This window comes from Triturus cristatus, chromosome 5_2 (genome assembly GCF_964204655.1).
Source record: "Triturus cristatus chromosome 5_2, aTriCri1.1, whole genome shotgun sequence".
In the NCBI taxonomy this organism is placed as follows: domain Eukaryota; kingdom Metazoa; phylum Chordata; class Amphibia; order Caudata; family Salamandridae; genus Triturus; species Triturus cristatus.
In genome coordinates, this window is record NC_140588.1 from 37,995,593 (window position 1) to 38,139,771 (window position 144,179).

The following is a 144,179-nucleotide window of genomic DNA, read 5'->3' on the forward strand; positions in this document are numbered from 1 at the left end:
TTGGGCATCTCTTAAGACACAACTAGGGACGGTCCTTTCTGTGGTTCATAACAAGATTTTATCTTGGTCCTACACACATTGGTAGTGATGCTATGCTTAGAATGTTTAAGGAATCATGGTTCAACCCTAAATTCAGGGTCATTGCCAAAAGTCTTTGTCAGAGGTGTGTGACTTGTCAACAACAAAATGCAGGGAAAAAGACAGTTGTCAGTTGTGGATGAATTGGAAAAGCAGCAGGTCCTTTTACTCGGTTACAAGCTGATTTTATTGAATGTAAGATATAACAACGCACGCATTTATCACGCATGCCTTTACAACACATTCACTACCACGCATGACCCACTACCATGCATCCCATTACCACGCATACCATTTCATCACACATGCATCCCGACACTTTGTAAGTTCCATTACAACGCTTACACTAACCATGCATATCACTTCATGCACACTTTTATAATGTATTTGTGGTATGTGCTAAACTACCTATAGCGCTTAAACTTTCGCTCAGGGCAGCTCTTCGGCTCCCTCTCTACATTACTGTTTATGCAGTAAACATGCACTCTTGCACCCGTACTCCCCTCTCTTTCCGATTCACCTACCACTTACCCTTCACAGTGACATACCCCGCAGTTCCTGTTGTCTTCCTTAATTGGCCATAGGCACACCTCCGAAATTGTTTGTTTCCGTTTGTTTTTCTTCACCAGTTTTAGTCTCGACGCATGCGCAGCCTCGTTTCCAATACCACACTTCTCTCTTTTTCTTCAAGTTCGCCAAGCCACCCTCTCCTCATTGCAGGTACTAAATTGCCGCTTTGTTGTCCCGGGCCGTGTTCCTCATCCGCTGCTAAAGCATTATAATATATTAATATTAATAATCATATTTTAATTATATTTCACTTTTTTGAAACGTGTTGCCTTGGGCGCCAAACCAGGATTACATACTCCGTCCTCCGCTATTTTAGTAGTTTTCCACCGTCATTTTTATTCTACCTGCCACTTTCATTTTTATTTTACCTGCCACCTACCTTCTCTGTGAGCCATGAGATTTCCTGCCACAGACACCCCGGTGTTTGTCTTTGGCCTCCGATCTTATCAGACTTGGTCACACTAATCCCTAAAAACTAATTTTAAGCACTTAAGCCACAGCCATTATAACGTGTGACCGTCACCACAAAGCCATTACCACGCTTATGCCTTTATCATGCGTGGTAAAGGCATGCGTGGTAAAGGCATATGCGTGGTAATGGCTTTGTGGTGACGGTCACGCATGGTTATGACCGCGTTGTAATGGCTGTTTCACGATTTTATTGAGTTGTCAAGATGTAATGGACTAAAATATGTTCTGATGATTGTTTTCTCGGTGGGTGGAAGCCTGCCCTACGAGACGGAATGATAGTCTAACAGTTGCTAAATTGCTTCTTAGAGAGATCATCCCAAGGTTTGGATTTCCAGTCTCTTTAGAATCTGGTAAGGGAAAGCATTTTATTAATGAAATAATTTGGATGATTTGTTCAGCATTACAAATTTAACAAAAGTTACATTGTGCCTATCGGCCAGAAGCATCAGGGGTGGTCGAGCATGTCAATGGAACAATTAAATCAAGACTTGCAAAGGTATGTGCGTCCACTGCACTGAAATGGCTAGATGCACTTCCATTAGTTCTGATGAATCTGAGAAGTATTCCAGATAGAAAAACTGGATTGTCTCCGCATGAAATAATCATGGGCAGAACCATGAGACAACCAGTAGTCCCAGAGGACCGACTGATGAATATAACTGATTATTTGGTACTTGATTATTGCAACGGTTTGGTTGATGTGGTGCGTTCTGTGTCCCATCAGGTTGGAGAGGTCACAACCAAAACAACGCAAGAACAGGCACACGATCTGAATCCTGGAGAGTGGGTTCTTGTCAAACACGTGAGGAAGTCGTGTTTAGAATCCCGCTGGCATGAGCTATATCAAATGATACTGGTGACAAGGACAGCAGTAAAGTGTGGTGGCTTGCCAAACTGGATTCATGCCAGCTATACACGAAGAGTCCCAAGTACACTTGAAAGTGAAGAATCTGTTGAAGGTAATAAAGAAAGTTGCTAAAAAGAACCTGAACAGACTCAGAGTCGAATAGAGAGGGCACCAGCAACTCGGTCTCGTGAAACTGCCAATGTGAATACAGTGAAGAAATTGATTCCAGAACAAAACAGTGAAGGGAAAAGGAAAGACTCAATTAAAAGAAATAGTGAAACAAGTCTTGAACAAAACAAAACTGAAGAAATTGAAAAGTAGAAAGCAAGAAAGGGGGATGTATGGCCAAGAGGAGTGAAAAGACTGAAATATACTTTGAATGAGAGTGTTCTGAATACATTACCTGAAATATCTGAACAGAGTGATACAGAAGAAACTACAGTTCGGAGAACAAAGAGAGTCAGAGAACCAAACAAGAAATTTACAGCACCTGAATGTACATACTTGGTTGCTAAAACAGTTGATCTGTTCCCCCCCGCATTTTCCCCCTCCCCACGGATATTTGGTGGCCGGATTGGGCCGCGTGCGGAGCAAGTGTATTGGTGCTCCTGAGGCATCCTGTGTGGCCCGATAGGGGGGGCACGGTTTCATAGATCTGGGGAGTTCTCCTGCGTTGTGGTGACGTGCCCTCCATACATCGGGGGCAACCTGTTGGGGCGAGCGTACCGTGGAGTGGAGTCAGCATTTGAGTTGGCTCAAGGGGACAGGCATTGGAGGAGCCTTGCTGAACCGCAGCATGGCAGACGTTTGGTGGACACTGTGTCCAGGCTGGGTGTAACATCACACAGCTTGCTCCAGGAGGGGATACCTAGGTCCTATCTCTTCAAGGAGCTGCCATACTATACATTGCCTAAATTGGGAAGATTTGGACGGGAGAAGTTGCTGTGCACCCAGGTTTGAGCCGATCTCTCTGGCTTAAGATTCTTGTGTGGCTAATATAGCAGGTGAACTCACTGGGTTGGAGCCCTAGTGCCAACATGGCAAGGGACAAGCACACTGGGGGATCAGCGAAGCAAAGCACCATGGATTGCTGTACTGGGCCTGGGGCCTCGGCAGCTGACCAAGAGCGGGGTCCCGGACAATGCTGCACTCATGGTGGCGCTCACGCAGTCTCGAACGACTCTGGAAACCAAAATAGGGGAGGTGGGCTCTGAAGTTTTACTCCGCCGACAGGACCTGCGGAATGCAACGGACCAGGGTCTCAGAAGTAGAGGACTCTATTACCACACTGAAAAAGAAGGTGGCGATGCTGGAGACTATCACTCGAGGCCTGGCATCTCGTGTTGAGGATGCGTAAGGGAGGGCACGGAGAAGTAATCTGCGCTTGTGGGGTTCCTGAAGGGCTGCGAGGGGGGTGGATATGGAACAGTTCCTGACCAAGTGGATCGTTAGTTGTCTTCCCCCAGAATCTATGTCTAGCAGCTATATCATTGAGCGGGCACATCGGGCCCTCATGCAGAAGACGCCCCTGGGAGCTAGGCCAAGACCGGTCATAGCAAAAATCCTAAATTATCATGATCGGGCCGCTATCCTGAAACAGGCCCAACTTAAGGAACCATTGCATTTTGACAACGCTTATATCCTTGTATTTCTGGACTAGACTCAACTGGTTCAGCAGAAGCGACAGTCCTTTATGGCGGCAAAGGCCCGCCTTCGTGATTTGAAGTAGCTGTATGCCCTCCTGTATCCTGCAAAGTTGAGGGTAGTTTACCAGTGACGCACATTGTTTTTTGACTCGCCCGAAGACGTCTTCAACTGGACAGATGAGACAGTAAGGGTGCGATTACACACACCGCCTAGGATGGAGTCGGACTCCTCGACGAGCGAATCCGTCCGCGAACCACCTAAACCCAAATTCAAGGGAAACAGACGATCAAGATCTGGCCACCGCTCGCAGTCCCATAGCGACGCCAGTAGATTGGCTTTGGTACCCCACTCGGGAAAGCCGGCCTCGTAACTTCATAGGAACTCTCCCGGAGGGCGAACATTCATTCATATCCGACCTGACTGTCAAAGCTACTGTTGGGGCTATTAACCCCCGCTTGGCCCTTGCCGTCCGGGGGCAGCCCGGGTAATAAGGGTGGGCTCCAGGGGATCCATTGGTGGAGGAGGGCCGGGGGCCCCCATTGGGGTTTCCGTGCCGCTTTCACCGCAACAGATACTTCAGTGGTTTTGAGGTATTGGGGTGGGGGGTGGGGGTTTGTTGGGAGGATTTTGTTCTTAGTTTGTACTGGATCATTATTAAGCAGGTTTTCTACCTGCTCTCTAGATGTTGCTTGTTTCAATGTTACGTTCTGGGGGGCTGTTATTATTTCACCGCACTGTCCTATAGCTGCTATGTACCGCTGCTTCTTTACAGGTTGCCACATGTCCTGCTCATTTAGGTTGCTGATTCTATGGATGCCTGCCCCTGTAGTTAGTTTGTAGCCCCTTGCTGGGGCCCTTCGGATTGTGAGTTGGAATGTTAGGGGGGCGCTGGATAAAGTGAAGAGGGGGGCCATCCTTAATCAGGCCAACGTTATCAGGCAGATGTTCTAATGTTACAGGAGACACATCTGTTGGGGACTAAGGCCCTTTGCTTCCTGAGGTACGCTTATTCCCAAGTTTTTCACTCTGGGTTCACGAGGGGATCCCGGAGGGTTGCTATTCTTATCCATCGTAGGGTCCCCTATACTCATTCCAAGACATGGGTGGATACGCAGGGGAGGTACGTCTTTATTCAGGGGTCTATCTATGAGGCTCAAGTAAATTGAAAAAAAGTGGAGTTTTCCGCTTCTAGGTTGGAGGCGCGCACTGTACGCTGGGACCTATGAAGGTCTACATCAAGTTAATTATTTTTAAAGAAGAAATACTTTCAAAATTTCAATCCTGTTTGAAATCAGTATTTATTTTCAATTAAATTTCATTTAGATTTCATTACTTGTTTTTCGCAAATTCATTCTTTGCTGAAATATATTTACATAGCCATTTCACAATCACCCAATGCATTTCGGGTCAATAGAATGACCCTTCCTCAGGGGTCTGTAAATGGAAAAGATAAGAAAATCTTCAGGGCTATTCAGCCTGTTCGAACACTTAATTAATACAATGCTGGTTCAACGCTCTGATTATTACACAACAGTTAGTTCAAACGTGTCTCACTGGTCATAAATATCATGCATTTCTGAATTAAATGCCCTTCAAATGTTATGCTGAACTGTCTAACTCAAAAAGTGCCTTCTACTGGTGTCCTGTTATACAAAAAAATCACCTGTAAACTAACGAAGTATTATGACTTTAAAGCAATAGACTATAACATGGTGTGTATTCTAATGCTCATACTGTGAATTGCTTAAAACAGTACTTTCAAATCATACGTGTTCTATAGTATCCTGATATACGATAACATATATATAAAAACGCCAACTCATAAATGTATAAATGTTAACCTACATAACATAACGGTGCTCTCCTCGCGTGTTTACTGCCACACTTACTTCCGTATGAAAAAGCTGCCGCGTATCCGTCTTCCAATCGGAATCGAGTTTGTGAAAGTTGGCGTGTCTCTGCTCTTTAAGTATAACCTGATTGGTCCAAACGCACTGTCATATCGCTATTGGTCCCTGTTAGTATACCTAAGATAAGTGAATGTAACTGCCACTTTACTAAGTTTTTAAGTGATATAAATCTGAATGCTTACTGGCATACTGCAAATACTCGACGCTCTAATATTTAAAGTTAATGCTCGTGAAAAAAACTCGGACAGTAAAACAGCGAAAATCTAACATGAATTAATGAACTGAAATAAAATGAAATAAGGTTAAAGTGAGAATTATCCGCATATAAAGCAAATGAGAAGTACAGTTTAAAAATGAAATGTGAGTTCAGCCATATTGGATTGGGATGACGATGTAGAGTTCATGCAGGAGTGCAATAACTTTTCACTCAACAATTGTTCATAGAAAACATGATAATTCTATCCTGTCATTAATTCCTTTCGGTTGCATGCTGTCCATTTTTCTAATCCAGAAATATTCCGCTCTCAATCTTTGTTTATGCGCATCCATAGTTGGGTGTGGCTTAATAACTTCCAATATTGTGAATCTTAACTGTGTAATGTTGTGACCTGCTTCTATCCAGTGTGTAGCCAATGTCGACTTTTGGTTCTTGTTCCTTATGTTACTTTTGTGTTCTGTTATTCTTGTTTTTATCTTGCGTTCCGTTTGTCCTACATATAATTTGCCACAAGGACATTTTATTCCATAAATTACTCCTTTGGTATTACAAGTACTTGAATGTGATAAGGGAATCCTTTTCCCAGTCATAGGATGGGTAAAATGCTGGCCAATTATCACATTATTGCAATGTATGCAATTTTCACATCTTCTCATTCCTTTGTGTGTGATCTTATTCTCAGTGTATTGACTATTCATTAGTTCTTTCAGATTTTTGGATCTTTTATATGCAAATGTAATTTGATTTGCTACCAATGGTTGAAGATCCGGTTCTTCTAATAAGAGACCAATGTTTTTTCATGATTGTTCTGATCTGAGTAGTTTGTACTGAGTATTTCAATACACACACTGTGAGTTTTTTATCAGTTTTTTCTTGCTTGTTAAGTAGAATTTCTCTGTTCATGGAGAAAACTTTCATTTTTGAATCATGGAGTACGTTTTTAGGATATCCCCATTTCAAGTATTTTTGGATCTGTGTATCGATGGTGGAGGACAAGTCATTAGGGTCTGATGTGATCCTTTTATAACGGATGAATTGAGACAACGGTAGATGTGTCTTCAATGAGTGGTGGTGAAAGCTTTCAAAGTGGAGACCACTGTTTCTATCAGTGTCCTTAATGTGAACTTTAGTCTTTATTTGACCCTCCTTTATGATTATTTTTACATCCAAAAATGCCAGTTCTTCTCTATCCATTTGGTGAGTAAACTTGATCCTTTCATGCACTTGATTCAATGTTTGGATATTCTCGACAAGTTTTTCTTTGGCTCCTTTCCAAATTATAAAGATGTCATCTATGTATCTTTTGAATACCATAATACCACTTGTCCATTGTGGATTATTCAATATGTGGTCGTTTTCGAACTTCGCCATAAAGGTATTAGCGTAGGATGGTGCCCCCGCAAAACCCATCGAAGTTCCACTGCACTGTTCATAAAATTCATTGTTCCATTCTAGGTAACTGTGAAATAATGCGAAGTGTAGTAGTTCCAACAAAAAGGACTTGTCAGTTCCTGTAACCTCATTTTCTAGTAAACTCCATTCCATTGCTTCTAACCCTTCATTGTGCGGGATAGACGTGTATAAAGCTGTTACATCAATGGAGCATAACCATATTTCCTCGTTCACTGGAATTTCAACGTTGTTCACTAGGTTCAAAAATGCGGTCGTGTCCTTGATGTAAGTATTCCACTTCTGTACCAACGGTTGCATAAACCAATCTAGATATTGGCCTAATGGTTCTGAAATTGATCCACAGGCGGACACTATGGGTCTGAACGGTGGTTTGGTGGCATGTTTATGTATTTTTGGGAGCATATAAAATTGAGGTCTTCTGGGATGTTTGATGTTTAAAAATTGGTATGTCTTTGTTGTTATCCATTTCATCTCGAGTGCTTTATCCAAGATTATTTTCAATATGCTTGCGAATGCATCAGTGGGATCTTGCTCCAATCTATGATACGTATTTGTATCTTGTAGATGTTTGCGTACATTTTCCATGTAAAATTCAGTGTTCATCACTACTAGGGCTCCTCCCTTGTCTGCCTTCTGTATGGTGACGTTCGTCATTTCTTTCAATGATCTTAGGGTGTTCCATTCTTTCTTAGAGAAATTGCTTCTACCACCTCCTGAATAATTAATTTTCTTCATTTCTGTTGTGATAACTCTCTCATAGGCGTCAATGGTTTTATGTGAGGTAGGGACACAGAACGTGCTTTTAACTCTGAATTCTTTCGTAATACTCTCAGGTGTTTCAGCTGGTGGAAAATTCGAAAAAAAAGATTTAAGGCGCAGGGTGCGCAAAAATTTGAAAATAGAAATCTCCGTTTCTTGAGGATTGGATTTATAAACTGGCACAAAAGTGAAACCTTTGTTTAAAAGATTAGTTTGAGCTGTGGTTAATTGTACATCAGATATATTTATGACGAGGTTGTCTTCTTTTTGGCTGATCGAAGTTCTCTTTCTGTCTCTGTTTCCTTTGTTTTTTCTTTTTCCCCTCCTTGTTTTTGAAAATCGCCCGTTGTTGTGGATGTCGAAGGAGCATTGTTTGCAGCCTGGACTCGTCTCTAAAAAAGTTGCCTTAGTTTGTTGGTTTTTACGTGCCATTTGTGCAGGTTTACCAATCGGTCTCCTGTTTTGTGCTGTCTCTGAATCGGATATGACACTTTCTTGAGACGAACTTACTTCGGTTTGTGGTTTTTGCCAATTTCTTTGATTGTATACATCAGCCCAACTGTACACTTCTTCCAGCTTGTAGTCTATAGTGTCTCTTTTATACTTCTTAATTTTCCTATCTTCTATTTCTTTAGCGTATCTATCAAGTTTCATATTGATATCTTCCAATGTTGTTGTCAAATCCTCATGAGTATTCAATTCACGTTTAATCCCTTCAAGTTCCTCTTCCAGTGTTTTGATTTCTTTAGAGAGCTCCTCGACGATCAATAAAATCAGATCCAAACTACATTTGTTGAGTATCTGGTACCATTTGTTGAGGAAAACGTTATTGTTCCTGCATAGCATAGGTTTTAAGGCTATTCTTAAACCTCTAGGGATACGTTGGTTTCTGTGATAGTGGATTAGAGTAGTGGCGTGCAACCACTGATTAATTTCGCGGCAGCTTTTTTATACGGAAGTAAGTGTGGCAGTAAACACGCGAGGAGAGCACCGTTATGTTATGTAGGTTAACATTTATACATTTATGAGTTGGCGTTTTTATATATATGTTATCGTATATCAGGATACTATAGAACACGTATGATTTGAAAGTACTGTTTTAAGCAATTCACAGTATGAGCATTAGAATACACACCATGTTATAGTCTATTGCTTTAAAGTCATAATACTTCGTTAGTTTACAGGCGATTTTTTTGTATAAAAGGACACCAGTAGAAGGCCCTTTTTGAGTTAGACAGTTCAGCATAACATTTGAAGGGCATTTAATTCAGAAATGCATGATATTTATGACCAGTGAGACACGTTTGAACGAACTGTTGTGTAATAATCAGAGCGTTGAACCAGCATTGTATTAATTAAGTGTTCGAACAGGCTGAATAGCCCTGAAGATTTTCTTATCTTTTCCATTTACAGACCCCTGAGGAAGGGTCATTCTATTGACCCGAAATGCATTGGGTGATTGTGAAATGGCTATGTAAATATATTTCAGCAAAGACTGAATTTGCGAAAAACAAGTAATGAAATCTAAAGGAAATTTAATTGAAAATAAATACTGATTTCAAACAGGATTGAAATTTTGAAAGTATTTCTTCTTTGAAAATAATTAACTTGATGTAGACCTTCATAGGTCCCAGCGTACAGTGCGCGCCTCCAACCTAGAAGCGGAAAACTCCACTTTTTTTCAATTTACTTGAGTCACAGACAGTGTTCCGAGACAAAACACTGGGAGGAAGCAGCACACAATATAAAAGAAAAAATCAGATGAAAATAGTTGACACGAGTGCCAGATGGATAAATAAAGGAGAGTCTATCTATGAGGAACAGGTAGTGCAGGGTAGTGTCTACGCCTCCCCCATCTTGGACATTGGTTGAGAGCCTAATGACTTTGTGGACGGATGTTCCGGATGGGGTGGCAGTCATCGGTGGTGACTGGAATGATGTGATGGATGTGACTAGGAACAGATGGTGGGAAACACCAGCCGCCTGCCAAACTATTAAATTATTTTCTTTGGTGTCGGGACTGGGCTGGGTGGACTCCTGGCGACGATTGCATAGGGAGGAGCAGGGTTATACATATTCATCTTCCGTACACGAATGGTTCTCACGGTTGGACTATATCTTTGTACCGTCTGCAGTGGCTGGCAGAGTGAAAGATGCGGAAATTCTCCCAAGGGGTCTGTCGGACCATTCCCCGGTTGCGCTCATGTTGCAGTTTGGTCCCGCGAGGCCACCCTTTCGTTAGCGTCTCTCTCCCTGGCATCTGCAAGATGAACAGTATAGGGATCATGTGGGGCAGGCCATTGATCAATATCTGGACCTCAATGCTGGTTTGGTGGCGACTGCCGAACTCCTATGGGAAGCCATGAAGCCTACCATGCGAGGTGTGGATATCTCCTATTGCTCCGCGGCACGCCGGGCTAAGAACGAGTCTTTGGTGCGATCAGAGGCTCATATCATGGAACTGGAACGTGCTGGCAGGGGGGAGCCATGACGCGCCGGCAGTTGATGGTGGCAAGACAAATGCATGCTGATTTGTTGATGGACGAGGCTCGACTGGCATGGTTGGCGTCTCGTAGCAGGATCTACCAATGGGGCGATAAATTTAGTAAACTACTCCATCGTCTGTGTCGGGGAGTCACGCGCCCCCTGGTACTTCCTGGGCTTTTGCGGCTCGATGGGAGGACTCTGGGAGATCCCTCCTCCATAGCGGAGAGCTAAGCATAATACTATGCTGATTTGTATACACCGAGGGAATCCCTATCGGAGGTAAAGGTCCCCCTTTTTTTATGGGACCTTCCGCCTCGGACGCTCTCTGACGAGGCTCGGGCGGAGCTGGATCTCCCGCTCACGGCGGAGGAACTGGGCACTTAACTCTGGGAGGGCCCCTGGTCCTAATGGGTTCCCATGTGAGTTCTTTAAGAGATATTTCTCTAAATTGGGACCTTATCTCCTTCAGGTGGTGGACTGGAGACATGCCGAGGTGTCGTGTTTCATAAGCCGGGCCAACCCCCAGACCAACACGCATCATATCGCTCCATCTCTCTGCTAAATATCGAGGCTAAGATTTTGGCCAAGGCCTTGGCCAACCACCGCCATTCCCATATTGCCTCGTAGGTCCACCCAGACCAGGCAGGCTTTATGCCTCAATGGGGGACGCTGCATAATATCCGACAGGCACACAATGCTATAGATACAATTCGGGGGCTGGAGGTGCCAGCGGCCCTTCTGTGAGCAGATATGGACAGGGCGTTTGATTCCCTTAGCTGGACGTATTTATTTTCCCTTTAGGATAATTTGACTATGGGCACACGGTTTTTGTCCTATTTAAAATTACTTTATACGCATATCACAGCATCTGTCAGTGTCGCGGGGTGGTCTCTTTCACTTTCCCTATTGGATGGGGTACCCATCAGGGGTGCCCGCTGTCGCCATTTCTTTTCGCCTTAGAGATGGAGCCTTTGGCGGCATGGGTGCAGATGGATGCACAGGTATCTGGCTTTGAATGGCCCCAGGGACTATCGGATCGCATCGCGTTATACCCAGATGACGTCCTGTTTTTCTTGACCGATGTCAATAGGACGGGACCAAGGTTGCTGTGCATCATGGAAATCTTTGGGGAAACGTCTGGTTTGTTCATGAACCCGAGCAAAATCCATTCTGTGGACACTTGGGCAACAGGTGGAATTGGGTGCCTGGGCCTCAGCGGTGCAGGTCACCGCCGTAGGCATAAAGTATCTGGTTTTTTTTTTTGTCTGACTCATCGGCGGTGTCCTGGGAACTTAATGCTGTACCGGTTTGGGCGCGTGTGCGCAACGAGTTGAGAGCCTAGTCCCATATGCCCCTTTCTCTTCCAGGTTGGTCGGCCATCTTTAAGATGGTCTCGCTGTCGCGTCTGCTCTACCAGCTCCAGAATTATCCATTCCCCGTCACCTCCTCATGGTTTCGCCAGGTTAACTCGGCTCTGGGGCAGTTTCTTTGGGCGGGAAGGACACCTAGAGTGGCGCTACGGACATGTTTTCAGTCCACTTATTGTGGTGGTCTGGCCGCTTCGGACGTCCACTCCTACTATGTGGCCTCGCAACTCCTGATATTGAACGAATGGTGGCATGGGGATAGATCTGACCCCGCTGATGTGGTGGTACGGAGGCACTTGGGATCCCACTCCTTACACATGGTTTTATACTTGGCTCCCATACGCAGGACACTGCCATCCGCCACAAGGGTGGTCTTCCAGGTGTGGCGGCAGGCCTTGCGAGGGATGGGGTGGTGGGGCAGGCTGACAAAGGAGACTCCCTTTGGCCCAATGGTAGGTTGCTGCAACTGACCAGTTTGGAGGGTTTCCATGACTGGGATAACATTGGGATCTCTACCTTAGAAGACGTAAAGTCTTTCCAGGATCTCCAGCACGAATTTCAGATGCCAAAAACACAATTCCCAGCATCGCAGATTTGGAGTCTCTCTCTGATTTCAGTCCCATTAAAGCTAAGCTGTTTATGGGCGACCTACAGGACCATAACATTTCCAAGATCTACCAATCCCTAGTGACAAATTGCCCCACTACATTAGATAAACTTAGGGAGACGTGGGAGGAAGACCTCGGTCCTCTGGATGGAGAGGACTGGACGGAAGCACTGGCTTCCCCTTGAGAGCGGCAATAGCCATGCGCCTTTGGCTGATCCAATCAATAGGGGGCAACCACCTGGTAAATACCCTTGTTGTTCCGGTACAATGAGCAGTAACACAATGAAATATGTGTAATTTGTGTTGTGTGCAGAGCGACCTCTATATGTGTAACTCAAGTGTTTTGTCTGGTGTTGTTCGTGTCTATTTTCTACAGGAATTTAACTGTGATTGACAGTGTGGTGAGGATTGACCCCCAGCCCTGAAGAAATTGCAGAGAAGTATCAACAGGCAAGGAAACATGTTGGCTGCTTTTATCAAAATGATGAAGCACGACAGTAGGTCTTGTTTTTAATGTGAGCAAACATGCAGCAATAATTAAAGTTAGAAATAGTGCTAGTGGGTGTTTAGCTCATTTTTATAGTGTAGGAGCTAGAAAAATTACTTTCTATTGCTCTTGCACAGGGGGTCAGGTTTTTTCACAATATTTGTTTCAATTAAGTTGTGCACAATTTTTCCCATATATTTTTGGTGTGGAGGCTGCTGATGATGATAAGTGGAGCACATTGATGAGAACCTATCAGCAGCTCCCTGGAGGGTGTTTCCGTGAGGTGTCTCCTCACCTTTCACACACTTTTTTGATGATGGATGGGAGAAATTGTGGGAAGTGAGAAACACACACAGCGCGTTTCCTGAAGGAGATAGACACACCAAGTTTTTAAGAAAGGGATAGGAGCACCTCAAGTGTACAGCATTGTTTAACTAGTACCTGAAGTATTTTCACCAGTAAGAGGTGAGGGGGATGTTTATGATGCTTGATCCTGAGAGACAGAGCAGGTTTTTGTGATGAAAAATGAAAAAATGATCCAATTAAATTACCTACACCAGATTTATTATACCTGAGTCAGGCTGTGGAGGGCGGGTTTGATAGCGTCCCCGCATTGTCTGCGATGTGGCCAGGAGAATGGCACAGTGTTCCACATGATTTGGCAGTGTACGGTGCTTGTGAGGTTTTGGCGGGGGGTACTGGCCTGTCTTGCTGAAGTATTGGGGTGGGAGCTCCCCTATTCCCCAAAATTGGTGCTGCTACATATAATGGAGGGGGTGTGGGGAAATATTTATAAGCGCCATCTGATTTTATTGGGATTTACACTTGCTAAACGAGACATTGCTCGAATGTGGAAGGCAGGGACTCCACCATCACTGTGAGCATGGAAAAATGATCTTGATTTTAGTATGGGTCTGGAGGTTCCTATTTTTAAAGCTTGAGGGTGTCTGCAGAAACACTTTAAGATCTGGAGTAGGTAGGCAACCTATAGAGGCTTGTACCTAGAGCCCCCATCCGTGAGGGATGTTGCTGTTATGGGTTAATTGGGCAGGAATGTGGCATGGGATCTAGCGGGTCCAGCAGGCTTTGTCATTTATGGGCGGGCGAATACCTGTTGTTCACTGTGTGGTGCAAGGACAGTGCACTGGGGGGGGTGTTTGTTTCTTTATTATTTCATTTTTGTAAAATGCATATATTAAAAGTCAACACAATATTTCTATTGTATTATGTAGCAGTCCACCTCTGGGTTACAAAGCTCTGCATTTTATTTGATGATTGACGCAATAAAAATTGTTGTTAAAAAAACCATAGTTGATCTGGAAGATAATAATGGTAAAGATGTTGAACTACATCAAAGAAATTGCTATGAGCCACCCTAACTGTGTTAACATTTTGGGTGCAGAAAAATTGAGAAAAAAACTGAAATTGAAACTAGGACTGTGCTAAAAAACTGAAAGAAGACTTTCAGGCATCAATTAGGCGTACATGTATTAATGCTTGTTGAGTATGTGTTTTACTAATAATGATTGTTTGGTTAATATTAATAATTGTTGTGCCTTATTTTATGTTTCATACCAAGAATAATACTACTAATGATTTAGCGTATATAAAAACGAATGTGGGAGAAACTCTTAAAGACTCACATACTAATATTAAGAGATTAACTGGGAATGATTTACACAATATAATTCTATTAATCATTTTTTGTTAAATGTTTTTACTAAGCTTCTTTATGAGTATGTAAACACTATGGATGCTAGAGATTGTTATGTATGCATGCAACTACCGTCTTCTGTGTCAGAAGGTGTGACTTATCACCACCTTCCCTTAACCTATGGTATTTCATGTAGTGTACTAACAAGTTTGTTCTATTAAAAAGGGCAACACTATTTCTACTCAAATATAGATTTAGTATTTTCTGAACTTCATATTTGAAAGAATATCAATGTAGTAAGTAGTGCAAAGAATGCCGAGTACATGGGGGAGTTTTTTCATACTACTAGAACAATAGATACTGTAGAAATAACTTCACTTGTAGTCTACGAAGTGAGGAAATTGAATTCATTAATGTTGTAGAAGATGCAAGAGAGAATTTTCAGAAGAAAGCTGTAGAGGAAAAGAGTTGTAGTCCTCCTTGAGCTCATAGAGAGGGAGTTTAGAAAAAAGGTGAGACATATGCTGCAATGACCCTGGATAGGCATCATGAAGGAAAGCTTTGCTTACTAAGGCAGAAGACTGAATATAATAATTATTTCATTGGTTCTAGTGAATGTGATTTTACCTTTCTAATTACAGGGGGCTGGGGATTAAAGGTGGTACGGACCCTGTTTTCCCTGTAATTTATTATGTGTGTGGTAAGAATGCCAATTATAGGTTACTAGCACGTTGGCATGGGTGTAGTTATATGGGTATAGTTTTTCCAAAAGTTTACCACATTGATAAGAATCCTGGAACCAATGAAAGAAGAAAGAGTGGATTAATACGTAACAAAAGGGGAATTAGTGCTGCTGAAATTGTGGGTGATATTTTTTGAGCATTGATACCTCAGTTGGAGTAATTTTAAATTCGCACAAAATTAGACAACTGTCCACGATGGTTGATCGTTTATCAACAGATACTGCTGGTGGATTTTTAATGATTGACACTGAAATGGTGGCTATGAGATCTATGGTTTTGCAAAATAGACTTGCTCTTGATGTATTATTGGTGAAAGAGGGCTGAGTCTGTAGTATGTTGAAAATTCAACAATGTTGTACTTGTGTCCCTGACAAAAGTAAGAATCTAGAGGGATACAGTGCTAATATTACACATATTTGGGAAGATGTGGCTGAACTGAAGGTTAATGTATGGTGCTTGGGACTAACTTGGTAAGAGTTTCTCTTCTATGGGAAACTGGTTTTTAACATTTGGTAATAGCTTGTTAGGTAAGATATTAATACATATTACTGCAACTGCTACTGGAATACTAATGCTGTATTTAATATATAAATACTGTAAATGCAAAGGGAAAACACTAGAAACAAAAGAAAGAGCAAAGAAAAGAAAGCGAGAAGAGATAGAAATGGAAGACAGGAAGAGAAACTACTATGAATTAATAAAATATATAGATGGGGTTAGGTTGAAACAGATTAGAAACTGTATGTTCTGATACAATCAGATTGTAATCAGATTTTTGGATTTGTGCTGGCTTAAGTAGCCATCAAAGGGGGGATTGATGGAGCAGGGTTTTCCGTAAATAAAACCTGCTCGAATTAAACCTTCCATGGTGTGAAAATTATTAACAAAGTTTTGAGATTAATCAAAAAATTATTAACATATGGTTTGGGAAAAAGAAATAAGAAAGGTCTGGGAAAATGATGCAATGATAGGACACAAATGATTCCTGTACCATGAGCAAATACGGAAAAATGTGTTTATTGTTTATCAATTTAACTAAGCAATATTAATTATGAAATAATAGCTTAAGAATGATTATGTTCTCATTAGACTAATGAAAGAAGTGAAATGAAATTATGAAATGAAGAACTAAAATCTGTTTATTTCTCATAGAGAATACTGCATGCTTTACAAAGAAGGTCTCAACACACACTGATGTTAGGGTTAATTTTGCTTTAAAATGTAGAAATGTAGATAAATGTGTTTCATTCCTCGTAGACGACTATTGTATTTCCTTGTCACTGTGCCTGCTACATGTTCAGTATATCAGTAGTATTTCCTACCATCCAAGGGAAAATGTTTTCTTGTGGATATCAGAGCTGGAGAAATGTTTCCATGTTTGTTCGAATATGCATGTGTTGAGGAAGGAGGAGATTTGATTTCCTTTGCTGAAGGACGATGATGACAACATGAAACTAATCAATGGATGTTTAAAAGGAAAGAGCGACAGTGGTGTGACCTAACAGCCTATGCTTATGGACCGATGGGAAGAAAGATTTTTCCAATGTTGTTACAAGATTGAGCCTGAACTGATTAACATTAGGGCATAATTATTAGTGATAGATTCTTGTGTCGGTTTTGAAAGGAGATGGTATGAGGCATTTCGTGTGAGCTGATTCTTTGACTGATGCGGTCTGCAAGCTGACTCCTTAACTTTATTCCTCATACCTTGTGAGGATTGCCCCAGCTTTCCCTTCCGGCCGGAGGATTAGCATTTCAGCTATTAGCACACTGTGCTATAGTCTCCTTAGGTTAGTATGAAACTCTGTAATTGCATTGATCTTATATAAGATGCTCTTTTGTCTCTTACACTATCCACTCAACTCATGCTCCTTAATTGAGATGTTATCATGATTACCTGAATTGTAATTTTGCGTGGGAATTCAGATTCAATGCTGTATCTTTGATTGACCATTTCATATGCTTTTAAAGAAATAGATAAAAAGCAAAGGAATAGAGAAACTGAGTCTGTCAATATTCATTAGCTTAAATGATGAGATATATGAATAGTTGTATAAAGAAAGGTGTATATATATACATATAAATATTCCTTTTGTTCTAGGTTCTCATAAGGGGAATATTTCATCTAAATCTTTTGCCAAATCCTTGTCAAACTGTCCCTGTCAAATAGATTTATTTGAACAAAGAATATTGTAAACTGTCTTTTGTGCGTGGTATGAATGTTATACGCTCTGCTTTGGTTACCAGAAATCTTTTTTCCCGCTGTGCTGTGCACTATCACTTCAAAGGTCACACTTTAGACTCCACATTGCTGCGGAATGTGCGGGAGGAACAGGGGTACATCACAGAAAGCAAAGGTAGCGTGGCATCTACAGCTGTCTGTGAGATGGAGATTGGGAAACCATGTATGCAAGTACTGGCATCTCAGCCTCTCAAAGATTGTGGATCTGCACTGTGTAGGGAACAGGGGTCACATATTCTTATGGTGGTGACGACATTTATCTTCTGGGTCACGGTAGGCAGAGAAGGCTGCACAACAAGATGGACTTTGCCTGGCAGCTGTGCATGTTGGTGAGCTCCCTCGCTCTTTGTCCTACTTCACCCTCAGCTTCCCTTCGTTGTTTTCTTCTGTTTCTGCCCGTTGTTCCCCTTAGGCAGCAATTGTTTTTGCTGTTGCTACTTTCGTCTCGCTTTTTCTCTCTCTGATCCATTTATTCGGGAAACATTTGATTCACTCTGATAGCAAAGGTGTGCCATAGCCAAAAGTGTTGAGTTGAATTAGGAATGCTGTATGTCTAACTTTGCAAACATAGCTAGATTGTGGATCCCTGCAGAACCTATTTGAATATGATTGTGTCATGTCTTTTCATTACAGGTGGTGAACGGGGCTTAGAACATCATGTTTTTAGGTTTTTCTCCCTGTCCTTTCCCTTCTCCCCTGTTTCCTCAGGGCCTGATTCCAAGTGCTTGTGTCACTATTATAATGCTAAAAATCACAGACTTCATGAAGATTTGGCTTTATCTCCTTGGATTCCAATCCTTCCTAAGCTTGTGACTGTTTTCCAGGCCAAAAGCTGGATCCAACTGGTAGTTCTGAAGTTACCATGACCCAATTCAGAGTAAATATACAAAGAGAACTCAGAACTGCTAATGTACTACTCCTGTGCCTCTAGCCATGGTTAGTAATCCATTTGGTACAGTAGCTACCTCTCCCCTCAGCATAAAAATACCATATCTTGTAGTAATCCTTCTTCTGTACCAAGTGCCGCAGGATTGTAGATAGCACCTCCTGGACAATATACAGGTGATCTGAAAATGTTGTCATCCTTTCTCTCAGAATGTCAATTACATTTTGTGCGGAGGCCCTTGCAGTTTTCTACAGGTGCAGCGAAGGTCTCCTTTATGCTATCTTATTTGTCTAATGATCCCTTGATCTTGAAAGATGATCTTTTGATTATTTAGTTTTAATAATTTATTTAGCACAGTTTTGGGGGTGCGGATTTGAGACACAACAAACAAAACAAGAGGCCCATTTGGGGTTACTAGCATGAAGACAAGGTTCTAGGAATTAATATCCTACATTGTCCACTTTCATATCAGTTCAAATACTTTATTTCGGCTACAAGCCATAAACGTACAAAAGACATTTTCTTAAATATGAAACATTAAAATCGGGCTAGTGCATACCATAAATACTTAAGACCGACATAGAACAACATCATAAAATCTATACTATCAAAACATTTTTATAAGCTTGATAAATAAAATATAGAAGATGTGCAAATGCAGTCTTGGTCCATATATGCACAAAGTGCCAATACGTATAGGAACAGTCAAAGACTCTAAACAGATCCTGAACATTCCCCATGTGTGCATATACAGCACACATCATGACTGGTTACAGCTATTTTTGGACATGTATAATCTTAAACCACAATATCACAGGTTTCTGATGGGAGTGGCGAAAAAGAAGCATTCGAACCCCCCAATGCTATCAATGTATCAAGCCCTGTATTAGATGTAAGGATTGTGCTCCTGATCCTCTCCATCGCCAGAAGATAACAAGAAACAGTGAAGAAATGCATTGTTTTGTGTCATATCTTAAAATGCGAAGAGCCTCTACATGCTTTCTCACCCCTAACATTTGGCATACTAGAAGGATTCATTTTTTCCTCCCCTTGGCATAAGCGGGACAAAAAAATTAAATATGCTCCACAGATTCATTACTGGCACCACAGGCGGGACAATCCCACCCATCCCGCTCATTTGGGCGGGCCCAGCCTGAAGAGAAGGAGGACAGAGGGAGAGATTGCCATTAAAAAACTGGAGATAAAGTTTCCTGACTCCCACAGGTTCAGTCTCATCAAGGAACCCTTCAATCTTGAACTCATATTTCACCACAAAATAGACATTGGACAAAGAGATAAAAAAGGCTTGAGACTGCATTAAATAAAATTTTCACTGACCATAATTTGCTTTAATGGTGTTCCTGATTATAGACCCAACTGTCAACCGATCTTCCCACAGGGCCCCTCGCTCAACTTTCCCAGTGTATCTCTGATGTACCTGATCAATGAGATTTTGACAGACCAAGGAAACCTCAAAATCTCCTGTAACCCCTTGCTGTATGTTATGAGCTCTGCAGTAGCCCAAAGTCTCCTCCAATAGAGAATTGGCCTCAATCCCATCCATTCTGATATTGGCCTGATGCCCATGTCTAACCTAAGAGGGAGTAAAGGAGTACTGGCAGGAAGGCCTGTCAACTGGCGCAAAAAATCTATTTTCGACTAAATTGAGGGCCATTGCATCCTTGTAACTCCAGAGCTCCACCCCATTGAGGGCAACCTCCAAAGCCTGTTTATAAATTTGCAGTGCCGGTGATATTGGGCAAAATTTTGAACTGCTCTGCACTTTAATTAGCCCTCCAGTATGCTGTTCAAGTTTTAATCTGCGCCTGTCGATTTGGCATTGCCAGTCGAATTGCTCATTAAGAATTAATCCTAAATACTCACAGGTGTGCACTGGCTCCAATATGGAGCCTTTGAGCTTGGTTCTCTTTGTGAAGCGGAGATTACAGATCATATATTTTGTCTTCGAGCTATTAATTTGCAAACCCCTCTTGGAACAAAAAATATCAAACCTGTCTAAAATCCTCTGAAGCCCCATGGGTGATTTGGATATTAGTAAAGTGTTGTCGGAAAACATTAGTGCGGGGACCCTATTTTGTGCACGTTTTAGAAAGACACCCTCACACCCATTCATTTGATCAATCAAATCATTAACATAAATTGTAAAAAGGGTGGGGGTTGTAACACAGTCCTGTCTAACCTCTCTTGTGACAGGAAAACGATCTGTGAGCTCACCTTGTTGGCCCCACCTTACCTGGCCATACAATATTGGCTAATGGGTATGTGGGGACACCCATATCGGACATTACGTGCCAAAGCTTATATCTCAGGACCAGGTCGAAAGCTGACCGGAGGTCTACAGATACTATGTACAACTTGCCTCCTCCCAGAACTATTGTCTTCCAAAGAAGCACCTGGAGGCGGAAGACCTGGTCCAGACTACTTGTGCTGTCCATTGAACCAACCTGTAAGGGAGTAAGCACTTCCTCAATAGCTAACCATTCTTACAGCCTTACCAGCAGGATTCTGCTAAATAACTTCTGTGAGCAATCAATAAGGCTTATAAACTTATAATTAGATGGGAGCAATGGACAACCTTTTTTATGCAAGGGAACAATTTCTGAACCCAACCATGTGGGTTGGATGGGCACCCCATTTAGTATTCCATAAAAACAACTGTGAGGGTGGCGCGGCCAAGATGGTGGATGAGTGAGACGTGTTTTCAGGTCTCCCTGCTCCCCGCCGACAGGCCCAACCACCTAGAGCCGTACAGCACAGGGGTGAGCCGTTAGGAGCATGCCTCCGCCTTGGTACCCTCAAGGACAGCCACTTAAGCAGACGCCGAACCTGCTGTGCCCTTCCAGCCCAACGCTGGAGGCCGGGTGGTGCAGGAGACGTTTGTGGCCTGCGGAGCCGGGGGCTGGAGTAGTTGGGTATGCCAGGTCCAGCTAGTGTGCTGCGGGCTGCTGCAGCAGAGATTGAAGGAGAGGAGCAAGTGAGCCGAGTGCTGGGCTTCCACAGAGGGGGCTGCGCTCGTGGTGGGAGCTGGGTGCTTGCATCTGGTCAGCCCTGGACTGATGTTCTCCAGGGGTGGCGGTGATCCCCAGCTCTGGAGGTAGTATAGAGCAGCACAGAAGCGGCGAGTTGCAACCTGGGGGGGAGCCTGAATATCGCCAGCCATCCAGTTTTGACCTGCCTGTGCCCCCGAGGAAGATGCCTCATTTCTTGGCCTGGGGAGGGCCCTGGTCTGCTGGGGAGTGGAATGCCACCCTTACCCCTCCCTTGACAGGCCCTGATTGTAGCAATAGAGGTGTGTGATGTCCGGTAGGATGAGTCAGCACAGGGCATTTTCTGGATTAGAGGGACCGGCCTGCACAGGATTTTTCAGGCATCTCCCCCACTCTGGGGGCAAGGATACTCAGTACCAATCCTTGAGCTAACCAGGCACCTGAGGCTCGATTGATACCTATCCTGTGGCCTGATGCCCTCGAATGCCCTGGGTGCGGTGGAGGCCCCAGTTTCCTGCTTCGGCCACCAGTGTGCCTGCTCACTGGCCAGTTGGACGCTGGGCAGCAGCAGGCACCCTCGACTCCTCTGGTGGTGGGCTGCAAGACTGCCCCCAGCCCTGCTCCGCTGCTGGTTGGGGCCTGCACACCGAACACCTGCCTTCACACATCATTCGAGCCAGACAAGGGACATACAGATCAGTGCTGCTTCTCCTTTGCCCACACTCTGGGGTGCCCTAGTGAGTGGCTGTCAGCCCGTGCCACGAGGGGGACTTTTCCACCCCTTCCGATGCTTGCTGTGTGGTTCACTTCCAGGGATCTGCTTCCACCCCTAGCATCTTATCGTTTTGTTTAGTCCTGTGGCCAGTTTGCTGGGGGGCAGTGCAGTCACCTGCCTCTAGGTATGACCACCAGGAGGAGGAAGAGCGATCGTACTCTAAAAGACATTCTACTCAGACACCACCCCCACTATGAACGCGACAAGACATCCGATGGTGGGGCCCCAGATGCACCGATCACTTGCCTCTTCCTCGAGTTGATGTTTGCCTCTCTGCATGAGAACCTCCAATCCATCAAGAAAGAGCTTTTCAGTGAACTTAAGAAAGTTTGACGTGACATGAACAGGGCTTCGACCCTTGAGCAGGGGCGTAACACAGGCCCCTGCAGCCCCCGAGGTGCGGGGGGCTCCCAAGCTCCAGAGGGCCCCCTCAACAGAGTACTCCAGCCGGAGAGCTACTGATTGTGTCTGAAGGGGGCCCCCTCATGTTTTGTTTCGCCACTGCCCTGGAGGATCAAGAAATGGGAAAGGATGAGGAAATAGAACAACTTCAGCAAGAAATCCTTCGCCTCAGAGATCAACAACTGGATTTACAGGCTCATGCTGACGACCTAGAGAACAGGTCACACTGCAACAACGTCTGTATCAGGTGCGTTCCCTCCGAGACCGAGGAATCAGACATCGCCTCTTTCATAACAGAACTCTTCTGATAAATCCTGGAGGCTCACCCAGACCTAGACAACAAGCTGGACCACACACACAAATTTGGCCTCACCTGACATACTAATGTGTGTCTATGACTTTCCCTTGAAAGAGCGTATTCTCCAAAAGGCGAGAATCAGACACTCAATTCAGTTCAGGGTCAAGACCTTGCAGCAACAACACTTCAGAAACACAAAGCCCTCTGCCCAATCATCGCTCACCTTTGAGCGGTGGGAGTGCTGTACTCGTGGGTGCACCACTTCGCCTGGTCTTCGCCTCAAAGGGAAACTACATCAGCTTTGTTCGGTGGAGGAGGTGCACCGACTACTGGACCTCAAGGATTGCTCTCTGGAATATTCTCAGGGTGAGGGCCACGACCGGGATAAAAGGAGGTCCCGCGGCTGAAGGGGCACAAGATCTTCTCCTACAGAAATTTGCCCAGATCCAGAGACAATTGCTAAGGAAGGACAGGCTGTTCCTGGTTAAATTGGCTGGGCACCCAACGGGACCAACGACAATGTGATGCAATACGAACCAGCTCCTTTCTCTGCTGCACCCCCCTTTCTTCTTCTCCTTATCTTATCTTCTCTAGGCTGGGTGCTCTGGCGGTGAGAAGGGGCCATAGCCATTGACACCCTTTTTACAAGCATAATCTATGCGACTGAACAATGTGGACCTTAACAAAGTGTTTTTTTTGTTTTGTTTTTTGTTAAGCCAATAAACATTCATATATCATTACAAAAACATAAACAAAGGCAAACAAATTAAAACAAACCATAATATTCTAATCAACCTTGGGTTCCAACACAAAAGCGGAGAGGAGCTGAAAGGTCACAAACATAAATAACGAAGAATAGCAGAAGCATAAATACATAGAACATCAAATAAAAGAAAGCAGAATAGATACAATTTATGCTTCTATTTGAGTATAGTATTTTCGCGGTCATCATGATACCTTTGAATGCCATATTTACATATATTACATATATTTACATATATATTTACATATATACAGTGTCTCGTTTATAACAAAAATATAAAAAAACAGAGATATGACAGAGGCACCACAGGACATAAGCACCAGGGCACAAAAAAAACATTCTTAAGTTGTCCTAGAAGCTAAATGATCTGTTAGGGCCCCCCAGATCGTAGTACCCAATCTCCGTTTCTGATGCCCTTTAAGGGCATATAAACTATGTTCCGAATTGCACATAGCATAGAGCCTACCTCTCCACATTTCAAAGGTTGGGGGTTCTTTTTGCTATACACAGTCGAGTCACAGGGATAAATATGAAATACCTATATGCCAACATCTCCTGTGCTGCCATTGTGTCCTCCAGTACTCCCAAAAGCATTGCTGTAGGAGTAATTACAATCTGTGCCTCTGTAACCTCCGTCAAAAAGACCTCCATCCTATTTATCAGTGGTCTCAACTCTGGACATGTATAAAACATGTGCAGACTATCAGCCGGACCCATCCCACACCATGTACATTTGTCCTCATTTGTCCCTCCCCATCGTGCAATTTTGGGAGGAGTATAATATAAATTAAACACTGTTTTGTAATGTTGTGCTTGAAGGCTAGATGAGCTCAAGAGCTTATTAGCCAATACAATTGATTTTTGTAAGATATTCCCTCCCTGGGATAGCCTGGTATTCCATTTTGAGTTTTGCACCTCCAGATCATCACGTTGTACTTTGCTAAGACTTTGATATAAAGCCCCAATCCTTCCACGCCTCCTAACTATCTCTAACAGGCTGCTTGTTTGGGCCAGACATACTACGTCTGCTTTTTTGATCAGGTAATCCCTGACCTGAAGGTATTTTAAAAAGTCAGTCTTAGGGAGATCATATTCAGATACCAGTGAAGAGTAAGTCTTAACACCGCTGTTATCCACTAAATCTCCCAAGGTCACAACACCCTTTCGTCTCCATCTAATGATCATAATGTCAGAAAAGACCGAAACAGGGAGTGCTAAAGATGTGGTGGGCATGTAATGGTTGAGCTTACCCATCTGCAAGTGTTGCCGGACCTGTAGCCATGCCTTATAGGCAGCCTGGACCACTTTAAAGCGGGTTTTTATGTAATAGCTGGGCTCGAGATTTTGAAAGAAGCTCCTGTCCGCATGGGGGCCTAACAACAATTGAAAAATATGCGGGGACTCCTCTGCCTTAAATTCTCCTTCCCCAACCAACAAGATACCCATATGGTGAAGTAGACAGGCCCAGTAATAGAACAGAAAATTAGGCACAGCCCAGTCCCGTCGAGATCGTGGCAGGGTCATATATTTCATTGCGCAGCAAGGTTTTCCTCGAGCCCACATAAAACTACCACAAATAGATTGAAGCTTCTGGAGTTGTTCCCCCGTGAGCTCCAGGGGGACCGATCTAAAATAAAACAAAACCTTTGGTAAAATATTTATCTTAATAACGTTACATCTTCCCACCATTGACAAATGTAATCCTTCCATTCTATCTAAATCCCTTTTGATTTTATGCACCATTGGGTCCCAGTTGGACCGTACCATTTTATAAAGGCCTGCATTAATGCGTACCCCTAAGTATGTTGCCTCCTCCATAACCCAAGAGTCACTAAAAAACTGCTTGATCTGTACAAACTACTTGTGTCTTTGCTATGTTCAGCTTGTATCCAGAACTTTTACCAAATAGGGATGCTAATTGCTCAATCTCTTCCAAGACTTTGGCTCAATCCGGCGAGACTATTGCAATATCATCCGCATACGCTAGTATGCTAGCCTGGTCCTGCCCAGGCCTCGCCAGCTGTGTGTTTAACCATCTTGCCTCGGACCTTAACAAAGTTTATACTGTTTTTCTTTTACTGTTTATTCTAGCCTATAGTCTGGTTTATTGTTCTCTTTTGATAGATCCGGGATTGTTTTCACGAGTCCTTCACACTGTCTTTTAAGCCCAAGACTCTCTTATACATCCTTACCCGTTTTACCCTACTGAGTGATAGTATGGTTTAAGGGGGCCTATATAGATGCCCATGCTATGGTGTCCGATGATTGACCAATCAGTGGTTCTCACCCTCAATGTCAAAAGCCTCAATCACCCTTTGAAGAGGAGCTCTATTCTCTCCAATCTGGAACGTTCTGGGGCACACATATGCTTATTACAAGAGATACATCTCCTCACTAAAGACGAGCATAGGCTCCGCTCTAAGGCCTTCCCCTATCAGTTTTTTGCGTCCCTCCTTAATAAAGCAACCGTAGTAGCAATTGCCTATTCCTGATGGGAGTTTATCTGAACTTAGTATTTAACACTGAGATGGATAGATCAGTGTAGTGCAATGGCCAGTCAGGGGCCCTTTTCCCTGAGTGAGCCCATGTGTAAAGGGATGTGGGCCAGGTTGATATTTGAGGGTCTGTTTACCCACAATCCCATGATGACAGGTTTTATTCTTCTGCACACAAAACCTAAGCTAGATTGGACTACTTCCTTGGCTTGCTCTACATCACCTCTTTAGTACAGAGATTGGAGTATTGAGCCTCCTTCTCTGTCCGACCACTCTGCTGTGATTCTCACCCTCGTGGTTCCACCATCTGGCCCATTCTTTAGGACTTGGCGCCTCCATGGAACCCTACTGCAACGCTCCAAGAACGTTGATCAAATTTCTAAGGCGATCACTGACTATCTGGCTATCAATGACACCCCTGATGTTTCAGTCACTACTTTGTGGGTGCTTTAAAGGCTGTAGTTAGAGGGGAGTTCATTGCCATTTGGAGGCAGATAATAAGCTTCATATGAAAAAGAGGGAGCACCTCTCCCTTCAAGTTTTAGAATTTGAACGTATCCATAAGAGAACTGGCGCTCCCAGGGTCCTGAGACAAGTGGCGGCTGCCCAAGCCCAATTAGTGGGTATCGGCGTGGATAGGGCAGAGTACGCGGACGTTTCCTGGCTAACCAACTGTGTATTCAGCATCAGGAGACAGGGGTCCAAGCGGTGTTCGAATCCAAGGGACGGGAATGGAGGGACAACTAACACATAATGGAGACCTTCTGCAAATGTTATCAGGATCTCTATACAGCACAGGATCTCCCACCAGAAGCTGCTACTGCATATCTTTGTGAGGCTCACACCTCTGCCTTGACGCCAGAACAGGCGGCTAAATTGGGCCACCCCATCTAGATCAAGGAGGTCATCTCTAGCATAGCCCATCAAAAACCATCCAAATCCCAGGGAACTAATGGCTTTCCTGCCACCTTTTATAAGACCTTCTGCCAGATCTTGACGCCCTTCCCCACGAGATTGTTTAACGTAATAGGGGTTCTACATCTCTCCCCTCTTCCATGTTAATGACGTCAATTGTGGTAATCCCCAAACCTGGGAAGGACAAAACACATTGCTCCTTGTATAGGCATATTTCCTTCTTTAACTTTGACCTTAAACTCTGGCAAGAAGGTTAGGGAAGGGGGATGTGAGGAAGAGCATGGTATATTACTCACCAAACCCTTTCACTTACCTCTCTCGACCCCGTCTTCCTGCTGTTCAGAACCAAGCCATCTTGTAGCTGGGAGAAAAGAGAACAAAGGGTTAAACAGCTTTCTACGGACTCTCCCATGCAGGAAGAAGGCGGACCAACCCATTTGATTGACCAGCCAGGAGCCCAGTATTCAGAAGAAAAGGACATCAACCAAGCAGGAGGAGTGAACCCGGAGACGAAGGGCTGAACTGGGAAAAGCTGGAAGACGCCACATAGAAGAGCCCGAGAGGAACGCCATTGGTAGAAGCAGCGAGACAGAGTGAGGATGCCGGGACCGGAGACACAGAGGCATGCAGAGACTCCAGAGGACTGGAAAGAGGAGTGGTGGACCCCCACGAGCAGCCTATTCGCCACCGTATCTCAGGAGAGTTGCGGCATTGATGGTGAGTGCCCCGACGGGGGAAGGAGGGAGACATGGGGAGAGAGGGAGAGGGTCAGGATTAACCAAGATTTTAAGACCAAAGCCCTGAGGGGATTCCGGTGAGAGACGGCGAATACTGTTTATTTAGACAGTATTTTTTTTCTGTTTGTTGTCGTGGGGGTCAAGCTGATAAGAATATTAAACCTTGGATACATGTTATTGCCAATAGCCAATCAGACTGGGGTAGTATCACGAGTGAGAACATTTATATGATAGACCATTGATACTCCAGTATTCTAAAGGATAAAAGACACCGGACAAAGGCGGGTCATTCTTTTGTTGATTATTTCTTGTTATTCAGTTACATTCTTTTCTTGTCCCTCTTTACTTTGGTGTGTTTCTCCGTTCATTTTAAGGAGGGAGGGGGAAAAGGGTGTGTGTGTGTGTGTGAAAGGGAGAAAGGATCTATTCCCACACTATTATTCTCTCCCAAATCCAGAGATCACTCCCCTTCCAAACGCCTGAGTCACTTCCCTCTCAATCACTTCGGGTGTGGTGAAGGATACTGTCCTATCCCCAATTCACAAAACCAAAGATACTTACTGCCGTTTTCCTCTCTTTTTGAGTCTCCTGGGGACATCCTCCTGGAGAAGACTACCCTGGAAGCAAGAAGAAAAGAGAAGACGTAACCAAGAGGAAGCAGCCTGGACTCTGAGCACCAATCTCAATATGTACACCCCTTCCCTCTAATAAAGCACACCAAAATTGAAAAGCATATCAACACTCTTTGAATCTGTTTCTGCCCATCCCTCCCACACCGTCTTATCAAATATATATTTCCATCTAATGTTGCAGCTGCTCAACTAATGTATCATTTTGTTAAAGAAGACAAGTCTATAGTTTGCTTGATGCCAATCCTCCAAGAATGTTCTAAATTCAATGAAGAATTCCTACAACTAGAAATAGAAGACATTATAGAAATTACAGCAACTGCTAAAAAAAAAAATCAGTCAGTTGCAGTACTACTGACAGAAAAACTGCAATCAAAATTTGACACTTTAGAGAAGTTTGTTTTCAAAACTGCAGGATTAGAGAAACAGTTCAGTGTTTGTAGAAATTGTTGTGTAATCTTGTGTCCGAATTTAAATGTTGAAGAACAGCTAGTAAATGGCGCAATGGGTAAAGTTACAAAATTCATTAATTACCCAAACAGAAAGGAGGTGGAATACTTAGCCATAAAACTTGATGAGGTTAATAAAGTTAAGAAGATTGATAGATGTGTTGGAAGTTTTTTACTTGTGAAAAACTAGTATGTTCAGCGAAAGCAGTTCCCACTCTCTCTAGCGTATGCTGTAACTATCCACAAATCACAAGGTTTAAGTGTAGATGCAGCTTTAATTAATATTGGTAGTACTGTATTCCAAGAAGGAAGGCCATGTGTAGCATTGTTGTGAAATAGAACATCGTCCGGTTTGTTTTTTAATGATTTTGATAAGAAGAACATTAGTGCTGACGTTAGCTGTGTAAGAGAGTATAATTGGTTAAGAATTCAATGAGCTCTTAATTTAGGCTAGTACCCTGTAAATGAAAAAAGGGGAATCTGTCAGAAGCAGAAGATAACAAAACAATCTATCAGAACTCAAGAAAATGAGCATCAAAACAAGAATCTGCAAGGACCAAAGATGAAAAAACTTCAACATGAGGAGGAAATGGAAGGATATCACTTTAAGAATATGCCAGAGGTCAACTGCTTTGCAAATGTTGTTCTAAATGGACCGTACCATTTGCCACAGTTTCTAAACGGTATTAAATAAAAATCAATTAAGAGAATGTGTTCAACACTATGCAGTTTACTGAAACATTTAACAAGTGACAGGACTGTGATACACTCTGCCTGTGGAATACAAGAACTAACAGATGTGTGTGCTAGATCAGTAGTGGTTTCTCAAAATATTCAACAGGATGCACAGTAATTTTTTATGGTAATTCTAGGACGGTTAGAGGAAGAAGAAGTACATATTAATGAGTTATTTGGATTACGTTCCAAATGGGAGCATAAGTGTGAAGATTGTAAATTCACATCCAGCACTGTAGTCAATTTATAACGATTTCTGTACTTGACATTACCGGATTGTAAAACCGTGCCATTTGAAAAATTAACCAGAAAGGCCAATCAAAATATAACCTGTCCAACCTGCAAATCAAAAGTTATGTACATTGCTTCCACAGATTTCTGGCAAATACATTGTAGTGATGCTACAATGATGCAGACAAGATGATAAAAACTGGAAAATTAAACTACAAACTTTTTTAGCTGGAAAAATTTCAATTTCAGGAAGGACTTTCACTACTTTAGAAATCATCTTTCACGAAGAACTTCATACAACATCTGGACACTACACTATGTATTTAAGATGCCAATCTGGATGGATAGAGTGCAATGAACTCAATCAAACATTCAAAGCAAGACTACCTAAAAGATCACCGAACTCATATCTCCTGTTTATTCAGCCAAAGTTCTATGGCTAATTCGTAGATAACAAACTGTAATATGGTATTTTTATTACATGCCTTATCTGCTTTTATGACATTGTTTGGCCTATTAGAGTTATTGTCTTCATAAACCTGTTCAAATGCAACATTCCTTTTATCATCAAAAAAGGAATTATTATAACATTTAAGCACTACGTACACTCATTACAGTTAAAACATGAATAGATATATTACAACACCAGTCTCAACTTACAACTGAAAAGGTGTCTTCCCAACAAGAAAAATGCCCCCTTTTTTTTCTCCAACAACAACTTCTACATACTACTGCATGGATTTTTTCCCTACATGGACAATAAACATTTTACACATTATTTGGCCTTCCAGGGATGATATTTACAAAAGGGCCTCCAAAATTGAAGACTGCTTCATTATTGTTTGACATTGTCTACTCCATATAAGAATATCAGAAAAGGTTTTAACATTTAGTTGCTTACATTATGGCAGTAACTTTTGAAAAAACCACTAAGAATACATTTGTAGTGAGTGTAATGCATAGTATAACGTATTTGTAGAGCTGTACTGTGCACCTTTTTATTTTTTTAATTTATTGATTGTTTTTTTCCACACTGTTCACTGATGATGCTTCCAACAGACCACTGTGTGTGGTGAAGAAGTATGAAAGCTGAGAACAGTAAAAAATAAACATTTCTCTATTCTTTATTAAAGTATTGCATAACAGGTAATGTATGTTGTAATGATTGTCTAATCTTGATAATAAAAATCTTTTTTTTTCTCTCTTTCTCTTTTTCCACAGTGGCTGCAGATTAGCTATATTACATATGTCACATCACTTTTCTACCAAAGAGAGATCTTTTAGACATAAGGAAAGTAAATCACCCATTCACTCATGGATACTAGCAATGAGGCAACCATTTAGACATCCATACATGCACTCATGGAGCTATTCACTTAGTCACACATGCACTCCCCAAACACTCCTCCAATCACCCAGACACTACTCATGCATTCATCCAATAACTCAGGCACTACTTTTTCACTCATACAATCACCCGCGGCCTACAATGCATTCATCCAGTCACCCAGCCACTACTTGTGCACTCATCCAATCACCCAGGCAGTACTCATACACTCATACAATAAAATAGGCACTACTCAAGCATAACTTCTATCACCCATCCACTTCTCATACACTCAACCAATGACCCAGGCTCAACTCATGCACTCATCCAGGCACCCAGACACTACTCATACACTCACCCAATTACCCAGGCACCACCCATACACTCATCCAATCAGCCAGGCTTAACTCATGTACTCATCTAATCACCCAGAACCTACTCATACACTCATCCAATCAAACAACCAACATCCATCCACTGATCCAATCACCCAGGGACTATTCATGCACTCATCTGATCACCTAGGCACTACTCATGTACTTATGCAATCACCAGGCACTACTCATGCACTCATGCAATCACCCAGGCATTACACATGCACTCATCCAATCAGCCAGGCACTACCCATGCATCACCAATCCCCAAACACTACCCATCCACCCATCCATTCACACAGGTACTACTCATGGACATATCCAATCACCAAGGCACTACTTATGCACTCAGCCAGGTACTACTTATGCACTCATGGAAACACCCACACATTACTCATACACTTATCCAATCAGGCAGGCCCTACTCTTGCACTCACACAATCACCCAGGCACTACACATGAAGCTATCCAATCCCCCAAGCACTACTCATGCACTCATCCAATAACTCAGGCAGTACTCAAGAACTCATGTAATTAGCCAGGCAGTAATCATGCACTCATGCAATCAACCAGGTACTATTCATGCACTCATCCAGGTACTATTCATGCACTCATCCAATCATCCAGGCACTAATTATGCACTCATCCAAGCACCCAGACACTACTCATATACCAATCCAATCACCCAGGTACTACCCATCCACTCATCCAGTCACCCTAAGATTACACATGCACTCATTCAATCACCTAGGCACTACTCATACATGCACTCATGCAATCACTCAGGCACTACTCATGTACTCATCCAATCACCCAGACACTACCCATACTCATCCAATCACCCTGGCACTACCCATCCACTCATCCAATCACCCAAACACTACTCATGCACTTATGCAATCACCTAGGCACTACTAATGCACTCATGCAATCACCTAGGCACTACAAATGCACTCATCCAATCACCCAGGCACTACTCATGCATCATCCAATCAGCCAGGCACTACTCATGCACTCAGCCAGGCACGTCTTATGCACTTATCCAATCATTCAGGCACGACTCATGCAATCACCTAGGCACTACACATGCATTCATACAATCATCCAGGCACTACTCATGCACTCATTCATTCACCCAGGCACTACTCATGCACTCATACAATCTCCCTGGCACTACTCATGCACTCATCTAATCACTCAGGCACTATTTATGCAAACATACAATCACCTAGGTACTACGTGTTCACTCATCCAATCACCCAGGCACTACTCATACACTCTGCAGTCAGACAAACACTACTCATGCACTCATCCAATCAACTAGGTACTACTCATACACTCATAGAATCCCCATGCACTACTCATACACTTATGTAATCAGCCAGGCACTACTCATAGCCTGCTCCAATAACCCAGGCACATCTCATGCACTCATCTGATTACCTGGGCAATACTTATGCACTCAGGCACCCACCCAGGCACAACTCATACACTTATGCAAGTACCCAGGTACTATTAATGCACTCATGCAATTACCTAGGCACTACAGATGTCCTTAGCCAATCACCCACACACTGCTCATGCACTCATATAACTACCAAGGCACTACCCATCCACTCATCCAATAACCCAGGCAGTACTCATGCACTCATGGAATCACCCACGCATTACTCATGCACTCATCTAATCACCCAGACGCTACCTATGCACTCAGCTGGGCACTTCTAATGCACTCATACAATCACCCAGGCACTGCTCAAAAACTCATGCAATGACCCAGGCACTACTCATGTACTCTTACAATTTACCAGGCACTACTCATGCACTCATGCAATGACCCAGGCACCACTCATGTACTCATGCAATCACCCAGGCACTACTCATGTACTCATCCAATCACCCAGGGACTACTCATGCAATTGTGCAATCACCCTGTCACTACTCATACAGTCATGTAATCACCTAGGCATTACTCCTGCAATCACCCAGGCACTACTCATGCACTCATCTAAACCCCCAGATACTACACATGCACTCATCCAATCACCCAAGGACTACTCATGCACTCATCCAATTACTGATGCACCGCTCATGCACTCACAATCACCCAGGCCCTTCTCATGCACTCATCCACTCACCAATGCCTACTCATGTTCTCATCCAGTCACCAGGCACCACCCACCCACTCATACAGGCACTACTCATGTACTCATCTAATCACCCAGGCACTACTCATGTACTCATGTAATCACCTAGGTATTACTGATGCACTCGTGCAATCAGCCAGGCACTACTTATGCACTCATGCAATCCCCTAGGCTCTACTCATGTACTCATGCAATCAGCCAGGTACTACTCATGCAATCAGCCAGGCACTACTCATGCATTCATACAGTCATTCGGGTACTACTTATGTACTCATACAATCAGCCAGGCATTAATAATGCACTCATCCATTCACCCAAGGACTATTCATGCACTCATCCAGTCAGCAGGGACTACCCATCCACTCATATAGCCACCCAGACACTACTCATGCATACATCCAATCACTCAGGTACTACCGATCCACTTACCCACTCACCCAGGCACTACTCATTCACTCATACAATCAGCCAGGCACTATTCATGCACTCATGCAATCACCCAGGCACTTCTCATGCACTCATGCAATCTTCTAGTTAATACTCATGCACTCATCGAATCACCCAGACACTACCAAACTCTCATCCAATCAGCCAGGCACTACTAATGTACTCTTCCAATCTCCCAGGAACTACTCATGCACTCATGCAATCAGCCAGGCACTACTCATGCAATTAGCCAAGCACTACTCATGCATTCATTCGGGCACTACTCAGGCACTCATGCAAATACCCAGGCACTGTTCAAACTCTCATCTAATCAAACAGGCACTACAAAAGCACTCTTTCAATCACCCAGGCAATACTCATGCGCTCATGCAATCACCCAGGTATTACAGATGCACTCCTGCAATCAGCCAGGCACTACTCATGCACTCATGCAATCACCCAGACATATTTTCATGCACTCATCCAATCACCAAGGCATTACTGATGCACTCATGCAAATAGCCAGGCACTACTCATGCACTCATGCAATCACCCAGACATTTTTTCATGCATCCATCCAATCACCAAGGCACTACTCATGCACTCAGCCAGGCACTACTTATGCACTCATACAAACACCCACACATTACTCATACACTCATCCAATCAGGCAGGCACTACTCTTGTACTCACACAATCACCCAGGCACTACACATGAAGCATCCAATCACCCAAGCACTACTCAGGCACTCATGCAATCACCCAGGCACTACTCATGCACTCATCCAATCACTCAGGCAGTACTCAAGCACTCATGTAATTAGCCAGGCAGTAACCATGCACTCATGCAATCAACCAGGTACTATTCATGTACTCATCCATTCATCCAGGCAAAAATCATGCACTCATCCAAGCACCCAGACACTACTCATACACTGATCCAATCACCCAGGCACTACCCATCCACTCATCCAATCACCCAAAGATTAAACATTCACTCATTTAATCACCTAAGCACTACTAATGCATGCACTCATGCAATCACCCAGGCACTACTCATGCACTCATCCAATCACCCAGACAGTACCCATACACACATCCAATCACTTAGGCACTACCCATCCACTCCTCCAATCACCCACACTACTCATGCACTTATGCAATCATCAAGGCACTACAAGTGCACTCATCCAATCACCAAGGCACTCCTCATGTACTCATCCAATCACCCAGGCACTACTCATGCACTCAGCCAGGCACCTCTCATGCACTTATCCCATTATCCAGGCACTACTCATGCAATCACCTAGACACTACCCATGCACTCATACAATCTCCCTGGCACTACTGATGCACTCATGCCATCACCCAGGCACTACCTGCTGACTCATCCAATTGCCCAGGCACTACTCATGCACTCTTCTAATCACTCAGGCATTACTCATACAATCACCTATTTATTTATTTTATTTATTTGAGGTATTTGTAGAGCGCAGCATTCATCCCAAGGGATATCAAGGCGCTTAATGAGAAAGGGCTGCTGAGGTTTGGACCGGGGGTTTATTATTTGGGGAAGAGATGAGTTTTGAGTTTTTGCCTGAATACAAGGAGGTTCGTGGTGTGTCTCAGATCCGCCGGTAGTTCATTCCAGCGTTTGGCCGCCAAATGCGAGAAGGCTCGTCCTCCTGTTCTTGTTTTGTAGATACGCCTGGGTTTTGCTAGGGCTGAATTAGTGGATCTTAAGTTTCGGTTTGGAATGTAAAATTCAATTTTCCCTTGCAGGATAGTAGGGCCTGTTTTATGGAGGGTTTTGTGCGCATGACAGAGTAGTTTGAATGTGGCGCGCTGGCGCATCGGCAGCCAGTGGAGTTGTTTTAAGCATGCCGATGCTGAGTCCCTTTTGCCTTTGTTACATACCAGCTTGGCAGCCTGGTTTTGCAGGACCTGGAGGCGAGAGAACAACTGCTCGTTCATTCCTTCGAATAGAGCATTGCCGTAATCCAGGCGGCTAACTAGGAGGGCCTGTGTGATTGTGCGACGACAGTCCAGTGGGATCCATTTGAAGATCTTGGCGAGGAGTTTCAGGATTGCAAATCCCTTACCCCAAAGTGTGCGTACGTGGTCCTTCATGGATAGTGCGTCATCCATCATGACACCCAGATTCCTGGCGTGTTGTTTCGGGGCGGGGGCTGTCCCTAGAGCCGGTGGCCACCAAGAATCATTCCATGATAGTTTAGCTCCTCCGAACAGTAGAATTTCGGATTTTCCGGCGTTGAGCTTAAGACAGTGATTACGCATCCAGTCGGCCATTTCGGAGAGGCAACTGTGGAGTTTATTTTTAGTTGTTTCTAATTTCTCCGATCTTTCATCCAAGGTCACCATCAGCTGCGTGTCGTCGGCATATGAGCAAATGCCGATGCCCCACTTTCTCCCGATGTCGGCCAGAGATGATACATAGGCATTGAAGAGAGTGGGGCTTAGGGAAGCCCCTTGTGGGACTCCGCAACTGATGGGGCGGGGTTCAGAATGGAATTGGCCCATGTGCACTGCCTGGGTGCGGTTGCACAGGAAGGATTCGATCCATTGCAACGCTGTGCCTTGTATACCTTTGCACCGGAGGATGTTCAGTAGGCATTTGTGTGAAACAGTGTCGAACGCTGCCGACAGGTCTAACAGTATCAGAGCCACCGAACCCCCTTGGTCAGTGATGCATCTGACGCTGTCCGACACTGCCAGCAGCGTGGCCTCGGTGCTATTGTTGGATCTGAAGCCGGTTTGGGTAGGGTCCAGAAGCAAGTTGTCCTCAAGATATTTGGATAACTGTGAGTTAACCATCTTCTCCAATGCTTTGGAGAGGTAGGGGAGTTGTGAAATTGGCCTATAGTTCTCTGGGTTGAGAATATCGGCTCCAGCTTTTTTCAGGAGGGGGGTTACAGATGCGTGTTTCCAGCAGTCTGGAAAAGACGCAGAGGTGAGGGATTGATTAAAAAGTTTGGTGATGATTGGGCATAAGGTTGGTGCAATTTCCGAGAATACAAAGTGTGGACAGGGGTCTGTGGGGGAGCCAGATTTTATTGCTCTAAGGACTGTTAGTACTTCCTTTTCAGAGAGCGGTTGGAAGTTGGATAAGCGAGGGGAGTTACCCAGGTCTGTGCGATCATTATCATTGTCGGATGTAGGTGGTCTTGCGTCAGAATTATCATGAGGAGGGACGGTTTGGGGGAGAGTAAAAGTTGAGTAAATTTTATTGATTTTTTCAGAAAAGAAGCAGCTTATCCGTTCGCATGCTTCTGTCGAGGGGGTAAGGTTTTGCGAGGTGCAGGATGGATTGCTAAGCTCCTTCACAATTTTAAACAACTCTTTTGCCGAGTTGTGGTTTTCGTTGATTCGTTGCACGAAAAATGCCTTTTTTGCCACTCGGATGGCAAGGATGTATTGTTTCCTTTTGGCAGTGTAATTGACTCTGGTTGTGGGGTTTTTCGCTTGTCTCCATTGGTGTTCCATCTTTTGGCATTCCCTTTTAAGGCTCTTGAGGGAGGGGGTGTACCATTTTTCGTTGATGGTTGTTTTTTTTCTGACGTCTCGCAGGGGTGCAATTTTGTCTAATGTTTGGCGGATGCTGGTTTCTAGCCGGATGGCGTTATTCCCAGTAGGTTCGTTATCTGGAAGGGAGACATCTGTCACGTGAAAATGATTTTGGAAATTGGAGTCTTTGATTAGTTTCCAGACTCTGTTGGAGGTGAGGGGGGAGTATTTGATTTTTACGGGTTTGCCAGGAAGTTCAAGTAGAAATGAAAGCATGAAGTGATCAGACCATGACAGGGGGAGAATTTCCTTGAGAGTGGTCCGCTCGATGTTTGTAAAGAGGAGATCCAAGGTGTGCCCTGCTGTATGAGTAGGGTTGTCGATCAGTTGTTTCAGTTGGAGGATTTCCATGTCGTATTTAAGCTGGGCGACTCCAGGGGCATTGGAATTTTCGTAGTGGACGTTAAAATCTCCGATGATCATGTAGTGTTTGTGTTTTAGGCACAAAGGGAGTACTTGGTTCACTAGTTTCGCACTGAGGTTAGTTTGTTGTCCAGGTGGATTATAGATGACTGCACCCGCTAGCATGACATGATTCTCGGCGAGGATTCTAAATGGTAATAGCTCATGCTCAGGCTCCGCATTAGTTGTATCCGTTAGGCAAGTTAGGTGGTCCCTAAAGATTACGGCTACTCCACCTCCTTTTTTGTTATTTTGTCTGTTTTGTGTTATTATTTTATAATTGGGGGGGAGAGCGTTAGCTAGATCCGGGGCACTGGCATCTGATAGCCACGTTTCGGTGACGAAGACCAGATCTGGCGTTTTAGAGGTTAGGATATCCCATATGTCAAGTGCATGCTTGGGTAGTGATCTAGCATTAAAATATAAACATTGTAGTTCATGCTGAGGGTTGGTGGGGGTCATATGAGGATCCGTTGGAGATTGACCTAAGCTGGTCCAGTGACAGGAACGGCATGAGATGGGACCGTAGGATAGACCTGGGCCGGTTAGAATACAATTTGATGTTTCAATAGGTTTACGTAGGGCCAGTAGGTCGGTGCGGTTATAGCGAATGATGGTTACCTCGGGTGTGCTGGGGCTGGCAGGGGGTATGGCCCCTGGTCCCGGTCGGTCGCGGACGGGCGCAGACGGGCTTGCCTTAGGCGCGCCTTCGGCGCGCAAGAGTCGCGCCCGCTGCGCTCGTCCGCTGCGCTTCCTCCCAAGACACATACTTTATACCAGTGGGCGAGGAGGTTGGGGGGGGTGTGGCCAGCCGAGGGGGCGTGTCTCGCCTCGCCCTCGTGAATGGCGCCTGAGGGAAGAGTTCGTTGCAGCGCGAGGCGCTGTTCTGAGCTGCCAAGATTCAGGTGAGGGTGGATAGCAGTTTTAAAATCACGTTAAGTAAAAGCACACAATACGATTTTTAAAATGTCCCTGCTCCCGGCTTTCCGCCTCAGGAGCCAATTAGCAATGCAGCGCCTGAGCTGGCGCGCGCTATTTGTATTCGCGGCGGGGGGGCGTGGCCAGCCGAGGGGGCGTGTCTCGCCTCGCCCTCGTGAATGGCGCCTGAGGGAAGAGTTCGTTGCAGCGCGAGGCGCTGTTCTGAGCTGCCAAGATTCAGGTGAGGGTGGATAGCAGTTTTAAAATCACGTTAAGTAAAAGCACACAATACGATTTTTAAAATGTCCCTGCTCCCGGCTTTCCGCCTCAGGAGCCAATTAGCAATGCAGCGCCTGAGCTGGCGCGCGCTATTTGTATTCGCGGCGGGGGGGCGTGGCCAGCCGAGGGGGCGTGTCTCGCCTCGCCCTCGTGAATGGCGCCTGAGGGAAGAGTTCGTTGCAGCGCGAGGCGCTGTTCTGAGCTGCCAAGATTCAGGTGAGGGTGGATAGCAGTTTTAAAATCACGTTAAGTAAAAGCACACAATACGATTTTTAAAATGTCCCTGCTCCCGGCTTTCCGCCTCAGGAGCCAATTAGCAATGCAGCGCCTGAGCTGGCGCGCGCTATTTGTATTCGCGGCGGGGGGGCGTGGCCAGCCGAGGGGGCGTGTCTCGCCTCGCCCTCGTGAATGGCGCCTGAGGGAAGAGTTCGTTGCAGCGCGAGGCGCTGTTCTGAGCTGCCAAGATTCAGGTGAGGGTGGATAGCAGTTTTAAAATCACGTTAAGTAAAAGCACACAATACGATTTTTAAAATGTCCCTGCTCCCGGCTTTCCGCCTCAGGAGCCAATTAGCAATGCAGCGCCTGAGCTGGCGCGCGCTATTTGTATTCGCGGCGGGGGGGCGTGGCCAGCCGAGGGGGCGTGTCTCGCCTCGCCCTCGTGAATGGCGCCTGAGGGAAGAGTTCGTTGCAGCGCGAGGCGCTGTTCTGAGCTGCCAAGATTCAGGTGAGGGTGGATAGCAGTTTTAAAATCACGTTAAGTAAAAGCACACAATACGATTTTTAAAATGTCCCTGCTCCCGGCTTTCCGCCTCAGGAGCCAATTAGCAATGCAGCGCCTGAGCTGGCGCGCGCTATTTGTATTCGCGGCGGGGGGGCGTGGCCAGCCGAGGGGGCGTGTCTCGCCTCGCCCTCGTGAATGGCGCCTGAGGGAAGAGTTCGTTGCAGCGCGAGGCGCTGTTCTGAGCTGCCAAGATTCAGGTGAGGGTGGATAGCAGTTTTAAAATCACGTTAAGTAAAAGCACACAATACGATTTTTAAAATGTCCCTGCTCCCGGCTTTCCGCCTCAGGAGCCAATTAGCAATGCAGCGCCTGAGCTGGCGCGCGCTATTTGTATTCGCGGCGGGGGGGCGTGGCCAGCCGAGGGGGCGTGTCTCGCCTCGCCCTCGTGAATGGCGCCTGAGGGAAGAGTTCGTTGCAGCGCGAGGCGCTGTTCTGAGCTGCCAAGATTCAGGTGAGGGTGGATAGCAGTTTTAAAATCACCTAGGCACTACTCATGCATTCATCCAATTAACCAGACACTACTCATATATTCTGTAGCCAGACAAACACTACTCATGCACTCATCCAATCATCTCGGCACTACTCATACACTAATAGAATCCCCCATGCACTACTCGTGCACTTATGCAATTAGCCAGGCACTACTCATAACCTGATCCGATTACCCAGGCACTTCTCATGCACTCATCTAATTACCTAGGCACTACTTGTTCACTCAGACAATCACTCAGGCACTACTCATGCACTTATGCAGGTACCCAGGTACAATTACCGCACTCCTGCAATCACCGAGGCACTACAGATGCACTTATCCAGTCACCCAAGCACTACTCATGCACTCATTCATTCACCCAGGCACTACTCATGCACTCATACAATCTCCCTGGCACTACTCATGCACTCATCTAATCACTCAGGCACTATTTATGCAAACATACAATCACCTAGGTACTACGTGTTCACTCATCCAATCACCCAGGCACTACTCATACACTCTGCAGTCAGACAAACACTACTCATGCACTCATCCAATCAACTAGGTACTACTCATACACTCATAGAATCCCCATGCACTACTCATACACTTATGTAATCAGCCAGGCACTACTCATAGCCTGCTCCAATAACCCAGGCACATCTCATGCACTCATCTGATTACCTGGGCAATACTTATGCACTCAGGCACCCACCCAGGCACAACTCATACACTTATGCAAGTACCCAGGTACTATTAATGCACTCATGCAATTACCTAGGCACTACAGATGTCCTTAGCCAATCACCCACACACTGCTCATGCACTCATATAACTACCAAGGCACTACCCATCCACTCATCCAATAACCCAGGCAGTACTCATGCACTCATGGAATCACCCACGCATTACTCATGCACTCATCTAATCACCCAGACGCTACCTATGCACTCAGCTGGGCACTTCTAATGCACTCATACAATCACCCAGGCACTGCTCAAAAACTCATGCAATGACCCAGGCACTACTCATGTACTCTTACAATTTACCAGGCACTACTCATGCACTCATGCAATGACCCAGGCACCACTCATGTACTCATGCAATCACCCAGGCACTACTCATGTACTCATCCAATCACCCAGGGACTACTCATGCAATTGTGCAATCACCCTGTCACTACTCATACAGTCATGTAATCACCTAGGCATTACTCCTGCAATCACCCAGGCACTACTCATGCACTCATCTAAACCCCCAGATACTACACATGCACTCATCCAATCACCCAAGGACTACTCATGCACTCATCCAATTACTGATGCACCGCTCATGCACTCACAATCACCCAGGCCCTTCTCATGCACTCATCCACTCACCAATGCCTACTCATGTTCTCATCCAGTCACCAGGCACCACCCACCCACTCATACAGGCACTACTCATGTACTCATCTAATCACCCAGGCACTACTCATGTACTCATGTAATCACCTAGGTATTACTGATGCACTCGTGCAATCAGCCAGGCACTACTTATGCACTCATGCAATCCCCTAGGCTCTACTCATGTACTCATGCAATCAGCCAGGTACTACTCATGCAATCAGCCAGGCACTACTCATGCATTCATACAGTCATTCGGGTACTACTTATGTACTCATACAATCAGCCAGGCATTAATAATGCACTCATCCATTCACCCAAGGACTATTCATGCACTCATCCAGTCAGCAGGGACTACCCATCCACTCATATAGCCACCCAGACACTACTCATGCATACATCCAATCACTCAGGTACTACCGATCCACTTACCCACTCACCCAGGCACTACTCATTCACTCATACAATCAGCCAGGCACTATTCATGCACTCATGCAATCACCCAGGCACTTCTCATGCACTCATGCAATCTTCTAGTTAATACTCATGCACTCATCGAATCACCCAGACACTACCAAACTCTCATCCAATCAGCCAGGCACTACTAATGTACTCTTCCAATCTCCCAGGAACTACTCATGCACTCATGCAATCAGCCAGGCACTACTCATGCAATTAGCCAAGCACTACTCATGCATTCATTCGGGCACTACTCAGGCACTCATGCAAATACCCAGGCACTGTTCAAACTCTCATCTAATCAAACAGGCACTACAAAAGCACTCTTTCAATCACCCAGGCAATACTCATGCGCTCATGCAATCACCCAGGTATTACAGATGCACTCCTGCAATCAGCCAGGCACTACTCATGCACTCATGCAATCACCCAGACATATTTTCATGCACTCATCCAATCACCAAGGCATTACTGATGCACTCATGCAAATAGCCAGGCACTACTCATGCACTCATGCAATCACCCAGACATTTTTTCATGCATCCATCCAATCACCAAGGCACTACTCATGCACTCAGCCAGGCACTACTTATGCACTCATACAAACACCCACACATTACTCATACACTCATCCAATCAGGCAGGCACTACTCTTGTACTCACACAATCACCCAGGCACTACACATGAAGCATCCAATCACCCAAGCACTACTCAGGCACTCATGCAATCACCCAGGCACTACTCATGCACTCATCCAATCACTCAGGCAGTACTCAAGCACTCATGTAATTAGCCAGGCAGTAACCATGCACTCATGCAATCAACCAGGTACTATTCATGTACTCATCCATTCATCCAGGCAAAAATCATGCACTCATCCAAGCACCCAGACACTACTCATACACTGATCCAATCACCCAGGCACTACCCATCCACTCATCCAATCACCCAAAGATTAAACATTCACTCATTTAATCACCTAAGCACTACTAATGCATGCACTCATGCAATCACCCAGGCACTACTCATGCACTCATCCAATCACCCAGACAGTACCCATACACACATCCAATCACTTAGGCACTACCCATCCACTCCTCCAATCACCCACACTACTCATGCACTTATGCAATCATCAAGGCACTACAAGTGCACTCATCCAATCACCAAGGCACTCCTCATGTACTCATCCAATCACCCAGGCACTACTCATGCACTCAGCCAGGCACCTCTCATGCACTTATCCCATTATCCAGGCACTACTCATGCAATCACCTAGACACTACCCATGCACTCATACAATCTCCCTGGCACTACTGATGCACTCATGCCATCACCCAGGCACTACCTGCTGACTCATCCAATTGCCCAGGCACTACTCATGCACTCTTCTAATCACTCAGGCATTACTCATACAATCACCTAGGCACTACTCATGCATTCATCCAATTACCCAGACACTACTCATATATTCTGTAGCCAGACAAACACTACTCATGCACTCATCCAATCACCTCGGCACTACTCATACACTAATAGAATCCCCCATGCACTACTCGTGCACTTATGCAATTAGCCAGGCACTACTCATAACCTGATCCGATTACCCAGGCACTTCTCATGCACTCATCTAATTACCTAGGCACTACTTGTTCACTCAGACAATCACTCAGGCACTACTCATGCACTTATGCAGGTACCCAGGTACAATTAACGCACTCCTGCAATCACCGAGGCACTACAGATGCACTTATCCAGTCACCCAAGCACTACTCATGCACACATGGAATCACCCAGGCACTACTCATGCACTCATCTAATCACCCAAATACTGTCTATCAACTCAGCCAGGCACTTCTTATGCACTCATACAATCACCCAGGCACTCCTCATGTACTCATACCATCACCCAGTCACTATTTATGTAGTCATGCGATCCCCCAGGCATTACTCGTGCACTCATGCAATCACCTAGGTGCTACTTATGACCAAATCCAATCACCCAGGCAAACCTCATGCACTCATCCAAGCCCCTAGACACTACAAATACACTAATCCAATCACCCAAGGACTACTCATGTACTCATGCAATTACTCAGGCACCACTCATGCACTCATCTACTCACCAAGGACTACTCATGCACTCATCCATTCACCAGGTACTACCCATCCACTCATCCAGTCACCCAGACACTACACATGCACTCATCTAATCTCTCAGGCACTACCCATCCACTCATCCACTTACCCAGGCACTACACATGTATCCATCCAATCACCCAGGTGCTACTCATGCAATCACCCCGGTATTACAGTTGTTCTCATGCAATCAGCTGGGCACTACTTATGCACACATTCAATCCCCTAGGTTCTACTTATGCACTCATACAATTACCCAGGCACTACTCATGCACTGATGCAATCAGACAGGCACTACTCATGCAATCAGATGGGCACTACTCATGCATTCATGTAGTCATTTGGGCACTACTCGAGTACTCATACAATCAGCCAGGCACTACTCATGCAATCATCCAGGCACTACTCATGCACTCATCTACTCACCCAAGGACTACTCATGCACTCATCCATTCACTCAGGCACTACCTATCCACTAATCTACTCACCCAGGCACAACTCATGTATTTATCCAATCTCCCAGGTGCTACTCATGCAATCACCCAGGTATTACTGATGCACTCATGCAGTCAGCTGGGCACTTCTCATGCAGACATGCAATCCCCTAGGCTCTACTCCTGCACTCATACAATTATCCAGGCACTACTCATGCACTCATGCAATCAGCCAGGTACTATTCATGGAATCAACTGGGCACTACTCATGCATTCATGTAGAGATTCAGGCACTACTCATGTACTCATACAATCAGCCAGGTACTACTCATGCAATCACCCAGGCACTACTCATGCACTCATCCACTCACCCAAGGACTACTCATGCACTCATCCAATCACCCAGGCACTACCCATTAACTCATCCACTCACCCAAGCACTACTCATGTATTCATCCAATCACCCAGGTGCTACTCATGCAATCACCCAGGTATTACTGATGCACTCATGCAATCAGCTGGGCACTTCTCATGCACACATGCAACCCCCTGGCACTACTCATGCACTCATGCAATCAGCCAGGCACTACTCATGCAATCAGCTGGGGACTACTCATGCATTCATGTAGACATTCGGGCACTATTCATGTACTCATACAATCAGCCAGGCACTACTCATGCAATCACCCATGCACTACTCATGCACTTACCCAAGGACTACTCATGCACTCATCCAGTCAGCAGGTACTACCCATTCACTCATCCAGACACCCAGGTACTACTCATGCACTCAACCAATCACTCAGGCACTACCCATCCACTTACCCAGACACTACTCATGTACTCATGCTATCACCCAGGCACTACTCATGCACTCATGCAATCACCCAAGTACTACTCATGCACTCATCAAATCACCCAGACACTACCAAACTCACATCCAATCAGCCAGGTGCTACCAATGTAGTCATCCAATCACCCAAGCACTACTCATGCACTCATGCAATCACCCAGGCATTACTGATACACACATGCAATCAGTGATGCACTACTCATGCACTTATGCAATCACCCAGACATTTTCTCATGTTCTCATCCAATTACCTAGGCACTACTTTTGCACTCATTGCCATTAACCAGGCACTACTCATGCAATTAGCCCAGCACTACTCATGCACTCATGCAATCAGCCAGGCACTGCTCATGCAGACATCCAATCACCCAGACACTACTCATGCACTCATGCAATCACACTGGCACTACACATGTATTAATCCAATCACCCAGGCTCTACTAATGCACTCATAACATTACCCAGGCACTATCCATCGACTCATCCTATCACCCAGGCATTTCTCATGTACTCAAGCAAACACCCATGCACTACTCATACACTCATCCAGTTACTAATCATGCACTCATCCAATCATCCAGGCACTACTCATGCAGTCATGCAATCTGTCAGACATTACTCCTACATCAAGCAATCACCCGGGCACTACTCATGCACTCATCCATTCACCAGGCACTACCCATCTACACATCCAGTCACCCAGACATTGCACATGTACTCATCTAATCACTCAGGCTCTACCCATCCACTCATCCACTCACCCAGGCAATACTCATGTATCCATCCAATCACCCAGGTGCTACTCATGCAATCACCCCAGTATTACTGTTGTTCTCATGCAATCAGCTGGGCACTACTTATGCACACATGCAATCCCCTAGGTTCTACTCATGCACTCATACAATTACCCAGACACTACTCATGCACTGATGCAATCAGACAGGCACTACTCATGCAATCAGCTAGGCACTACTCATACATTCATGTAGTCATGTGGGCACTACTCTTGTATCCAGTTAAGCAAGGGGGACCCCAACGGACAGATAGAGGGTGGGAGAAACGGGGTATAGAAATCACTGTATAATAAAGAACAAAACCCATCCTCTCATATATACGGATGGGCCTAAAACATAGGTCCCTGCGTCAAGAAACACTAGATTTGAACTGACACCACAAACTAAATAACACTAGATATTAAACAATACAAAGGATTACAAAATAAAGCTATATGCAATGATATCCATATCTGATTTGTTTTATTCTTTTTTTCATAAACATACAATACAAAATTTGAGTGATCGGATTCTTTTTGTACTTTTTTTTTATAGTGAGAATAAATAAGTGAAATTCAATAGATAAGAGACACAATACACAGTATTGATGAATCAAAAATGGCAACATGTCCCACTCCACATTCAACACACACATACCCACAATCATTCAGAACAGGTCAATTAATATAAAACACGCTCTTCTCATCGACGTAATTTTAATCCTTTATTGCAAGAGCTCACGTCTCAATTCAAACACGTAAGATTCTTTTTTTGTATGTGTGCTTTACTGGCATTGAATAGCAGTTAAATTGTTCGCTGTTTATTACTAACTGATATCCTTTCTATTCTTCCTATTTTTCACTTTATTTTGTATTATCCTTGACCTCTTTTATGTTTGTCCTTTTTTTAATCTATTATTTTGTTTTATCTTTAATTTTGATATAACTAATTTCTCTACCTGGAGGTGCTCCAATACTTCTGCTCTCGCTGGGTACCTATTGGACCCGTTTTTGAATCATGTTATCCATTTATGTGCACCATTTGAACTGATTACCACTATAACTACATCATGTTCGACTATTATATTTAAGATTATTTGCACAATTTGTGTGTGTTATTTGTCTTATAGCTGTAATTCTTATATGTTCCTCTTTGGATTATATTTAGGTATCGCCCATGTCCCCCCCTGCTTATCAAACCTGCGCCCTGATGAAGGTGTGACCCCGGGCTGGGTCCGACACCGAAACGCGCGTTGGCGCCCATATTTTTGGCACCTTAGCATTCCATTTAACTGTGTTTGTTCCACCTGGATGACATATTTGTTCATCTCCCATACGACCTTTGTAATGGAATCTTGCCATTTTGAGTGTTTTATATTAATTGACCTGTTCTGAATGATTGTGGGTATGTGTGTGTTGAATGTGGAGTGGGACATGTTGCCATTTTTGATTCATCAATACTGTGTATTGTGTCTCTTATCTATTGAATTTCACTTATTTATTCTCACTATAAAAAAAAGTACAAAAAGAATCCAATCACTCAAATTTTGTATTGTATGTTTATGAAAAAAAGAATAAAACAAATCAGATATGTATATCATTGCATATAGCTTTATTTTGTAATCCTTTGTATTGTTTAATATCTAGTGTTATTTAGTTTGTGGTGTCAGTTCAAATCTAGTGTTTCTTGACGCAGGGACCTGTTTTAGGCCCATCTGTATATATGAGAGGGTGGGTTTTGTTCTTTATTATACAGTGATTTCTATACCCCGTTTCTCCCACCCTCTATCTGTCCGTTGGGGTCCCCCTTGCTTAACTGGATATTTCTTCACAGCCTGGTTGCTGTGGGTGTTGCTTGTTTATGAGAACAGCTGTCCGAGCACCTCCACTTTACATAAGTATCTTTGACTTTAACTTTTTAATCAACATTCATTCTATGTCTATATATATCTATCTAACAATTTCCCCCTTTTCCTCTTATTGTTTTTCCTAAAGGTTCTTTCCTTGTGTTTGATTCTAATTGTCTTGTCAGGCGAAAGAATAGCATAGTTCGACCTTGGCCACATTGACCATTTGTGCCTTTTATTTTTCATAACATGGAGAGCATTAAAACTTTCGGGTTCTCGGACGAGGATTTTGCACGATTGATTGGTGCCACAGGAGGTAGCGATAAACAATTCTCGCTATCCAAAGGATTGGAAGGAGAATGGACTAAATTGTTCAATCTAAAGAAAAAGTCAATACGAACTGAGGCCCATGCTAATTTTATGCTCGAATATCTAAAGGCAGGTATTATCCCCTTTGGATTACGAGTGCGTAACATCCCAGGCTTATTTATCGAGATTAGACAATTTCTTGAGAAGTGGGCGCTAATATCTAACAGATGCTCACGCGACTGGATGATGCTTATCATCGAGACGGCTAGAGAATTTCTATCTCTAATGAAAAAGGAAATAGAAGAACTCGAAGAAAAACTCAAAAAAGATAACTCTGTTGAACTGGCCAAGAAACAAATGGAAGAGATTGTACAAGAACTGGATTCTTTTTCGGTCTACCTTCTTAAAAGGAAGACCGAAAAATTGAGGAAGGACATTAGATTGTTCTCCCAAGAAAAAACATACCCATATCTGATGTCAAATTTTTATTTTTAACACCACAAATACCAATGTATCATCTTTTGGCCAGAGTAGATGGAGCAACAATAAAAAGATCACGACGTTTTCGGATACCACGGATTCGGAGGGTGAAGGAGCCGCTGATTATGAAACGGAATATAACCCCAATTATCAACCGCGACATGAATCATTCGATTGACCGGCGATGCCTGACCATTTTTTAGGCAGCCGCAGGGGGAATTACTGCCCAAGAACCCGGACACCTCGAATGAGGAACTACCATCAGGGTCAGGGACGGGGCCAACCACAAATGTATATCCAGACAAGACACAACCAATATTGGAAAACATAACCAATATTCCGGTCTTTGATCTATCTGTGTCCAATGTTGACGCTGAGGCCATAACCCTTTTGTCCAGGGGCTTATCCTTCGTCCCAACTACCGTATTCAATACATTTGAGTTTATGAAAGATCTTCATTCCTTTTTCAGGAAAAACTTTTTCCTCAATAGACCATCCCCTGATACCAGTGAGAATCGATCTGGATTGAGGCCTCCTTCTGAATTTACCCCTAGCCTAGACCTAGTTGGACCAGAGGTCGGCATTTTTGAAAAAGCAGTTTCCATGAAAATTGCTAAAATCATTAAATATGTCTCCAAACCCAACAGTAATCTATCCCTCACTGAGCAGAATGCTCTTAAATCCTTGCAAGAGAATAAACAACTCACGGTTAAGCCGTGTGATAAGGGGGGGTATTGTCATCCTGAACACCCCCACCTATATCGAAAAGATGAACAGTCTCTTGTCATCCACCAGACATTATAAGCGTATCCTGAGAAATCCCGAGCCCAACCTCAAGCAACGTATCCTCACCATGGTTGAATCGGCAGTTGAGAGGAATTTCATCTGTGCCAAGGAAGCAGAATTTTTAAACCCACGATACACCCGTATGCCCATCATATACGGGGTACCTAAGACCCACAAAAACATCTGTGATCCACCTCTTAGACCAATCGTATCCACCATTGGTTCAGCTTTGGAACCTCTCTCCAAATATGTAGATTGCTTTCTGAAACCACTGGTCAGCAAACTCAAATCTTTTGTGAGAGATACTGGCCACTTTATCTCCAAAATTGAAAACACTCCATTCGATCCAGAAAAAGAATTGCTAGTCACGTTGGACCTGGAAGCTTTATATACCAACATACCCCAGGAGGGAGCACTTTCGGTGATACAAGAAATCTTGGCTAAGGAAACCGAAATCACGAACGCCCCTTTTATCATCCAATGCCTGAGAATAGTCCTGAATGAAAACTATTTTGAATTTGATAACAACTATTTCCATCAAAATACAGGGCGTAAGCATGGGGGCGTCCTGTGCCCCAAGTATCGCGTGTCTCTATATGGGACGTTTCGAACAGATCAACATCTACAACGAGCTCGCACCCTTTTATGAAAATGTCCGAGTTTGGTCACGTTTCATCGATGACATCTTTTTCATTTGGAACGGTGACAACAGCCTCCTCGATGAATTAGTTGCTTGGCTGAATGCCGCTAACATCAATTTGAGATTCACGGAACATCGTAGCAATCAGAAGGTGGAATTTCTGGATGTGTGGGTTCAACACAACCAAAATACAATTTGTGTATCACTATATGTCAAACCCACCGCCAGAAATACCTTGCTACAATATGGTAGCTACCACCCTAGGAGTCAAAGGGACAGTATCCCCTTCAGTCAATTTCTCCGGATTCGGAGAAACTGTTCTCAATTGAAGGATTTCCTAATCCAGGCCGACATTCTTAAGGTGAAATTACTAAACCGAGGTTACCCCAATAAATTAATCAAGGATTCCTTTAAAAGGGCGAGATACTACAACAGAGAATCCATGTTCGAATCCAAGGAGACCAACTCCCTTGACAAACTGGTTTGCGTTACCAAACATTCTAACATCAACCATCGAATCAGACAAACCATAAACTCATCATGGTATCTCCTAAATATCGGGAATGATGAAACTAAAATTCCCAAACCGTTGTTTGCCTTTCGCTGCAACAAGAACCTTAAAAACTTTCTTGTTAGAGGGAAAATCATTGAGAAAAGGAACTCTTTCCAAACGGCCATCTCCGGACTAGAATCGGTCAGGGGAAACCACCGCTGCGGCAACTGCCAGGCATGCCCTAATGCCCTAGTGGGGGACACCATTACTATCAATGGTCGTCTTATCACTCTCCCGGAGATGACCAATTGTCGGTCATCCAATGTGATCTATATTGTCACATGCCCGTGTGGCCTTATGTACATCGGTGAGACATCCCGTGAGGTCAGAACCAGGATGTGTGAACACAAATCCAACATTAGATTGAAGAAAGCTGGTGCTCCTTTAGTCAATCAAGTCAAGTCAAGTCAAAGTATGCTTTATTCGAATGTTATTCATAAAAGCAAGAACATTTTACAATAAAAAATTCATACAAGAATAAAAAGGAATTAAATTGGGATCAGTATATACAAAGCATACATATATCATGTACATGACCATAACATATAGTTCATCGACGGTAAAGGGTTAAAAAAGGGTTTTAAAAAGATAAAACATTAGAGAGAATAATCAAAGGACTAGCAGTCTCTCCTAAATCACGAGAGTAGTCAAGTGACTAGCAATCTCTGTCTGATTGTCCACGCCCAGCCTAAATATTTTGAAGTGGCTACTGTGATCCATGGCAAAGTATTAGTACGTATTATACGCAAGGCCACACTGCCACTAGTTGTTCCTAGATTTTTGCACATCGGAGACAACCAGTAACGCCTTGGGGCCGCGTAAAACCTGCAGACAAATAAAAAGTGTCCAATAGTCTCCCTGTCTGTACCACAGGCAGGACATCCATCACATAAACCCCCTGCCCACTTAGATGTCAAAGATTTGAGGGGAAGAGCGCCTACTCTCAATTGGAAATGGAGCTTTCTTTCCAGGGGCCTCGTTATGATGTCCCAATATGGTTCCAGACAGGGATACATCTTAACCTCAAGAAAGTCTGCCGTCATGGAACCAGCACACGAGCTGCTCCAGTTCCGTCTTGCAGCCGACTCCCAATATATGTTTAGTCAATCATTGGCTGTTGGCTAATCACTGCGACATGGACCTTAAATGGTCCATCCTTGAAAAAATCCGTTCCCCCCCTGGTAGAGATCCCAACATCATTAGAAAGAAAAGAGAGACGTTCTGGATTTTTTATCTTGATGCGGTTCAGCATGGCCTAAACGAGATCATCCAGTGGGAAAATGCTATAATTTAAACTTGATACTGTGCCCCCAGCTCGCCCCGTGCTTGTTCCTGGGGGACCCTCCCATGAAAAATTTCTGAATTGATCTACTATATACCGCCTAAACTGTATTGTTGATAAACCCCTGCATGCCATTCTTAATATTCCAATCATTGGCATGTTGTCATTGCCATGTTCTTTCATACCATCACACCCTCTTCCAACATGGCCTCCAACTGTCTACGGGAACTCTGCAGATATGCGGCTTAGTCCCCTTTCTTCTCCCCTGCGAGTTCACGCTCCGCATCCCCTGATTGGCGGGAGACTTACCCTTGATCTTTTAAAATCGAAGTACCTCCCACGGATGAAACTGATCACAGACGCTAACCTGGCTGGACCCTGACGAACGTATGATTCTGCTCGAGCAAACCTGTAAGTTTATCGTTCTGGCTTGCCGCCGCGCTTTCTCAGATTGTATCGCTAAGGTGTTAGTTAATTTGTCCTAAAAAATATTAGGCTGTTTGATAACTTCACGAGCGGCCAAAACAAACCTAGACTGTATCCTTCCGGATCTTGTCTCCACTATGCGATACTTAGCTACCTACCCATAATGCCAGTATTAATTTCCATCTCCGGGTCTCTGACTGCCCATTTATACTCTCTGTTCTCTTACTTTTAGGAGACGATTTGTAGCCAGAAGCGCTTGCCATGTAATGGTATCTTCATACCTACCTGGGTTTGCTGAACATGTTCTGATGATAGAACATTAATCTATCTCCAACCAAGATGTTATGGTCGCGTACCTCTAAGACAGGTGGGTGGTCGCTAACTTCTCCCCCTATCCTAGCGATTGGGAATCTTGTGTTGCCAACTCTGGAGTGGGGCCCCCCCGTTTATTCTTACATCGCGTATTTACATTCTCGTTACAGATTAACCAGCACCCATCGCAAGCAATTCTAAGCTTGAGCTTATATCTGAATCTCCCCATCTGACTATTACTAGCTATAACCCGTCCTGAGTGTACATGAGCTCTTCGTCCGAAAATCAGATGTCTGGTAGGTCCCTTGCATCTTTAAAATTGATCCTCCCCGTGCCTCCCTAGCTCCCCGTAACATCCTGTAAGAAGAAAACTAGCTCAGATATCTGCAATGCTTCATGTAATGTTTCACCTTTTACAGACCTCCTTGGTCCAGAGATGAACCATTAAATTGAGTCACTCGCTCTTCTCATCGACGTAATTTTAATCCTTTATTGCAAGAGCTCACGTCTCAATTCAAACACGTAAGATTATTTTTTTGTATGTGTGCTTTCCTGGCATTGAATAGCAGTTAAATTGTTCGCTGTTTATCACTAACTGATCAGTATATCCTTTCTATTCTTCCTATTTTTCACTTTATTTTGTATTATCCTTGACCTCTTTTATGTTTGTCCTTTTTTAGAATCTATTATTTTGTTTTATCTTTAATTTTGATATAACTAATTTCTCTACCTGGAGGTGCTCCAATACTTCTGCTCTCGCTGGGTACCTATTGGACCCATTTTTGAATCATGTTATCCATTTATGTGCACCATTTGAACTGATTAACACTATAACTACATCATGTTTGACTATTATATTTAAGATTATTTGCACAATTTGTGTGTGTTATTTGTCTTATAGCTGTAATTCTTATATGTTCCTCTTTGGATTATATTTAGGTATCGCCCATGTCCCCCCCTGCTTATCAAACCTGCGCCCTGATGAAGGTGTGACCCCGGGCTGGGTCCGACACCGAAACGTGCGTTGGCACCCGTATTTTTGGCACCTTAGCATTCCCTTTAACTGTGTTTGTTCCACCTGGATGACATATTTGTTCATCTCCCATATGACCTTTGTAATGGAATCTTGCCATTTTGAGTGTTTTATATTAATTGACCTGTTCTGAATGATTGTGGGTATGTGTGTGTTGAATGTGGAGTGGGACATGTTGCCATTTTTGATTCATCAATACTGTGTATTGTGTCTCTTATCTATTGAATTTCACTTATTTATTCTCACTATAAAAAAAAGTACAAAAAGAATCCGATCACTCAAATTTTGTATTGTATGTTTATGAAAAAAAGAATAAAACAAATCAGATATGTATATCATTGCATATAGCTTTATTTTGTAATCCTTTGTATTGTTTAATATCTAGTGTTATTTAGTTTGTGGTGTCAGTTCAAATCTAGTGTTTCTTGACGCAGGGACCTATGTTTTAGGCCCATCCGTATATATGAGAGGGTGGGTTTTGTTCTTTATTATACAGTGGCACTACTCTTGTACTCATATAATCACCTAGGTACTACTCATGCACTCATCTACTCACCCAAGGACTACTCATGCACTCATCCAATCACGCAGACACTACCCATCCACTCACCCAAGCACTACTCATGTATTTATCCAATCACTCAGGTGCTACTCATGCAATCACCCAGGTATTACTGATGCACTCATACAATCAGCTGGGTACTTCTCATGCACACATGCAAACCCCTAGGCTCTACTCATGCACTCATACAATTACCCAGGCACTACTCATGCACTCATGCAATCATCCAGGCACTACTTATGGAATCAGATGGGCACTACTCATGCATTCATGTAGACATTTGGGCACTACTCATGTACTCATACAATCAGCCAGGCACTACTCATGCAATCACCCAGGCACTACTCATGCACTCATCCACTCACCCAAGGACTACTCATGCACTCATCCAGTCAGCAGGTACCACCCATTCCCTCATCCATCTACCCAGGTACTACTCATGCACTCAACCAATCACTCAGGAACTACCCAGACACTACTCATATACTCATAAAATCAGCCACACACTACTCATGCACTCATGCAATCACCCAGGCACTACTCATGCACTCATACAATCACCCAAGTACTACTCATGCACTCATCAAATCACCCAGACACTACCAAACTCACATCCAATCAGCCAGGCACTACCAATGTACTCATCCAATCACCCAAGGACTACTCATGCACTCATCCAATCACTCAGGCACTACCCATCCAATCATTCACTCACCTAGGCTCTACTCATGTATTCATCCAATCACCCAGGTGCTACTCATGTAATCACCCAGGTATTACTGAAGCACTCATGCAACCAGCTGGGCACTTCTCATGCACACATGCAATCCCCTAGGCTCTACTCATGCACTCATACAATTACCCAAGCACTACTCATGCACTCATGCAATCAGCCAGGCACTACTCGTGCAATCAGCTGGGCACTACTCATGCAGTCATGCAATCTGTCAGGCATTACTCATACATCAAGCAATCACCCGGGCACTACTCATGCACTCATCCATTCACCAGGCACTACCTATCTACACATCCAGTCACCCAGACACTGTACATGTACTCATCTAATCACTCAGGCACTACCCATCCACTCACCCAGGCACTACTCATGTATCCATCCAATCACCCAGGTGCTACTCATGCAATCACCCCAGTATTACTGTTGTTCTCATGCAATCAGCTGGGCACTACTTATGCACACATGCAATCCCCTAGGTTCTACTCATGCACTCATACAATTACCCAGGCACTACTCATGCACTGATGCAATCAGACAGGCACTACTCATGCAATCAGCTAGGCACTACTCATACATTCAAGTAGTCATTTGGGTACTACTCTTGTACTCATATAATCACCCAGGTACTACTCATGCACTCATCTACTCACCCAAGGACTACTCATGCACTCATCCAATCATGCAGGCACTACCCATCCACTCACCCAAGCACTACTCATGTATTTATCAAATCACTCAGGCGCTACTCATGCAATCACCCAGGTATTACTGATGCACTCATACAATCAGCTGGGTACTTCTCATGCACACATGCAAACCCCTAGGCTCTACTCGTGCACTCATACAATTACCCAGGCACTACTCATGCACTCATGCAATCATCCAGGCACTACTCGTGGAATCAGCTGGGCACTACTCATGTAGACATTTGGGCACTACTCATGTACTCATACAATCAGCCAGGCACTACTCATGCAATCACCCAGGCACTACTCATGCACTCATCCACTCACCCAAGGACTACTCATGCACTCATCCAATCACTCAGGCACTACCCATTCACTCATCCACTCACCCAAGGACTACTCATGCACTCATCCAGTCAGCAGGTACTACCCATTCCCTCATCCATCACCCAGGTACTACTCATGCACTCAACCAATCACTCAGGCACTACCCATCCACTCACCCAGACACTACTCATGTACTCATAAAATCAGCCAGGAACTACTCATGCACTCATGCAATTACCCAGGCACTACTCATGCACTCATACAATCACCCAGACACTACCAAACTCACATCCATTCAGCCAGGCACTACCAATGTACTCATCCAATCACCCATGCACTACTCATGCACTCATGCAATCACTCAGACATTACTGATACACTCATGCAATCAGCCAGGCACTACTCATGCACTCATGCAATCACCCAGATATTTTCTCATGCTCTCATCCAATTACCTTGGCATTACTTTTGCACTCATGCAATCACATAGCCACTACTCATGCACTCATGCCATTAACCAGGCACTACTCATGCACTCATGCAATTATCCCAGCACTACTCATGCAGACATCCAATCACTCAGACACTACTCATGCACTCATGCAATCGCACTGGCACTACACATGTATTAATCCAATCACCCAGGCACTACTAATGCACTCATACCATCACCCAGGCACTATCCGTCGACTCGTCCTATCACACAGGCATTACTCATGCAATCCCCCAGGCACTACTCGTGCACTCATTCAATCACCAAGGCACCACTTATGCACTCAGCAAGGCACTACTTATATACTCAAGCAAACACCCATGCACTACTCATACACTCATCCAATCAGCCAGTTACTAATCATGCACTCATCCAATCACCCAGGCACTACTCATGCAGTCATGCAATCTGTCAGGCACTACTCGTATATCATGCAATCACCTGGGTACTACTCATGTCCTCAAACAATCACCCTGGCACTACTCATGCAAACACCCAGGCACTACACATGCACTCATACAATCACCCAGGCAGTCATACAATCAAAAATAGAAATGAGAGGGACCCCTTATGACACCCGGGGGAATAGGGTACTACTAGCAAATAGAAATAGAGTTCCCTTGGTAGAATATTACATTTAAAGATTACATTTTCTATTCCAAACACAAACTAAAGCCCATGTGTTAGAACATGTACAATATTAGACTAAACCAAAACAGTTTTAAAATGAATATAAAAATATTTTATGAAAAAGACAATTAAAAAATTAACGATTCGGAGGGCGTGAGGAACGTCTTCTTCCACGTGGGAACTTTCATACGGCATTTTCTGAAGAAATCCATTAGTTGCAAAATAAATAAGGGGCAAATAAATGGAAGGCGAATCGTTTTTCTAATAATATGCTTGGAATCGCATGATTGGAATTGAAGACGAAAATAGGGTTTTAACAATTGGCGACTACTAATGTTTTTATTGAGATTTAAGTGAACAAGTGACAAGGACAAATCTATAAAACCAACAAAACAGTGGACTTAAGAACATGATATAAGGAGTTAATCATTACGGCAACCAACCAGTGCTTACAATAAGAGAGACGTATTCTGAGTCTTGACAAAGATGGAATAGCAGATAAAACCATCGAAACGCGTCGACGCTCTATTTAACACAATCTGTGTGAATAGCGTTTCCTATGGATATATAACGTACAGATTGTACCTAGGACTAGCTTTTTGGAATTGTAAAAAACAGATGTGTTACCTAATGACAAAATATACTGTCTGTTTTCTGTCTCTGTTAATTGTATGTCGAAGTATATAAGTTAGGCATAGGTGTTATTGCTGTGATTTTTTCTACAAAATATAATTCTGCATTATTATTTTGTATCAATTTTTCTTTAATGAAATGGGTTTCCACTAAGTTTATGTTTTTGATATATGCATTTGTGGTATGATCATAGACAGTCATACAATCAGCCATGCACTACTCATGCAATCACCCAGGCACTACTCAAGCACTCATTCAAACTCCCAGGCATTATCCACCCAATCATGCAGGCATTACTTATGCACGCATACAATCAGTGAGGCACTACTCTTACACTCATCTAATCACCGAGGCAGTTTATCTTTCTTCACCATAAAATGCAGTTCCTTTTTTGGGGTGTTTCTGATGCACAGTAATCAGCAACAACAGGTTGCATAATTAGCACATGCACTCGGCAAAAGGTGCAGAAACTAAAGTTGAAAACAAAATTTACATTTGTGGTTTTGGGCTGCAGCATGCATGGCTGAGATAACCTGTTCATCTGCAGTTTGAATTATACCATAGTCTATGCAGTACATGGCTACATGTGAGAATTCTGGAACCATGTATTGGGTTTGATTTTTCACCTCCACAGGAATCTTCTGACCAGGTGTCGATGTTCCAGGCACTGGTGTTGATTGCCCTGCATGCTCTCTCTCTGGCATCACCCTCTTAAGTTGGTTGCTGTGATACGCTTTAAGATGGTAAAGCATAGATGTTGTGCCACAGCTATATTTTTGATTGGAGCCTCTAGATAAAACATTTTGGCAAAGACTGCATTTTACCAATTTTGCTATGGTTTTGGACTCCCCATAAGGAATGGTAAAAGAAATTCCCAGGCAATGCTGGTCTTCTTTTGGGGAGGTTTATCATCTTCCAAATCTTCTCAATGGAGTTCCTGCACATCCTGTTGTGCCTTCTGAACCACCTGGACTTGTTCTACATCTATTGTAGCCTTGTGCAAGTCACAAACTTCTCGAACTCCAATTTCCTCTCACACCAACTTCAGCCACCTGCTCTCAATGCTGCTGCAGTGAAATGAAGGTTTGAGAAAAAAGATATTGGTGGGGTCTTCCTGTTAGGAGAGTTGAAAAGTGTGGTATCCAATTAGATTACTGTATGTCGTGATCATGTGACGTTTGCGACGTCCAACATCATCGCAGTTATCGGAATTGGAAATAAAATGTAATTTACAGTAAAACAATTATAGAAACATTAATTTTTATAGTTTATAAAAATGTACTATGCTCAAATATCCCATATAATATGTGTAGATATGTGTTTTACACATTGAAAAAAACACACGGTCATTATGAGTACTGACGTCGTCGCGATGTCAGATGATGTCGCGAAAATGGTTAACTTTATAAAAAAAATCTTTTTTAAATCCAAATCCAAATATTTACTATAACCTCCCCAGTAGTAAACCCCAATTGTCAAACACTGTCTACACTACGTCTATATATGTATTTTACACATTGAAAAACAAAGCGGTCTTCATGAGTACCAACGTCATCACGATGTTCGGTGATGTGGCGAAAATGGTGAAACATTATAAAAAATATTTTTTTTAATTATAATACAAATATATTACTTTAAGCTCCCAAGGAGTAAACCCCTATTGTCAAACACTGTCTAAAATATGTCTATATATGTGTTTTACACATTGAAAAAAACACACGGTCTTTATGAGTACCAACGTCATCGCAACATATGGTGGCGCCGCGAAAACGGGGAAACATTTGAATTTTTATTTTTTCATTAAAATACAAATATATTAATCTAACTTTCCCAGTAGTAAACCCCTATTGTCAAACACTGTTTACACTACGTCTATATATGTGTTTCCCACATTGAAAAAATGCATGGTCTTTATGAGTACCGACGTCATCGCGACGTACAGTGGCACGGCGAAAACCAGTCATATTATTTTTTTTTAAATTACCATTAAAATGCAAATATATTTCTTTAGGCTCCCCAGTAGTAAACTCCTATTGTCAAACACTGTCTACACTACGTCTATATATGTGTTTTACAGAATGAAAGACAGATGTCATCGCAACATACGGTGGCGCTGCAAAAATGGGAAACATTATTCCAAATTGTTTTTAATTAAAATGCAAATATATTACTTTAAACTCCCCATTAGTAAACCCCTATTGTCAAACACTGTCTATACTACGTCTATATATGTGTTTTACACATTGAAAAAAACACGCGGTCTTCGCTGGTACCGAAGTCATCCTGGCATCTGGTGGCACCGTGAAAATGGAGAACCATTATTAAAAAAACAAAATTAATTAAATTACAAATATATCACTTTAAGCTCCCCTGTAGTAAACCGCTATTGTCAAACCCTGTCTACACTGCATGTCTATATTTGTTTTACATATTGAAAAAAAGACGCATTCTTCACGAGAATCGAAGTCATCGCAACATCCTGTGGCACCGCGAGCATGTAAAATGTAATTAAAAAAGATTTTTTTTTAAACCAAATACAAAAATATTACTTTAAACTCATCACTAAGAAAGCCCTATTGTTAAACATTGATTACAGTTCATAAATATATGTGTTTTAGAGTTTTAAAAAACATGTGGTCTTCAGAAACAACAACACCATTGTGAGTTGTGGCAGCACCATAACCCAAAAAAAAATGTTAATTCCAAAATCTTTTTAAAAAAAATACAAAACTATTAGTTAAAACACCCCAGAACCAAACTGCTATTATCAAACATTGTCTACAGTGCATGAGCATATGTGTTTAAGATTTTGAAAAAAACACGGTCTTTGTGACTACTGACATTATGGCGAATGCCAATGGTCCTGCAAAAATAGAAAATTGAATTTAAACATTTTCAGTACAAAAAAAAGATACTATAAATATGACATTACTTTAACAGTATTCTTAAAGTTTCTTTCTACTATATTTGTTTTAAGAAACATTAGCACATCCTCACGAAGAGTGCCTCCCCCATGACATCCAGAGCATGACACCTAACCCACAGATAGCCCCAGCTCCATTAACATTGGTTGAGACTAGAGCCCACCTGCAAGCTAGTGGCCAAGATGTACCTAGTCAACCTCCATCAAAACCAGCTGTTCCAACTGCTATATTAATTCACCCGGCTTCTGGCCTGTCAACAACTAGCGGGACGATGAGAATAGTGTCATGGAAGGTTGCAGGCATAAGGGGGAAGTTGGATCACCCCTCACTGGCTTGAGCTTATCAATCAACATGAGATTTGCCTGCTGCAGGAAACATGGAGGTTGTCTCCTGTATTTATTCCTGGGTTTAAAACCTTCCATAAACCAGATATTCCTTCTAAGCATGGCCGGCCGTCAGGTGGGCTTCTGATATTAACAAATATCTCAAATTGTGATATCAAGGAACTGGCCACTGATAGCCCAGATATTCTTGGGGTCAGGCTAGGCAATAGAAAGGGCACATTTATTGATATGTATAACGTTTATGCCAGAAGCACTAGAGGAGGAAGCTCTCCAACTCTTCATGCCCTGGACTATCTGCTGGAGGCCAGGCATGCTAGCCATCCCCTAATAGTTGGAGGTGACTTCAATGTCACTTTCGAGCCACTTGACTGGGTTGATTCTAATGAGGGGAGTGAGGAGGATAAAGTATGGATGGTACCGCACTTAGAGCTCCCTCCAATCAAAAAATGGTCGCGAGCAGCATTGCAGCTAAATGCCATAACCTTGGCTAAGGGCCACCAACGGGAGAACTAGCTCTGACAAGGGGGGGGGTGACCTTCAGAGGACCAAATGGGGCAAGCAGGATTGATTCCTTACTTGTGGATCTCACCCTATGGCCCATAGTCAGGGACATGGCCATTGTCCCGTCTTGCGACAGTGACCATGATCTCCATAGCATGATTATTGAGCATCTTTGGGACGAAAAGGCGAGGGTCCGTCCAACTCCTCTAAGAACCAAGGAGGTAATCCCCACTAATGACAAACACCGACTCAAATGGCCTACTATTATGGTAGATGAATCAAAGACCAATTTAATCAAAAACGACATAGTAAGGCATTTGGAGTCCTTGTCTGAAGTGAACTAGGTTCTGACTACTCAACCCAGAAGAAGTTCCCTACATACAGATCTTTTTGAGCACCTGGCCAGCACCTACTTTGTTTACAGTAACAAGAGTAGACCAAAGCAGGGGAGAATAACTGGAACAAACCTGTGGTTCAGCAAAGAGTGCAGGGCTCTGAAAGGGAGATTATCTGTAGTTATTAAAAATAGGAACATTTCTATGATACGTGAAGTCAGAAAGGAATATGAGCAGGCACAGCACAAAGCCAAGAGGGAATGGGACGAGAGGAGATTGGAAGATCGAGGGGAGGCCAGCCCACACCCAGATAGCAGGATGTTCTGGTCACTTGTGGCTAAGGGCAATTTTGAAATATCACCTCCCCTGGCCAATACCATCCCAGCTGTGGAATGGCATAGGCACTTTAGTGACCTGTACTCCATCATAGATACACAAGGTAGACCTCAGATGCCCATTGACTTAGGCCACCTAGCAGTTAGCCTTTCGTTCACAAGGGAGGAGATCCTGTCCTCATTGGACGCAATCTCACCTGCCAAAGCCCTGGGCCCGGATGGTATTCCTGGTGACCTCTTTCGCTTGGATAGTAAAAATTGGGTTTCATACTTCATGTCACTAGCTAAAGACCTCGCCGATGGGGGGAGGATTCCAGATTCATGGAAAGAGGCTGAAGTCATAAAAATGTTTAAGAAAGGGGATAGGTCTAAGCCCTCTAACTACCTCCCGATCAGCCAGATCGACTCTGCCCAAAAGGTCTTCTGCCACTCGCTCCTAGTTAAGATCCAGAATTGGATGGATGAGAATCGCATCCTCTCTCCACTCCAAGCGGGGTTCCGGCGGAGGACTGGCACTACCGACCAGGTGTTCGGTCTTGTTTTGCTGTATTGGAAGGTAGTTGTGTTGGGCAAGGGCAGCCTATATCTTTCCTTTATAGATTTAAAAACAGCCTTTGACCTCGTACCCAGGGACTCACTTTGGCGGATACTCAGGGATTTCAGGATGCCATTGACGATTCTGGAACTCCTGATCAGGCTACATGAAGAGAACTTTGCCCGTGTGAGATGGGGGCATTAGGGACAAAACACAGAGCCCTTCAGAAACCAGCGGGGGGGTGTGCCAGGGCTGTGTCCTAGTCCCTACACTTTTCTCCCTATATGTTAACCAAGTAGCAGAGCTATTGTGTTCCATCCCAACCGACGCCCCGTCATTAGCAAACCACAAAATACCTACACTTTTATTTGCTGATGAAACACTTCTGTTCTCAAAAACACCAATGGGCCTCCAAAAACTATTAAATCATTTCAAAGTTTTCTGTGATGAAAGGGGTCTGGTTATCAATACCGATAAAACCAAATTAATGATGTTGAACCCTCACAAGACCTTTAAAGGGAAATTGCTCTTGGATAACATTCTGCTTGAGTGGGTTAGCTCTTTTCACTACCTGGGCATTAAGTTGTCTGAGGGAAGGGCCTGGAAGAACCACCTAAAGAAGGCATCTTTGAAATTCTCTCAAATTACTGGAGCTCTAAGGCAGGAGCATTGTCTGTCATACACCAAGCCGATAGCACCTGCCCTTAAACTGTATACCTGTAAGGCTGTGAGCAGTGCTCTTTCTGGGCGGAGCTATGGGGCGCAACAAATGTATGTGACCTGACAGTAGTGGAAAACAAGTTCCTCAGAAGTCTGATATCGCTTCCCCAAAGCATCCCCTTCTCCTTCTTGAACTTGATCTGGGCATCAAGTCGATTAATGACCTGGTGAGACTTCGCCCATTGCTCTTTTTGTATAGACTGGCCACCATCCCAGAATTAGCATCGTATGCTGCAGCCTTCAGTGAGGTTTTAACCTTAGACACTAACAAAAAGATCAGCTGGATCAAATATGTGGATAACCTTCGGACAAGTATTGGCTTGCCACAATAGGTCATAGGCCATCCACCGACCTATACTAGGGCACACGTAAAGCAACTTTATTGGCCATGGGTTGACCAGAATAAATTTGTACAATCCAAGCAGGGTTCCTTAGCTGATAACTTTATGGACTCGACACCCAACTGTTCCCTAGAAAATTTCTTTGATGTCATCAAGGTCCCAGCCGATAGGAAATTGTATATCCAGGTTAGGCATGGCAGCCTATGAATGCCTTTACTAATTCTTGGTTGAATAATAAAACCCGATCCAAGGGCTGTCCTCCTTGTGCTTGTCCATACTAATCAACTGGCCATGTCCTTTTTGCCTGCCCAGCTTACGCAAAACCAAGGAGTAAATGGTTAGCTCCTGTGTGCAGACAACTAGGGACCTGAAACTCAGAGGAGGCTATGCACATTTTAAAATCATATGCCAGACCCCTGTTTGCCTGCGCAACAGTGAAATTCTTAGGTCACAGCTGGGCGATTAGAAGGAAGGCATTGTAGATATCTTTCCCTGGTCCTGACAGATAAAATGGCAATCGTGATTACCCGGCAAGCGAGGATTAATTTGTAATCTGAAATGTATGATTTTAAATCCTATATATCTGTTTTATGTAATTATTTTATGTACAGTAATATTGATACTGCCGGATCTCGTCTAAGGGTGTTAACAAGGGGCAACAGGGGGGTTAATGCATGGTTTATCTCCTTGGGGTTAACAATCTGATGATTGTCTTATGTAATTGCTGCTAATGCACTAGCACTTTATTTATGTGGCCCCATTCCCCTGCCCCATATGGCCAGCAACAACATAATTATGATATGTTATTTTATTATGTACACTAGAGCACCTTTCATCATTCACGTGCGCACTTTTCTCCTTGACTGTTTTATAATTAAGTTGTTTTAACTCGATTTGTTTGGCTGTACCATTTTTGTGGTTTTTATCAACGGAAATAAAGTGAATTTGATGATGACTAAAAACCCTAAAGGTTACAGGGGCGTTATAGTTAGGAATCCGCCTTTACAAAACATTTGAAAATCACTGAAAAAACAAAGGTTAGAGGGACGGTATTGTTAGGCGTTAGCAGTTAAAAAAATCTTAGAAGTTCACTCAAGAAACCAAAAGGCTACAGGGATGTTATAGTTAGGCTCAAATTTCATTCATACAAACCAGTGAAATTTGGCAGTTAAAGTTCCCTGGGCTAACTGTGACTCACGCGGCCGCAATGTACTGCTTATGACCTCACATATTACATCACTCACTACATGGTCAGTGACATCACTGATGACATCTCAAATGACATCACTGATGACATATCAAATGACATCACTGATGACATCTCATATGACTACACTGATGACATCATTCTTAGAACGACTCACACACCCACTCACAACACCATATAACCGCTCGTATCTTCAATCCCACACAACCACTCATATACAAATACACATATCCATACAAATACTTAACACGCATACTCACTGATCTATACAGATACTCACAGATCAACACTTCCACACAGCCACTAACACAACCACTAACTCATATATATAACCAGTGATGCACCAACTCACTAAACAATATATCCACTCAGAAATCAACTCGTGAACACTGACCAACACTTAAACACCCACTCATACACCCATACATTCACTCACACAGTCACTCACTCCGCATACAGTTACTCAAACACCAACTCAACAATTCAAATAAATACTGACATATGTACTCATGTACCTGTACAGTCATTGACAGAGGCACATACAATACCTCTCATTCTCTCTCACTTACCTTTAAAGACACTCACATAGCCATTCACTCACCATAGAGCCACTCATATAGCCACTGAGTCACCCATATGCACTTACACACCCATTCACATACCAATACATCCACTCATGTTCCTTCCCAGTCCCACATACAGACACTTACATATGGGTTCACTCACCCTTACAGTCATTCATGCACCATCTCATTCAACATTTACAGCCACCGACACACCCGCACAATAACATATACAGCTACTCATTCACCCACCCATTCCCCACTGCAGACACTATCACAGGTACTCACCCAGCTATACACATACTCACACAGCTACTTGCTTAATCATACACCCACTCAAAAAGCACTTGTTCACCTATAAAAAAACTAACACACACTCACTCATGTTCACAGTCTCTCACATACATACTCACTCTTCTACACTCCATATAACACTCACTAATTCGACCGATACAGACGCACTTTGAGCCATTTCTTTTACAATCTATATTTGACAGTCAGTAGGTTTTGGAAAATACTCTGAATCACTAGTTAATGTCATCAGTGATGTCATTTGAGATATCATCAGTGATGTCATGAGTGATGTCATTTGGGATGTCATCAGTGGTGTCACTCACAATGTCATGAGTGATGTAAGATGTGAGGTCATATACAATGCATTGCAAGATCGTGAGTTATAGTTAGCTCAGGTAACTATAACTGACAAATTTCATTGGTTTTGTACAAGTGAAATTTGAGCCTAACTATAACATCCCTGTAACCGTTGGTTTGTTTTTTCAGTGTTCATATTGCAGAGTGGCAGTAGCAACTCTGTAGTCATAGTTAGTGTCACCAAAAACAGGGAAGTTTTGTATTTTTGTCCCTTAATAACTTTGCACCTGTTTGACAAATGTCTATGAAACTTTGCAGACCTGTTGCAGCTGTTTCATTGTCGGTGCAAAGAAAAAAGGGTGGTCCCAAAATAGGCTTGAAATCCAATGCATTTTGCATAGACTTTTTTATTTCGAGTGGCGACGAAAACAGCCAGTCAGAGTTTGCTGAAATTTGACAGCATTAGATGTTAGGGTGCACAGATGATTCCTTTAGGTACTGCAGGTAAGTAGAGTAAGCATTTTGTAAGGTATAAGGTTTTTCATCTTTGTGATATCTTGTAGCACAATACTACTTAAAGTAGCAAGGAAGCCCACAAGATAAACTTGACTGCATATGCAAAGTTCCAGATTTACTACATGAACAAATGAAAGACCCATTTATGGTCACATGCTAATGGAAACCCATAAAAATGCATAACACATAGAATACATCTTAATCTACACATTTTAATCTACATATTTTTTTTGCATTCTCTCTGGCTCACAAAATATGCCTGGCCCAACAAGCCAAACAAAAAACTTCTTTCTTATGCACCCCTGTGCAACAAAATGAAAATGTACCTAGGAATGAGCCACACAAACTACTTTTTGGAGGACATGAAAATTGACCTCTAAAAAATAATAATAATAAAATGCATATTTAGAACAATTATAATCATTGCCTTTCATTCACTTTGGTCTTAATATGTAGTAAAATCCTACTAAAAGTAGCAAGGAATCCCACAAAATAAACTACTCTGCCTATGTAACTTTCAGAATTCCTACTAGAACTAAAATACACATTTATGGTCACATGGGTATGCAAACCAATAAACAAAATACATAGCAAATACAGTCGAAAAAAAGAAAGCAATCACATTCAATCTGATTGCCACTCTGTAGGTATTGTTAGTATTCCCACAGATAGTATTTATTCATGTATTAGCTCTCTAATAACTTTCCATCCATTTTACGAATCACCACAAACCTTTCAAGGCCTATAGCATTGTCTATATTTTGAGATTATGTACTTTTCTGTGGTGAATCATTAAGGTGCAAAGATAAAGGAGTGACCCAAAATGTTTTTTTCTACCAATGGATTTTCCGTAGACTATTGAATTGGATGTGGCGCAAGAACGACTAAATGGATTTACATTACGTTTTGCAGGATTATGCATTATGGTGCAGCACAGAGGAAGCGCTCCTCTCAGAACAGGACACCCTGCTCACTAGATTCACTGAGAGAGGCTATCCGGGATGGGTTCTCCGTAGAGCAGTTGAGAAAGCCAGACTGGTCACGAGGACCACAATCTTAGAAAACAGGGCCTCTGGGGACACAATATAGGAAGACAGCAACACAACCAGGGTCATTCTCACTTACAACAGCAATGCCAAATAGGTCCAGAAGATCCTGGCAAGAAACTGGAAAATCTTAGCCAAGGATCCCGTTATTGGAAGTTCTATTCCTGAGAGACACAGAATTACGGACAGAAAGGGACGCAACCTAAGTGCATAGCGACATCACTACCTATGCTAGCTCCAACAGCATGAGTCTACAAGGATTTTTTCCCTGCGGCCATTGTAAGGCATGCCATGCACCATGAGAAAGGAATACACAAACACCAACAAGAAAGTCACCACGTATCAACCAATTTTTCACTTGTGTGGTTTATATACTTGAGTGTTAGTTATACAGTCGGTGGTCGGCAATAGGCAAATGGTGCTCTAAAGTCTATCACAAGTACAAATCAGTTATGGCAGGTAATCAGGCACGGTGCATAAGGTAGGGAAAAACCACCAGATCCCAACATGTGTGGCCAGCAGACCACTTATGCTATGTATACAAATCCTCTGCACACGTTCAAAATTAAATACATAAAGTTACATAAAATATCACAATGATGCTTGTCTTTATTTTTCCAGAAGTCTTTCATTCAAGATCTTTAAGCCTTCTTAGCAAACACGTGTTTCGTCGCGGTTACAGGGGATTACCCTGCGACTTCTTCAGGGCTAAGGGAATATATAAACAGGTACTTGTTCGTGTATGCAATGGTAGTAAGAACACTTTACTTTTCAAATTATTGACAAAGTGACTTGGGTGACTTGTGTGAATTTCAAAATAGTGAATAGAACTGTGTGGAAATCCATGTGAAACTGGTGTCGTACATGCTTCTCGTACAACTTCTTTGTGCATCCATATATCAATGGGGGAAAGAAAGAACAGGCAAAGCCCCCAATCGTTTATGTTATCGCTATGAAACATACTGGTGCAGTTGGTGTTTGAGACTCCCTTATAGGAGTAATCCTGTGGTTGGCAAGGTGCAGGCATGCAATCAACCTATTTAGTTTTATAATCTATTTTGTTATATTCGTGGCGAAGTAGTGCTCCCTCATGCTGTCACTAAATAGTAGATACATGCTAACTATATTGTGTAATCAAACATGTATCAAAAAACGTATTTTGTTATAATGTGATACCTGAGGTCAGTTTCAAGTAGTCTCTAAGTAACAGAAAAGGGCACATCAGCTAAAGAGTGGCAGTCAGTACATTCTAATAAGGTGTACTAGGTACATGAAGGATCCCCATACCTTAGTTCCGGTGATAATCCCAACCAGTAAGGGGTTTATTAGAAATGGGATTTTTGGTCAGCTTGGGCATGTGCCAAAGTCGGGCAGAAACCACCACTCTAGTCAGGTTAAGGGAGTTACACTCCTAAAATAACCCCTGCTCTCCCCTTTGGTAGCTTGGCAGGAGCAGTCAGGCTTATCATAGAGGCAGTGTGTAAAGCATTTGCACATAACCAACAGTAATGCAGTGTAAGCACTACAAAAGGACACCACACCAGTTTAGAAAAATATCCAATGTTTTTATATAATTAAGACAAGACCAAAAACAATAAAAATCCACAATACAGTACTTAAAAACCTTCAGTTACCAAACTATGCTTGAAAAACAGTTCCATGATGTCAATAGCTCCATCCGGGGCTATCATGGCGTCGTGAGCAAACAAATCCAAACAGTTCTGGCTGACCACGGTGTCGCGGGCCAGATACGGGGTCGGGAAGACCAGCAAACTGTACCTTTTAGAAATGCAGGGCGTCGGCAACCTCTCTTTGATCTTCCGAAAGCATGGCGTCTGCAGGCGTCGGTTCTGAAAGTTAGTGCAGGACTCGTCGGGGCCCTCGAAGTCACTCGCGTTTCAGATTGATCTATCCGTTGGAGTCAGGAGCGCTGGACGGCATTGGGTGCTGCGGTGCGAAGTGCCGCGGTGTGGCACCCTCAGGTCGTGGTGTGAGTAGCGGCTCGGTGGCGGCATCAGATGGTGTCGTCGGTGAGACCAGGGTTGCGGTGTGTAAGTTGGTAGGCCTCCCAGGTCCTACACCTGACCCTCTTAGGTAACGATGTGATTTAGAATGTACACAGGGGTTATCAGGTTGGGTGTTTATTGAAGTTATAGACAAGGTCCGGGTAGGGTTAACTTAGAAGCCCAGTCAGAGTGGGGGGGGGGGAAAGAAGTCCAGGAACTTATACGTAACAGGTCCGGTAGCCGCTTCCGCAGGTCCCTCTTCTGTAGATAGCTTCAGGTCAGCTCCTTTAGAGGTTCTCGGATTAGCTTGGCGTCCCCGGGAGACAAAGGAAACACAAAACAACCACCCGTCAGTAAAAAGGACTTATACTTCGTGAGTGTGTGATTGACCCTCCACCTACTCGCATAGTCACCAAGGTGTGTGAGGGCGGGGAACGTGAGGAACAGGGCGGTCCTGACTAGTGCCCGGTTTTGGTTGTCCTCCCTGCGTTCCCCCTCCCAGTCAACCGTTTTAAATAATTCAAGAAAGGCACTGACCTGGAGCTACAGTCCTCCAGGACCGTAGCGTAGGGTGTCTCGGCGTCCTGACTTTCCGAGGGACGACTGGACACGGAGGCGGAGGCGGTGTCAGCTGGGGCCTCCCTGCCCTTCGAGTCTTCCTCCCTGCTGCTCCCTCGACGCTGTCCGGTACACAATTCTCTCACAGGTGCCGCTCCTCGATCTGTCACTCCCTCGCTTTCTAACGTCCTCTCCAACTCCTCCTTCGCTTCCTCTCGATCTCCACCATTCCTCGCCTTCTTCGCCTCTCTTGTCCCGGCGCGTGACATCAGATCCGCGCCGGCCTGGAGGACTAGACCGCTACCGTCCTCCCCTTGGAACTCGGACGCCGCCACGGATGCCCAGTGTGATACGGGCAGTACGGAAGAAGCGCCTTCCGTACTGCCCGTATCACACTGCCTTTCTCCTCGGGATGGCCGATCGGGCCATTCAGTTACGGGAAATCGGGAGAGGTAGGCCGCATTGCCTTGCAATTGTCCTGGAATGTGTATAGTCTGAAACGAAAAAGGTTGCAGTGCTAAGAACCATCTCAGTATTATGGCGTTGGTGTCCTTATTCATAGCTAACCAGGTCAAGGGTGCATGGTCTGTTAGCAGAAAGAAATGTCTCCCCGACAGGTAATATTGCAGGGACTCTATGGCCCATTTAATGGCTAAACATTCTTTCTCCATATCGGGTTTCCCTGGGGAACAGTTTCCCACTCAGGAATAACACAGGTTGTAGAAGCCCTTGGGTATTAGGTTGAGATAGTACAGCACCTACCCCTCTATCCGAGGCGTCTGTTTGTAGCACAAAGGACTTATTGAAGTCCGGACAGGACAGAACAGGGGTGCTACACAGGGTGGTCTTTAGGGCACTGAAACTGTCTTCCTGCCTCTTCCCCCATTCTATTTTGGCCTTTGTGGTTGTGTGTCTAAGTAGGTCCGTGAGGGGGCTAGCCAGCTCGGAGAACTGTGGAATAAATCTGCGATAATACCCCACTAGCCCCAGAAAGGCTTGAACGTCTTTCTTGGTGGAAGGGTGGGGAATCTTCTGTATAGCCTCTAGTTTGTTGTGTTGTGGTAGAAGCGTACCGTTCCTGATAGTGTAACCCAAATATTCTATTTGGTGTGTCCCAAGGGTGGTTTTCTTTGGATTTAGAGTAAGACCAGCTTGCCTCAAGGTTTTAAAAATGTTATGGAGATGAGCTAAGTGTGTTTCCCAATCGGGACTATATACCACTATGTCGTCTAAGTAGGCGACAGCATAGTCCTGGTGTGCCCTTAACAGAACGTCCATAAGTCTTTGAAAAGTTGCGGGTGCTCCGTGGAGACCAAACGGCATCACCTTAAACTGGTAGAGCCCGGACGGGGTTGAAAACGCCGTTTTTTCCTTGGCTGACTTTGTCAAAGGAATTTGCCAATATCCTTTTGTCAAGTCGATGGTTGACATGACTCGTGCCTCGCCTAACCTCTCAATTAATTCGTCCACCCGGAGCATTGGGTAGTTGTCAAATTTGGAGTGAGCGTTCACCTGGCGAAAGTCTATGCAAAAGCGGAGACTTCCATCCGGTGTAGGCACTAACACAATGGGTGAACGCCATGGACTGTGAGATGGTTCAATTATGTCTGCCTTGAGCATGGACTCTACCTCTGCTTCTACAGCTCCTCTCCTAGTCTGTGGTATCCTATATGGTTTGAGGTTCACCACTATTCCTTCTTGGGTAATAATGTCATGTGCTACTATTGAGGTACGGCCCGGGTTCCCAGAACTTAACCCTGGGTATTGATTCAACAGATCGTATACTTGTACCCTCTGTTCGGGAGTTAGCCTAGATCCCAACTGGGGTCTTTCCTCTTTGGACCTCCCCTCTATTTTCATGCATATATCCAAGGGTTTATTGAGGGTCACTTGGCATACAGGCTGTATCCCATTTCCATCCCCGTTACTGGCCTCTTTCTCCTCCCACTTCTTCAATAGATTTATATGGTATGTCTGCCCTTGGCTATTGGTGTGGGGTACCGCTATTCGATAAGAGACCGGAGTGACCCTCTGTGTCACGGTATACGGCCCTTGCCACGTTGCCAACAGTTTCTTTTCCGAAGAGGGCAACAGAATCAACACTTTATCTCCCACTTTCAACTCCCTCATTCGGCTGGTACGGTCATACTGTTCTTTTTGGTTAGCCTGTGCTTTCTCCATATTTTGATGAACAGTGTCCCAGAAAGTCGCTAAGGTTTCCTTCAGTGTGTGTATATAACCTAAAAGAGGTTTCCCTTCGCCCTCCTCTTCAGCCCACTGTTCCGTGGCCATCTCTAATAAAGTGCGAGGAGTACGTCCAAACAGGAGTTCGAAAGGACTGAATCCTGTGGATATTTGCGCGTGTGTTCTGATGGCAAAGAGTACCAGAGGCAATTTCCGGTCCCAGTCTTTTCCTGTGTCCCCAATTAGCTTCTTCAGGATGGTCTTGATGGTTCAGTTATACCTTTCCACCAGACCATCCGTCTGGGGGTGATACACTGAGGTTCGGATTTGGCGTACCCCTAGTATTTTACAAATTTCTTTCATTAACTTGGCCATGAAAGGGGTTCCCTGGTCTGTTAACAGTTCTAACGGGAAGCCTACTCGGGAAAAGAAAGAAATCATAGCCTGGGCTACGGCTATCGTGGTCATACTGGTGAGGGGGATAGCCTTGGGATAACGAGTAGCGTAGTCCACCAAGACTAAAATATACTGGTGTCCCCTTACTGACTTTATTAGTGGACCCACTAAATCCATACCTACCCTCTGGAAGGGAACGTCAATGATGGGTAAAGGACACAGAGGCACCTTTCGGTCTTTGGAAGGATTGATCATTTGGCACTTGGGACAAGCTGCACAGAATCTAGCGGTCTCTCGATACACTCCTGGCCAATAAAACCGTTCTAACAGGTATTTTAGGGTATGTTCTTGGCCATAGTGACCCCCTCCCGTGTGGCTATGAGCTAGCTGTAGGGCCTGTTCTCTAAAAGCTATCGGTAAAAGCAATTTTTCATACCTCCGTCCTGGACTACTAACGGCCCTGTACAGCAGACCTTTTTTTACAAAAAAATAAGGGCCTACCTTGTTGGGGTCAACTTCCTGAACATGCTTCCAGGCTTGTAACAAGGTGCTGTCATCTTTCTGTGCCGTTCGAAAACTGCGGGCGGGAGTATTGCTGTCGTCTGGGTAGGAAAGCATACATGAAGACACACCAGGACAGGCCTGCGCGTAGTGTTCTCGATCCCTTCTTTTCTCGCTACGGGACTTTTTTTCCCTGTCTTGGGGCCTGGTTATGGGTTCAGTACAGAACGGGGCCTCTTGTAGCCAGTCTACCTCATCCCCTGACTGCATGAGTTCAGTTAAATACTCATGAAAAAGGGGAAGGTCGGTGCCTAACAAAACTTTTTCGGGTAGTCCAGGTACTATCCCCACCTTTCTCACTTGGGGTATCCATCTATCTCTATCAAGACTTCAGCTAAGGGACAGGACCTAACATCGCCATGTACACAGGACACTAGTACCGTCTCCCCCTCACACTCTTTTGCCCCCGGAAGCACCTCTTTGGCTATGATGGTATGGTGACAACCTGTGTCCAGTAAAGCGTCTATTGGTCTCCCATTTATCCTGACAGCTTTCTTATACCTCTGTCTATTGCTTCCTGTCAATAACACCCTTCCTCGGGACCACCCGACCTCCATGGGCTCTGTGTGATCGGTGTTCAAGGGGCAATTCCGGGCTATGTGTCCCCACTCGGCGCAACGAAAACACTGGGGTCCCAGGTGGGCTGAAGTCGGTTTTGGGAGTGGTTTGGGGACTGGTTTTGTAACGGACAATGGTCGTCTGTCTCCTTCACTGGAGGGTTTGGAAAGGGGTTTGAGAGAGGACATCGGGACTCTGGCTGTTTGAGCTTTAAAGTCCGGAGATCTATGGTATGCACAAGCTAGTTCAATGGCTGTCTGTTGAGTCAGAGCCGAATGCTGTTTCACCCAAGCTCTAGTATTATATGGTAGGGCTTCCAAGTATTGTTCTAAGAACACTTTCTCCACCACCTCCTCCACTGAGGCAGTACTGGGTTGAAGCCAGCGTGTCCCTAAATGTTTAATGCGGTAGAACAAGGCTCTGGAATTGTCTCCTTCCGCCCATTTTTCCTTGCGAAACCGACCTCTATAATATTCATGGTCACATCCCAGTCGTTCCAAAATGGCCCTCTTGATGTCCTGGTAGAGGGTGACGCCAGCGGGGTTGGCCGCTTGGTAGGCTGCCTGTAATTCACCTGACAATAGCGGGGCGATGTACTGACCCCACCTCTCCGGAGGCCAAGCAGCTGTGGTAGCTACTCTTTCAAAGTTCGTAAAGAAATAATCAGGGTCCTCTCCCTCTTGGAATTTTTGTAGTATGCTCCCAGGGATGTGTGGATGCACCCGGGTGTTGGCTATCACATCCGTGAGTCTTAGTATGGCTGTGTCTTGCACCTGTTGGTTGTTGGTTAGTAGCGATGCCTGTTCGGTCATAGCCTTCTGGAATGACTCCCTTTCCTTCTGGGCGTTTTGATTTTGTTGCTCCAAGACTATTTGCAAATGTCGCTGTCCCTCAGCTAGCTGGGTGATGATGTCCTGTAGGGTCACGGGTTGTGTCATCTTCAAGCCTCAGATGACTATCCCACTTCTGACACCACTGTAAGTTGGTAGGCCTCCCAGGACCTACACCTGACCCTCTTAGGTAACGATGTGATTTAGAATGTACACAGGGGTTAGGGTGTTTATTGAAGTTATAGACAAGGTACAGGTAGGGTTAACTTAGAAGCCCAGTCAGAGTGGGGGGGGAAAGAAGTCCAGGAACTTATATGTAACAACGTAACAGGTCCGGTAGCCAGGTCCCTCTTCTGTGGATAGCTTCAGGTTATTATTATTATTATTATTATTAAAAGGCTCTTCTATAGCGCATGGCTACTCGGGAGCATCCCAGCGCTTAAGACTAACCAAGCAGAGAAGGATTAGAAATGAAGAGCTATTTTAACTAGTTTTTTGGAAACAGAAGAGTTTTTAACTTTTTTCGAAAGACAAGGAGGTTAGGCTCTTGGCGGAGAGGTGGGGGAAGAGCATTCCACAGCCCAGCCGCGTTGTGCGAGAACAGGCGACCTCCTGTGCGGGATCTGCTGATCCTAGGAACTGTCAGCAGATTTTGTTGGTTCGAGCGAAGATTCCTGGTAGGATTGTAAGGTCTGATCATATCATCTAGAATGGGGGGGCCACTCCCATAGAGTGTTTTATGGACCGTGCAGAGGGTCTTAAAATAGATTCGCTCCTTTATGGGGAGCCAATGCAAGGTGCAAAGTGCGGGCCTGGCTGAGGTACGATGGCTGGTGCCCGTGAGTAGCCGTGCTGCGGAATTCTGGACAACCTGAAGTTGTCGTATAACCGACACGGGGGCTCCAAGATAGAGCGCATTCCCATAATCCAACCTGGATAGGACAAGGGACCGGACAATGGTTTCCTTTGCTGCCTCGGGTAACTGAGGAAGGATTTTCCGGATTGTTTTCAGCAGTCCAAAGCAAGTGGCTACTGTTTTCCTTGCCTGGATCTTAAATGACAACTCTGCATCCAACCAAAAGCCGAGACTCTTTATCTCGGTCTTTGGAGTGGGTCCTGGACCCATACAGGAGGGCCAATGTATCGAGTTGTCAAATGTGGCTCGTTTTCCTAGAAGCATCAGCTCCGTTTTACCTCCATTCAATTTCAGATGGGACAGGTCCATCCAGTTTGCTACTGCCTCCAGGCAATGACAGAGCCTGGAGGGGGAGGATTCCAACTGATTAAGAGAAACAACTAGCTGGGTGTCGTCAGCATAGCTTACCAGTTGGATCCCAAAGGGGGCAACTACTTCTGCCAGGGGCGCCATATAAACATTAAACAGTGTGGGGCTGAGGGAGGAGCCCTGTGGCACCCCACCCTGTAATGGCATTGCTGGAGAGCAGCTATTTTCTGTAAAGACCTTAAAGGATCTGTCACCAAGAAAGGACTCCAACCACATGAGTGCCCTGTCTTTGACGCCCAGTTTTTTAAGACGAGACAGGAGGACACGGTGGTTCACCGTGTCGAAGGCGGCACTGAGGTCCAGGAGGATAATGGCCGCGCTGCCACCTGCGTCCAGAATCCTCCTGGAGTCCTCTACCACCCTCAGCAGTGCCGTCTCCGTGCCCTGTCCTTTCCGAAACCCAGTTTGAGTTGGGTGGAGCAGGTTATGGGTCTCCAGAAAGGATGCTAGTTGTTTATTTACCCATTTCTCTGCGAGTTTACTGATGCCGGGGAGCAGGGAAATGGGACGATAATTGGAGAAGTCCTGGGGGTCGAGATGAGGCTTTTTTAACAGGGCCTTAACCATTGCCAGTTTCCAGTCTTGGGGTACCCTTCCTAATTCAAGTGAGGTGTTAACTAGATGGATAATGTATGTACTGATGTTGGATAAGGCTAACTTTAGAATATTCATAGGGGCAGGATCTAGCGGGGAGCCGCTTTTTACAGAGTTGAAAAGCGTGGGCAACAATTCAGTACTGAGGGGGGAAAAGGAAGGGAGGCAAGGCAGAGTAATATCTGTATCATCTGGCAAAGGGAGGATAGGTTCTTCAAGAGGTAGAGGGGGGAGGGACAGGAGGATCTTTTGAATTTTTTCAGCAAAGAAATTCGCCAGATTGATGCAGTGAGCATCAGCCTCCTCCGTGCAGAGTAGTGAGGATGGCGGGTCGGGGGCTTTTAACAGGGATTTAGCTATCTTGAACATCTCTCTTGGGGCATTGGCTGAAATCTCTATTTTTTCTGCATAAAAGATGGATTTGGCCACGTTAAGAGCAGATTTATATTTTTTTAGAGAGAGTTTGTATTTAGTTTTTTTCTCTTCCACAAAGTGTTTTCTCCACTGTCTCTCTAACTGTTTACATTCTTGTTTTAGGAGCCTTAGCTCAGAAGTGAACCAAGGTTGTTTAGTGGAGGCTTTCTTTTTGGAGATGTTTGTTTTAGGAAGCACCCTATCCAATGATGATTCAATCCATTGGTTAAAGTCCACATTAGCCCTGTCAATGTCCTGATTGACCTGAGGCTCGCTTATATTCAGTGCCTCTGCCCATTCGTTCAGTGGCGTCGTCGTGGCTAGAAGCGCTGTCATCTGCTGACGAACTGGAGTCGATGGCGCCGGCAACAGTAGACCAAGGCTGCGGTGCACGATGAGGGTGGTGCGTCATGTAAGTTTACGAGCAGTGCCCTCTAGGTCAGGTCAGCTCCTTTAGAGGTTCTCGGATTAGCTTGGCGTCCCCGGGAGACAAAGGAAACACAAAACAACCACCCGTCAGTAAAAAGGACTTGTACTTCGTGAGTGTGTGATTGACCCTCCACCTACTCGCATAGTCACCAAGGTGTGTGAGGGCGGGGAACGTAAGGAACAGAGCGGTCCTGACTAGTGCCCGGTTTTGGTTGTCCTCCCTGCTTTCCCCCTCCCAGTCAACCGTTTTAAATAATTCAAGAAAGGCACTGACCTGGAGCTACAGTCCTCTATGACCGTAGCGTCGGGTGTCTCGGCGTCCTGACTCTCCGAGGGACGACTGGACACGGAAGTGGTGTCAGCTGGGGCCTCCCTGCCCTTTGAGTCTTCCTCCCTGCTGCTCCCTCGATGCTGTCCGGTACACGATTCTCTCACAGGTGCCGCTCCTCGATCTGTCACTCCCTCGCTTTCTAACATCCTCTCCAACTCCTCCTTCGCTTCCTCTCGATCTCCACCATTCCTCGCCTTCTTCGCCTCTCTTGTCCCGGCGCGTGACGTCAGATCCGCGCCGGCCTGGAGGACTAGACCGCTACCGTCCTCCCCTTGGAACTCGGACGCCATCTTCAAGGGCATGGAAGAAGCGCCTTCCGTACTGCCCGTATCACACGGTGCAAGGTGAAGGCGGTGCTCGTTGCGGTGTTGGCAGGTCACAGTGCAAGCAGTGGCGTCGTCGTGGCTAGAAGCGCTGTCATCTGCTGACGAACTGGAGTCGATGGCGCCGGCAACAGTAGACCAAGGCTGCGGTGCACGATGAGGGTGGTGCGTCATGTAAGTTTACGAGCAGTGCCCTCTAACCACGGTGCAAGCAGCAGCGTAGATTTCGGTGGGGAGTGGCGTCATCGGGGACACCAAGGCGTCGTTGTGAAGCAAGGCGGTACGGAGTGTGGTGCCCACAGGTCGCGGTGCGAGCAGCGGCACAGTGGCGGCATCAGCAGGCGTCATCGGTGAGATCAGGGTCACGTGCTGCTTTGCGGCAGCACCCTCTGCGGTTCCTTCAGGATACTGAGTTAGCAGCGGCGTCATAGACGGCGTCAGGTTGCTTGTTCTTCTGTTGCAGCACAAAACACACAGTCCCCAGTGCTGAGGGCAGAAGAGATTGAAGTCTTTGCTGTTCCTGAGACTTCATGAACAGGGGGAAAGCTCTACCTCAAGCCCTTGGAGACACTCACAAAGTAGATTGCAGAAAGTTCAATCCAGTCCTTTCACTGCCCAAGACAGAAGCAGCCACTGCAGGCCAACACAGCAAAGCACACAGCTAAGTGGTAGTTCCTCCTCACAGCTTCTCTGGCTCTTCTTCTTGGCAGTCTTCTTGGTCCAAAAGAGATCTAACGTTCAGGGGTCTGGGCCCCAATATTTATATCCCTAAATCCTTTGATCTCTTAGGCAGAGAGTGCTTGTGTTTCTAAAAGTGGTATTTTCAAACACAGAATGTAATAATCACCTTCACTAAAAGATGTATCTTTAGATTCTGAGTTCAGGCATACTAAACTTTACTTTCTTACCTAATTACCCAGGTCAGTTATGTTTATAAGATGTTAGAAACAAACTCCCCTTTCTGTCCTATGGGGAACAGGTAGCCTTGCAATAGCGAAAAGCTAAATTGGCCGTAATTCACTATAAGGACATGCCACACACACCAGGGCATGTCCTGCCTTTCACATACACTGCACCCTGCCCACAGGGGTACCTTGGACCCACATTAGGGGTATCTCACATGTAAAAAAAGGGAAGGTTAGGGACTGGCAAGTGTGTGCACTGGCCAAGTCGACATGGCAGTTACAAACTGTGGGCAGACCCTGCAGTGGCAGGTCTGAGTTACCTTTTCAGGGCTACTCACGTGGGTGGCACAATCAATGCTGCAGGCCCACTAGTAGCATTTGATTTACAGGTCCTGGCACACTCAGTGTACTTTACTAGGGACTAACGAGTAATCAAATATCCAATCATGGAAACCCCAATCCATACCACAATTTACACAGAGAACATATGCACTTTAGCACTGATTAGCAGTGGTAAAGTACCCAGAGTCCTAAAACCAATACAAACAGGTCGGAAAAAATAGGAGGAAGAAGCAAAACGTTCGGGGATAACCCTGTAAAAAGGGCCATTTCCCACAGTGTTCCTATAAGTTCTGCTCCTGGAGTGGTAGACTAAATAGTCTCATGTCTGGAAAGCTAAATATGCTTCCAAATGTAAGGGAGTTTGTTTTAGAAGAGCTGCCACATCCTAAGGTAAAATTAACATTGTATTAACAGCATGAGAGAGCACTACTTCGCCATGAATATAACACACCTTGCCAACTACAGGACTACAGCGACGAAACACATGTTGGCTAAGAAGGCTTAAAGATCTTGAATTAAAGACATCTGAAAATGTAAAGACAAACATCATTGTGATATTTTATGTAACTTTATGTATTTACTTTTGAACGTGTGCAGAGGATTTGTATATATATATATATATATATATATATATAGGCTCCCTGCAACCTACGGTATGTGGGCAGTACCAAACACATGGCTAAGAAAAGAGTCTTAGAACATATGAGAGCCATAGTCAACAAAGACCCACACTACCCCATTGCGAGGCATTCAAATCGCACCACTACTCAGACAAATTCAAGCTCAAATATTTTGCCATTGAACAGGTTCATGTTGGTGCGTGTGGTGGAAATGGGGCACTGCAGCTGAGAAAACGTGAATCCATGCACTTAATAGACCTAGGCACACGTCACCCAGGGGGACACAATATTAATGAGGAAATGGCGATATACCTACATACAGAATGGTTGCCCCATCAACCCACTTGTACATTCTCTGGTGTTGTTTGCACATGTATGTTTATGCTTTTGATCTCTGAACTATCCTTATAACTGAGCTATTGTGTAGCAGTTATCTGATATATCACATAGTTCTTGACCAGTCTCTGACATCTGTTTTTATTTTTTTCTTACAGGAGGAAAGGAAGGGACCAACAAATTTGATCTAGTTATGTTTTGGTATCCCTACCATTTTCTTCATTCGAAAACACTAGTGTTTTTGCCTCGACTGCCCCAGATAAATATGTTTATCATTTTTTAACTTTTGCTTCCTTGTTTTGTATCTATTATTTTCATAGAGCGCACATGTTCCAAACCCACTTTGTGGCTATAACCACACTATGAGATATGTCATCGACAGTATCCATGGTTGAAGGACATCAAACAATCTTTACTATTGATCCGCATTGTCACGGTTTTGAGCCCTCTCCCACTATTGGGGAAGTACATTTCACGTTGCAGGGGTTTCCAAATGCAGTTCCATTGGAATGATTGCAAGCACTGTGAGCAGTCAAGCAGCTTCAGTCTGACACTATGTCGCATCTAATTACATGGAATTCAGCAAGCTGATATTTGTATTTCGCATGTTGCCAGACATATCCAATACATGGTTGCCGCTGTCATCAATGCGCACACATTGCTGGTTTTAGCACCATGCTTAGTATGTATGCAGGGATCATGGCAGTGTGGTATTTGTTACTCTCAACTTTTTACCCATTCCAAGATGGGCCCCTCCTTTGCGGATACTGGACACTGAGCCTGTTAATCAGTCCTACCTTGATTTCACCTTGTGTGTTCATATGATAATCTATCTGTATGTGCATTTGTGTGATCAAGGCCGCTTGATTGCCGAAATGCGTCACTACTTGGATTTATGAAGGAATCAGTCTATATGCACTTTGTATCGCTGGTTGTGATTCCTGAGAGCGCGTTTATTTCTGCTTTTCATCACAAATATATATATATTCACTTAAAAAACCATAGGTTTCACACAGGTTATAGTTAGGTGGACATTTCACTCGTAAAAAAACAATGAAATTCCCCCGTTATAGTTAGTTCAGATAACTATAACTCACACGCCCGCAATCCACTGCTCATGACGTCACACATTACATCACTCATGACATGGTCAATGGCATCACTCATGACATCACTGATGACATCATCCTTGTGATAGAGTGGCGGTCGCGCGAGTTACAGTTATCTGAACTAACTATAACGGGGGAATTTCATTGGTTTTGTCCACCTAACTATAACCTGTGTGAAACCTATGGTTTTTTAAGTGAATTTGCAAGGTTTTTTAAATGCTAATTCCTAACTATAACGTGTGTGAAACCTATGGTTTTTTAAGTGAAATTGTACGTTTTTTTAAATGCTAAGTTATGTATTTATAATTTTTTTTTTCAAGGTTTTTCACCTTGCCCGCCAGTAGATAATATATATATATATATATATATATATATATATATATATATATATAATCTACTGGCGGTCGCCAGTAGATAGTTATAGTTAGGACCGTGTTTCCATAGGAAATCTGAAAATTCTATTTTGAATAACTTTGGTGCCGGTTGACGAATCCTCGCGAAATTTTCAAAACTAATGGAGCGCTCAGCTCCTACCCTGAAAGTCTCAGGGTGATTCGTCAAGCGGGGGGCCGAGAAAAAAGGGGGGTCCCAAAACGCGTTTTTCCCATGCATTTTCCCACAGGACCTTTAGTCGAAGGTACAGCCCGAACGGCTGAACAGAATTACTTGAAATTTGGCAAAGAGGTAGTCCTCAGGTCAGGCATGTGCCTTTTGCATATATGGTGTCAATCTGTTCAGTAGTTCCTGAGAAAATTGCATTTAAAAGCACATACATATCTATAGCCGCGCACCGTACGTGCACGGTGTGCGCATCCTAACGTGCGCGAGCGTAATTCTGATTGGTGGATTCATGACAGTCAACATTCGAATCGGTTGAAATCAGGAAGTGTCGGCCGCCATTCTGTGTGTTGTGTGTGTGACAGGGAAAAAGAAAGGTGGAGAACGTGAAAAGGGGGCAGGGTAGAGAGTTCCTGACCCCCTAGGCCTTGTCACGGGGACCATGAAAGATCTCTTAGGTCTCAAAAAAAAAAAAAAAAAAAAAATATCGCGGGGTGAGCGCACGGTGCACACATGGTGGCAAAAAAACATTAAAAAAATACATTAAAAAATCAAGAATAAGTGTTTAGATGTTGGTTGGCTCTAAAAAGAGCCGTTGTGTTAATTGAGTGTTTTTTGTACCTACAATTAAGTACCGATGCAGAGTCTAAAGTTCAAGAGGAAGACTCTGTTGCCTTCATCTGTGAAATGAACACCGTCTCCTCTATAAATGCCTTGCATGTTGTAACGCAAGTTGTTGTGGTATATAGAACCCATACCATAGTCTCTGAGGAAAGCAGAAACAGACTTATTGACGTGCTTTCTTGCTTTGTCAATCTGTGGACAATATTGGTGGACCAGTTCCACTTTTGCCTTTGGCATATATTAGAAAAAGGGTTAAATGAGGAAATTGTGTGGTTGGTCACATAACTCCCATAATCTATATGAGGACCAGAGGTTGGACACATTTATATTAGGGACTAATCCTTATGCCCAGTTTATCGTGTGCCTGATACTGCCCAGTAGATCCATCGTGACTAAATCTCCAACGACTTTTTGAATTAAAAGTCCTAGGGTACACATCAATATGTATAGCCCAGTAACTAAAAGGATTCACCATGTACTGCTTCCCGAACTCAATCACGCTCGGAGTTCCTTCCTCCTCCCCTTTTTTTTTAAATACTCTATTTATGGTGCGTCGAATTCAAATACATTTACGGATGGCAACATATTTACAATCTCTTGGGACCTTTTATCGATGTATCGACTAAGAATTACCCCCTAACTAATAATAAATACCAGGATGGTCACAATCATGGAATTATATGATGAGGTTAGCCTCACGTTACAATATGGCGCCCGCAGTAACTCACATACAGCATAGGGCTGGAAGTCCGTATAATACAATCACGTGGGATATCTTGTGACTACCCTTTAGGCCAACCACAAATGAGAATACGATATAAAATCCGCGCCAACACTATGAGCCCCAAAGAACTTGTCCGTGGTGATGTTCGAGTGACACCGACACTCTGCTAAAATTAGGTAAGCCTTGGCCGCTAGTTTTTCTCGTCCCGGACTAACCGTCACGATACATGTAGTATTAAAGCTAAGCGTACTATATTCGCTAATGCACTTTTAGCACGTATCCTGAGACCCCTCTTAGCATGTTTGTAGGGACACTGAAACATTTGGCCAAGTTGCCTCTTTAGCACGCATACTAAATATGGACTAGCAAACCTGCAAAATGTGTCGTACTGTCCACGAAAGGATTAATAGTCTTCTCTGTGCTTCCTAATGATGGGTTAGAAAACTTTACAAAAAATAATGTTACATCATTGGAAAATTACGCAGAAGCCGTACTCAGAAAGTGTGATGCTGTATAACACAAGATGGCGGCTAACATAAGCATATACACTGAAACATTGCTGTTATTTTCCTAGAGACATCCAAGCAGCAATCAGATTTAACCGTATCGTTGGATACAGTGCACAGCGTGGAATCTTGCCCTAAGAAGAACTTATACGCACTTGAAGTAGTGAAATCACTACTATTTCTAAAAACAAAAGGGTAAACAGTCTATCATGCCGAGGCTTTAGAAGATGTTGATTCATTCTTTTATATTGATAGACCAACTTAGACCCATTAAATGTTCTATCAGCTGGTATGACACACTGTGATACTTTGCTGTCATCTCTTTCTAAAAGGCAGTGCAAGCAGAACCATCAAGGTTATAATCACACAGTGGACAATGTGGAGCTAAACATTTGATTGAGAGAGTCCCTACCCGCTTCTGGACTAGGAATCCTAATGTTCTCGTAAATGCGTAAGAGTAAGTATTCTCTTAAGCATCATATGTAGAAAATATAACCTACTGTGTTTCTCTAATGCGCAGTATTCCAATCAATTGCAAACCTCTCTATTTAGACGCAGTATGCCCTGAAATTTACCGAACAGATAAGATTGCCTTTAAGACTACTATCGTGATTGGCACTCTGATTGTGTATCTTACCACTCAGGTAGTCTGATCTATGTATTAATTGTTTTACACTCGTAGGATTCTTTATTGTTCATTTTCTGGTGAAGGTTTCATACTATTAATCACTTGTAAATGATTTGAGTTACTTTTATGTATTGTGATAACATGTTGGGTTTACTATATGCATGTTTGATCCCAGATGTATGAACTGTGGATCTACTTAAGTGATATGAAGTCGTAACGTAATATGTAAAAATGGTTTCCTACCTCATTCTAAAATTAAAATACCTAATTCTCTACAGATAACCCCGTCTCATCTTAAAGCCCTGTCAGTTGGTGGCCCTGAAGAAGGTGTTTCCTCACCGAAACGCGCGTAGGCCTATCCTACCCATCTAGAGGAGAGGTTTCAAGAAACTCAGCACAATCTGAAAAAACTGTATTTTTTGCTGTCTTCTTTTCCCCCCAAGTTCTCTCTGGGGGATTTTGCCAAACCTCTAAATGCTTGCCATTATTTTAAGAATATGAGTATGATTGATGTATGCTTGAGAGTATGAATTGTTGTGTGATATATTAGTTACGGGGTTATGTACATCTAAATGAAATTGTTTTTGTTTTGTACATTATCTAATGAATTTATATGTGAAATGTTTACACGATAATGTTTCTTAAATAGATCCCACTTAAATTGAAAAAAGTGAAAAAATAAAAAATGTTTATTAAATAATATTTTCTTCTTGATTAATTGTTTATTTAATGTTGGTAGATGAGAACTTATTTAAGTCTTTGTTAAAGCAATTTAGGTCCTGAAAGAGCTCTCCCATACTTTCTTTGATATATTAGAATATACAAAGGTAGTTTGTGGAAAAAGTGACATCAATTGCACAAAGGTGTCCTTAACAAGCATTTCCAGACCTACCCCAGTTAAAGTGCCTAGGTCATTTCCACCACAGTGCACAATTATAAGGTCAGGCTGTGGGAGATGTAGAAAGGTTTTCACCAAAGGCATTAATTGGTGCCACTTCAACCCTCTCTGACCAATCCATTTAATGTCTACATTTGGCAAAGCAAGGTCTTTGAAAATACTTATTTTTTCTGCATACTTTTCACTCCAGAAGACATAGCTATGACCTACAATCCACACTGTGAACATCTTTCAAGGAGATCTGGATGCACTCAGAAGGTGTCTTTCAGTAGAATGGCAATATGAAAAGAAAGATAGTTGTAAAATGGAGGCTTACAAACTTTTTTTTAATAAAAAGAGCTCATTGGCTGTTTCAGATCATTCTACACAAAAAACTAGGCTGTAAGTTTAAATTTTTAAAAGCATGTTTTGTATTGGTTCAGAAAAATGTGTTCCCACAGAACATTACTTTGGATTTGCTGTTAGGTTTGAAAAGTCAAGCACTCTTGCTCTTTGGATTAGAAACATTGTGTGCTGAACTTCTGACCTCTCTGCTCACACCAGTGTTCCATGACCTGTTGCTATGGTAGCAGGCAGAAGTCATGTTGGGGGTAGGGATCATTTGGAAAGGGTTGAAATTTGCAACCAATAGAAATGTGTGTTTCCATTTGAAAAAATGTGGGAAGCACTGTGATTTGAAGTTAACATGTATATGTGTGAAAAAAGAGAGGGACACATTGCCATTTACTGGTTCTGCTGAGAGGTGTACAGTTCAGAGATTCTGGCTCTGATAATCTGCTGTGTGAGTGCCACATTTCTTTCTCAACTAACCACTTTTAAAGGTGAGTTATGAATTTGAGAGGGGATGTATGTGGTGCATTTTGATAAAAAAAAATGTAAATGAGATTCTTGTTTTAAAGTTGTGTTTTACATTTTATGTTTTGGAAGATATTTAACTGCATTGAACTTGTCAGATATTATGGAGTATGTCTTCAAAATAAGTAAAGGTGTACTGGTATCAACCAGGAATATTGTTTTCTGCCTAGAATCACACCATGAGTCTGTGTGCACACAGGAATTTGTTGTCAGAGATTTAATTTGTGGTGGTCTGGTTCTGTAAGACTTGCATTTGGAGGAAAGGGGCAGCTTGTTTTCTTGAACTGTGATGGTTTGAAATGTGTGGTATTTCAGATAGCAGTGTGTAACGCTAACACATTTAACGTCACTAAGGCTCATTTCCTTTGCTGTTGTCTAATCACTCACCCCGGTTCCACATGCTCATGCTCTCAAGTAGCTGTTAGGACATGTGCTCTTTTCTGCCTCTCTAAACTATAAGGAAAATGTGTCAGGCTCTTACAGTAATTATCACTTGTAAAACCACAGCGGTATATGTGCTTTGAAATTGCCAATGAAAAATCGTTTTCTGCCTAGAATCACACCATGAGTCTGTGTGCACACAGGAATTTGTTGTCAGAGATTTAATTTGTGGTGGTCTGGTTCTGTAAGACTTGCATTCGTAGGAAAGGGGCTGCTTGTTTTCTTGAACTGTGATGGTTTGCATTCAGCAGAAATCACTATCTCACAAATGAGAGGCAAATGCTAACACATTTGAAAACAACAGGGTAGATTTTCCTTCCAGACCTGCCATGGGTGAGGTAGATCCTACATGTTCAAAACTGCAATTAACCCTTACCCCACATGTACTCTTACATACATCTGTGCAGTCTTCATGCAGTTCTGCAAGCGTCCATGCAGATCTCTCTTGTACCTGACAATACACAGTCTCCAGAAGCACGCTCTTAGTACACAGGCAGTTGCTTCTCCTGCACTCCCATGCTAAGTATTCAGCACTGTGTGGTATTTTAGATAGTAATGTGTAACGCTACCACATTCAACAACACCACTGCTCATTTCCTTTGCTCTAGTCTAATCACTCACCCAGGTTCCACATGCTCATGCTCTCAAGTAGCTGTTAGGACATGTGCTCTTTTCTGCCTCTCTAAACTATAAGGGAAATGTGTCACTCTTACAGTAATTATCACTTGCAAAACCACAGCAGTAAATGTGCTCTGAAATTGCCAATGAAAAATCGTTTTCTGCGTATAATCACACCATGAGTCTGTGTGCACACTGGAATTTGTTGTCAGAGATTTAATTTGTGTTGGTCTGGTTCTGTAAGAGTTGCATTCGTAGGAAAGGGGCAGCTCTTTTTCTTGAACTGTGATGGTTTGCACTGTGTGGTATTTCAGATAGCAGTGTGTAACGCTAACACATTCAATGTCACCAAGGCTCATTTCCTTTGCTCTAGTGTAATCACTCACCCAGGTTCCACATGCTCATGCTCTCAAGTAGCTGTTAGGACATGTGCTCTTTTCTGCCTCTCTAAACTATAAGGAAAATGTGTCAGGCTCTTACAGTAATTATCACTTGCAAAAACATAGCGGTAAATGTGCTTTGAAATTGCCAATGAAAAATCGTTTTCGGCCTAGAATCACACCATGAGTCTGTGTGCACACAGGAATTTGTTGTCAGAGATTTAATTTGTGTTGGTCTGGTTCTGTACGACTTGCATTCGTAGGAAAGGGGCAGCTTGTTTTCTTGAACTGTGATGGTTTGCATTCAGCAGAAATCACTATCTCACAAATGAGAGGCAAATGCTAACACATTTGAAAACAACAGGGTAGATTTTCCTTCCAGACCTGCCATGGGTGAGGTAGATCCTACATGTTCAAAACTGCAATTAACCCTTACCCCACATGTACTCTTACATACATCTGTGCAGTCTTCATGCAGTTCTGCAAGCGTCCATGCAGATCTCTCTTGCACCTGACAATACACAGTCTCCAGAAGCACGCTCTTAGTACACAGGCAGTTGCTTCTCCTGCACTCCAATGCTAAGTATTCAGCACTGTGTGGTATTTTAGATAGTAGTGTGTAACGCTAGCACATTCAACATCACCAATGCTCATTTCCTTTGCTCTAGTCTAATCACTCACCCAGGTTCCACATGCTCATGCTCTCAAGTAGCTGTTAGGACATGTGCTCTTTTCTGCCTCTCTAAACTATAAGGGAAATGTGTCAGACTCTTACAGTAATTATCACTTGCAAAACCACAGCAGTAAATGTGCTCTGAAATTGCCAATGAAAAATCGTTTTCTGCGTAGAATCACACCATGAGTCTGTGTGCACACAAGAATTTGTTGTCAGAGATTTAATTCGTGTTGGTCTGGTTCTGTAAGACTTGCATTCGTAGGAAAGGGGCAGCTTGTTTTCTTGAACTGTGATGGTTTGCACTGTGTGGTATTTCAGATAGCAGTGTGTAACGCTAACACATTCAATGTCACCAAGGCTCATTTCCTTTGCTCTAGTGTAATCACTCACCCAGGTTCCACATGCTCATGCTCTCAAGTAGCTGTTAGGACATGTGCTCTTTTCTGCCTCTCTAAACTATAAGGAAAATGTGTCAGGCTCTTACAGTAATTATCACTTGCAAAAACATAGCGGTAAATGTGCTTTTAAATTGCCAATGAAAAATCGTTTTAAGCCTAGAATCACACCATGAGTCTGTGTGCACACAGGAATTTGAAGTTAGAGATTTAATTCGTGTTGCAATCTTTCTGTAAGACTTGCACTTGCAGGAAAGGGGCAGCTTGTTTTCTTGAACTGTGATTAGCATTCAGCAGAAATCACCATCTCACAGATGAGAGACAAATGCTAACACATTTGAAAACAGCAGGGTAGATTTTCCTTCCACACCTGCCACGGGTGAGGTAGATCCTTCGTGTTCAAAACTGCAATTAACCCTTACCCCACATTTATTCTTACATACATCTGTGCAGTCTTCAGGCAGTTCTGCAAGCGTCAATGCAGATCTCTCTTGCACTTGACAATACACAGTCTCCAGAAGCATGCTCTTAGCACACAGGCAGTTGCTTCTCCTGCACTCCCATGCTAAGTATTCAGCACTGTGTGGTATTTCAGATAGCAGTGTGTAATGCTAACACATTCTATGTCACCAAGGCTCATTTCCTTTGCTCTAGTCTAATCACTCACCCAGGTTCCACATGCTCATGCTCTCAAGTAGCTGTTAGGACATGTGCTCTTTTCTGCCTCTCTAAACTATAAGGAAAATGTGTCAGACTCTTACAGTAATTATCACTTGCAAAACCACAGCAGAAAATGTGCTTTGAAATTGCCAATGAAAAATCGTTTTCTGCCTAGAATCACACCATGAGTCTGTGTGCACACAGGAATTTGTTGTCAGAGATTTAATTTGTGTTGCTCTTGTACTGTAAGACATGCATTTGTAGGAAAGGGGCAGCTTGTTTTCTTGAACTGTGATGGTTTGCATTCAGCAGAAATCACTATCTCTCAAATGAGAGGCGAATGCTAACACATTTGAAAACAACAGGGTAGATTTTCCTTCCACACCTGCCATGGGTGAGGTAGATCCTACATGTTCAAAACTGCAATTAACGCTTACCCCACATGTACTCTTACATACATCTGTGCAGTCTTCATGCAGTTCTGCAAGCGTCCATGCCGATCTCTCTTGCACCTGACAATACACAGTCTCCAGAAGCACGCTCTTAGTACACAGGCAGTTGCTTCTCCTGCACTCCCATGCTAAGTATTCAGCACTGTGTGGTATTTTAGATAGTAGTGTGTAACGCTAGCACATTCAACATCACCAATGCTCATTTCCTTTGCTCTAGTCTAATCACTCACCCAGGTTCCACATGCTCATGCTCTCAAGTAGCTGTTAGGACATGTGCTCTTTTCTGCCTCTCTAAACTATAAGGGAAATGTGTCAGACTCTTACAGTAATTATCACTTGCAAAACCACAGCAGTAAATGTGCTCTGAAATTACCAATGAAAAATCGTTTTCTGCGTATAATCACACCATGAGTCTGTGTGCACACTGGAATTTGTTGTCAGAGATTTAATTTGTGTTGGTCTGGTTCTGTAAGACTTGCATTCGTAGGAAAGGGGCAGCTCTTTTTCTTGAACTGTGATGGTTTGCACTGTGTGGTATTTCAGATAGCAGTGTGTAACGCTAACACATTCAATGTCACCAAGTCTCATTTCCTTTGCTCTAGTGTAATCACTCACCCAGGTTCCACATGCTCATGCTCTCAAGTAGCTGTTAGGACATGTGCTCTTTTCTGCCTCTCTAAACTATAAGGAAAATGTGTCAGGCTCTTACAGTAATTATCACTTGCAAAAACATAGCGGTAAATGTGCTTTTAAATTGCCAATGAAAAATCGTTTTAAGCCTAGAATCACACCATGAGTCTGTGTGCACACAGGAATTTGAAGTTAGAGATTTAATTCGTGTTGCACTTGTTCTGTAAGACTTGCACTTGCAGGAAAGGGGCAGCTTGTTTTCTTGAACTGTGATGGTTAGCATTCAGCAGAAATCACCATCTCACAGATGAGAGACAAATGCAAAAACATTTGAAAACAGCAGGGTAGCTTTTCCTTCCACACCTGCCATGGGTGAGGTCGATCCTTCGTGTTCAAAACTGCAATTAACCCTTACCCCACATGTACTCTTACATACATCTGTGCAGTCTTCATGCAGTTCTGCAAGTGTCAATGCAGATCTCTCTTGCACTTGACAATACACAGTCTCCAGAAGCACGCTCTTAGCACACAGGCAGTTGCTTCTCCTGCACTCCCATGCTAAGTATTCAGCACTGTGTGGTATGTCAGATAGCAGTGTGTAACGCTAACACATTCAATGTCACCAAGGCTCATTTCCTTTGCTCTAGTCTAATCACTCACCCAGGTTCCACATGTTCATGCTCTCAAGTAGCTGTTAGGACATGTGCTCTTTTCTGCCTCTCTAAACTATAAGGAAAATATGTCAGACTCTTACAGTAATTATCACTTGCAAAACCACAGCAGAAAATGTGCTTTGAAATTGCCAATGAAAAATCGTTTTCTGCCTAGAATCACACCATGAGTCTGTGTGCACACAGGAATTTGTTGTCAGAGATTTAATTTGTGTTGCTCTTGTACTGTAAGATATGCATTCGTAGGAAAGGGGCAGCTTGTTTTCTGGAACTGTGATGGTTTGCATTCAGCAGAAATCACTATCTCACAAATGAGAGGCAAATGCTAACACATTTGAAAACAACAGGGTAGATTTTCCTTCCACACCTGCCATGGGTGAGGTAGATCCTACATGTTCAAAACTGCAATTAACCCTTACCCCACATGTACTTTTACATACATCTGTGCAGTCTTCAAGCAGTTCTGCAAGCGTCCATGCAGATCTCTCTTGCACCTGACCATACACAGTCTCCAGAAGCACGCTCTTAGCACACAGGCAGTTGCTTCTCCTGCACTCCCATGCTAAGTATTCAGCACTGTGTGGTATTTCAGGTAGTAGTGTGTAACGCTAACACATTCAACATCACCAAGGCTCATTTCCTTTGCTCTAGTCTAATCACTCACCCAGGTTCCACATGTTCATGCTCTCAAGTAGCTGTTAGGACATGTGCTCTTTTCTGCCTCTCTAAACTATAAGGAAAATGTGTCAGACTCTTACAGTAATTATCACTTGCAAAACCACAGCAGTAAATGTGCTCTGAAATTGCCAATGAAAAATCGTTTTCTGCCCAGAATCACACCATGAGTCTGTGTGCACACAGGAATTTGTTGTCAGAGATTTAATTTGTGTTGGTCTGGTTCTGTAAGACTTGCATTCGTAGGAAAGGGGCAGCTTGTTTTCTTGAACTGTGATGGTTTGCATTCAGCAGAAATCACTATCTCACAAATGAGAGACTTGCAGTCGGAGGAAAGGGATAGCTCATATGATATGTTTTGAAAAGCTCATAAAAAATATAGTAATATATCTAAATTACATAAAGGTATTTTTTTTTTTAGTTTCTTTCAGGTATTGCTGAACAACACTGAAATAAATTAAAGATGCCTATAAAATAAAGAAAGAGAAAAGAACAGCAACAACATCTATATTTGAAGACAACTGGACAAAAAAAAATAGTTGATTAACCTCATGTTGGAAAAAAGAAAAAGCCTTCTGGTAAGCAGACTAAGGACTAAGGATTTTTTTTTAAATATCTTCAAGCAAAGAAAAAATGTAAGAAATATATCCACTGGAAATAGTGTTTCAAGTAGAAAACAACCAGACAATCGACAGAATATACTAAATGCTAATGTACAAACAGAAGTAGGAAAGAATGTCTTAAAAAGAAAAATAGATTTTAATAACATTCGTAGAAAAATGTTTGAGAGAAGAGTGATGTTGAATTTGCTGAAGGATGTGAAAAAATATAGGAAGAAAGCCAAATTTTATAAGAAAAAAAACATATTGAAACAATTGTTGCCAAGGCTTTGGAGTTAAAAAGGAAACTATTCATTTTAATTTTGAACAGGATCCGTACATTAGATAAATTAGTGAATGTAATGAAGTCAAAAAGCAAAAGAAAAAGAGAAGTGAAAAAAAAAAACTTTTGTAAAGTGTTCTTAGGAGAATGGAAGCATAGTTCAAGTACTGAACCATTTTTTAATGAAGAGAGTTATCCTCAAAGTAATAGTTTGCTGCATGCAGTTGACACCAGTGGTCGAGCATATGAAGTTAAGGATGGTTGTGTAATGGAAAAGGAGAAAATGGTTCCAATTAATGAGGAAGAAGCGTTAGCTGATGAGGTTATGGGGAGATGTCCTAAAGCCCCAGTGTACACTTGGAATTGTAGTAGTATTTGTACTGTACGACAGGAATCTATTGATAAATTTCGTGACTTTCTAAGAGAATATAGTAAAAAAAAGTGTTAAACAGAAGATTAAGGTGCTTCAAAGACTAGATCCATGCAGAGTGAGAGAGAATACTGGTTTGCAAGGACATTCTCTGACTTGTCTTTCTAGGAAAGTTTGTCAAAGTGTTTTTCACCATTTTAGGATGCTGGCAGTTCATCATACTGAAATGACAAAGTTTGTGAGAAGATTGTATTTTGCTAAAAGTCCAGCACTAAAGTTACATGAGTTGAATAGTGCTCTGTTCGGTGGATCTGTAACAGATGTGAAGAAGGTGTGAGGATATTGAGTTTTGTTACTTTGGTCCAGAGCAAGAAAGTGCAGAAAATGACACAGTTATTGAAGAAAATGTGGAAGAGAATGTAGAACCCACTGTTAGAAAAACATTTGAAGATCAAATGACAAAATTTACTATCATCTCTAATGAAAGACCAAATATTACTTGTATTTGTTGCCAGAGAAGCCATTACAAAAATCAAACAAGGAAGGTTGATCTCTATAAAAAAGTGAAAAAGAAAATAATTATGAGTGGAAGGATTTTGCTACATATTTATTTCTGGAAAATTGTTTTGATTTGGGTGAAGATCAGCGTATTTGTAAATATTGTTATAACAAGTTAGAAGAAAATAAAATGCCTGTTAGAGCTGTACATAATAATTTAGAATTGGTTGATATTCCTGCAGAACTTAGTGATTTAAATACGTATGAGTCTATACTCATTCAATGTGTCCATCCGTTTCAGACTATAGTTTGTATGGAGCCCAAAACAGGCAAATTACCTCCTTCAGATTTACAAAGAGGTTTAAAAGGAAGAGTTGTCTATTTGCCATTGGATTTGAAAAAAAATATTGAAACAATTGATGCAGATAGTTTGGAAACTGAACCATTAGTTATTCTGGTTAATGGTGTACCTACAAAGAATAAGAAAATTTGGCAGGAGCTGGTGGATGTACGAAAAGTACAAAGAGCAAATTTATATTTGAAAAGAAATAATAAATGGTATGAATCAATTTATATGGATGAAGATGAAGAAGATTTACTAGCAGACACAGGAATACCAACTGGGCAAATTGAAAAAGTGGATAAGTCAAAAGAAGAAGAAATTTATGAACATTTCAGCATACATCCTCTTCATTCTAAAGAAGTTATGGGAAACACTATTGATCTCTTTCAGATGAAAAAAGCAAAAGGAACTCCCATGAGTGTATGGGAGGAGAGCTTGGAAGCTCGTTGTTTTCCCCAGCTGTTTCCTACAGGAAAAGGTGGACGATATGATGAACGTCCAGTACAGATTCTTGCTTCTGAGTATCGGACTACAAGGTTATATGCAGAAGATCCAAGATTTCGTCAAAGTATTCCTTATTTGTTCCATCTTTTATTTGAAAGTGACTTATCAGCACTATCCTATGCAGTAAATCACATTTTGAAAACTGGAGTACATCTACATAATGTGTCTGCAAAGGATTTTCTGAACAAAGTGCAACAGCGAGATGATCATTTGGAATCACAATTAATTAATCTGATGGCTTGTCAGCGTGGGACTAATGAATATTGGTACCGACGCCATGGAGAATTGAAATGTATGTTACGGAATTTAGGAACTCCTATATGGTTCCTTACCCTAAGCTGTGCAGAGTACGCTTGGGACGATTTACTGGATTTTCTTCGAGAGGCAAATTCAAATATTGAAAACATCCAATACAAGACAGCAGGAGAATTGTGCTCATTGGATCCGGTTAATGTTTGCAGATATTTCAATCATAGATTTGAGGCTATGATGTCCTTCACCTGCAATAAAAAAAATCCACCTCTTGGAGAAGTTGTGGATTTCTTTTGGAGAAAAGAGTACCAAGCAAGAGGTGCTCCTCATATTCATATGCTGTTGTGGATCAAGGATACCCCAAAATTTGGAACAGATTCTGATGATGCAGTTTTATCTTTCATTGAAGGATATGCAACATGTGCTATACCTAAAAGCACAGAAGAAAAAAACTTAAAAGAGCAAGTTTTACATTTCCATAGTCATCGGTGTGGAAAATACTGTTGATGAAAGTACAAGAGTAAAGATAAATTCTACGCAAAATGTCGATTTGGATTTCCACGACCTGTTCTTTCAAAAGGAAGAGTAAACAGTTTTATGTCAGCTGTGCGACATACTATTACAAGAAAATCGCCTAAAAATACCTACAACCTAAGAAGAAAAGAAGAGTCAAAATAAATAAATGACTACAACCCAGTCATTTTATCCATGTGGAATGCTAACATGGATATAAAGTATGTAGCTGACAATTCTATTGCTGTTGCTCGGTATGTCACATCTTACATCACTAAATCTGAGAAAACAGAATTGAAAGAAATGTGGGAAGAGATTTCTCACGAGAAGACTGTCAGTAAAAAGCTATACAGTTTCAGTTTAAAGATGTTATCGCATCGAGAAATTGGATCCTACGAATGCTCAGATAGGTTATCATCTGCAAGTCTGTACTCCAAATCCAGAAGAATAATTTGGGTAAGTTTAGGACTTGCAAGAATGAGAAATCGGGTACTGAAATCTATTCGAGAAATTGAATATTTAGCAGAGTTCGAACCTGAAAGTACAGACATTTTAAGAACAAACATGTTGGACACATATTACCCAAAGAGAAGTCATCATCTTGAGAACATGTGTCTCTATGAAGTGCTGCAGAACTACATTTATAAACGGAATGCAACAGAAGACATCAACAATGGAAAATATAAAGTCATTGGTGAGGAAGGATGTTTGGTAAAACAAACAAAAGGAAGTTTGATTAATCACAGAAAGCTGAGTTGCTACACTACTGACAAGAAGGAATTTTACCACTTAGCACTTTTACAGTTGTTTAAACCATGGCGCTCAGATGATGAATTACTTGGACATTTTCAAAGCTATGAAGATTCCTTTAATGTATGCAAAGGTACCATCGAATGCAGTACTTTCACAACTTATGTAGAAATGTTAAATGAAGAAATTGAACAAGAAGCAACAATTGCAGCTGAAGTAGCTAGAGACAGTTCTCAAGATAGTCAAAGTTCTGGGATGGTAAGTCAAGATCCCCTAGGACAGCCAATCTTAGAAAATGAAGCTGCAATAGCCATGACTGAAGTGGAAACAGCTATGAATCAAGCTCAGGAAGATTTAATAAACTTACCAAGTTTGGAACAGCAGCTGAATGATGAACAACAACAAATTTATGAGGAAGTCACAAAACAAATTGATCATGGATTACTACAAGAAAATAAAGAGTGCTCATGCACATCATTTGAACCAATCAGAATGTATGTGAGTGGACAAGCCGGAACTGGAAAAAGTTTCTTGATTAAAGTAATTAGAAGCTACCTACAGAAAAAAACAGATTCAACTTTGTCTTGTGTTGTTACTGCTCCAACTGGGTTAGCAGCATATAACATAAAAGGAATTACCCTCCATTGTTTGCTAATGTTACCAGTGGAGCATGAGAACAAAATAGAATACCACAAGCTAACAGGAGAAGCATGTTTTGAAGTTGCAAGAGTAATGAAAAAAATGAAAGTTCTCATCATTGATGAGGTAAGCATGGTATCAAACTTACTGCTTGCCTTTGTGCATTTAAGAATGCAGCAAATTCTAAAGACAAACTATGACGTGCTATTTGGAGGAAAACATGTTATAGTTTTTGGGGATCTTCTGCAGCTCACTCCAGTTAAAGGACAACCAGTATTTCAAACTCTTACACATGAAGACACGAAAAAGTCGTTAGGAAGTATAGGTAATGTGAATATTTGGACATACTTTGAGTATAAAGAACTCATTACCAATATGCGGCAGGCAAATGACGATGATCATGCAAGTATTCTCAAAGATATCAGAATTGGACTACTCACAGAACATGGCAGAAAAGCTTTACAGAGTCAATTGCTATGTAATTTGTTCCCAACAGAACAAATAGTTCCAGAGAAAATATACAAGAAAATTGCTGGGGAAAAAAATGTAATCTGCTTAATGCCAACACTACATGAATGCTCTATATTCAATCAAGAACTTTTGAAATTGGAAAATGAAGAGATTGTCATACTGGAAGCTGTGGATAAAATACAACATGAAGGAATAACTATTATATTGACAAGCAAATTGACAACTAAATTGGATTCTCTAGAGAAAAACATTTCGAAACAGCTGGTTTAGAAAAAAATCTTTATGTATGTATGAACTGTCGAGGGATTTTAAGACGTAATTTGGATGTAGAAAAAGGTTTAGTTAATGGAGCTATGGGTAAAGTTGTGGGTTTTGTTAATTACCAGAAAAAAGATGGAATTGAATTTTTAAAAATAAAATTTGATCAGATTGAAGAGGTTAAAGACATTTGTCGTTGTTCAGTTCGTTTTTTGCTTGTGAAAGACTTATATGTACGTAGGAAGCAGTTTCCATTTTCTCTAGCATATGCTGTAACTATTCACAAATCTCAAGCATTAACTGTAGATAGTGCTTTTGTAAACATTGGATCTACTGTGTTTAAAGAAGGTATGGCATATGTTGCTTTGTCACAAGTGAAAAAATTATCTGGTTTATTCATGATAGACTTTGATGATTCAAAAGTTAGTGCTGATGCAAACTGTGTAAAGGAATATAATAGATTAAGAAGAAGCTATGCTCCTCATTTAGGTCAGTATCCTGTGTTTGAAAAACGTGTTGTTTGTCGGAAAAGGAGAATTGAGAATATCTGTAATGAGGATGTACAGAAGAGAAAACAAAAGGAGAGTGATGTTATTCCAAGCAAAAAGAAAAAGGACAATGTTGAAGAGGTTGTTGGTTGTCATTTTGAAAATAGCTCTGGTGTCAACTGCTACGCTAATGTAGTGCTGAATGTTGTATTTTATCTTGAAAGTTTGCAAGAGCAGATAATACTAAATCATGAAAAAAGATTCTGTTCTCTGCTGAGTTTTCTTTTTGAGAAGCTGAGTAATGATAAAACTAAAATAGAAAGTGCTTCTGATGTTAGAAAACTTTTAGATGTATGTTCAGGATGTACACAGTTTACTCAAAATGTCCAGCAAGATGCACAGGAATTCTTGATGTATATGCTTATGGTACTGGAAGATGAAGGGGTAGAAATAGAAAATATGTTTGGTCTCTCTTATAAATGGGAACATAGTTGTGAAAACTGTTTGAACACATGCAGCTCTAATGTTGATTTGATTCTGAAAGGGTTCATATATTTAACATCACCAGAGAGTAAATCAGTGACTTTTAGTAAATTAGTTAAAGATGCCAATCACAACATAGAATGTTCTCAATGTAAATCAGACATGTTATCGACGTTATTTTTAAATAAATATGGACAGTATGTAATTTTAATGATGCAACGTTGTAGAGCTGATGGTACAAAATTGGACACTTTAATAAAGAAGTTTACAGGACATCAATTATCAATATCTGGAAAAACTTTTGTTGCAGTTGCAATCATTTTCCATGATGGACCTTCTATAACTTCTGGTCATTACACAGTTTATCTAAAATGTGAAAAAGGCTGGACACTGTGTAATGATTCTCAATTGATTTTCAAGCAACGTTTGCCTGCAGAATTACCAAATTCCTACTTAATTTTTCTAAAACCAAAATTTTAGATATAAATTGCAGCATCTGAACAAACCATTATTTCGATTTTATTGGATTACCATTGGATATTTCACCAAAAAAGAATTTAAAAATTACAATTTGGCCTCATGGAAAGGTAAAAATGTCTCTTGTGAACTTCTTTGACAGATATTATTTTGATGTATGTGCTTAAGCAACAAGATTTACAGACGTTATTTATTGCAAATAGTTATTGTTCTTAGATGATATTTTTATTATATATGTTACATTTCTATCAAGGTATGTTTTACTGAGAAGAGATTCAGGGCTTTTTTTAAACAATCTTTCAGATTGTTAATTTTTTTGCCCGCTGTTAAGTGATGAATGCAATTGGTTTCACAATTTGCAGTGAAATTCAATATATTCTGAAAACAGCAAAAAAGGGCAAAACATTACTTTGTTAAAAATGAAAATATGTGTACTGTATTCCAAAATGTATTGTTAAATATTAATACTTTTTTTCTTATCAAGAAAGAAAATTTAGGAAAATTAATCCTTTTTTCTAGCAATTAAAAAAACCCATTTATTTATAATTAAGTTATTTTGTTGGTCAGGTAATATCTGTATTTCTCACCCCTTCACTTTCATGCTCCCTTTTTTTCACTTCTCCTCACTCTGCTTTTCTCATTCCCCTTCTCTCTGTCTTCTTCATTTACTGCTGTTTCGTAACTCCCTCACTCCTTCTCTACTACTCCCCTAGGTTTACTGCCTCCATCACTACTTTTTCAAACATGTATCTCTCCCTGTCTCCATGTGTCTCAGTCATTCTAACTGCCTTACTCCTTCTCAGTTCCTTGCTCTCTGTGTCTGATTCTGTCTCTCTCCCTTTGTCTGTCATACCCTTAATTTCCATTACATCTCTGGGGCAGATTAACAAGGCCTCTGCGCCACCAGTACGTCACTTTTCATAACGTACTGGTGGCGCAGGGAGCTCCTTCATATTTACAAGGAGAGGAAAAGCCACCCTGCGTGACTTTTCCTCTCCACATAAATACAGCCACTTCACACGCAGCACTGTGCGTTGAAGGGGCGTTCCATGGGTGTTGTTTTGGGTGTTCCCACGCAACACACAAAGAACTAGACACATCTCCAGGTTTACGAGAAATCGTAACTCTAGAGATGTGTGTGAATGCTAAGCAACTCTAGAGGTGGTGTTGCGAGGCACAACGAGGAGAAATGTTTTTATTTCTCCTTGTTTTTTCCTCTTTTAGTGCGTCCTCCATTCTACAGCACGCAATGAAAGAGGAAAAAGCCTCTTGTGATTGTTTTTGTGCAGGAAGGTGTCCCTTCCTGCACAAGAACAATCTCCCCACCATGCAGGCATCCTTGTACCATGGTGCAAGGGAGCCTGCGCTGGCGCATGGCTGCAGTTTGTAGGCCTGCGCTGGGGAAGCATAGAGATGCGACCAAAAAATCGTATTAATAATAGAATTAAAAAAAGATTAAGTGTTTGGGTGTTGGTTGGCTCTAAAAAGAGCCATTGTGTTAATTGATTGTTTTTTGGTACCTATAAGTAAGTATCGATCCAGTGTCTAAAGCTCAAGAGGAAGACTCTGTTCCCTTCATCTGTGAAATGTACTGTTGCTCTTTGGATTAGAAACATTATGTGCTGAACTTCTGACGTCTCTGCACACACAACTGTTACATGATCTAATGCTATGCTAGCAGGCAGAAGTCATGTTGGGGGTAGAAATCATTTAGAAAGGGTTAAAATATGCACAAAAAAAAGAAATCGTGTTTCAATTTTAAAAAAAAGGTGCAGAACGTGAAAAGGGGGCAGGGTACTGAGTTCCTGACCATGAAGGGTGAGAAAACATTTTATTTTATTAAAAAACACAAGGGGTGCGCGCACCGTGCGCGCACGGTGGGGGAAAAAAATTACAAAAGAATGATTTAAAAAAAATGTATTTTAAGATTTAAGGTGGCTCTAAAAAGAGCCGTTGTGTTAATAGAGGGACAGAGGAAGGAAAGAATGGCAAAAATTATACGGTGCCGCACGTGTGCTGCCGTATCTTGTTCACTATTAGGGGAATGCTGGTCTCCCCCAAAGCAAGAAGAGCATAACACCGATTGCACCGTATATGCACCCTCTCAAACAGAGGGTGAATGTCCAGAGGAGCAGAAGAAGGTGAAGCTGCCACCGCAGAGGAAGTGCTCGGCTGAGCTGCCGATGATGTACTCGGCTGAGCTGCTGCGGATGTGCTCGGCTGAGCTGCAGGAGGGTTTTCTCTAGTAGCTTGAGCATAAGTCACAGGATGTACATCCCTAACGTGCCTGATCATAGTGTAGATACTAAAAGAGTACTTCTTCTTAGGATCTCCTCTAGATAAGACACGACCACAAAGAGTGCAGGTGACTTTGGGAGCATTCACTTTCTTCTGCCCCTGTGGAAATGTAAAATATTGTCAGACAAAAGAATCTTTCTGTTTCCTCTGTCTCTGTCTGACAAGGCTCTCCTCCTCACTCCCAGAAGATGACTGCTGCTCTGCCATTGTATCACAAAAACAGTTCAGCTCCTTCTCCCAGGGAATCAGAAGTAATAATGAGGGGAATGGGTGTGGTGTTGGAAGTTTCTGGAAATGAAAGTACTTTAAACCAATGAAAAGTGTTGTTTCTTGATCACATGACTAACCGTGCGCGCACGTTACAAGCACGCATGCGCGTACGGAGCATGCGCGTATGACGCACGCGCGCATGCGCATTCGGAGCACGCGCGCATGCGCGTACAGCGGACCCGCGTAAGGAGCACGCGCGCATGCGCAAAAAGAACATGCGCGCATGCGCGTACGGAGCACGCGCGTACGCATCGCAGACGAAGTACGCATGCGTACGTAAATCACGTACGCATGCGCACACGGAGCACGTACGCATGCAAACTACGTGCGCGCACCGTACTTGTACCGTACCGTGCGCGCACCATAAGCTTACGGTGCGTGCACGGTAAAAATCCCTTAAAAAAAAAAAAACAATGTTTAGCGGTTTGTAGAAGATATTAACTATGCTGTTCAACTATATCTAAACATTTTTTAAAAAAGGTGAGCCATTCCATATTGCAGGATACAGTAAATCTATAATTATATACATAGGTAGCATATTGTTAAAAAAATAAATAAAGAAAATAAAAATAAATTCATAAATTAGCATTTAAAAAACCTTTGAAATTCACAGAAAAAACCATAGGTTTCACCCACGTTATAGTTAGGAATTAGCATTTAAAAAACCTTGCAAATTCACTGAAAAAACCATAGGTTTCACACACGTTATCGTTAGGAATTAGCATTTAAAAAACCTTGCAAATTCAGCGGTGTGTGAGTGTCTATATAGGTGTCTAAATGCATATGATAGTCTTGTATGGAGTGACTGTAAGTATGAGTAACTGTACAGGTGAATGAGTGGAGTTGTATGTAGACCTAAGAGTTAATAAGTGAGTATCTAGTTATTGGTATTGGAGTACGTATGGTTTGGAGAATGTAAGTCTGAAATTTTCAGTCGGTGTTTGAAAGGTTATGTTAGGGTGTGAGAAGATGTGGTAATTTATCACATGGATGACGTCATCAGCGATGTCATCAGAGAATATATATATATAGATATATATATATCTCCACTCCATCAGTCGCTGCTGCACAAGTCTGCTTTTTAACGGGGAGCTCGCTGCGGGGAAGCGATCCCCAATATGTACAACCTTTGCTGAAATCTTACGATTAGGTCCCTGAACCAAATCTCAAGAAAAACACACAGCGGTACAGCGGTTCCAATCTTTTATGAAGCATGTTTATTGTTTGTGCAACAACACTGCCCAATGCGTTTTGCAGCTCAAGGCTCCTTGATCACAGGTCAAGAGTTAACTTCACTTCCTGATTCTTATCACATCACACGTGTTCATTATGCTTTAACAAATATCGAAAACAGACTTTCACTTGTGACTGCACAATGTCGTTTTTACTATTAACTTCATTACAGAACATATTGTCAGGGTAAAACAATGTAATTCCCGTTTACATTATGTCATTAATATAAAACATTGTTGTATCACATTTAACAAATTGAAACAAAGCAGAATAAAGTGCTTGTTCCCAACTATTGTTATCTTGAGTTGTAGTGTGGACAACGGGACAATAATGATTTAAATGTATCAATTACACATTTCACAGTATATTTTAGGCTGTCAGTTGAAGTATTAAGAAACACCAAACATTGAACCCAATACTATACAAGGATTCTTTACATGTGGCATGTTCAAAGTTTGTAAATAACCCCACAACTTTAAGACGATCAAGATATCTAAGAATACACTCCCTTTCAAGTTAGTAAAACATTTAACATGCAATTTTGATCTTGTCGTGTGTGCACTAACATGTCCATGTAACAAAAAAACACTATATTGGGAGTACCCTTCACAAAGCAAAAAAAGCACGTCCTAAATCACCGTCGGGCAATTAAAAATGATGATAAACAGTACCCAATTGCAAGACATTGAAATTCCAACATAATCAGAATACCAATTTACTGTCCTTCTGTGTGCTGGACAGGATCCCCATCAGAGAAAGGGGTAGAAATGGAGTACAGGAACTAAGACATTTGGAATCCAAAATGATCATTAGATATAACACGCTCAACCCCATAGGTCTCAATCCTGATGAGGAACTAGCTGTACTTTTGGGATAAATTGGTTAAAAAGATAACAACACCAAAATGTTTTTTTTAAAACTACTACCTCAGTTAATACTAAGTGGAAATAAATGTTGTTTTTAACTAAGTAATCTTGTAATGTCTTGTACAAGTAATTACAAGTAATCTTGTAATGTCTTGGTCAAGTAATTACAAGTAATCTTATAAAATCATGGTTTTAAATAAGTGTGTTTGAATTTTGTTGAAGATATAATGGAAGCTGCATGGAGAAGGGTGGATGCAAAGGGGCTAGAATTGATCTAACCCAGAAGAGCTTGATCTATCAATTTGTCACACTAGATAGTGGCAAGCTGGTCTGGAACAATGGTCGCATCAATTATTATAACTGTTTATAATCTTGAGCCAAATGTGACAATTTCTATGCTCACATGGGCAAAATAAAATGTAATGCAATAGCATATGCCAACAATAATACTAAATATAAGAATGTTAGAGTGAAACTGTTTAAAGCCCACTGGGGCTGAATTGTAAAAATATATTTTTTTAAAACAAGTAAAAAAAAAAAAGAATCATGCAAAAATGTACTATGAAATGTGCAATTGATGAATTTAAATCTTTATTGTTCCGTTGGCCACACTACAACTCAAGATAACATCAGTCGCGAACAAGCACTTTATTCTGATTTGTTCCATTTTGTTAAATGTGATACAACAATGTTTTACATTAATGACATATAATGTAAACAGGCATTAAATTGTTTTACCCTGACAATATGTTCTGTAATGAATTTAAAAGCAAAAATGACTCCGATCAACCACAAGTGAAAGTCTGTTTTCGATATTTATTAAAGCACAATGAGAATGTGTGATGTGATAAGAATCAGGAAGTGAAGTTAACTCTTGACCCGTGATCAAGGAGCCTTGAGCTCCGAAACACGTTGGGCAGCTTTGTTGTACAAACAATAAACACACTTCAAAAAAGATTGGAACCGCTGTGTGTTTTTGTCGAGGTTTGGTTCAGGGACCAAATCAGAAGATTAAGCAGCAGAACAAGAATACATAATAAAACAATATCCATGGCATATTAATAAACTATATTTTAAAATCTTGAAGTACAGTTCTATAATAGAATCAGGACGTCTCATTTCATAGCACAATAGAGATTCTCTCACCGCCCTCATTTGTTAATATTTGCAAATATAAGAGAGATTTCCTTCTAGCAATGGCAGACACAAAAAAAGTAGAAACTGAATGGCATATATCCAGATTATCCAATGCACTAATGTGCTTAAAAGCTTCCTGGTACTAAAAATACTTTCCAGCTGTAAATAGCGGTCTTAAAATTTGCTTTCTTAAGTCATTGTAAAATTTACAAAACATAATAAAGTGCATTGTAGAAATTGTAAAATGGTTAGAAATGCTATCACATGGGCATTTAGGCAGCATCTGTGACCACACCCTCATTCTTGGGAAGGCAACCTTAAAGTGCAAAGTGCCCAGACGTAATCTGGTGAGATAAAATCTATGTTGCACATTTCGTACAATTTATAAATAATTAGGTTTTTCTTCATGTACAGGGCCTAAGAGGTAGCTATGAACTGTGCTCTTATACTCTCACGATTCACCTTTATATTTCTCTTTTTCCCATTAAAATAGTCTTTATTTCCTTCTTACTATAGCGCAGCATGCTGGAAGGGTCCTTGATGCTAATATTCTCATTCACCATTTTGAAGAGACTATTGGTGTAGACGAGCCATGTAATCCTTTTACCAAACTCCAGTGCTAGAAAGTCCATTATTATGTCTTTAGTACATTTTGTGCCTACTTTGCCCCATAGGCTGTGCCAAAATAAAGCAGGACAGGACTGTGAGGCGTCCTCTATAAATTGTACTACCAATTCCTAGTGATGGGGATACAAGTGCAAACAGGAAAACTGAAATTTGTAAGATATATAGAAGCCCTCATTAGATTGTGGGCTAAAGTAGGTAATAAACCAATCAGAGAATTATTGTCTTTATTTAAAATAAAATGTCTTCCAAGCATCAGTTATGAGGCCCGCTGTGGCGATGGTCAAATTGTGCCCTCCTGCAGACTCAAGAGAATCTCTTTCTAGATGGATTATTGTCAGTTCCAAAGTCTAGTTCATTCTATATTGTACACAAGGAGTTGGTAGTACAATTTATAGAGGACGCCTCACAGACCTGTCCTGCTTTATTTTGGCACAGCCTATGGGGCAAAGTAGGCACAAAATGTACTAAAGACATTAGGCAGTTGAGTCCAGGAGGGATATTGAATGGTAATATCTGGGGTCCCCCCTATTTTCTCTTTTAAAGATTGGTACAATTACGCTTTTGGTCCAGTTAACTGGGAGGAATCCACTAACTGCAGCATTACAAACTTGTGTTAAAAGTGGGGCCCATAGGGTAGCATGTGCCGTGAAGGTATCTATTGGCACTCCGTTGGGGCTTGGGGTTTTTGAATTTTCTGATTTATTTAAAGCATAATTTACCTCATCTAGGCTTATGGCAGGTAAATATAGCACATTGTGAGGAAATGCTGTTGTAGAAGAGAGATTCATTGCAAGGTTATCTGGGTTAGAAATCGCTTCAAAAATGCTCTATCCTCCTACTGCTTACCAATATCTAAGGCCCTAACATGGAACACAGTCAAAGTGAACTTAAAACAATAGGCTGCCTTTTCATTCTTTAAAAACAGCCTTTATCCAATTGTATATTGGCTTGCCATTGGCATGTTCCACAGTGTACTGCAAAGTTATCAGGGTATACCATGGCCCAAAATATAACTAAGGCCTAGCTGCATCATTGGATTGTGGTACACTTGTGTTACTCATTGGTGTCACATGAGAAATGCAATACTTAAGTCAGATTTACAAAGGAACGCATCATCAGCATGCGTGACCCTACGTTGATTGGTAAGTTTGGAGAAATGCAGGGCAGTGCAATTTGCTGTTTTGATTAACTCTGAACACTATAATCTACATCGCTGCTAAATTTCACATACATCAATATGCCATGCCACTGTAGCAACTCCACTATACTCAATTCCACTCTAGGCCACTCAACTCTTCACCACTCCACTCTATGCCACTCCACTCTACGCCTCTCCACTGTAAGAGACTCCACTCTGCCACTCCACTCTGTGCTGTTACACTGTACACAGTGCCACTGTACAACACTCCAGTCCTACGTCATCCTACAGTATTCCCCTGCATGCTACTTCATGTTACAATAATCCACTCTATGTTAATGTTAATGTTATGGGGTGCTTATAAAGCGCAATCAATCATCCCCATGGGATATCACGGCGCTATAGTTGCAGACAGAATTGCGTAGGTAGTGCGGGGAAGTGCCAAATGATTACGTTTATTAGTCGGGTGTGGGGAAGAGGAACGTTTTTAGCTGTTTCCTGAATGATAGGTAGTTAGTTATGAGTCTAAGGTGCACAGGTAGATCGTTCCATCTGTTAGCCGCCAGGTGAGAGAAAGCTCGCCCTCCCATCTTTGCGGTTTTGACGCGTGTGGTTCTGGCTCTAGCAGTGGATTGAGAGCGTAGATTTCTGGGTGGGAAGTAGAGTGTGACTTTGTTTTTTAAGATGCACGGGCCTGTATTGTGTAGTGTCTTATGTGTTGTACAAAGTAGCTTAAATAGAGCTCTTTGTCGAATCGGCAGCCAATGCAAATCCCTCATGCAGCTCTTGGCTGAGTCAAATTTTCTTTTATTACATATTGCCTTAGCCGCGGCATTTTGTACAGTTTGTAATTTGGTGAAGAGATAGTCATTCATTCCTACAAACAGAGAGTTTCCGTAGTCTAACCTACTCATTAGTAGGGATTGGGCCAGAATCTTTCTGCAGTCCAGTGGTATCCATGGAAAGACTCTCCTCAGCATTTTTAACATGGCAAAGCCTTTACCACATGTTGTGGATACGTGGGTTTTCATGCTTAAGGCTGTGTCCAAAGACACCCCTAGATTCTTGGCAGTTGGAGTCGGGTCTGGGGGGGTGCCTAATGTTGTAGGCCACCAGCTGTTGTCCCATAGCTGGGAATGTCTGCCAAATAGCATTATTTCCGATTTGTCTGCGTTGAGTTTCAGACAATGACTATGCATCCAGGTTGCTAAATCAGTAAGGCAGTTGAGAAGTCTGCCTTTGGGGTCATTCTCCTCATCCAAGGAGATCATCAGTTGGGTGTCGTCTGCATAAGAGCAGATCTCGACACCCCATTTTCGCCCTATTTTGGCCAGTGAGGACACAAATATGTTGAACATAGTCGGGCTTAACGAGGCCCCTTGTGGGACCCCATACTTGATGTTCCGAGGAGGGGATTGAAAATCACCTATCTGTACTGATTGCGTCCTATCTTGGATGAAGGACTGTAGCCAACTTAAAGCTTTTTCCCGAATTCCCTTTGCTGCTAGGATTTCTAGTAGATGATTGTGGGGTACAGTGTCGAAAGCCGCCGAGAGGTCCAAAAGTATCAGGGCCACTGTTTTCCCCTGATCTACCATGGTTCTAATGTTGTCTGTTACAGCTAGGAGGGTTGTCTCCGTGCTATTGTTTGTTCGAAACCCTGTTTGGGATATATCCAATAAATCATTGGTTTCTAAGAAGTGGGACAACTGTCTGTTGACCAGTTTTTCAAGTACTTTAGATAGGTAGGGGAGTTGGGAAATAGGTCGATAGTTAGCAGGATTGTTTACATCAGTGCCCACTTTTTTTAATAGAGGGGTCACTATGGCGTTCTTCCAGATTTTGGGGAATTCGGCAAGATTTAAGGAGGAGTTCAAAGCTTTTGTAACTGCTGGACATATTATCGGGGTTAGTCGAAACCCTGTTTGGGATATATCCAATAAATCATTGGTTTCTAAGAAGTGGGACAACTGTCTGTTGACCAGTTTTTCAAGTACTTTAGATAGGTAGGGGAGTTGGGAAATAGGTCGATAGTTAGCAGGATTGTTTACATCAGTGCCCACTTTTTTTAATAGAGGGGTCACTATGGCGTTCTTCCAGATTTTGGGGAATTCGGCAAGATTTAAGGAGGAGTTCAAAGCTTTTGTAACTGCTGGACATATTATCGGGGTTAGTTGGGAGAAAATGAAATGAGGACAAGGGTCTGATGGGGAGCCTGATTTTACCTCTAACATGACTTGACTCACTTCTTCTTCTGAGAAGGGGCCAAAATTGAGGCAAAACGCCTGCAGGGGGGGTAGTCCCTGAGGTTCGGTGTATGTAGACTTAGTGTTTAAAAAGGAGGCATAGATTGTATCTATTTTGTTGCAAAAGTAATCGTTGATTTTATTACAATTGCCACTACAGTGTATGCCACTCCACTCTATGCTGTTCCATTGTATAACACTCTCCTCCACTCTATATAAGTTCACTTTATAAATGTCTACCACACTTCATGGCACTCTGCAACATTCAACTCCACTCTATCCCCGCACGCTCCACTGTCCAACTCCAAACTCCACTCTATGCCCAAACACTCCAATGTACAACACTCTATTCTACTATTCAATACTTTTTTATATGAAACAGCACTCCACTGTAAGAGACCCCACTCCAATTTATAACAGCTTACTACCTATGCTACGTCAATACACTCCATTCTATTCCACTCTACGACACACCAATAAACTCTATTGTATTTTACTTCACACTACATTACACCACTCGGTTTACCTCTACTCCACTGTACGAAACTTTACCTCACTATACGCTACTATACAAGAATCTACACAATGCAGCTCCACTGTTTCACACACCACTGTACTCTATGCAAGTCCACTCCACAACACCCTGCTACACAGAGTGTAGCAGAGTGTTGTAGAGTATAGTGGCATAGAGCAGAGTTCAGTGGAGTAGAGTTTCATATTGTTCAGTGTTGTAGAGCGTAATGTTGTGCTGTAGAGTGTTGGTGAGTCTCGAACAGTGTAGTGTTGTGCAGTGGAGTATCACTATTCGTGAGAAAAACACTGTGTAGGAAAGTAGGATCTGCTTCTTATGGTTATCCCCACTTTTTGCTAAATGTAATACTGTTTTTGACTAGTCTGACTGGGATCCTGCTAATCAGGACCCCAGTCTATCTGCTTTCTCTCTAAACTGTTATGTACTTAAGTACACTCCAGATTGGATACTGGGGTACCCTTGTCAGTCCCTAGTATATGGTACCCATGTACCCAGGGCATAGGTACCCCAGTGGCCTCCCATGGGCTGAAGCATGCATTATGCCACCCATGAGAGGCCATGCAAAATCGAACCACAGGCCTGTCATTGCAGCTTGTGTAAGTTGGTGCATGCACCACTTACTTAAGATATAGGTTTACTATAGCAAAGGGTCACTGCACTTAAAACCTATAAGTCACCCCTCTAGCAGGCCTTTAAAATCCTGAGGGCAGGGTGGTTGGTTCTAAGAGAGAGGGTGTCACTGCATGAGCAGAACACCCCTGCAGCCTATGGAGTCCATTCTCCCGGGTTGTCAGTGAGGGAGCCATTATAATCATATAGAGTGGCATAGTGGCCCTCTGTCTTGCTATACCTCCCGACTACAAAATTCTGTGTGCTAACAGACAGAATTCCCACCCTGGTGGAGGAGTGGCCATTATATATAGATCTATTTGGTCGATCTCCTCCTTCCCATACCCTCAAATAGAGTGCATTGAGGCATTACCTTTCTGCATTAAACTTGCCGCTAACTTCACCTACTCAGGCTTATTGGTTTACCGTCCCCCTAAATCTAAAATCTCCTATCTTCCGGCCCTCATTGATTTCGCTTTACAGGCATCTTTCCGCTATGCCAATTTCACCCTCTTGGGTGATTTTAATCTGCACGCTGACAACATCAATGAACCCAATGCCTCCAACTTTTTGTCAACCTTATCTGATGGTGGCCTAAAGCAAATTGTCTTCGGCCCTACACATAAGGGCGGACACACTCTGGACTTGATCTGTACCAATCTTACTGACACTATTTTAGGTAAGCCCACCCCTGTTGTCTGGTCGGACCATTTTTTAATCCCTTTCTCCATTTCCTCCCGCTTGGTGGATCGCTCCAGACCTCAGTCCAACACCAAGGGGCGGAATTGGAGGAGAATCTCTCTTGAGAGTCTAGGCCCTCATCTCTCCATGACCTCCCCAGGGGAGGCCAACGATCTGGACTCTCGCGTGGCCAGTTTCAATGGGTCACTTCGGCTCTGGATCTTTTACCACCTATGAGACCCATTAAATCCCTTCGTACCTCCCCCTCGGCACCCTGGTATTCTGAGGAACTGCGGCTACACAAATCAATCTGCAAGAGGCTGGAGAGAAGTTGGAGGCGATCTTATTCTCCTGATAGTAGATCCAAATACAAAACCTCCCTTAAGGAGTACAGAAGGAAAATCATTGATCATAAAAGATCACACCTTGAGGAGAAAATCACCCGGGCTAAGGGTTCATCTAGAGTCATTTTTGACACGGTCAGAGCCTTTACCGACCCCATGGCCCTTAAGCGCCATTCACTGGTCTCCCAGGCCCTCTGCGACAATCTTTCGAGCTATTTTGAAGACAAGATCGCTCTCATTCAGAACTCCTTTCCCAGTAACATCACCCCTCCTCAACTGAAATCAGATTTAACCAGCTCCAATCCGGATAAGGTCTTTTCTAAATTTGAGGCGATCTCCTCTGTCAGAATTACTCAAGTGCAAATCTGGCTCCCCCCTCGACCCGTGGCCAGCGAAGCAGTATAAATCCCTTGCTCCTCTGCTCAATCCTTTACTGAACGAAATCTGGAATGACTCTCTTCTGACAGGTATCTTTCCAGACTCTTGGAAACATGCTAGACTGGTTCCAATCATCAAAAAGGCAACCGCAGACCCCTCTGAACCAGCGAATTATCGCCCCATCTCCTTGCTCCCTGCCCCAGCCAAAGTGCTGGAGAAACTTGTACATGGTCAATTGGCTGGTTTCTTTGAGAGGAGTGGTGCCTTCCACATCTCCCAGCATGGTTTCAGGTCGGGTCATAGCACCGAATCTGCCCTCCTGGAGATGGCTGACGCTATCAGGTGGAAAGTTGACGAGGGCTCTAGAGCGGTGTTGGTGCTGCTAGACTTGTCAGCAGCATTCGACACCGTCTCTCACCCTATCCTCCTCGACCGACTACAGGCAAAAGGTGTTCAGGGCAAGGCCTTGGAATGGCTTGCCTCCTTTTTGTCCAATCGGACTCAGGCTGTATTCACTCCCCCCTTTACTTCATGCAGTCGTCCCCTTAAGTGGGGCGTCCCTCAGGGCTCTTCACTAAGCCCTCTCTTGTTTAACGTATATTTTTCCCCGCTGGCCGAGATCATCTCCCAATCTGGAATACAGGCCACATCTTATGCGGATGATATACAGCTTCTTTTTTCGTATGATTCCCCGTCTGAGTCTACCTTTGACCCACTAAAAAATTGCCTTCGGAACATTGCCAACTGGATGGATAACAACTGCCTCCGGCTTAATGCTGGCAAAACCGAAGTAATATTTTTTCACCAGCCCTCTCCACTGGATTCTACTCTGTGGTGGCCTCTTGACTTGAGTGCCCCTCCTTTGCCTAAGGACTCCGTCAAAAACTTAGGAGTCATTTGGGATAGTGATCTCTCCTTCAAGAAGCAGATCCAGTCTGTATCTGTGGCCTGCTTTTCTAAAATGAGGATGATGAAAAAATTCATCAACTTCATCCCTAACCAAACCAGAAAAACAATTGTGCAGGCGTTAATCACCTCCCATCTTGACTATGCCAATGGCCTCTATCTGGGATTATCCAAAGGTCTCCAGAGGCGTCTGCAAACAGTTCAAAATGCCGCAGTCCGTCTGGTTTGTGGTCTCCCCCTTAGAGAACACATTACCCCCCACCGCCTCAGGCTGCATTGGCTCCCAGTACATAAAAGGTCGGAATTTAAGGCCCTCACCCTTGCCCACCGTGCTATCAATGGGAAGGGTTCTGCTCATCTGTCCTCATGTCTCCGCCCTTACAGTAACACTCGCTCACTCCGATCGAGCTCTCAACATCTTCTTTTTACCCCGAGGGTTAAAAAGGCTCGATCTGGGGGGAAAACGTTCCAAGTTTGCACTGCCTCCCACTGGAACAACCTACCCTTGTACATTAGGAGCATTCGAGACGAACCTCCCTTTCGGAGAGCCCTGAAAACTTTTCTATTCTGCTAAATTTTCTCTTTACAGCTAGCATTGTACACGTTCTCACACAAGCGCCGGGACACCCCGTTGGGGTATCTGTGCGCTATACAAGCTAAATAAATAAATAAATAAATAAATAGTGCGACCACGTGATGACCAACTCTAAAACGGCTGAAACTAACCCTAACATGTTTGGTGTCAAACATGTTGGACTCATACCCCTGCACCGGTAACCGGTGTGGGAGGTATGATGCCACCCCTCAGAAACAAGGGGCCCGATTCACAGAACTAACTTAAGACAAAATCCTAAACTTACTACCATTTTGGTATTCACAGACGGCACTTACTCATTTTGGTATTCACAGAAGGCACTTACTCATTTCGGTATTCACAGAAGTTAGGAGTCCTAACTTTAGGACTCCTAAATGCCTTCTGTGAATACCGAAAGTCTTAAAATTAGGATTTTTCTCAGTTTAGTAGTAGTATAGTTAGGACTCCTAACTTTAGGACTCCTAAATGCCTTCTGTGAATTCTGAAAGTCTTAAAATTAGGATTTTTCTCAATTTAGTAGTAGTAAAGTTAGGACTCCTAACTTTAGGACTCCTAAATGCCTTCTGTGAATACCGATAGCCTTAAAATTAGGATTTTTCTCAGTTTAGTAGTAGTATAGTTAGGACTCCTAACTTTAGGACTCCTAAATGCCTTCTGTGAATTCTGAAAGTCTTAAAATTAGGATTTTTCTCAATTTAGTAGTAGTAAAGTTAGGACTCCTAACTTTAGGACTCCTAAATGCCTTCTGTGAATACCGAAAGCCTTAAAATTAGCATTTTTCTTAGTTTAGTAGTAGTATAGTTATGACTCCTAACTTTAGGACTCCTAAATACCTTCTGTGAATACCGAAAGTCTTAAAATTAGGATTTTTCTCAATTTAGTAGTTGTAAAGTTAGGACTCCTAACTTTAGGACTCCTAAATGCCTTGTGTGAATACCGAAAGCCTTAAAATTAGGATTTTTCTCAGTTTAGTAGTAGTAAAGTTAGGAGTCCTAACTTTAGGACTCCTAAACTGAGAAAAATCCTAATTTTAAGACTTTCGGTATTCACAGAAGGCATTTAGGAGTCCTAAAGTTAGGACTCCTAACTTCTGTGAATACCGAAGTGAGTAAGTGTCTTCTGTGAATTCCAAAATGAGTAAGTGCCTTCTGTAAATACAAAAATGGTAGTAAATTTAGGATTTTGTCTTAAGTTAGTTCTGTAAATCGGGCCCAAGCTTTGTGAGGTCCGTGGTTGACTCTAATCTGACTTTGCCCCAAGAATTGGGAAAGAAGGCAGATAAGTGGGTCAGAACCAGGGTGAAGCAGAAAAACCAGAACAATGGTGGTGACCAAAAGAAACAGGATTCTAAAACTCCAGATAAGGGTGGGGTCAAGGGTAAAGACCAAAAACAGTCTTCATCAGGGCCCCAAAAACCTGCATCTGGGGGGGAGTCACAATCCAAAAGGCAAAAAGAAACCTTGGTGTTACTTTTGTAAGGTAAATACCCACTCTACATAAGATGCTGATTGTCCAACAGCCAAGGAAAATCCTCCTACCACCACTGCCCCTAAGGCAACTGTGGCCCCTAGCACAAGTACAAATGGTGGTACAGGGAACAAGGGATTAGTGGGGTGAACCTTGGGCTCTGAGGTGGTTTCTGGCTTAGTCAGAACTCCAGCTTAGTCTGTGCTTGTCTGTGATGGTGGCATGGATATTGCCACCTTATTTCTCAGTCCTAGTAATCTGGGCAAATACAGACAGCAGCCTTTAATCGATGGTAAGGAGGCCATGGCATACAAGGAGACATGTGCAAGTGTCACTATGGTGACAGAGGCTCTTGTGGCCCCTGACCAAATCATACTTGGAGAAATGTACCAAGTGGCCAATGCTAACAATGTCAGGACTGACCATTCCCTGGCAGTTGTTTATTTCAGCTAGGGAGGGGTAACTGGCCCTAGGAAAGTGGTGGTTAGCTTAGATCTACCAGTAGAATGCTTGTTGGGCCATGATTTGGAGACTTCAGCCTGGGCTGAAGTGGAACTAGGACTCATGCAGTTTGCTGGGCATCTCTGCAGATGTGTTTGCTGTGACTAGGTCACAGGCCAAGCTGACAACCCCTGAACAGGCCCTGGATCCTAGAGCAATTTACCAGTGGCCTTCCAAGAGAAAGAGCAGGAGGGGTAAGGCTGTGTCTTTCCCCCAGACTCAGAGTGAGGATCAGTCTCTTGATGGAGATGATCTTAGTCTCTGTGAAGGAACTGTCTCAGATGAACTGGAACCTGACCAGGTTGAGTTCATGGGGACAGGGGGCCCTTCCAGGTCAGACCTGAGTTTGAAGCAGCAAACCAGCTCCTCTCTTGAACACCTTAGACAGCAAGCTGTTGCTGAGGCTGCTGGGAGTGTCAGTGGATCCCACAGGATCTATTGGGATGAAGGAACACTTTATTCAGAGGGTAGAGACCCCAAGCTTGGTGCCCTCAGGAGGTTGGTTATACCTCTGAAGTTTAGGGGCTTCCTACTAACCTTGGCACATGATATTCCCTTAGCAGGACACCTTTGCCAAAGTAAGACTTGGGACAGGCCTGTCCCTCACTTTCACTGGCCTCACATGTCTGAAGACACAAAGGAGTTGTGTTGCTCCTGTACCACTTGCCAAGCCAGTGGTAAGGCAGGTGGTACTACAAGACCCCCCTGATACCACTACCCGTGCTGGGGGTTTCCTATAAGAGGGTTGAGATTGATATCATTGGCCCTATGAACCTTTGTACAGCCTCTGGATACAGTTACATACTAGTGGTAGTGGAACATGCCACTAGGTATCCAGAAGCAATAGCCCTTAGAACCACCACAGCTGCTGTGATGGCCAGGACCCTCCTGGGAATCTTCTCCAGATTGGACTTCCCTAAGGAGGTCTTAACTGGCAGAGGAACAAACTTAATGTCCAGTTATATAACTGCAATGTGGAAGGAGTGTAGAATGAACTACAAGTTCACCACACCCTATCACCCACAATGCAATGGGTTAGTTGAAAGGTTCAGATATCCACAAGACAATCCCTATGCAACTACACAATGGTACACTACTATTACACAGTATCACACAGATATGGTTGAATTCCAAAGTTTGTCACATTTATTAAAAAAGGTTTACATATATCACGGTTAAAATCAATCCTCCGTTGTTTCACAACATTTTAAAAACACATCATTTGAACATTTATGAAAAAAATACAAATCAAAAATACAAATCACAACCTGTTATGAGCCCGCATAACAGAAAACATAAACAGACAATAAACTTTGTCATTGGTAACACATCCTATATGACTATCAATTTGTATCCGTAGTTTGGGATATGTACACCCCACTTATATCTCCAATTCTCTACGGCGGTCCCTTGGATTATGTGTATAACTTGCGTCGACGCGTTTCGATGGTTTTTACATTATAGAGCCATCTTTATCAAGACGATTCATAGGCTTTGTTCATACCGGCTCGATTTGAACCTTTTTAAGTCTTTTTCTGGGCTTTGACCAAACTTCGTATAAATGTTGTTAGCTTTGGTCTTTAAGGGCTCAATATTTTTAGTTGAATTGGCTGGAGTACACCAACGCTCGTTGCATTTTTTTCGACACTCTAGTGAAGCTGTGGCCGAAATGCGCGTGTTGCTTGATAAATAAAATCAACTCAAAGGCGGCGGGGGTCCATTCACATCACCCTTGTATAGCGTCACCTTGCGGCTTGTTGATTGTTACGCCGATCTGGGAGTCCTCCTGCTACGTCTATCCGGATCAGGATAGACGTAGCAGGAGGACTCCCAGATCGGCGTAACAATCAACAAGCCGCAAGGTGACGCTATACAAGGGTGATGTGAATGGACCCCCGCCGCCTTTGAGTTGATTTTATTTATCAAGCAACACGCGCATTTCAGCCACAGCTTCACTAGCGTGTCGAAAAAAACGCAACGAGCGTTGGTGTACTCCAGCCAATTCAACTAAAAATATTGAGCCCTTAAAGACCAAAGCTAACAACATTTATACGAAGTTTGGTCAAAGCCCAGAAAAAGACTTAAAAAGGTTCAAATCGAGCCGGTATGAACAAAGCCTATGAATCGTCTTGATAAAGATGGCTCTATAATGTAAAAACCATCGAAACGCGTCGACGCAAGTTATACACATAATCCAAGGGACCGCCGTAGAGAATTGGAGATATAAGTGGGGTGTACATATCCCAAACTACGGATACAAATTGATGGTCATATAGGATGTGTTACCAATGACAAAGTTTACTGTCTGTTTATGTTTTCTGTTATGCGGGCTCATAACAGGTTGTGATTTGTATTTTTGATTTGTATTTTTTTCATAAATGTTCAAATGATGTGTTTTTAAAATGTTGTGAAACAACGGAGGATTGATTTTAACCGTGATATGTAAACCTTTTTTAATAAATGTGACAAACTTTGGAATTCAACCATATCTGTGTGATACTGTGTAATAGTAGTGTACCATTGTGTAGTTGCATAGGGATTGTCTTGTGGATATCTGTAATTAGTACCCCTTTCCCTTCATTATATGAGGGGTCGCTCTCAGTTTAATATACATTAGTTGAAAGGTTCAACAAATCCCTTAAGGGCATGATCATGGGCCTCCCAGAAAAGCTTAGGTGAAAATGGGATAGCCTGTTGCCCTGCCTTCTCTTTGCCTACAGAGAGGTCCTACAGAAGGGGGTTGGCTACAGCCCTTTTGAACTTCTATTTGGGCATCCAATTAGGGGTCCCCTGTGTTTAGTGAAGGAGGGATGGGAGTTACCTCTCAAACCACCTAAGCAAGACATTGTGGACTACGTATTTGGTCTCCGCTCCAGGATGGCTGAGTACATGAAGAAGGCCAGCAAACACCTTGAGGCAAGTCAAGAATTACAAAAAGATTAGCATGACCAAAAAGCTGTTCTGACTGTTTATCAGCCAGGGCACAAGGTATGGGTGTTGGAGCTTGTGGCCCCATCAGCTCTCCAAGATGAGTGGGGTGGACCCCATACTATACTTGAGCTCACCTATTTGGTAGACCTTGGCACTCCTAGGAGCCCCCAAAGGGTACTCCAGGCTCAAACCTTTTGTGGACAAGGCTGACATGAGCTTGCTCATGGCAACTGATGAGGGACAGGAGGACGAGAGTGACCTGATCTCCTCTCACATAACCCTGATAATGGGTCAGTTGATGGTATAGTCTTGGCAGACAGCCTCACTGATCAACAGCAGATTGATTGTAGGAGAGTCCTCACTCAATAAAGGCATTTGTTTTCTCTGACACCCAGTAGTCAAACCACTTGGTGTACCCATGAAGTGGACACAGGTGAGAGTCTACCTGTCAAAAATAAAATCTACAGGCTGCCTGCCCATGTCAGAGAGTTTGCATCAGTACAGAGGTCCAAAAGATGCTGGAAATGGGAGTGATTGAGCCCTCAGATAGCCCTTGGGCTGGCCCAATAGTCCTGGTACCTAAACCTCATACCCAGGGTGGTAAGAGAGAGAGATGAGGTTTTGTTTGGACTACATGGGACTCAATGCAGTGACTAGGACTGATGCTCACCCATTTCCTAGTGCAGATGAACTTATTGATACTCTGGCCTCAGCCAAGTATTTAAGCACATTTGACCTAACTTCTGGCTATTGGCAAATCAGACAAGCTGAGGTGCCAAACCAAAGACAGTATTTTCAAACCCCAGTGGGCATTATCAATTTATTGTAATGCCCTTTGGTTTGAAGAATGCACCTGCCACATTTCCAATGCTGGTGAATGAAGTCCCTACAGGCCTGGAAGCCTATAGTGCGGTATATTTTGATGAAATAGCTGTCTTTAGCTCCACCTGGGAGGATCACCTGGTTGACCTGAATAACGTTTTGGAGGCTCTGCAAAAAGCAGGCCTCACTATCAAGGCTACTAAGTGCCAGATAGGGCAGAGCAAGGTTGTTTACCTGGGCCACCTTGTGGGTGGAGACCAGGTTCTACCATTATAGAGCAAAATCCAGACCATAATGGACTGGGTTGCTCCAACTACCCAGACTCAGGTCAGAGCTTTCTTTAGCCTGACTGGGTACTACAGAAGATTTGTGAAAGGATATGGGTCTATCGTGACTCCCTTGAATGACCTTACATCAAAAAAAATACCCGTTTCAGTGGACAGTTAGCTGTCAGAAGGCATTTGATGATCTAAAGCAGGCCATGTGCACTGCTCCCATTCTGCAGAGTCCTGACTACTCCAAGCAATTTACTGTCCAAACAGATGCATCTGAATTGGGGGTAGGGGCTGTGCTATTACAACTGAAAGCAGAGGGTCAGGATCAACCTGTAGCTTTTTTCAGCAGAAGGTTGACCCCCAGAGAGAAATGCTGGTCAGCTATAGTGAGGGAAGCCTTTGCGGTCGTCTGGGCCATGAATAAGCTGAGGCCATACCTGTTTGGCACTCACTTCATTGTTCAGACAGATCATAAGCCCCTCCTATGGCTAAAACAGATGAAAGGTAAAAACCCCAAACTTTTGAGGTGGTCCATTTCCTTACAGGGGATGAACTATACAGTGGAACATAGACATGGGAGTAACCATGCCAATGAAGATGGACTCTCCAGATATTTCCACTTAGAAAATGAAGACTCAACTGGGCAAGGTTAGTCTCATCTCCTTATGTTTGGCAGGGGTGTTGCTAAATGTAATACTGTTTTTGACTAATCTGACTGGGATCTGCTAATCAGGACCCCAGTGTATCTGCTTTCTCCCTAACTTGGTATGTTGTGTACTTAGGAACACTTCAGATTGGACACTGGGTACCCTTGCCATTCTCTAGTATATGGTACCCATGTACCCAGGGCATGGGTACCCCAGAGGCCTCCCATAGGCTAAAGCATGTATTATGCCACCCATAAGAGGCAATGCAAAATGGAACTACAGGCCTGCCATTGCAGCCTGTGTAAGCTGGTGCATGCACCACTTACTTAAGATATAGGTTTACTATATCTAAGGGTCACTGCACTGAAAACCTATAAGTCACCCCTCTAGCAGGCCTTTACAATCCTGAGGGCAGGTTGCTTGGTTCTAAGTGAGAGGGTGCCACTGCATGAGCAGAACACCCCTGCAGCCTACGGAGTCCATTCTCCTGGGTTGTCAGTGAGGCAGCCATTTACGACATATAGAGTGGCATTATACGACCGCGTGATGACCAACTCTAAAACGGCTGAAACTAACCCTATCGTGTTTGGTGTCAAACATGTTTGAATCATACCCCCACACTGGTAACCGGTGTGGGAGGTATGATTCCACCCCTCAGAAGCGAGCTACATGGGGGCCCTGGTGTTTCCGGTACCAGCCTTCTAGTCCCGGACAGCCCAAAATGGTTGCTGCCGGCCAGAGACACATTTCTGACCTCCTGCTGCTGAGCCAAGCTCGAGCAGGGGAAGGAAGAACAATAGGCATCCTGTCACAGGGAGCTGTGACCACCTCCCAGACAGGATTTAGTGTATAGGCCTGGGTGAGTGCTCTTGCCAGCGACCGAAAGTCTGCATGAGGGGCACATTTGCTGTCCCTGTGCATAGTCCAGTGCAAACCAGTCCTGGGAGTTGTTGGCTCCCGCTCTGGCGTGAAACTGAACAAAGGACATGGGAGTAACCTCACCACTGTCCAGAACCTCCCCAGGGAGGGTCCGCATAATCGTGCCAACCCCCTCCCGTGGGTACTTAAGGGCTTACCTGGCTGTAGGACCCTAGATTCAATGTGGACAAGATTCTGAACCAGATACCACTGACCTTTGACTGTATGGACTTCGCTGGACTTCGTTTGGGCCCGTCTTCGTCTCCTTCCCAGTCTGAAGCATCGTCTGTGCCCATGCACCATACAGGATCAGTGCAAGATCTGTGGAGAATCAAGGACAACCAAAGATATCTCCCTTAGAGTGAAGGAGTGACACCCCTGCATTCACAGGCACTGCAACACTGCTGTCTGGTCTGCTGACCCTGAGCTCCTATGGACTCTGAAGGTGTCAGCAACACAGGAGGTGGGTTTCTACAATTCTCTAGGTCTGAGCTGCGCTCTCACCAAGTTTGAGGTCAGAATCCCTCGTGGGGGCTTCAATACCTGAACCCATGTGCACGGCATACATTTGCAAGTGCATATGCTTGTTGGCATGTCCCGAACAAGTGCATTGGGCTCTGAGTAGCCTCAACCTCTGGCACCAATTCTTACCAAGAACTCTGGCCTCCTCACACCGAGTGCTCTGTGGGTTGCTGTTTGGTGAAATCACTTGAGGTCCTCTTGCGACTCTTGTGCCTCTGGCCTGTGAGTCCATTTGAGGGTCAATTTTGCTTTTCTTGGACTCCCCTAGTTGCTCTAGGCCTGCCCTGACTCCCCTTGTTGTGGTGAGTCTCCTGGATCTTGCTGGTCTGAACTGTACACATCCTTGACCTTCTGCGTGGGTTACTATTGCCAAGGCTTGTTGTTGCTCCAGCCGGACCCTGACCCCTCAGTATTTGACATCCTTTGTGGGATAGCTCATATCTGGTTCCCGGTTGTCCTCGACATCGTCTTGTCCCCGTAGCTGCAGAGTCAAGAACTCCATCAACGTGCCAGAAGCACCCGACATAGGTGGGCATTTGTCTACCGAGCCCCTGGTCACTCTTGAGTGACCCAGACTCTGTCCCCTCTGTTTTGAGGTACTCTTCAACGAGAATACACCTTTGGATTCCAATGGACACTTTTCTTCCTTCCAGCAGCGGCTCGTCTTCCAAGTCCTCGATTGAGTTCGACAGCGGTTTCCGACACCACTCCAGAGCTATGCACCCGGCTTCCCTGGGATAGGTACATCAGGCACCTCAGTATCCACGGGTGGGGTGGCTCTCCAAGCTCCCAACTTCCAAGGTGTTTCTTTGAAGTCCACTGGGAAGGGTCCTTAAACTCTAAAACTTTAACCGTGACTTTCCCATAGAATTGTACAGCGCACACGGTCATGTTCCCACACTGCACCCGACCTCCGTGGGGTCCCTACTTACTCATCTTGGGTGGTTCCTTGGAGTCCCAGCGATTCTATAACCTCTCGACACTGTCTTGACTCGAGTCGTGGTTCTTATACCACTATTTTAGTGATATGGTTTGGTCCCCCCCTGCAGTGTTTAGTGGCCACAGTTCCGCCAGATTGCGCTCAATCGTTAGGTGCAGTTGGAGCGGGTGGGGTGTAGCCAGTGGTGCAGGAACTGTGCCTGGGCACACAACGCATACAGCTGTATGTCAGGTGCGCCCAGTCCTCCATGTGCGGATGGCAGCATCAACCCATCAACCTCTCGTATGACATTCTAGGCTGGCACCCCGCCCAGGTGAGTGTAATCAAACTGGACCGCAATCATTTAAAGAATTGTGTAGTGAGTGGAAAGGGGATATTTACAAAGAGATACAGGAACTTAGGGAGGACGACCATCTTGGCTATGGCTATGCAGCCACTGACAATGGAAGTTTGATCCATGGTTGAATGTGGGTTTGCAGCTAGTTCATGGTGGGCCCATAGTTTGATCTCCACAGTTCCTCGGGGTCTCTGCTAAGCCATATGCCCAGGTATTTAATAGGCTCCATCGCCCATCTCAGGGGGGTATTCAGTTGTACTGGGCGTTGTGGAGTCAGTCAGTTGAAATAGAATTGATTTGGTCCAGTTTATCTGGATTCCTGAGTAGCCGCCATAGCGGACGACCTCCCTGATCACAGTCCCAAATTTGTTTCCGGGTCTCACACATACAATGCAACGTCGTCAGTCTACATGGAGACAATAAGGTCACGGGTTGTGAAACCTATGCCCCATTCTGCATGCTGTTGTTGCAGTCTTGCTGCTAAAGGCTCCATGGCTATGGCAAATAGGATCAGGGATAGGGGCATCCCTGCCTGGTGCCGCAGGTGATGTTTATTGGGTCTGAGATGCACAGATTAGTCCAATTCGTGCAGTGGGAAGGATATACAGTAACTGTATTTTCATGATGAAATTATGGCTCAGTCCCAACCGTCGCAGAAATGGAAAAAGGAAGAGCCACTACAGAGTTTCAAATGCTTTAGTGGCGTCCAGGAGGGCGGCCACCGCAGGGATATCCTGGTGCAAGTGGTGCATGATCGCGCAGATGGTGCAGAGATTATGCGATGTCGCACGCCCGGGTACGAATCCCGACTGATTTGGTCGCACAATTAGGGGCAGCAGGGGCTAGGATTTTCGCATAAATATTGTCAATGTTTATTAAGTACAGTGGACGGTATGATTTCCCTAGGTCAGCGGTCTTGTCTGCTTTTAGGATAGTCACAATTAACACTTCCCGCAGTGAGGGGGGACGTTTCCCAGCATTAATGAGTCGTGGTACATCTCAATAAGATGTGGGATGAGTATACAAGCATATTCTTTGTAAAAGGCTGATGTCGGTCCATCGAGACTAGGGGCTTTCTCCGCCGGCATACTCGCTATTACTTGGGCAATCTCTTCAGGCGTCATTGGAGCATCTAAGTAGCCTCTATGGCCTTGGTCTAGCCATAGGAGTTGAATGGAGTCGAAGAATTCTTGCAGTGACTCTGGTTCTCAGTCTATTCTGGCCATGTATAATCAAGCATAAAAGGAAGACATTATTTCAGGTCATTTTCCCAGTGAAGTCACCATTTGGAAGTCATTTCCCTTTACTTCAGTTACATAAGTGGAGGCATGTGGTTTGCGCAGCAATCCAGCCAGAGTCTTGCCCGGGCGATCGCACACCCCATAACTACGTGCCCGGGCCTCTTTTGCTAAATAGTGGGCCTCTTCTCTATAGGTGGAGATTTTCTCTCTAATGTCAGCCAGCACCAAAGGGTCAACCTTCCTGCAGTAGTCCTTTTCCAGTTCCTTAATCTCGGCTTCCAGTGTGGCAAGTGGGCCGTGCAGCGCACGTAAAACACCCGACTGTTTCACGATGCAGACCCCACATATGGCCAACTTAAATGCTTCCCACATTATAGAGGGTGAATCTACCAACCCAGTGTTACACGAGAAGTAATCCTCGATCGCAGTGTGGATTTCCTCTCTGAAAGGAGCTTCTCATAATGCATTTGGGGGAGTCGCCATGTAAAAGCATATAAAAGGGTCTGTGGAATCTGGAGTGTCAGCAGCACTGGTGCATGATCAGAAAGCGTGTGCGGTAGGTGTGTGGTCAGTGTGGTTCTAGCGAGTGCGTCTTTAGTGATGAGCCAATAGGCTAGTCAGTACCATGTGTTGTGATAAGAAGAGAAGCACGTTCCCTCCCTCGTGTTTGGGTGGGCATGTCACCATGCATCAGACAGCAGGTGGTCTGTGATCAGAACTTTGGCGGTGCCCGGACTCTGCTTCCGCACTCCAGATTAAGGAAGATATTGGAATCCACTGATGACAGTAGTCAACCATCCCTAGAAACATGCTTACTTCTCCCTGTGTTGTTCGTGGGTTCTGTACTGTAATTTTGCAGGAGCTACTTTATGCCCATTTTCGGCCAAATGATTCAACAAAGCAATAGTATCAAGTCTTCAGCCCACTCTCACTTCGATTGTCAATATATTGGACTACACTAAGTCACAGAGCAAATCTAGACTTACCAAATCTTTCTTCAGGATTTGGCAGAAGATTAACCCCTTCAGTGCCCATGACGAGCTGGACTCGTCATGGGCTGCGGTGGCGCTGTGCCCATGACGAGTCCAGCTCGTCATGAACTCCGCCCGCTAATGCAAGGCGCGGCACTGGGCGGGGAAAGGGGCGGGCATCCAAGGGGTTAAAGGACATTCTGTATACCATGTGGGATCATACACCAAATGAGTATTCTATTTTGGATTATGGACGCAAAAAGATATTGAATATCCTCATGAAGAGGAATTGACAAAAATGCTTCACACAAGTTTATGACAGAAAACCACTCAGCATTTCCAGGAATCTGAAACAATATCACTCAAGGATTTGGTATCATGGGACACATGGATTCACTATGCTATTTATTTTACGCCAGTCCTGTACTATCCTCCAATTTCAATTAGGCTTCTTTAATCACATAATTTGAGAGTTAGATGGGTTCCCTAGTACTTCTTTCCAATCATTTTATCAATAACAGGTGAAATCCCCATCTTTGCGTCACGAGTACTACATTGCACATTTCACTTACCTACATTGCATTCAGTTTTACAGTGATCCACACAGGTTCTGCACTTTTGATCATCCTATTCTTTTCCTGAAAAAACACAAACCTCTAACTCACAGTGTATCTTAAATCTGGAGGCAGCTCTTCTGCTATAAGCTTTGGGAACATTTTAATTTTTTCTTCATGCAATTTTATTTTAAACTCAGAATCCTCATTCTTGGTCTGAATACCAACCCATCTGATAGACAATAAAATAAACAGGTAAAGTTTACACATGAGATCTAATCCCATAAATTAACTTGACTTGTCTCATTGATTATGAATTCATTTGAGCGTATTTTTACTGGGAAATTAGCTGACAACAAAGTATTCACATGTTTATTTGGTGTGCCTAAAACTTGGGCTTCTTTTCTAGAGAGGGGTAGGTTAGGAACCTTCACTGTTCTAACCATGGGGCAGGTAGCACCTGTATGTATCAAGAATTATACTGGATGGCCAGTCAGTTCTCCTTCCACAAAAGGGCCTGTATGGTCAACATCAAGGACTGCACCAAGCATGCAATCCTCCTCCTGTCTCAAGCCCCTCATTGTGCCTAATTCGGTCCTTTAGGAACTCTGAGTGTAACTGAAAATTGTGAAAAATTATCATTAATCACTGAAAGTTTTTGCTGAAATCTGAAGTTCTGTTGGAAACCCAGCATATTATTTTGCATGGGCTGTTGCATAAGTGAAGCTGAAGCAATATTACCATTGAACTGAGGTGGATTCTGCATGTTCTGCAGAGACGCTGGTAGGGCTGTAACCACTGACTGTATCATCCCATTCCGTGCCATTGGATTTATATGATACTATATTAGAGGAAAAATTTGGGACACATTTTGAAACCTATTTGGAATAAATTTACAATCCCATTTCCACTATCCATTTTCACACAGATGTAGTAAGGGCAATTTCTCATCTGTGCATTATTCACATTTTTCATATTAAAACTATAATAAATCCTCTACCTCTGCCACGAGGACAGACATTTCCACCTTGCACAAATTGTGCACCATTGACTTATGCATGAACACACTGCAGATCAACATCAGCACCAGTACCAAAACCACGCACCCGAAAACCCCCTTGACAACCCTTCTGGAAAACAGTTTGAGCTATCATTAATTTCTCCTTCACCTGTTTCTTTTTAGTATTCACTACAGTACTTCACATAGGCCAATACTATGGCGTACCAACCCATCACACTTTGCTGAATATGAGAAATCATTTCCAGATGCAATTCCAACACAAAAGCCTTAATGGATCCAGAAATATCATCTTTCATGGGGCCTTCAACTCCACTATACTGTCTGTGAAACCTGAATTAATCTCTCGCAATATGCATGCACTGATTCACCTAGATTTTGCGTCCCTCACATGACCTTTGCCCAATGTACCTGTTTCTGGTTAGCCCTTGTTTTCAAATGGTCGATAACCGGATTATATTTCCCCAGAACAAGTGGAGAAGGTTTACTATTAGGGGTTTCCCTCTGTGGTTCTCCTTCTTGCCCCTGTACTATGGTCTTACACTAAGTCCACAAATCTCCACAAACAATTGAAAATAAAGCATCCAAATCTGCCCAAAGTACTTTTTGAATGGTCACAATCCTCTGCACCTGTTTATAGCACTTCTTGTGCTGCTCTCTGAGCATTGGGAAACTCTTTGTAAAGATGTAAAGGTCACTACTTGACCAAGGTTCACATTTTTGTTTGTTCTACTTTTTTTTAACATTGCAGGCTTATGAGATGGTTCTGCCCGCTCTTCTCAATACCTTGTCACATCTTCCCATTCAGTGATTTTATCCAATAGCTTTTCACTCAGGGTTATTTTTTTTTTTATAAATCTTTTTATTAACTTTGCTCATGGTCACAGACAGAATACAACCACAATTGCAATGCATAGTGAGTAAATCCAGTGCATGGTGTCCAAACAAGTCAACAGAGCTAACCAAGGGCACACGCATCTCTGACCCCCCCCCCACCTCACCCTGGGCGCCCCAAAACCTCTTCCACGATCCCCACACCCTTTGCCACTTTTTCGCACAGCCCCTGGCCTCATATATGGTTTCTTCGGCCCTCTGACACCAATCCAAGTCCCTGAGCCATTGATCCCATTGCGGCGGCTCCTGTGCCCCCCAGCAGCTGGCAATGTTGCGCTTCGCTACCCCGGCCGCCAGTGCAAGCCAGATTTCGTGATACCTGGACCAGTCTGTGGGGCCTTTGATCATGAGAAGAAGCCATTTGGGCTCTACTGGGACCGGCGAGCCCACCACGGCTGACATCATCCGCGCCACCTTCGTCCAAAAGGGTACTATGTTCGGGCAATCCCAGAGGATATGATAAAATGACCCCTCCTCCTGTCATCCCCGCGCGCATAATGGGGACAGGTCTCTGCCCCATGTGAAAAGATGAGTACGCGGGTAATACACACGATGCAAGATTTTAAACTCTCAGGGTTTTTTTAACCAGATTTTATTGATTTTCTAGGTGGTCTCATCATATACATCACTATCAAGATGTCATATGTATTACGTCCATGCATTGCTGGCATCCCTTTAATAACTATTCAACTGAGTTCCAACTCCCTCTTCCACCCTCCCTCCCCCTTGAGTTGCAGCCGCTTCTAGGTAGTGTCATACTGGCTAGGGTAGTGAGTCACAGGGTCTGTCATAATGCAGGTTTGATCTTTTATGTCTGGCGTGTTCAAATACTAATCACGTCCCTTTCTTGTCGGGTCTGGCCTTCCTCTACCCGTTGGTCATGTGATGGAGATTTAATGGGGGATGATCGCTCCTCTTCATGGTCAGATGCTGTTAACTCGTCCACCAGCCGTCCCCACCCTCCGGCTCTGTCCAAGGTCCATATGCCCTGCCTTGCCTCCAGTTAAAGGATCCTCTCTTCTGAGCTTGCCCATGTTTTGAGCTCTCTTTTCCAGGTTCCCACCCTCGGTCCTCCTGGCGATTTCCAGTTCCTAGTGATCTCCGGTTTGGCCAGTACAAACACCAGGGGCCATATGTAGGTAAAAAGCAATTTGCGATTCTGAAATTGTGATTTTCTGCGAATCGCATTTTGAGAATCGCAAATTCCGATGTAGGTAAATTATCGCAAAATAATAGCGATTCCCAAAAAATCGCAGAATTATTTTGCGATTACCAAAATTGCGATTCCTTAATTGCGAGAACGCAATTAAGGAATCACAAATCTGGGAATCTGCAATTCAGGTGCAGAATGATGACATCACAACCAGGAAGTGTGACTGCCCATGCTGCACCTGATTGCCAGCAGCTGAGTGAGAGCCAGAAGCTGAGTGAGAGCCTGTGAGGAGAGTTGGAGATTTGTGCTCAGCTACTGAAAGCAAGCTAAATAGAGTTCCAGGGGCCAGAGAAGCAGCAGGAAGAACGACCCAGAAAGAGGAAACAAAAATGTAGCGAAAGGGAGCTGGAGGTCCTCACTCAGGAAATAGTCAGCAGCCATGAGCTCTTGCCAGAGGTCATGGCTGCTGACTAGCCAGAGGCACGAAAAAGAAAAATATGGAATGACATCCAGGAAAAAGCAAATGCCATTGGCGTGACACACCGCTCAGTCGAAGACCTCTGAAAAAGGTGGTACGACATGCGGCAAAGGTCAAAGGAGAGGGTGGCTACAAGATTGGCCGAGGCCAAAAAGACCGGTGGCAGGGTGTCTACAGCAACAGACCCAACACCCCTGGAGGAGCTGGTGGAGGGCACCCTTCAGCCTGAGAGTGTGAGTGGCGTGGCTGACCTGGACAGCTCCGAACACACAGACACCAGACAAGGTAAGATGCATGCCAAAACCCCCTGATACATACCCAACCCACTCACACCCCCCGAAAGGCAACCTGAGTGCAACTCCAGTACATTTACACCAGCACACCCAGAAATTCATTATGGGAGATGGAGTCACATGCACTGATACCTGGGCCAGTGAGACACAGCTAGGTGGAATAGAGATGAGTCCTTCATGAAAAGAGGGAAACAGACAGATAGTACCCAAGTGAATTTTAATTTGTAAACTGTAATGCATTACAAATGCGAGACAGGACACAGAATTAATGTGTTCCTTTAAATTCACAGCAACACCACCAACACAGGAAATCATGCCAGAAGAGGAGGAAACACCAGAAATGGAGGATGAGGCAGGGCAGGAGGAGCAGGGCGAAGCAAGACCAGCAGACTCTGCACCATGCAGGCAGGGCAACATAGTGTCACCACTGCCACTGTTAGAGGCACAGGAACCAGACACAGCAGGAGAGGCACAGCCAGTGGACAGGCAGCGTGCAGGACAGCAGCCAACACAGTACCCTGAGCAATCCAGAGAAGGGAGAGCGTTGAGATGCAGGGCACGGCCGTCCACCAGCACTGCTCCTGTCGAAGAAGACACGGTGTTCTCGGGCCTTGAGGGCAGCATGCTGAAACAACAGCGCCTGCAAGTCAAGAGGATAAGATCAATACAGCGCCAACTGGCTGCGCACAATTATAACATGACTGAGTTGCGGGCTGGTGTAATGGCCATGACTGGTGCTTTGGAAGGACTCTGCAGGGAGATAAGGAGGGACAGGACAGCCCGGCGCAGGGAGAGACATCGCCATCACACCCGGCTGGACTTGTACACAAGAGAAGTCAACCGCCAGTCAACCGCCACATCCCTGCTAGCCCGAAGATGTGTCAGTATGGAGCGTGAGATGGCCCACTGCTGCCAGGACGTGGGCAGTGTCCTGGTGCAGGTAACAAATGCGGCAGACCAGATGTGCGCAGCTGACACAGGTGGCATAGGCCCACTTAGTGCAATAGATACGGATGAACAGTCCAGCAGGAGCAGCATCACTCCCCCAATTCCACCAGACAGACACCGGAGTGCGCGCCAGGGGAGAGTGGATGATGGCCCCAGGGAGGGCAGTGGGCAGACAGAACGAGGGGCAACAGGGTGTGCTCGTAGGAGGTGAAGGGACTAATGGCCATGTATGAAGCAACACATTCCATATTGACTCAGTGGCTGATGGAAATTCTTGCACTGTGGCATAAACATGTGCAAGCACTAACAATAAAGTCACGCTGTGTGACAGATGTATTCCATCACTGTTAAACACCATTCAGTGGCATTGTGTCCTCATTACTCACTTAGAAGTAGTTCTGTGTGATCTCATCTCGTCTCATGCACCCGGCAGCCGCCCCGGGCCCACCAGCTGGTCCACGGCGTGGAGATGGTCCCTCCTCATCTGATGATTCTGAGTCTGTCAGATCCACTGGGGTGCCTTTCTTGGTAGCGATGTTGTGTAGCATTGCACAGGCAACCACAATTTTGCACCATGTCTCAGGGCTGGACTGTAGCGCACCTCCACTCTTATGGAGACATCAGAAACGGCTCTTTAGGATTCCGAAGGTCCTCTCAATGGCACAGCATGTTGCTCTGTGTGTGCTGTTGTACCTCCTCTCACCTGCAGTGGCTGGATTCAGGTACGGTGTGAGGATGTAGTCACGTACAGCATACGCACTGTCACCTGCAGGGTATAAGTAGATTTATGTTCAAAACTGTCCTACCACTACAAGTCAACAAGTCAAACAGGCTTTATTCGACAATTGTCATAAAAGCACAATGCATACATTGATCATAAAAGTTCATACCCTTACTTTAAAAGAAAAACTTTAAAAAGATTATACAGTAAAAAACTTCATAGTCTTAAAATGCAGATGCGATATTTTCATAATAAATATCATACAAGTAAGATGTTTGGGAGAATCAACCACTAATCATTTTTCTCCTTAGAGCCCAAGACCACCCAAGAAACTTTGCCACTGATATATAAACAAAAGGAATGTTACTTGTGCAAATAATTCTAGTTGCTAACACACCACTCCTAGTACCAAGTAGCTTGCACATAGGTCTCAGCCATACCCTGCGCGGAGCAGAGTATGCCGGGCACTCAAATAGGATGTGAATAACTGATTCCATAGGTGCTAGGCAACTAGGACAGGAGGCCATTCCGCCTTGGGACCATCTCGATGTAAATGCTCTAATTGGCAAGCTTCCAATTCTAAGTTGAAAATAGAGCTTTCTATCTAGTGGCTTAGTTATATCATCCCAGTATGCTTCAAGGTCAATTTCATCTTTGAAATCTAAGAAAGTCCCTGTTAGCGAGAGTGGAGCACTTGTCCTAAAAGTCTTAGATGCTACCATCTCCCAGTATTTGTCCTTAAGGGCCTTCTTAGATGGAAAACTAGCATTAAGAGGAACCTCCCATAGTGTTTCCATTTCCAGCTCTCCGAGAATGCCCCTGATGCCAACTAGCCATTTGATTTTATGAAAGATATCGTGCTTTATAATATCCATAAGACCTGTGGCGTATGTTCTTAATTCAGGGGTTAACCACAGGCGCCTCCAATATAATACCGGTCGCAATTTTGCAATATAATTAATTGGCTTAATTCCTAAATCATAAAAAAGAGGACACATAGGAGTACTCTGTGGTAAATTAATAAGAATACGGAGGAACTTGTTCTCGGATACAGACATTTTTGTTAGATTCTCAAAACCCCAAATCTCGGCACCGTAGAGGGCAGAACTAACCACCTTTGCGTCATAGACTCGGAGGACTGGAGCAATTGGCTTAGTAAATGATTTAGCAAACTCAGAACATAGTGCTCCAGTCAATTGGCGATGTTTAAGCGTTGCCAACTCTGTCTGTTGGTTCCAATGTAAATCATGTTGGACATTTACACCCAGATAGCTAAATGCCCTCACTTGGTCAAGCGGTAAGTTATTCATAAAAAGTTTACCCTTGAAGGTTTTGTGCTGATTAAAAGACATAAATTTAGATTTTAGCACATTTACCTCAAGGCCTCGTGTGGTACAGAATTCTTCAAAAATAACTAGTGCTCTCTGTAACCCACTCGGGGTCTTGGAAACAATTAGGGTATCGTCTGCAAACATTAAAATGGGTACTTTAGCACCAGCTAGAATTGGGGCATCTACATTGGCTTCGATCATTAACTTGGCTACGTCATTAATATACAATGAAAACAGAGTGGGTGCCAGGACACATTCCTGGCATACCCCTCTATCTACTGGAAACTGGCAGGTAACATTTCCAGGGGAACCCCACCTAATTTGTGCGTAATTATGCTCATGAAGTCTCATGACCAATGTTAAAAGGGCACAAGGCATGCCCAAGTCGTGCAAAACCAACCACAAAGTAGAGCGTGGAACAAGATCGAAAGCTGCCCTTAAATCGATAAAGGCAGCATATAGACTACCCTTTTCCAGTTGTACTGTCTTCCAGTGCAACATTGAAAAATGTAATACTTGGGCAATAGTGCTGGTGCAAGTCCTAAATCCTGCCTGGAGGTGTGATAGGATGTTCTGCTCTCCCTCCCAGGCCTGGATTTTGTTTAAAATCATTCTACCTAAAATCTTTTGTATGGAATCTATCAGACTAATCGGGCAGTAGTTACCAGGGAGCGTCTTATCCCCCTTTTTGTAAACTGGTATGATTTCCGCACCATTCCATGAAGCCGGAATGGGCGCTCCTTTCGCCACTGCGTTCGCTAATAACAGTATATCCCTACCCCATGACTTTTTATCATGCAAAAAAGTGTCTGCTGGGACACCGTCTATGCCCGGCGCCCTGCCAACAACCACAGATTCCAATGCTAGGTTTACGTCCCCTATATTAAAAGCCTCATCTAAAAAGGGTGAGTAAGTAGGTTGATCCATAATGCTTGCTGCCAAGCTTTTTGCGTATTGGGGCTTAAAATAAACCACCCAGTCATCCTGTGCAACTCAGTTATGGGGTTTTTCTGGTTTCCCACCACATCCCCACTTAATTATGCTCCAAAAACACTTTGAGTTTTTGTGGGCACTAGCCTTTTTGAGCTCTTGCCACCTCTGTTCGTCCCATGCGTGTTTTGCTTTGTACATTGCTTTTTTGTAGTCAATCCTTGCACAGCGGACAGCACTACTAGTTCCCACTCTTATAGCCTGCCCGAAAGCAAAACGAGCTTGCCTACATTCCTTGTTATACCAGCGTGGCGAGTTATTGGGCAATTCCTTACTTGGCTTTGCTGGTCTAATGAAGAGGTTTTTTAGTTGTTGAAAGAACGATTCATGGAACTTGGTAAAAGACTCAAGGTCTGAGCTACTACTAAGGATGGTACTCGTCTCATGGGTTGCATGTGATAACTTACTAAGAATAAGGTCTACTTTCACCTGGTTATCTACGATTTGCACCCACTTCAAATGGCGCATATCATTTGTAGGAACTATATTTGGGGGGGACGATTCATTGTACACACTTTCGGGTACGGTCGATGCCCAGCAAGACAAAAACATACATAGAGGGTTATGATCCAACCGATCAATAACCAACATGTCCTCTAGGTGAAGCCATAATCTTAGACTCACTAGGATATAATCTATTCTACTTTGACCCAAACTACTCTTATAGGTACTTGCCCCCAACCTGTCATGTGCAGTCCTACCATTGGCTGCCCTGAGGCCTTTGTTTAGACAAATTGAGTTAATCTGGATAGCCACCTCGGACCATCTTTTAATTGGAGCGAGTTCCAGTTTTGGGATACCCCATTGAGCATCTTCTTCCATTGTAAGGTTCCAGTCGTAGCTTAACAAGGGTTCGAATGTCACATTAAAATCACCAGCAACAATTATATGCGATTGTGTAGAATATCTTTCGATAAGGTCTTCTAAGGCAGCTATTGTCTCGGATTTCCTACCCCCTGTGCTCCTGGCGTATACGTTGTAAATATCCACAGGTTTACACTGCCCTTGTTTGAGACGGATGATCTGGATATCCCTATGGTTAGATGGAAGTGACTTCACACTAATTTCCAAATTCTGCTTTATCCAGATAGTCAATCCCCCTGAGGGACGCCCTTTTGCGCCCTTCTCTGCCAGTATATTAAAATTTAAATACCCTACGAGGAATTGTGGATCGAGAAGCCATGTTTCCTGAAATATGCAAATACTGTACAAGTTAATAAAAGTGGTCCATTCCGGAATCAATACTTTAGAGTTCAATCCTGCAATGATCCAAGATAAGATTGAACCGTGTTTCTCTAAAGTATCAGGGGAATTAAGAGGCTCAATCTTGTTAGGATCATCTGGATGATTTCTTTGCCCGAGGGATGGTAAACCTTCCAATATACCTGAAATTTCTGGAGTGCTCATAATGCCTAAATCAGGGTTCACATGTTTACTTTGGCTTTATGCAGCCTTGCCCTGGAAAGGATTAAAGAAGTCACTTGGCCCCCCTAGTCAATCATTAAGTTCGAGGCCCGAGCTATCTTTGTTGTTCTCAGTTAACCATTTTATCTGGCTATCGTGCCAATGTCGGGGGAGTGTGGATCTAAGTTGAATAGCCAAATAATCTGGAGAACAACTTCTAAACTCCAGTGAGACTAAGTTTTCTGCCATATCCACCTGTTTAAATGTCAATTCGATGCAATCAGTTGACTCCCCATAGTGAGTAAGCCTGCGCACCCTGGTAATGTCTTCTCTAATCACAGAGCAACAGCCTCTGGTGTGCCTGATCCAATGGATAGCCTTGTTTGTTATAGAATCTGTTGATTCTATATTTTTTTCCTAGACCCAGTCTAGGGACGTTCAACATATAAACTTTAGGTACTCTAGGCATCTTTACAACACTCGGGTAATCTCCCCTAGAATCAGTGGTAGGTTTACTGTTAACTTGTTTAGATATAAAAGAAAAGTTACTGTTACTATACATGTCATTTACTTGTTGTCGACCACTCCTTTCATTGGGCAATGGTTTCCTAGGTCCATCACATTTTTGGTTTGCACTATGAGCATTCTCGACCCCCTTTTACCGTTTGACCACTTTGCTATATTGGACGGCAGTTTCAGGCTGTCCACTATCCCTACAAGTGCCATGCATGGTGGATTGTACTAGCTCTTTTACCGGGACTTTAGGTATGCCACTTGATTGTTTATTAGCTAGGCAAGTTGGACAGTGACCTTTATCTAGTAGACTACTACTTACTACAGCAGTGAGGTTGTCAATCTTAGCTTTCATACATTCAACTGCCTCACATAGTAATTGGACCATGGAGGTCAGGTCAATCCGACCATCCACATTTGATGCATGAAGATCAAGAACATCACAGAATAATATCTCTTTATCACCTCGGGAAGCATCAGACTTACACAAGCTAGCTAAGTGTAGATCATGACCTACCATGTAATTATCACTTACTACATTTGCTAAAGCTGAGAATCTGTTTTTACATACTATAATAGGATCAACCACAAGAGGGCAGATACCTCTTATCTCAGTATTAGTGTTCGAGGTTACGACCTCCCCTCGGTATTGTTTCGCTCTTGGCCTTTATTAAGATAATCACTCTTGTTCCTAGCTACAAACATATCAGGGACCACTGGGCCTTGTTTTTTGCCAACCCTCGATACTGTGACTGGATTTTTACACCCTTTTTCTACAGGCTTTCTTGAGACAGGGTTATCTATAAGAAGGTCTCCACATTCCTCAATTAAGTCATCTATGCGATTCATAACACAATTGTTCCCCGCATGTGTAGCTAGCTTCCTTGTCTTTCTAGCTTTTTTTACCTTGGCCAACACACTTGAACTCTCATTCCCTCCCTCAATGGTCTTCCTTTTCCCCATGATATAGGTCTTATTTACAGCAACAGTGTTTTTTTGTTTTTTTTTCCAGTCTGAAGGAGTCAATATCAGTTAAGTATCTTTGGAAGGGAAGAGTAGCACAACAACAGTACCTTTAGATCACGAAATAGGGGGTGGCCTAGCCCGGCCTCATCCGGTCACAGCCGGGCAATGACGGGCCCGCCCTGCGGTGTTCGGCGGCGCTTTTTAAGCGCAGGGTCAGTGATGGCTCCTCCCCTGGGAGCAAAGGACTCTGGTGCTGGTAGTCCCCCCGCAGGCAATCAGGCAAAGTGAAGCGCGTCCTACCACTACATAACTTTACTGGTTCTGTGTCTGTAAGTCATGCAATTACCTAGCAGGTAGCCCTCTCCGAATTCGCCATTTGTGAATCTGCGATGTAATGCACAGTGGCGAAACATGAATGAGTCGTGTGTGCTTCCTGGGTATTTGGCCACAATATCAGTGATTATATGTTGGGCATTGCACACTACCTGGATGTTCAGGGAATGATATGACTTTCTGTTCCTAAAAACATACTCCTTCTGTGATGGGGGTGAGATTGCGACATGGGTCCCATCTACGCAGCCAATGACGTGGGGGAATTGGGCAATTTGGTAGAATTCCTGCTTGGTCTGATCTAGTACCTGTTGTGTGCTTGGAAATTGTATGTGGTGATGTTGCCTCTGTACCATTGCATCAAGGAAAGCGTGGAAGAAGCGCAAAAGTGCACTTTGAGAGACGCCTTCTGCTGTGGCGATCACCCCCTGAAGACTCCCTGATGCCAGGAGGTGCAGTGAGCACAGGACCTGAACATGGGTGGGAATGGTGTGTGCACTGCGTGTGGGGTGTTCAAGTATGGGTGTCAGCTCCTCTATTAAATCCAGGATGCTGTCTGGGTTCAGCCTGTGGTTCACATGGATCTCCTCCTCGGTCAGTTGGAAGAGGGTGATACGTGCTCTGTAGATCCTTTCCTGGCGTCTCCTTCTCTGTGTGGCAAAACTGATTCGCAGCCTCCTGTCTATCACATACAGGCCAGCCATGGTGGGAAGTCCCAGTGGCATTGTGGGCCTGTTTAAATAGGTTGCACCTGGTTACCACCTGCTCAGAGTTTGTGGTAATTGAGAAGTGCAAATTTGCGATTTTCGTAAAATCGCTGATTGCGATTTTTTTCCTACATCTGAATTTGCGAATTAGCATTTACCGAGATCGGTAGTAGCGAATTTCGCAGTTGATGTGATGCAGACTGCGATTTCACAAAATAATTTGCAGAATCTGTGTTACGCTAAAATGGTAATCGCTAAATTTGCGATTCTCATTTTTGGGCAGCGGAAACCTTTCCTACATAGGAACGGTCTGTTTTGCGATCGCATACACTCTGTTTTTTGCGATTCGCAGTGTTTGCAATCGCAAAACAGCTTCCTACATATGGCCCCAGGTTCCGGAATTTCCCTGTCGTTTTTGTCATGGCTGTGTGTGTGAACCAACCCAATAAACAGTGTCCTGTTCAACGCGGGATCTCTTTTTCTGAGATAGCTCCTACTATATGTAGCACCTCCTCCCAGTATGGGTTCAGCTTGAGGCAGTCCCAGAACATTTGCATCATGTGCCCTTTCCTGTCCCCACACCTGGGGAAGGCTGCTTCTTCCGCTTGAAAATATCTCCTGATGCGTGCATGATTGAGGTATGCTCTTTGCAGAACATAGTAATTAATTAATTAAACCGTGAGTTTTGGGACACCTTCAGCGGCCTCTCTACTACTATAATATCCCAATCTGCCTCCGGGATTGGGTTTTCCAGGTCCTCCTCCCATTGCAACCTCAATCTCTCCAGCGGTTTCTGGATGTCTCGGCGTATTGCTCTGGTTAGGCAGGAGACCGTATTTATCCTTCCCGCTGACAGATCGACATATCGGCAGCAGTTCCATGGGTCCCGCCCCTCAGTTTTTCCTTATGCTCATAGTGAGTGCTCTGTGCATTAAGAAATGACCTTGTGGTAAATCATACTCTGCTCGAAAGTCCTCGAAGAGGAGCAACTCAGAGTCATGGAAGAGGTCTCCCATTGTCTTCACTCCCGCCTGCTCCCAGGCATTTAGGTCTGACCAGCTCCCTTTATGCGGGAGGTGTTTGAGCAAGGCCACAGGCAGGTCAGGAGAGTTCTACTATTCACACGCTGTGGATATATATGGACCAGCATTTAGTTATCACCGTAGTGTCTGCAGTCTCTTGCGCAGTCTGCCTCTGTACCCGCAGTAGTATTTTTGTTTGTACTGCCTCTGTCGGAGCGAAGGGGTATTGTTTCCTGACCCAGTTCCGTCCCGCTGCCAACCACTGGATCAGCCAGTTGATTTGCACTGCCAAGAAGTAAGCCTCAAGGTCCGGTACCACCAGCCCACCAGTCATGTTAGAACGCTTCAGCATGGCTAGTGCCACACGTCTGCGGCCCTTTTACCATAAGAACGATATGATCAGGGAGTCTAGATCCCTAAACATCGCACATGGGATCCAGACTGGGAGGGTTCCAAAGAAATACAGTAAACGAGGCAGGGCCAACATCTTCAGAAGGGCTACTCTGCCAACTACCGACAGCAGCAGGGACCTCCAAAAGTCCACAGATGAGCGGAGAGAACGTATCGCTCTGCCCACATTGCCCTCTAGTAGATTCGCAGTCCTGTGGTAAATCTTCACCCCTAGGCAGGTCAGGCAGCTGGGTTCCCACTGCAGGTTGCCCAATGCCAGAGGCGGAGGCGTATTTGACATTATAGGAAACAACCTCGATTTCTGTCAAATAACCTTGAGCCCTGATAGGCTGCCAAATGTCTCCAGCATGACCTGCACTCCCTGCAGATCTCCCTCCACATCACGGAGGAATATCAGGAGATCATCTGCATCTAAGGCTATATGGGGCAGCATCCCACTCGCCAGCAGACCCCCATAGTCCCGTCCTTGTCTCTCCCGGCAGGCCAGCGGCTCCATGGCCAGGGCGAACAGTAGCAGGGATAGGGGGCACACCTGTCTTGTTCCCCGCCCCACATCCTGTCTCCAGGAAACTACCCTATCCGAGAACACCCTTTCCGTTGGGTTAGAGTATAATAGACGTACCCACACTGAGAAGCCACCTCTCAGTCCCATTGCATCCAACACCACGTAAGGAAAGACCACTCCAGGTGGTCAAAGCTTTCTCGATGTCCACTGCGAATACCGCAGCCGTGGTTCCATCACAGTCCTTTGAATCCATAATGGCCAAAATTATTTATTTCGCACCGGGATGAACCCGGCCTGATCCGGGTGGACCAGTTACGTCATATGGTGCAGCAGTCGGGTTGCCAGGATCTTGCATAATATTTTGTAATCCATGTTCAACATGGAAAGAGGCCTGTAGGCTGTACAGTAATGCGCTGGCTTTCCAGGTTTCAAAACCGGCACAATGAGGGCCTCTCTGGAATTTTCCGGCAGGGTCCCTGCCTCAGGAGCTAAGGCACCAGTTCTCCCGCATATGCCGCTTAAAACTCCGCCGGCAGTCCGGCAGTGCCAGGTGTTCTATTGTGTGCCATATGCTTAATGGCTGCCTGTATTTCCTGTATGGTAATATCCAACCTCAACTTTTCTGTCTCATCTGGCTCTAGGCTAGGCAATTGTATGCCCACTAAGTATTCCCGGGCTGCGGTCCTATCACAATCGGCTGGACTTTGGTACAGTCCAGTATAATATTGCACGAGGATATCATTGATTGTCTCTTTGGCAAATCATCTATTGACTTCACGATCATCCAACTCCACTACAGGGGAGCTCTTATTGGCGGGATTAGCTAGCCATGCCAGGAGGGAGCCAGATTTGTCCCTCTCTGCATGCGTTCGGTCCAAATACTGTTTGTAGTCCAAACTCCTGAGTCATTCTGTCTGTGACGCTAATCCCTCCCTAGCTTCCTGAACCTCTGGTTGTATCTCTGGGTTTTCTGGGTGTTTCTTCTCTAACTCTCTGAGGGCCTTTTCCATGCCCTCAACTTCCAAGAGGAGTGTGCGCCTGATTCTGGTACTTTTTACATTACAGTGGCCCCGTAGGACCACTTTAAAGGCATCCCACTCTGCCATTGGAGAGGAGGTTGTCCATGCATTTTATCTAAAGTACTGAGCAATCTTCTACTAAATCCCTTCTCTAAAGGGAGGGCGGAGCCTCCACGTAGGAATTGCATGTCTAGGGTGCGCCCATTTTAGGCCCAGCATGACCGGGTTTTCGCAGTGGGGGATGGGATATGTCGAGGCTCACATCAACTACACTATTGAAATCTCCCCCGTCGGCGTAGGGCTAGTCAAATTTGGCTCCAGTTGGTGGGACAAGCGTACGAAGAATGCAGGTTGATCTGTGTTAGGGGCATATATACTTATTATATTTAAATTGCGTCCTTTTAGACGGCCTCTTACTACCACATATCAACCCTATGGGTCCACTAGGGAATCCATCACCTGGAACGGGACACCTGCTTGTATCCAAATCAGGGTTCCCCGGGCGTAAGCAGAGTACTTGGTGAAGAAGGCCTGGCTTCTCCATCACCTCCACAGTGATATCCCCTCTTTCTGTGTGAGGTGCATCTTCTATAGAAGAGCTATTTGTACTCCTCTTCTTCTGAGGTAAGATAGCACTTTATATCTTGTCGCCATAGTATGCATTCCCCGAATATTCCATGTCATGCATTTATATGTTTGTGTGCCAACCATCGTGTGTTTCTCTAAGAGAAATGCTCTGCCTCTCCTCCCCAGTTCCCCCTATTTGGTGTGTAGGAGACCCCCAGTCATCCTGTATCAAATCTATGAAGCGGTGCAACTCAGTGTCCCCAAACCTGTGTAACGGCAAACAACATCCCCAACACCCACTCCCCAGAATAAGTAGGTGTTCGCCTCATATCCAAACTATTAGTTCAAGTCTATCAGCAGCTCCCTCGCTGCACGGTCAGTCAAGAGGGGATGGCCTGTTGCTCCTTCAGCTCTAGAGGACACCATCCAGCTCTGAGGAAGCAGGAAGTCTCATCATATCAACCCCCTCAGCGGTCCCAACATCTCTACTCCAGGGCCACCAGCTCTGAGTATCTTCTAACCCATCTTGCCTTTCACCGTTCTCGACGAGCTCTCAAATGATGTTGTCGGCTGTTTGTGGTGTTACCTGTGGAAGTCCAATGCTCAGTGCCTCGGACATGCTTGGTCCATTTTCAGAGTCCGACTCTATTAGTGTGTCGCTGCTCTCCTGGGCAAGCAGTTCCGCCCCTTTTCCACTTATTAGCGCCACTACTTTCATCACATTCTGTCTCTCAATTTGCACCTCTTCTTGCGTGGGCATGAGCATGTCCCTGTTGATCATTCTACCGCGGGGCCTACCATTGCACTTCTGTTGTCTCTTCGGCTCCTGGGGTGGGGCTTCGCTGCAACAGCACTCCAACCAGTCCCAGGCCTCTCGCAGGGTATGGAATAACTCTGTTCCGTCTGTGGTGGACACTCGCAGTCTGGCAGGATAAAGCATGGTGTATTTGTAGTCAAGCTGGAGGAGTTTTTGTTTCACACTTTGAAATGCTCCTCTCTGCTTCTGCACTTCCCTGAAGAAATCCAGGAATATCGCACTACTACATTGTTAACCTGAAGGTCTACTTTTCGGCGGGTTTGTGCCAGGATATGGCCTCTGTCACGGTAGTGGATGAGTCTCGCCACCACTGCTCGAGGGGAGATCCAGGTGAGGGAGTTATTGCCAGTGCTCTGTGGGCTCTTTCAAATGTGTAAAACGCCGACAGCCCTTCTGGTGCCACCTCCATGCGTATCCATTTCTCAAGGTAGTCGACCTTGCTGGCGCCTTTCACTTTTTCAGTGAGTCCCACTATCCTGATGTTGTTTCCTCAGGATCTGTTTTCCGAATCTTCCGCTCGAAGTTTCAGGGTGTGCACCTTAGTTTCTAAAGTGGCCAACTGTTTTTTCATTGCTGAGATGTCTGGAGGAGTTTCCGATAATTGTTCATTCGCCGTGACTCGTGCTGCCAGACGCTTATGGTCATCTCGCAGAATGCCCAAGTTCTCTCAGGGTGTTAGTATTGTTTTCGCAATTTCTTTGCTGTCATTCTAATTTTAAATGTTTTATGAATTCAGTTTTCTTTCAAGTCATCTTTCAATTATTTAGAGAATTGCTCAGGTTTTTCAAACGCATCATGTGCATGCTTTCCTGCTTCTGCACCAAAAAATGCTAATTTGTTTGTATTATACATTGAAATTGTAAGGATTTTCCCCTACATCACTCACACCACACTCAGGTACGACTTCCACTGGTTCCATTGTGGCTTCTCATCGCAGCCGGCTCCTGCCCTTGCATTGGTCTTGTTTCCTGCCAATGCAGAGGTGTCATTCCTGGTTGCAATATTAACTTCACTATGTGGGTCAGCTCAACCGGAGCCCACGCCTCCAATTATTGAGCAGTTATTTTGCTGCATGAACCCTTGCCCGAATGCTAAATATTCTACAACATTTTGAAGATGGTATAATTGCATTCTTGTTTCTTAATATAATGGCATGAACCCTGAAGTAAGACTCCTTTTATAAAGTTACAATTTGTATGTTTTGAAATATTCTTCATCCCAATTCAAAATGGTTGAACTACTCTGGATTATAAAACGCCCTCTTTAGCACTATAAAAGGGGAGTTCATTTGAGGTCAGTTGTATCGCAATTGTGATTGCTTGATTGCTCAATGACTGAACTCTGTGGATTCTGCGCTTCTCCAGTTCCAGCATTGTTACTCTCTTTTGCTCTCACCTTGCTGCTTGGCCTGGACAGATCTAAAGTTTTTGTAGTCTCCAGTTTTTACCTTCCTGCTAGATATTATCTTCTGGAGCAATTCTAGACTCTGTTTTATTTTGACTTCTAGGTTTGTTTTCGACAATAGTAGGTAGTTCATGCAAGCGAAGAAGACCCTACACTTATGTCCTTTCTCATTTGCCATGTATTTTCACTCATTCAAGGCTTCTGACTGTGCAGGTCTAGGCTGCAATGTCATCTCAAACATGAAATGCCTCAAATAATATACTATCAAATAATATACTAATGGGGGTACAAACTGGGGGTGAAGTTTCTCCTCCTTCAGCAGGAATCACAGACTTATTCAAAAGTGCACCCATTGTAATCTCAATGTAGCTTACAATGCACGTAATACTAAAACAACCAATCACATTAGGATTTCAAAATGAAACCTGAAACGCAATACGCAAAGCCAAAACAAATAAACGTTTGTATGTCTACCTGGATACTGGGTGGAAAAATCAAACTCACCACAGAAAGGGAAAACACCTTCAATGCTTCCAATCAGACCAAAATAGGCTCTTGACCAGCGGTAACCTGCCCTTAGCATCAATAAAAGGAAATTTCATACACAACTAGACTATTAAGGATTTCATAGAACTTTAACTATAATTATAACCTGACGAGAAGTCGCATGCCCATTCAGCAGACAACCTGATAACATTAACCCAAGATCTTGGATATACATAAATCCATACACCTTATATATGAATCCAAAAATCTTTGCACATAGATTACATAAAATCACAATATATACTCTTCAAGAGCACAAATAAAACAGCGTCACCAATTTGCACAACACATTACTATGCCATACAGTTTGATACAAGCTCAAGGCAAAAACTCAAAATGCGCTGTGCATGCTAAACAAATTACTACTCCAAATCACTCCAAACAACACATTGCAAGATTACAAAAGTGCATTGTTGTGAGAAACTGGGTTCTTGTTGAGTACCCCACGTTTTGCCTGGTTTGTGATGCAGCACTGAATGAGGTTTACTATGTCCCAGCTAACCAGGTTCCCCGTACCAGTGTTTTTTCCCTAAAACTGTACCGCAACTGGCATAACATCAGCAGTCCCTGTAAGTCCCTAGTAAATGGTACCCCTGGTACCCAGAACATTGGGACTGAAGAGAGTCCACTAAGAATGCAGCACAAATTGTGCCACACTAGGAACCCCTCACCAAGAAGGGCCCCCTCACCAAGACCATGCATACTGCCATTGTAGGCTGCGTGTCTTGGTGCAGAAAGACTGAAGAGTCGACATGGCACACATTCCTGTGTGCCATACCCCTAG